The sequence below is a fragment of the Vanessa cardui genome, chromosome 6, assembly GCF_905220365.1.
Source record: "Vanessa cardui chromosome 6, ilVanCard2.1, whole genome shotgun sequence".
In the NCBI taxonomy this organism is placed as follows: Eukaryota; Metazoa; Arthropoda; class Insecta; order Lepidoptera; family Nymphalidae; genus Vanessa; species Vanessa cardui.
Window position 1 is genome coordinate 5,078,084 of NC_061128.1, and position 143,140 is coordinate 5,221,223.

General features: G+C 32.7%; 21 protein-coding genes, 1 long non-coding RNA gene and 3 pseudogenes across 22 annotated transcripts; 18 read left to right on the plus strand and 7 right to left on the minus strand.

Annotated features, from left to right (window-relative positions):
- Positions 1-1,319, plus strand: part of LOC124530633 — a 4,951-nt pseudogene extending 3,632 nt beyond the window's left edge.
- A 4,781-nt stretch (positions 1,320-6,100) lies between these two features.
- Positions 6,101-10,292, plus strand: LOC124530610. Its single transcript, XM_047104848.1, has 4 exons — positions 6,101-6,279; positions 6,529-6,612; positions 8,862-8,958; positions 9,081-10,292. The coding sequence occupies exons 1-4, from the start codon at positions 6,256-6,258 to the stop codon at positions 10,043-10,045; spliced, it is 1,170 nt and encodes a 389-aa protein (XP_046960804.1). The 5' UTR covers positions 6,101-6,255; the 3' UTR covers positions 10,046-10,292.
- Positions 10,293-19,098: 8,806 nt separating this feature from the next.
- On the plus strand, positions 19,099-21,113 carry LOC124530624 (cuticle protein 7-like). The gene is made up of 5 exons (XM_047104860.1): positions 19,099-19,259; positions 19,748-19,913; positions 20,122-20,198; positions 20,383-20,549; positions 20,659-21,113. The coding sequence occupies exons 1-5, from the start codon at positions 19,248-19,250 to the stop codon at positions 20,774-20,776; spliced, it is 540 nt and encodes a 179-aa protein (XP_046960816.1). The 5' UTR covers positions 19,099-19,247; the 3' UTR covers positions 20,777-21,113.
- A 107-nt stretch (positions 21,114-21,220) lies between these two features.
- LOC124530611 (histidine-rich glycoprotein-like) lies at positions 21,221-22,586 on the plus strand. The gene is made up of 4 exons (XM_047104849.1): positions 21,221-21,360; positions 21,437-22,123; positions 22,212-22,378; positions 22,480-22,586. Exons 1-4 carry the CDS (start codon positions 21,349-21,351, stop codon positions 22,565-22,567), a joined length of 954 nt encoding a protein of 317 aa, XP_046960805.1. The 5' UTR covers positions 21,221-21,348; the 3' UTR covers positions 22,568-22,586.
- Positions 22,587-25,544: 2,958 nt separating this feature from the next.
- LOC124530628 (cuticle protein 8-like) lies at positions 25,545-26,366 on the plus strand. Its single transcript, XM_047104863.1, has 3 exons — positions 25,545-25,838; positions 25,932-26,098; positions 26,279-26,366. Exons 1-3 carry the CDS (start codon positions 25,557-25,559, stop codon positions 26,364-26,366), a joined length of 537 nt encoding a protein of 178 aa, XP_046960819.1. The 5' UTR covers positions 25,545-25,556.
- A 3,074-nt stretch (positions 26,367-29,440) lies between these two features.
- LOC124530621 (cuticle protein 8-like) lies at positions 29,441-30,610 on the plus strand. Its single transcript, XM_047104857.1, has 4 exons — positions 29,441-29,603; positions 29,726-30,031; positions 30,123-30,289; positions 30,471-30,610. Exons 1-4 carry the CDS (start codon positions 29,592-29,594, stop codon positions 30,556-30,558), a joined length of 573 nt encoding a protein of 190 aa, XP_046960813.1. The 5' UTR covers positions 29,441-29,591; the 3' UTR covers positions 30,559-30,610.
- Positions 30,611-35,056: 4,446 nt separating this feature from the next.
- LOC124530622 (cuticle protein 8-like) lies at positions 35,057-36,039 on the plus strand. Its single transcript, XM_047104858.1, has 4 exons — positions 35,057-35,122; positions 35,226-35,531; positions 35,623-35,789; positions 35,913-36,039. Exons 1-4 carry the CDS (start codon positions 35,111-35,113, stop codon positions 35,998-36,000), a joined length of 573 nt encoding a protein of 190 aa, XP_046960814.1. The 5' UTR covers positions 35,057-35,110; the 3' UTR covers positions 36,001-36,039.
- A 2,975-nt stretch (positions 36,040-39,014) lies between these two features.
- Positions 39,015-40,022, plus strand: LOC124530438 (annotated as a pseudogene).
- A 3,037-nt stretch (positions 40,023-43,059) lies between these two features.
- LOC124530627 (cuticle protein 8-like) lies at positions 43,060-44,035 on the plus strand. Its single transcript, XM_047104862.1, has 4 exons — positions 43,060-43,071; positions 43,168-43,479; positions 43,580-43,746; positions 43,939-44,035. The coding sequence occupies exons 1-4, from the start codon at positions 43,060-43,062 to the stop codon at positions 44,033-44,035; spliced, it is 588 nt and encodes a 195-aa protein (XP_046960818.1).
- Positions 44,036-47,744: 3,709 nt separating this feature from the next.
- Positions 47,745-51,847, plus strand: LOC124530439 (histidine-rich glycoprotein-like). Its single transcript, XM_047104610.1, has 7 exons — positions 47,745-47,756; positions 47,851-48,162; positions 48,270-48,436; positions 48,628-48,721; positions 50,995-51,306; positions 51,407-51,573; positions 51,751-51,847. The coding sequence occupies exons 1-7, from the start codon at positions 47,745-47,747 to the stop codon at positions 51,845-51,847; spliced, it is 1,161 nt and encodes a 386-aa protein (XP_046960566.1).
- A 2,870-nt stretch (positions 51,848-54,717) lies between these two features.
- LOC124530623 (cuticle protein 8-like) lies at positions 54,718-55,899 on the minus strand. Its single transcript, XM_047104859.1, has 4 exons — positions 55,862-55,899; positions 55,463-55,768; positions 55,204-55,370; positions 54,718-54,853 (listed from the first exon to the last, which is right to left on the minus strand). Exons 1-4 carry the CDS (start codon positions 55,871-55,873, stop codon positions 54,766-54,768), a joined length of 573 nt encoding a protein of 190 aa, XP_046960815.1. The 5' UTR covers positions 55,874-55,899; the 3' UTR covers positions 54,718-54,765.
- Positions 55,900-57,012: 1,113 nt separating this feature from the next.
- LOC124530441 (cuticle protein 19-like) lies at positions 57,013-58,073 on the plus strand. Its single transcript, XM_047104612.1, has 4 exons — positions 57,013-57,034; positions 57,170-57,525; positions 57,626-57,792; positions 57,953-58,073. The coding sequence occupies exons 1-4, from the start codon at positions 57,013-57,015 to the stop codon at positions 58,047-58,049; spliced, it is 642 nt and encodes a 213-aa protein (XP_046960568.1). The 3' UTR covers positions 58,050-58,073.
- A 4,130-nt stretch (positions 58,074-62,203) lies between these two features.
- LOC124530442 lies at positions 62,204-67,005 on the minus strand. The gene is made up of 5 exons (XM_047104613.1): positions 66,870-67,005; positions 63,680-63,901; positions 63,041-63,595; positions 62,700-62,929; positions 62,204-62,342 (listed from the first exon to the last, which is right to left on the minus strand). Exons 2-5 carry the CDS (start codon positions 63,737-63,739, stop codon positions 62,273-62,275), a joined length of 915 nt encoding a protein of 304 aa, XP_046960569.1. The 5' UTR covers positions 63,740-63,901; positions 66,870-67,005; the 3' UTR covers positions 62,204-62,272.
- Positions 67,006-70,683: 3,678 nt separating this feature from the next.
- Positions 70,684-72,377, plus strand: LOC124530630 (zinc transporter zipt-7.2-like). The gene is made up of 4 exons (XM_047104867.1): positions 70,684-70,817; positions 71,227-71,439; positions 71,737-71,903; positions 72,213-72,377. Exons 1-4 carry the CDS (start codon positions 70,806-70,808, stop codon positions 72,274-72,276), a joined length of 456 nt encoding a protein of 151 aa, XP_046960823.1. The 5' UTR covers positions 70,684-70,805; the 3' UTR covers positions 72,277-72,377.
- Positions 72,378-76,042: 3,665 nt separating this feature from the next.
- Positions 76,043-78,220, plus strand: LOC124530634 (cuticle protein 7-like). Its single transcript, XM_047104870.1, has 4 exons — positions 76,043-76,131; positions 76,659-76,811; positions 77,416-77,582; positions 78,160-78,220. The coding sequence occupies exons 1-4, from the start codon at positions 76,120-76,122 to the stop codon at positions 78,218-78,220; spliced, it is 393 nt and encodes a 130-aa protein (XP_046960826.1). The 5' UTR covers positions 76,043-76,119.
- A 3,595-nt stretch (positions 78,221-81,815) lies between these two features.
- On the plus strand, positions 81,816-98,598 carry LOC124530612 (annotated as a pseudogene).
- LOC124530638 (cuticle protein 19-like) lies at positions 86,647-87,209 on the minus strand. Its single transcript, XM_047104873.1, has 3 exons — positions 87,135-87,209; positions 86,895-87,035; positions 86,647-86,817 (listed from the first exon to the last, which is right to left on the minus strand). Exons 1-3 carry the CDS (start codon positions 87,144-87,146, stop codon positions 86,647-86,649), a joined length of 324 nt encoding a protein of 107 aa, XP_046960829.1. The 5' UTR covers positions 87,147-87,209.
- Positions 98,599-101,771: 3,173 nt separating the features above from the next.
- Positions 101,772-105,992, plus strand: LOC124530642. The gene is made up of 2 exons (XR_006966476.1): positions 101,772-101,860; positions 105,902-105,992. It is a non-coding gene; the product is annotated as an uncharacterized LOC124530642 (long non-coding RNA).
- On the plus strand, positions 104,506-105,786 carry LOC124530636 (cuticle protein 19-like). The gene is made up of 3 exons (XM_047104872.1): positions 104,506-104,536; positions 104,861-105,007; positions 105,616-105,786. Exons 1-3 carry the CDS (start codon positions 104,525-104,527, stop codon positions 105,784-105,786), a joined length of 330 nt encoding a protein of 109 aa, XP_046960828.1. The 5' UTR covers positions 104,506-104,524.
- Positions 105,993-108,638: 2,646 nt separating the features above from the next.
- LOC124530443 (cuticle protein 19-like) lies at positions 108,639-109,514 on the minus strand. The gene is made up of 2 exons (XM_047104614.1): positions 109,490-109,514; positions 108,639-109,376 (listed from the first exon to the last, which is right to left on the minus strand). The coding sequence occupies exons 1-2, from the start codon at positions 109,499-109,501 to the stop codon at positions 108,639-108,641; spliced, it is 750 nt and encodes a 249-aa protein (XP_046960570.1). The 5' UTR covers positions 109,502-109,514.
- A 2,175-nt stretch (positions 109,515-111,689) lies between these two features.
- LOC124530640 (cuticle protein-like) lies at positions 111,690-116,431 on the minus strand. The gene is made up of 3 exons (XM_047104875.1): positions 116,403-116,431; positions 115,678-116,272; positions 111,690-112,249 (listed from the first exon to the last, which is right to left on the minus strand). The coding sequence occupies exons 1-3, from the start codon at positions 116,412-116,414 to the stop codon at positions 111,690-111,692; spliced, it is 1,167 nt and encodes a 388-aa protein (XP_046960831.1). The 5' UTR covers positions 116,415-116,431.
- A 3,625-nt stretch (positions 116,432-120,056) lies between these two features.
- On the minus strand, positions 120,057-125,918 carry LOC124530641 (cuticle protein-like). Its single transcript, XM_047104877.1, has 3 exons — positions 125,886-125,918; positions 125,055-125,748; positions 120,057-120,633 (listed from the first exon to the last, which is right to left on the minus strand). Exons 1-3 carry the CDS (start codon positions 125,895-125,897, stop codon positions 120,083-120,085), a joined length of 1,257 nt encoding a protein of 418 aa, XP_046960833.1. The 5' UTR covers positions 125,898-125,918; the 3' UTR covers positions 120,057-120,082.
- A 6,699-nt stretch (positions 125,919-132,617) lies between these two features.
- Positions 132,618-133,493, plus strand: LOC124530614 (cuticle protein 8-like). The gene is made up of 3 exons (XM_047104851.1): positions 132,618-132,648; positions 132,726-133,067; positions 133,155-133,493. Exons 1-3 carry the CDS (start codon positions 132,637-132,639, stop codon positions 133,440-133,442), a joined length of 642 nt encoding a protein of 213 aa, XP_046960807.1. The 5' UTR covers positions 132,618-132,636; the 3' UTR covers positions 133,443-133,493.
- Positions 133,494-136,104: 2,611 nt separating this feature from the next.
- Positions 136,105-140,444, minus strand: LOC124530444 (cuticle protein-like). Its single transcript, XM_047104615.1, has 6 exons — positions 140,414-140,444; positions 139,991-140,332; positions 139,624-139,895; positions 136,903-136,954; positions 136,505-136,813; positions 136,105-136,413 (listed from the first exon to the last, which is right to left on the minus strand). The coding sequence occupies exons 1-6, from the start codon at positions 140,423-140,425 to the stop codon at positions 136,126-136,128; spliced, it is 1,275 nt and encodes a 424-aa protein (XP_046960571.1). The 5' UTR covers positions 140,426-140,444; the 3' UTR covers positions 136,105-136,125.
- Positions 140,445-141,989: 1,545 nt separating this feature from the next.
- LOC124530616 (cuticle protein 8-like) lies at positions 141,990-142,831 on the plus strand. Its single transcript, XM_047104852.1, has 3 exons — positions 141,990-142,020; positions 142,105-142,446; positions 142,544-142,831. Exons 1-3 carry the CDS (start codon positions 142,009-142,011, stop codon positions 142,829-142,831), a joined length of 642 nt encoding a protein of 213 aa, XP_046960808.1. The 5' UTR covers positions 141,990-142,008.
- Positions 142,832-143,140: the final 309 nt, after the last annotated feature.

The window sequence follows — 143,140 nt, forward strand, 5'->3', positions numbered from 1 at the left end:
AAGTAAAGTTCTAAATTTAAAAGTTTAAAAGGTTATTTTTATTAAATAAATAAATATTCTTTTGACTAAATACAATAATTTATTTAGAAAATAAAGTATCAGTTGGAGCAAACAATGATAATATATGAAAAATCTAGAGTAGAATAACTCTGATTTTCTCTATGTAATAATGTCTCATATCTATATACGCATTGTACAGACGGTGTCCATCTTAAATCAGCATATTTATCTTGAAATACTATGAAAGTTTTAATATATGTAAAACGTACCCCTTTATAATATGAATATAGCAATGCCATGTTTAATACCGTGCAAACATTTTATTGCGCAAAGTAAATAAAAATAAGGTATGCGTTATTAAAACTACGAACCATAGCCAAAGTTTAATCACCGTGACATCCCGGTTTGCGACACTTCACAAGTAACTTGTATTATTATAGCAGTCTTATTACTACTTCGGAAATTGCGCATACAAAAATTACTAGTCTTGTTAATGATCGTCGAATAAAATATAGTCTTACTTAAAATGTAAGTGTCAAGTGAACCGAATAAATACATGAAAAATATAATGAAAATATGATATTCCTGGTACTAGATATGTATAGTTATATATTTTATAAAAGATTTGTTTTACTGTTAATATACTCTGAAACTAAACTTATTTGAAGGAACTGTTATCTCGTTGATGTCTTTTATAGTACTAAGCTTTTCAAGTTGTAACAAATACGTTGTAAATAATAATTGCTTTTCTTATTTTTCAGGCGTACCCTAAATATGCCTTCGATTATTCAGTAAATGATCCCCACACTGGTGACCACAAAACACAGTGGGAATCCCGTGATGGGGATGTAGTTAAAGGTAATATACTTTTATCAGATAAGTAATGGACACCGATAGTAAGAAATGACATTTAAGCGGATGTTGTTGTATTCTATAATTGAATTAATTGTTCTTTATAGGTGCCTACTCTCTTGCCGAGCCTGATGGCACAACACGTATAGTGGAGTATACAGCTGACAAGCACAATGGTTTCAATGCGGTTGTCAAGCGAATTGGCCATGCTCACCACCCTCAAATATATGGAAAACACTATAACAGACCTGGATACTATGGATACCATTAGATAAAAAATAATGTTAAAAATATACAACAATGATTCATATGACAGCACGTGACAATTAACTGTGATAGTGTTGATATAAAACTGTAAATATTTTATTTTTAAATTGTTTCATGACAATTAATTAATGTTTTATACATTTATACTAATTATCTGTGAAAATAATTTATTTTTATTATTAAAGACGGAATAAACAGAATCAAAGTGTGTCAGTTATTTCCGAAGCAATGCTGCTATCTTTTTCATGTGGGAATTTTAATTACTTATCTCATCATTTAGATTTTATTTAATAATTTCAATAAATTACCAAACTATTTCAATGCTCTACTATCGATACATATGATTATATTTTAAGTTAAATTATTTGGATTTATATTTGAACACAAATATTCCTTCATAACGGCTCTCAGTCAAGATAAGAATTGATTATTCCATGACACGATAACACTGTATTTATCTGTGAATCTCCAAATCCTCATTATAAATTACGGGTTTAATAACGATCTTCACTGGAAAATAAAAAGAAAACAACATTTTTAGTTTTATTTTATAATATAAATTTTTTAAAAATATATATCTATATAGTTAGTGAGATCTCTTGTATAAAAGTTTTAGATAAAACCATTTTCAACAGAACTTAAAAAAAAAGCAACGTGAACTATAGCAAAAGGAGGCCATAGCCATATCAAGTTTCTTAAAATTATTTATCAATTGAGAAAAAAAATCATATCATTTTTTGTGATGTTACGCACGAGGGATCCATGTAACAATCATTGAGCATAGATCTTGCGAAACGCCTTTCATATTAAATTAGCAATAGTAATGATATTCACGTCTCGATAGTTTGCTCTCATAAAACAAGATGGCGTTCAATGCATAATATGATGTGCTTTCAGTATTTATCGAATGATGTCGCTACTTAACTCTAATTACCTTTATACGTTCATAATAATAGATGTAATCAGGTATCATTGATATATTTTTTTCCAAGATTCTCAAAAGTCTGATTGTATAAAACACTGACGATTCGATCGAAGTGTTTTTGAAACAATTCCGTTAATTTAATAATGTTTGGATATGGATGACGTAACAACGCCATTGAAAATCTAAATACACCTTACCGTTACCAAACGGCAGTTTTTTGGGAAAATGCCACAGTCACATGAATCCCGAAGAATTGATTTTGTTTTCAAAACTTTAATAACTAATTATGGCATCTTTATATATAGATTGACAGAATCGGGTTGGATTGGAGAAGGATTGACCGTTAATTAAATGCAAGGCTCAAAGGCAAAATCTTAAATCAAGCTTTATTCAACTAGGTACTGCACCTGGCTGGACTTTTTTAGGTGATAGGTATGAAATGCTCTTCAAGACCCAAACAATGTGAGGATTTTGTCATCCAGACTGGACGTAATAGTAGCAATTATTAAACTTACACCCAAGAACTGCTAAGAGTTTCTCTCCCTACTATTCAATGGACCCGGCACCTGTACGATGGATCCATGAAATTAATATTGTTTCGGATCTACAACCTTTGTCCCCAATTAACAGTTGACTCTATACAAAGACAAAAAAATCCTAATGACAGGCACAAAGTATTACAGTAATAGCACTAGTATATAATTCACTTTACTTACTCATCATCAACACGGGTAAATGGCGGGTACTTTTGATCGCAAATACTCAGAATTGCGGTCAGGTGATTACGTATTAAATGATATTGTAACGTTGAGTCAAAAGTCCGTTAAGTAGAATATGTTACACGCTTAATTATTTACACATAAGTAAAATATATATACAAATGTCTAAATTTTATTAAAGTATACATATATTGGATATTGATTAAAGAAATCGAATACATTTGATTTTGATACTGATTTTTTTAATTAAACCTTAACTACCTACCACAGATTTCCTTCTCTAATTTATCGATGTGCGGTCCTGGAGACCACACATGAATTAGAATTTCAAAATACATAATTGAGGTATATATGAAATATTAAACTGTGTAAGATACCTGTTTATATTCTATATCTTATAAAGTATTTAATAATATAAACCACAACAACATACCTTGACCGTTTACGGATGTCTAAAACTTAATTATTTTAAAAAAGCAATATTTACAGAAAATATTTAAAAGTAATTTTACTCTCAGAACTTCTTGAAATTGTTCTTTGGTTTAGTACGATATACTGGGCTAATCCAACAAAAACGATTTGTAACCAAGTACCTAATCGTTTTCCAGACTGTCATAGCTTTTCTCTCGATAACAAGAGTCAGCAGGTAATGGGTTTGTTGACACTCGCTTGATAGATTTTGACCTGCAACTGGTAAATCATCTTTGGACAAATCAGGTTCCTTATCAAATCCTCTTTTGGCATATATTCTTCGTCAAACATCTCTTGATTAAAACCATCTTGCAACATTTTTTTAGATATACTTAATTTCGATTTAAAAAAATTAACATGGATATTATTGTGGTTTTATTGTGATTTTGTCATGTCCCTGGAACATAACAACATCACGCTTTCGTATACAAGCGCATATTTTTGTTGTGTAGAAAAGGCATAGGTACACCCACACATCTACATATCAAAACATTTAAATTCCAAAAATATATTGCGGTCTCAGAGTCCACTGATCGGTGGTAAAGGGTTTAAATTACTATTAGTACTTTTGTAGTGTTATTCATTTCTGTTATTCAGTCTTAATTATCGATTTTCTATGTTAATAGAATGCAAAAAACGCAGTGTTAATTACATTTAGCTCTATATGAAAAAGTATCATCGCTGCAGGCGGTCCGTCATTAATTCGCAGACAGAGGGTTGTATATCAAATAGGATTTTATTAAAGGAAGCGAAGAAGGAAATTTTAATATTCAGCTCTTCCTCATCCAATTCGTCATCGTTATACGAAGAGCTCGAGCATGAAACATAATGAATTGATCGTTTATGGAAGTTAAAACATTTTAAAAAGTATCTATTGCATTTTTTTAAAGCAATTTCAACTATTCATCTTCATTAAACAAGAAATACGTTTAATTGTCAATAGAAGAAGGTTATAAATAATCGTATCAGATTTTAAAACTACGTGACTGTAAGCTGTTTTTCAATGTTGGTTTTAGTCAAGTCGACTTACATAAAATATTGTATTGTAAATTTTACATTTACAATACGAATAAGATAGAGATAGCCTAGTTTTACGTGATTTTGAGAGAAGATAGCCTAGTATTTAAGTTAGTTAATAATAATCTATAAGCATAGCAAGCACCATTGAGTTCTATTAATAACCTATTATTTATTTTCTACTAGAATAGCTGCCGTATCGCAAACAAAGGCAGGCTACCTTAGCTTAATAGTGATATGTTTAAAAGCTGCATTTTTCGGTTTTTACCAAAACTCGTCAGATTTTTTTTATGATATAGGTTGGCGGACGAGCATATGGGCCACCTGATGGTAGGTGGTCACCGTCGTATCGGCAATGTGACACCAAACTTGGCAACTAAGATGTTATGTCCCTTGTGCCTGTAGTTACAATGACTCACTCACCCTTCAAACCGGAACACAACAATACTGAGTACTGTTATTTATCGGAAGAATAATTGATGAGTGGGTGGTACCTACCCAGACGGGCTAGCACAAAGCCCTACCACCGAGTAAGATTGTTTCCACTTGGTAATTTTATTACAACACAAAAAATAACCATTTTGCTTTTTATAACTAAATGGATTTTAACTACAGAAGTTATAGCCACTTGTACCAATAATATACAATTAAAATTAAGATTATTTTTTTTTATTTAGTTACAAAACACTGTTTTAACATATCTATCCGTAAATAAATAACGTCCTTTTTTCCTTGAATCATAATTTACGTCGCTATATAAAAAATGTTTATATTTTATTAAAAGGCGTCAAATCACAAGAAACGTAAAATATTATTAAGGCAATATCTTGACAGCGATTTACAGCGGTATGCGTTAACTGTATCTGAGAACACGCAATTATTACGTCTAACGCATTCACTTTCGTTGATTTGCATGCTTAGATGCGTTTTGAAACGAAAACGTTCTGATATTGTAAGTGATATTAAATTAATTTATAACTTCCTTCTTTTATTTAAATATGCCGTACAAGTAATATACTCATGAGTTTTCTAAATTTTACTAAGTTAAAAAAAATATATCGTTATTTATAACAATATTTTGTTTTAAATTCGCTTATTTCAAAATTTATTTATTTTAATTTTCATCTTCTCTATTTATCGAAATATAAGAACTCTATAAGAATAAATCTAAGCATTTATAGGTAATAGTGGTGCACAAGAATTATCGATGAAATGTAGCGATAATTTTCTTTGAAATTTAATATAAGCTTTGAATTTCACTTTCACTCAAAAAGGGACACAAAATGTAATTTACTTTTAATCTAACAATATTTTTATTTCATATAGTTTATTAGTATGGTGTCACTACTTTTTTATCAGAACGTAGATCATAACTTCACTTCAAACTCAGCTTACTAAAACATAACTTCTTACATTAAGAGATCAATACTTAAGAAAATCGAATTACATAACTACGAAGAACATTGGATATTAGCCAACAATTCTTAGTTCTCTTTTTAAAAATCTCACGTATTTGATTTTTTTTTTTTCTGAAACTGTCGCTTGGATTTTGTATTCAGCCAGACTTATTTAAAATACAGTTTTTATATTTAATTATTTAAAAATGTTTTTTTTTTTCGTAAAAACAATAATTGTTAAAAATTATTTCTTATTCGTATCTTAGATTTAAGGAAATGTATTATGTTTTCTATCCGGGGTGGAACATTAGTGTAAGTATACTGTACACAATAAAGTAATTAAACAAGGCATCCTAGGTACGTGACGACGGTTATTAATGTGTGCACATTGTATGTATTCATACGCATAGTCCAGGTATGACGGTGTGCGTTTATAAATAGGTAAGTGATGGACATTGCATGCCGTCTTCGTGTAGCCTCAACCTTGGATATGGACAGGTTTACACAATGTTTTGCTAAAAAATAAAAAAAATATATACATCTAAGTTTAAAAAATAGTGAAGAAAAAATTACATGGTGCATTTGATTGCATAGTGAGCAAGTGATTATGGCTAAGTTACTAACCCTGTTGGTAAGTTGCATTTAATAAATGGCTATTATGTAGGGCACATAGATTCCTATATATCCAAAAATGTATCTAAATGTACTTGATGCTAATTCTAAACTTATAAATGAATATTAGTATTTTTGATTAAACTTTCTCATAACATAGATATTAAAATAATGAATTTCCTTTATTAAATTTCACAATGATATTTAAGTATATAAATAATATTTTATAAAGTAAAAATTATAAGCAATATAATTATATTATTTCCAGGTTATCTTAGGGAATATATTTTTATCAACTCAGCAAGAAGACCACTTCATTGATGACTCTATAAGACACCAACCATCCGTTGAAGTAAGTATAGTTGATTTTTTATATACCTATATTTCACAAAAAATAATTTACATTATATATGAAATTAAGCCTTTAAATTGTATTTTAAGGTTTTTGTTTATTCGTCGTCCAATATTTCACTTATATCACTTAGTAAGTTAGACGTACATCATTTGAAAACATGAGATACACATAGGTTGATATTATTCAATATATAGGAATTAAAATGTCATTTCTCTGATTATAACAAAAACTTTACGTAGATTTTTTCTGATGACATAATTATTCGATGTATGATCCTAAAATAGAATACATTTAGTAGCTTCATGAAAGAGTATGAAATCTGGAGTACAAATATACATATAGTGGTGCGGTAATTCCGTATTTAAATTCTATTAGCTTATAAGAATTTAACTACAAAATATATTAATCAGGGCTAACTCGTATCACGTGTATATGGTAATGTTATTGGTCATACATTAAAATTATATAATATCTAATAACATACAATATAGCCTAAAATCTTTAACCATTTATGGATTACCGATTAAATGAGAACTGTTTTCAATAAGCGAGTTAATTTACGAAATACTCGTTATGTTATGTCGTTGGATACGCAAATATTGAAAGTGAGACGGTGTCGAAATATAATGGACCAGTATTGGTATCGTTCACCCACATTTCCCCATAACCAGATTTAAAGTAGGTAAAATTATGAACCAGTTACTGTTTTTATTTATTTTTAATAAGTATCGACACTGACATAATAATTAATAAGCTGTAATAAGCGCTTAGGTTTATAGTGTGTAGGGGTCTATTAGATTTCGACGTTTCCACAGTCTTTGTGACGCAAACCGCCGATATAAAAAAAGATAGTTTTGTTTTTTTAATATTATGTCATAATTATATTATCTTTATTTTTAATACAAACTTAAACGTACTTGTGGAAATTCAGGACAAGGAGGTTATATACACTATAAAAATCCTTAAAGCAATTCAATACGTATGTTTAAAGTTAAATTAATATTATTTCGATCAGAAGTTATATAATCTTAATTCCAATGAAAAGTGAACGTGTAATGCGGAAACAAACGAAAGTCAACGATCCGTCATTGACATTGAGTTGAGCGATGCGCAAGCGCACGCGGCTCGCTCATCTTGAACTTGAGAAGATGGCCGCGGGCGAGTGACTTTTGGCGAATAATGTTTACAAACACAAACCCGTTAAATGATTTTTTTTCTCGATGATTACGTCATACATATCTATCCTTTGATTGATATTTTCGATTCTGCACTAGCTCTACGTGGTTTTATTCAACTTTCATTTGTGTTACGCGGGCACGCTATAGATTTATTTTGGATGTAGGTAATTCGTGAATTCGCCTAGGTCGGATTATTTCTCAAGGAATCAGAAAATTAAACTAGTACTCAATGATATTTGACTGTATAATAGACTATATTATTAAAGAAATAAATTTTGACTTGATTTTTTACACTCGACTTTTACATACGAGCTTAATTTTGACCACGTAGCCAATTTACTATGGGTACTTGTTTTACTTTAATTTTATTTTTACATTTCTATTAAATGTTTAGTTTCAATTGATATTTTAGTTTTTGAAAGTACGTTCAAAGTTGAGTCTGGATTATATATGTTGAGTCTTAAACATGGATAATTTTAGTCTCTTAACGATATTTATTTTTATAGAAAAAATATTAAATAACAACGAGGTATATTATAATATTCAGATTACGATTTACCCAATTTATTTAATGCTACTTTAAATCGTTTCGTGTTACATCTTCGATGTTCACTCCTAAGATTAATAAATTATCACGAAAGTTTAAACGTGTAATACATCAATGTCATGCGAGTAATAAAGAGACTCAATAAATTTAGCTGATAGTAAAAAATATATAACTGTATTCAAGTAGCGTAGCGTAAAGGAAAGCGTCGAAAGTGTGTAGCTATTAGATAGACGAACTGACATCTGTACTCTCACATCTTTTCGCCTTGATTACACAAGTTGCATTCCAAGTTTATGGAAACTATAAAAAGACTCATTGATTATTCAGAATACTAAAGTATAATCAGTAGACATGCAACGAATCGTCATAATAAGTAAAATACGGAGTCAATGCACGCAAGGTATCATTTCACAAATTCTTCACTTGTTTTTTATTGCTGTCAAGAACGTCAATAATTAAAAGTCGTCTGAGACTGCTAATTGATTTATCATAAATTTGTATTATGTTGTTTTTCTTTTTAGGACAATCCAAACTACTCTTTTGGTTATGGAGTTTCTGATACACATACCGGTGATGTTAAAACTGTTTGGGAAGCCAAACAAGGTGACACTGTTAAAGGTTAATATGTTTATATATTCACAATATTGCTTAGACGTTATATTGCCTTTAGTTATTGATGACCAAAATGAACGCAGTAACATTTTTATGAAATAAGTTAAACATTATTTTTATATCCGCAGGTCATTACAGTGTAATAGAACCAGATGGCTCTATGAGAACTGTAGAATACTCTTCTGGACCTAATTCCGGATTTACGGCATCAGTCAACAATGATGGTTTACCGCCCGAGCTGACAGCTGATGACGGTGTTATGGAAGACAAAGTTCTGAGAGACTATGACAGATATTACGACTTTTCAGAGGACACTGACACAGAACAACCGTACAAAGGGAGCGACAGAAAACGGAATCGACATCCATACGAATCATTATTTAAAGATTATTCATTAATGAAACGACCGAAATACCCAACCGACTTAGAACCTAGTGAGTATACTCACAGCTTCACTATCAAGCACCCTCATGAAGATTTAGATTCTGACTCAGCGCCACACAGTCATGTCGGATTTAAATTTGATCCAAGTTGTAAAACGAAACACAAAAAGAAAAACAATCTCTACACGAACATAGATTTAGACTTTCGAAGGCAAAAATATCCTTCTTTGACGTCAGACTCATTCAATAATGACTTTGATAAGTACGTCGGTGATTCGTCTAACATGGAAAAACTTATACAAATGTATAAGCACAATGAGAAGTATAAACCCTCAAAGCCAGAGGAATATAATTCATGGTCATCAACGAAACATGGTCACCAGGGCTTATCAGATGTGCAATTAGAGGATACATATTCTGACTACATTCCTCCGAGACCTAAAAAGAAATATAAGCCTCATAAAAACCCTGAACCATATGAGGCTGAAGATCTCGACGATTATGTTTTAGTGCCCAAGAAAAAGGTCAAAAAACCTTATAGACCTGTAGAATCATCTGAATATCAACCAGATATAGATGAGGGCTATGATGATAACTATGATGATGACAGGTATCACAAGCCCCCACGGGGCAATCATAAAGAGGTAGTACGGAAAATCGTTAAGAAAAAGAAGCCTGCGATAAATCTTTTAGATATATTCGATATATAAGTTGTTTACAAACTAGTTTAGGTACAATTCGGCATTATTTAATGATTGGCATTTTTAAATTATTTAAGAATCGTTAAAACATTGTTATAGAAATTGCTACAATTGTACATCTCAGATAAATAGTTTGAATTTGTTTCTTTTGAATTATACAATCATATAAGATAATGTATATCTTGCCTTTTGTTTAATTTAATTCTTAAATTATGACTGATCCATGATGTAATTTAATTAAAACCTTTATTGTTAATGCTTTTTATTTTGAAATCTGTGCCATCTCTCTTCTTGCTGATTTATTCCACATTATATAAATATGTTAAGGACACGCCTACTTTTTATCGAAACTTCTTTTTCGTTATTGTTCTACAATTTTGATATTTAAATAGTTAATGATTAGTTTTAACATATTTTTTTTTCTTACACTCAATATAGTGTACCCAATAAACATTATAAAAACATATTTTAATTATGCAATTGTTTCGTGGTAAGGTAATTAGTTTTGACAGGGCAATATCAGTTAAATGTGCTTGCGCAACCGATCTCACAATGATAGTGAAAGTAATGAAACTGGAGCGAACGGGTGTGTAGGCCACGTATTACCTCACAAGGACGTTCAAAGTATTTCACTCATATATACCTATTTACATTTTTTTATATACTTAACTTATTAAAAAAAAAACATATATTTTTATATTTTAATTATAAAAAAACTTTATCATAAAATGTATTTTGTAATACTGAAAAATATAAGTAAAATATAAATAAATAAGTAAAATATAAGTTTTTAAATATAATTTTTATTAATATAGGATAAAAATATCAAAGAAATGTGCAAATTGTCTAATTTAAAAAAATGTCTTACTTAGTAGGGTCATGCAATAGATATAATTATAAAATATTTATTTAGATTTTTCTTCCTCTTATTTTGTTCATTTTTCGAAAGTGTTTTGTAATACTTGTTTGTACTTACATACACTTAAAACATGTTATTCTAGTTCAAATGTCAAGAAATTTAAGTACTAGAAATCATTTATCGCTTAAAATAGATATATAATTATGAAATAAAATATTCCAACATGGAATTATAAACTTTAAAAGGATTTTATGGCTATATATGACATATAATTATAATAAACATATTAAAGATTAATCTTTAATCGTAATTTAATTATGAACAAAATAAATGTATGAGATTGCATTGATTAATGAATTTCCATTGGAATTTGAGTTAGTTAACTTAGGTAAATTAAATACAGTAACGGACAATCTCGGTGGTCTGATCATTATTGAAACATTATCTTAGCACGAAAGACTTGAAAGTGAATGTTAAAATTAAATAATGCGAAAACCGTTCGATTATTTCAAATACTTCACAATGTAAATGTGAAAGTCTTTTGTTTTTAAATAAAAAAAATCAAATTCGAATGTGTTCCATATCCGAAAAATAACGGACATCCTAGTACATTAATTTCATTCAACTTTTAACGCTATACGATAATGTAACAAAAACTTTAATAATGTTACGGAAACTGTTAATTACTTAAATGAATAGAAATTCTTCACATATAGGAAGATAGGAATAAATTACGCACTTTGAGCGACGACGTGCGTGGTAGAAAACTCATTATTACACGTTTACATTTTTTGCAACAAATTAATTTGTGCCTACTTACTATTAAACGCTGATGTTAAATACTGATTAATGATTAAAGTCTTTTTCCACTGATTTTTCGTAAAATTGTCGTGTCGCAGCATACATAATGGAATCTAAACGCGCAATCAAGTTCTACAGTATACAAGCTGTGCGCGCGACGTACGACTTTGAATTTAACAAAACAAAAATATTGTAGCCTAAGTTACTCCTTATTATATCAGTTATCTGCCAGTGACAGTCCCGTCAAAATCGGTACGAGTCAAGATTAGCCGGAACAAACAGACAGACAGACAGCCAAAAATGTTATTTTGGTATATATACCGTGTATATATATATATGCATTGACTAAAAAAGGGCTATTTTAATTTTACAAACAGACACTCCAATTTTATTATGTGTATAGATAAATAATATGTGGTAAAGTTTAATATTTTATTAATACGTTTTCTAATAATAGCTTAGCACAAAATGGTCTAGATAAGGCCAGAATGTGTTCCAAATTCAACTTTGTCTCACGAGTGGTGTTATGTTTTATTCAATATACGCATGTGGTCGTGAACATTCACCACTGGGCGCGGCCGTGACACGACAACCATTGTCGCAATACCAAAGACACACTCTTTCTCGTTTTACCCTTTTAGATTAATCCGTATCATTCTAACGTATTAAATCTATTATAACTCACTGAGCGTCTAAAGAGGTTATTAAAATGAGGTTACATTATTGATTTTCATTATATGATTTATGTTATAAAGTATTATATTGTTTATTGAACACACAATTTTCTATGGTAAAATTAGTCAAAAGAAAAAAAACACAATTATATAAATGTGATCTTAGCTATTTATACTTTTTAGGAATAATTGAGATATAATACAATAACATTACAAAATAAAAAAAATGTTTTATTTTCTTTACAATAATATACAAAATATATCATATTTAAATCATTAAACCAGTTTTTTTTCTACAAAAGTCATTACTCAATTTAAAACCCGCATGTAAATGTACCAACTAATACGTCATGTACATTCATGTTAAGCTCTTTTCAATTTGTTTATATAATTATTAGAATAGTAATAAATAAAATTATTTCATTAGTATTCATTCATTAGGTTATACAATGACGCTGATAAGTTTTGACTTTAGATATTATGTGTATTTCATTTCACCTAAAATTACTGTTACAATATACTATTATTGTATGGTTTATGTTTTTTGAAGTTTATAAACGAATAAATAATCATCTCGTACTTGTAAGTGGCCGTCGTTAAATGTCAAAAAATCAAAATCAAAATAAACTTTATTCAAGTAGGCTTTTATAAGCACTTTTGAATCGTCATTTTACAATAAAGTGAAGCTACCACCGGTTCGGAAAGTAGATTCTACCGAGAAGAACCGGCAAGAAACTCAGTAGTTACTCTTTTTTAACATACAACAAAAAATACAACGTCATGTTAATTAAACAATATAAGTAAAGAAAAAATAAAATAAATAAATAAATTATGTCTTCCTAAAAACAACAGTAATTCTCAAAGGACACTAACCAACTGCGTCAATATGCCTAAACTGTACATGATTGCTCGCAAATACAAGTGTGCTCTCTAAACGCTTACTCTAATAATCCAATAAGACCAATTCCAATACGACCGGAGACGACGACCAACGATTCTATAATATTTTTCGAGTGCGGGCGACTAAGCACAGCCAATTTCGAGGCTTTTATTATGAACATGATACGAATACATTTTTGCTATCCTGCTCGAAGATTTTGTTAATAATATACATATATTTATAGGTACATATGGTATGAAATGATGATAGTTCTTTACATCTTGGGATCTCAAATGTTATGTATCTTGAGCCTGTTATATATGATACTGAAACAATGTTCTTTAGGGATATAATATCAGGTGAGAGTGTGTTAGATGTCCTTGCAAAAACAATACGAAGAAGACAAAATAAAAAAAAAATTACAAAAGGAAAAACCGTCTTCAAACAAAACACTATTTTAAAACAAATAAAAGTGCACTAAAAAGTAACAAAAATAATTGCATATTTAACATATTTTTTAGAGTCCTCCTAGGTAAAATGAAATGAAAAATATTAGACTACTTAAAAGACGATTTACGATTATATGACGTAGTTATAGTTATTGTTATATTCGGAGCCGGATCGTGTAGCTCAGCTTAATATGATAACCAATAGAGCGACAAGGCAGTTACGCAAATAAACAAGTCACAAATCTTCAGTTATAATTAAGAATGACAAAAAAAGTAAAATTAAAGATTTTTTGTTAAAATTTCTTTCCATCTTGTTATTACCATTATACTCACGGTCAATAGAGTTTCATTACTTGTTGCGATAGAATATTTTATTAGGTCAATAACTTTAAAGGCTTTGAATACATTGAATTGAAATTTACTTGAATAATATCAAATAAATCGCTCAATACGCTTATATATTCAACGCTGTTTCTTTGTAGTCTACTGATTTAAATAAACACTTTTTGTCACTAGTGATATCTCTACTTACAATATCGAATGTTAAACAAACGTGACATTGTTGAATTACATTTTCATAAACAATTACTAATACTTAAAAAACTGTGTATAGAAAATTTTTTTCTTTATGTTATATGGGGCAAACGAGCAGGACGCTCGCAGACGCAGTGACGACCTATAAGGAATGAGTACGCTCTTTATATTACATTATTATTTTTCTGATGTTTTATGACACGTATTTTATATTCGTTTGGGTTAAAATTTCCACATACATAATATTTCATTAATATATTTATAACAAATATAGCATGCGCTGTATATGTATGTATGATTGTATTACTTTTCAATGTCACAATACGGATTTCGAAAAGGATTTAGATTCAGCGACAACTAATACAAATTCGCACATGTTAAAAAGGAAAGGAATGTATTCCTAGTATCTTACTAGTTATATCACGCGACTCGAGTCTCGTTTTTAGGGTTTGTCGTCAGATGTAAGGCATGACATGTAGCCTATTCTCCCTTCCAGTTAAAGTTTGCTTCATATTAAGTTTCATCATATTCTATTCGTAAAATCTGTTGCTAACAGACAGACTGACGGCCAGAGTTTCGTATACATTAAACTCATTCGCAGTTATGTTACTAAGTATTATTTTTATCCCCAAATGACATATGGAAGGCGATAGATTTCTATATTTATCCTAATATTAATTTATAATTATAATTACTAATATAAATTAACCTACGCAAGGTACGACAGTGACAAATCGAAACCGGGTTAATTTCAGTAAAAACATAGTTATGTAGGTGTTATGAAAGTAATATCCATATATAGTGAGCCAACGTTTTTTCTTATCCTTATATAATTTGTGCTAATATTTCAAGCGTCAATTAGTAGATCTAGAACTTGAGAGTATTAATGATTGATTTATTATGCTTGTAATAAAATTCACTGAAGTATGACAGGTTCAATAACATATATTATGAAACTATACACTTTCTAGCTGAGTTCATTATACATTTTAAAATATTTTGTTTAAACAATGTTAAGTAACAGTCTGTAAATATTCTACTTATCGACTAAAGCCTCCTCTCTTTCTAAGAAATAATTATAATAGTAATAGCCTATGTTCCCACTGCTGGATTAAGGGTTCCTCTTCCTTCGAGGATTAGGTTAGGAGCATATTCCACCACGCTGCACGCACCACAAGGAATTTTTTTGGATTCACAGTGCCATTATTTCGTTAAAATAAGACACAGATGTTTTCCTTCACCGCCGAAGTCCAGATGATTTTTAAATACAAATTAACTCCGCATAACATTGCGGAATTATTAGTTAAAATGTACGTGCTCTAATCACCGGGTCATCTCGGCTCTAGAGATAATTATACAATTATTACGTAGATAAACGAAAAAAGTAACTATTAAGTATTAGAAACATCTGACGATCTTCTATAACGTATCGAATGGTCACCGGCCGCTTTATGCTAAATACACTTTTAATATAATATGTAACACGGATCCACGTCAGAAGGACAACGAATTATATATACTAGGAAATGTAACTAAAGTTTCGAAACATAAAGATAACGCGATATGTAAGGTGTGTAAAGTAGGTAATATATAGAGAGGCACAGGTAAATGGTATGATGTATGTAAAATAAGTATCGCATGTTTATTTGGCATTTGAATTCGAAAACATCAAGCATTTTGTTCGACCTTCAATGCATTAATTAACATAACTAGTTAAGTAAGGTTTGCATAGGCGCCGGTTAATGACACGATGAGTCATTTAACACAATTTTAGGGCGTATACACACTTTTATATAAACGACATTTAAGTATGAATTTTTAAATAAAGTATTCTTACACGAAAAAAAAAACAACAAAAACAAATGGACAAGAAAAAAATAGTTACTTAATCCATAGGATGTAAAGCGGATTCTAGATAGTGGCGTATATTTTTTTTAAACTTTTTACTTAATAATACGTTAAGTTCCATAAAACTATCTACGCATTTAGATTAATAAACTTGACACTTTATTTCGTGGTTTAAAAATAGATTGAAGCACAACAATGAATATATGTATCCTAAAGGTAACCTTCAAAATATATTTACATCTAATAATTTAATATTTAAGACAATTTCGTTTATAAAATCGCTCAAAAATAGTTTTTATAATTCATGCGACTGTCTTAACGACGCTGTGTTCAAAGCCTTAATCAATTATTATACTTGGGAAGGTTATTAGATACGTATCGTGGTTTACGCGGTCGAGAAACAAGAGAATTAATGTATGTTTTGTATATTGAAAACAATGAATAATTTGTAAGTGTTATCCCTACAATTAGGTCATTAAACTAGTCGAAATCGTTTCCGACAAATCTTTAGTGTTTCGTAAATACGTCGGATCAAGCATGAATAAAATATAAAACGCTCTAATTCTAATAATGGTAATAGAATGAAAGTTACTTGTTTTATTTTCAAAGCACGTAGTACAGTTTATCTTCCGATGTAACGGAACGAATGGCAGCCGTTTTCGATCCTATTTGGGCATAACGAGTTTTTTTCTTCGAACATAAATTTTAATTTCTAGCACAATATAAATTATAGACGATATAATTTTTCATGGTTGTTAATGTTTTAGTGACTAACTTATTATATTAAATTTTAATTATATCCTTTATTTATTTTTTATTATGACTTCTTACTTTTTTTGTTATCATTACATAGTATAATACAAAGTCGCCTACCACTGTTTATCCCTATTTATGATTAGATCTTTAAAATTACGCAACGGATTTTGATGCGGTTTTTTTTTAATATACAGCGTGGTTTGAGAGGAAGATAAATGTATAGGAACAATATAGTAGAGAAACGCTGATTATTTAGATTTATCGAATGTGATGTCATATATAAACTAATTCTGTAGAATATTTACTTTCAGTATTGCACCACACAAAATAAGAAATTATGTTACATCTTTTTTCTAGTTTTCAGGAGCTAATTATACATTTATCAATAATCATCGATTTTGTTATGAAACTTTCCGCACACTAATATTTTGTACTCAAATGAAAAATGTAATTGTATTTGGACATGTATCCGACAAAGAATTTGTGTTCCACTTTTAAAACGGACCTTAACACAAAAAGCCACATAGATTTAAAACTATCTGTTTCTTTTCGATTAAAAATATAACTAACCAATCAGAAGTAAATTAATATAAGTTTTTGTAAATATGTTAATGGTATTGGTACAAGCAAGTTGAAAATCAATAATACAAAATTTTTAAAATTATATATTTTGTCTTTGTGAAAGACGACATCAAACTATGACAGCTTAAAAATATTTTTTAATCTGCGTTTTATAAAAATAAACTGATTAGTTAAATAAAGTCTAGATTTCCAGTGAACACACCAAGTGGATCTTAATCAAACAAAAAAATTTAAACCTCGTACAAAATTTACATTATAAATTATATTAAATATTTTACATTTAATCCAGTGCTATATGGCATCACTTAGACGTCTCAGCATAACCCTAATGAGGCCGATGTATTTATAAATAAGTATATTTTAGAAATTTTAGAAAATATAGAGTCTAAAAACTGCCTTGTCAGCCTGGAGACAAAATTATAAGGCAGCAAATCTCTCGATAAAATTTCTAGACAGGAACAAAATGCTATTGATTTTTGCAGATAGCAATTCGTAATAAAAGTGTGTAGTTTTAAAGTTATCAGTGCCCCATCTCTATGCTTTAGAAGGAGCTATTTATTAAGGCCGTTGGTTCTACACTTGACCTGTCTACGTTTGTCATCTCAACCGATAATGAGAGTTAGATAATAGAGAGGTCACCTATATTGCCGAAGTCCTGCACTATAATATAAGTATTTCCCTACAGTCAATCGCGTGACTCTTAAATACAAAATTTGCATTTAGATAATTTGTCTTTGTCGTCGTAAAATAATAATTTGTCAGTCCCACAATAATGATTTGTAATATTATGATGCATAGTTTATATAAGGATAAAGCAATTATCAGTGTGACGTGTTTGATCGTAAGTAATCTTCATACAAATTAAGCACATCAAGAATACTCAATAGTGCTATTATCGCATATGTATTATAACAAGCGGTAGCCAAGTATAACCATCGAATTAGAAAGACACAAATAAAAGCTTTTGTACGTATTTGCATGCGGTATCACTTTTTTACTTGTTCAGCGTCAAGATTTTTTTCATAGATTATAGATTTTTTTTTCAATTGTCAGGGAACTTTTCGTTACAAAGAAATCAAATTCATAATTAATTTATGGAACAATCCGTTCCTTACAATTATCTGATTTATTAAGTATTATAAACAAAAAACCCTATTAAGTATGTACTTCTATTCTATGGTATACGTTTAATGACAATTATACGAAGTAATTGTTATTATATTCAAATTTTAATAAAATAATTATTAGGGGGACTGTACTCGTATGTCACAAAGTTTAATTTATTCCTTATTCTGTACTCACAAGTGTATAAATTTATGGTTCTTAAACCAATTCTTAACTCGTTTAATAACGAAAGAGTTATGTGGATAATAAATCAATATATGTTTATAAAATAATAATAATAGCTTTATTGTATTTCATTTTATTTAATAGAGACAAATCAAATAAATAAATGTTCAAGACTATTTAGATGATATGATATAACTATATCACCTTCATTTACCCCTTTTAATATTGATTTTTTGACAATATTTGAACTTTTTTTTGGGTATTATTACAGTGATATTAAGTATTCGTCATTTCAGAAAATTAGTTTAAGGCATGTCTACTTTATGTATTGCTATCTAGATTATTGCGGGCAGCGCCCATAATACATAGTCACATAGTTTTGTGCGCCTGCGACACCGCAGGCGGGACCTTAGGTCTACCTATAGGGCATAGTATTAGTACAGCCTCTATATAAGCGCCAAGTATCTCAGATTTAGGCACACATCAAGTCCTAGTGCTTAGTGAACTAGTGTTCCAATCCTAGAGACAATTTGAGAAAATGTTCGCAAAGGTAAATAAATATAATACTAAAAGGGTGTATTTTAAGGTATCACTTTAAGCGTGAAATTTGTGATAGATAGCTTTTATTTGGCTGCTTTTTGTCCTTATTTTATATTTGAGATATTTTTCTTTGCTTACCGATCAAATAATATGTATAATTTTTTAGATTAATATTTGAATTTATTTTTATTATACATAACATTACATATTATAAAACTGTCGCTTACCGATGTCTGTCCAGCCCTATGTATGCTTAGACCTCTAAAATTACGCAACGGATTTTGATGCGAATTATTGCAATAGATAAAATGATTTAAGGGGATAGTTTTTGTATATAATACATGGACAATGTAGTAAAGAAAAAGAAATCTGTAGTATATTTAGTATCAACATTGCCCCAGTGCGACGCCGGGTCAATTCGCTATTAATCAATAGGATATTCCATAAATTCAAATAAGGAACCCTCAATTTTAAGTTCAATCGTTTTCACTTTTACAGGCTATTGTTGCTTGTGCTCTTTTGGTGGTAGCTCAAGGAGGACTCATCGCGAGTCCTCACGGAGCTATTTCATCTCAGAGCATAGTACTAGGACACCCAGCTCCTGCCATCGCTACTCACGCTGTCGGCCATGCTCTTGCTGCACCAGCTTATGGATTGGGATTAGGTAGTGTAAGATTGTGTACATTCGGTCTCTATTGATTCCCTTACATTTAAATAACCGGAATAAGATAATATTATTCATTCATGAGCTCTTACTGAGTGTTTTCAGTCATAAATAACGTGCATTCCTTTAGACTTTAATAAATCGCGTATTAGTCAGATTTTTTGGACAAGTGGTGTTATATCTTCTGATCTGAATTAAAATATGCCAGGTCACGGTGCTATCGTCTCTCACGGCCCCGTGCTGCACGCGCCGGTCGCCCACGCCGTTGCCCCTGTTGAGGTTTATGTAAGTAATCTAATATATAATTTAATTTTATATGGGTAATTATTTTGTAAGGAAAGTTAGTCATTAGTTGGTTCTTCTACATATAATATAAGGTCAGAATTGGATTTAAATATTTCGAAAATAATTATACAAATATAACAATACAAATGCTATACTGATTGTCTAACTGAACATTATGTTGCAGTCCCACCCCCGTTACCAGTTCAACTATGGTGTCACTGACGGCCACACTGGCGACCAGAAGAGCCAATGGGAATCTCGTGATGGGGACGTTGTAAAGGGCCAGTACTCTCTCGTCGAACCCGATGGCACCATCCGTACCGTCAACTACTCAGCTGATGACCACAATGGGTACGAAATTATTATTCTCAGACAATGTTATTTCATTTTCAATTTTTATTCTGCATTAAAAATGTATGAATAAAAAATGCGAATATTACTTATGTACTTCTCTTTTCAGATTCAACGCTGTAGTCAGCAGACAAGGCCACGCGGCGCATCCCGCCACCGCCACCGTTGCGCACGCGCCGATCGCTGTAGCCGCACCCCTCGGCCACGGTCATCTCCTCCACGGCTAAAAAGACTATGACATATTTATTTCTATAATTACTTAGAATAAGACAGAATGCGACAATGTAACTTGAATGCTTCATGGTAACGGTACAACGAATGGTCTGCTTCAAGGCACAGCGTTTCATAATGTGTATCCAACCTGGGACAACGGCCCAAGACTTCACAACCAGTACCTCTTATTAGGGTGCTAGCTTTTGTATTATAATTTCTTTTAGTTTGTAAGTCTTTTACCGTTTTCAAACTTAGTTAAGAGAATACATTTTATGAAACGTTAGAATATGCCTGAGGGGTGCTTGGCGGAGGCTCCAGTTTTGCTTATATGTAATATAATCTTTTCTCATACGTTTTTGTTTTATTCTTACTTTCTCCAATTCAATGTTTGTCAATTTTTAAGACCCATGATGATTGCAATATAGACAATCACATTTTTAAACCAGTTCTTGCCCTACTACTCGCTGGGCAATAAAGATTTTTAAAACTCGTCCTACCATAATGAAAGCTTAAACATAATATAAAAGCGTCAGTTCGTGTATTGAATATCATTCGTTAGCGAAGTTCAAATTATTAAACACACAATATGATATCAAAAGTAAGTACACTCACAATATTGACATGAACTTTTAAAATAATTAAAATAAATTAATTAATATGACTTATGTTTTTAGGTTTTAGTGTTTACAACTGTGCTATTGGCGGTCAACGCACAGCATCACTCACATGGACAAGCAACATCTTCCCAGTCGATAATCCGTCATGATGTTTCGCATAACCAACATGGATATAGCAACCAACACATAGGACATCACACAGCATACCATCAACCTATTGCCGTTCATGCCGCTCCTGTCCATGAAGCAATCAGCATTCAACATATCGCCCCAGTCGTTCACTCAGCTCCCACCGTTCAACATGTTGCTCCAATCGTACATCACTCTGCCCCAATAGCTCATCACTCTCATCACTCTGCTCCTTCCGTTCATCACGCAGCCCCTGTTGTTCATCATGCGATTCCTACTATAAATCATGTAGCTCAAATTGCTCATCACGCCTCTCCTACCATTCATTACTCTGCTCCCGCTATTCATCACTCAGCCCCTGTTGTCCATCATGCTGCACCCGTCGTTCACCACGTAGCTCCTCTAGTACATCATGCTGCACCCTCTGTTCATCACGCTGCGCCTGTAGTACATCATGCTGCACACTCTGTCCATCAAGTTGCTCCTGTACATAATTCTGTTTCATCTCTTCACCACGTCACCCCCGTAGTTCATCACGCTACTCCAGTTTTAACCCTTCAACATTCTGGAAATCACAATCAACATCAATATGCCCAAAGTCACCAGGATTATTACGTAAGACTTTGGTTTCAATGTCAAACTGTCGTTTGTGTATTTTTTATTAAAATGATTAACTTATTTTTTAATCGTTGTGTATTTTTAGGCTCATCCGAAATATGAGTTCGAATACAGCGTAGCCGACCATCATACTGGTGATATCAAATCGCAACATGAATCTCGTGACGGTGACCACGTAACTGGATACTACAGTCTGCATGAGCCTGATGGTTCCGTGCGCACGGTACATTACAATGCTGACAAGCACAGCGGGTAAGAAATGAAAATTTTTCAAAAATTTTTTTATAGTTTTTCAAAAATTTTTGAATACTTGTGAGGTTTTCTTTTTCTAAATTTGTTTTAATCTTTTTCAGATTCAACGCTCAAGTACAACACTCAGCACCTTCCACCCACATCCAGCCGCAGCACCACCAACCTCATTACATCCAGTCTCATCACTGAACAATTTAATATATCATATGCAACTTGTTTTTAAATAAACTCTAGTCTAATATACAGATCTGTTTTTTAATAATCTATACAACCTACTATTAATTTCTTACTATGAAATTCTAAGCAGTGGCGTAAATAGGGATGTGCCACCGGTGCCAAGACACAGGGCATAGACTCGCGGGGGCGCAAGAATAGACCGACTGGGCAGGACTATTGTTTTTTCGTTTTGCTCTTGTCAAGATTCCACTGAGCCCCTAGTACTCGATTCCAATAGAAACGTACTTACATGCTAGTATCATTAAAACCATACATCACGCTCATTTTTTTGGCAGCGCACGAGCGTGTTTGTGTTTAGTGTTTATCGTTAATGGACAAAGCCAGCAGTGAACCTGCGTTTAAGTTTTAGTGAGTGAGACAGTAAAATAGGCAAAGGGTCTGCTTAAATAGGGCGCAGTTATAGAAGCTCGCACAGGGCGCAGAAAAGGCTATTTACGGCACTGTTCAAAAGTATTGTCTTTTTTTACTATAAGAATAGAAAATTATTTGATACAAAATAGTTGTCTGAACATAGTTGAATATATTTTAGTTAATTATTAGTTAAGCTTATTACACAACCAATAATATGATAAGCTTCTCTCGTGAAAAATTCGAAAAAAATGGGTTTAATGAAAAACAAACAAAATCCGAAAGACCAAGACCACCTAGATGAGAATCGGCCTATAGGCCATCAATGACATATTAACATAATAATCATTATCATTAAGTCTTTAAATATAAACAAATATGAATTAAAAATAGTTACTGTATAAATTAGGACCGCTTGCAGCGGTGGTAAGAATGCTAGCAGCATTTCCCCGTTGGATCGCAATTTCAATGATGTGATGTAACGGCCCTCGTGTCCCCAGGAGGCAATAAGGCGAGGTGTTATACTTTTAATAAACTTTTACTAACTTTAAATAGGTATAATATTTTACAAATCGGTTTGAATTATATAATCAAAGGCAAATGATAATAATATATTCACGCGCATACACGAACACGCTATTACATGTCATTTTATATCAAGTAATTCATTAATATTCTTTGTTTTTTTTTTTTAAGAATTATTATTTCATAATAGTAAAAGTATTAATAGATAACAAGTTAAAAAGTATGTCAGTATTTTATTAAAATTTTTAGTTATTTAATTCATAAAAAAACTAGTCAGCTAAAAACATAAAAAGCAAACATTTAATCACAGTATACTCCAAATAATAAATACAAAATAATATATGCGAAAAACGTAACACATATTTTTATACTAATGATTGTATAAGTAACTAATATATATTCACATATAATGAAATAATACATTTAGTAATTAATTTAAATATTGAGGTTCAGAATTGCGGTTTGACTACAAACAATATAAACATTATTGCTATCAAAACTTCTAGTTATGATTTGAACAGTAGATGTTTTTGATTGAAGTATATTCTTAGTATCAAGGCTTTGCAAGCGGTGTAAGGAATGCTTAATAATTCGTACAGTGCTATTATTTATGGGCGGTGATGACTACTAGGTGGTCCACTACCACTCATCAGCAGACTCATTTACTCGTCACCATTTCACCATTTCTATGACCTGTAACATAAAAAAAAACTTAAGCTATGTATTCCTTTAATAATAAAAGCAAAGTACAAGTATTTAAATATACTGTAAAATGTACTCGTATAACAAATAAATAAAATATATTATGGTCGAATTATGGTCGATATTATGATCATGCCGTTTAATCAGGGCAATGGTTAAATTACAGAAATTAACATATTTTTTATTTGGCTTTAAGTAATTTATAAATTAACCAAGACATTGCATGGACTGTATGTATTTATTACATTATGAAGTAATAAAACATTAAAACTTTTTAATAATTGTTCGGTAGTAGTAACAATTAATTTTAAATTAAAATATTTTATAATTCTCTTAGTGGCACCACCTATGTGAAAATCCACCTAAATTTCACTCACTGGATATTAAGCAGACAAACAGCAAAACATAGAATTGTTTTGTTCCGTTTTGAAGGCTGAGTGAGCCAATGTATCTGCAGGCATAAGGAAAATAACGTTTTGACACATAACCGATAAGAAATGGTTTACTATATCTTTAAGGGCGGTGGTGACCAATAGGACACGGATCTAGTATAAATTCTTTAAACTAATAATATTAACGGATGCTAAACATTCATTAGCGCGATAATAAGAAAGATAAGAAATGGTTTGCTATATCTTTAAGGGCGGTGGTGACCCATAGGACACGGATCTAGTATAAATTCTTTAAACTAATAATATTAACGGATGCTAAACATTCATTAGCGCGATTATTTCAAAAGAAATATTTTTAGTGTTTTTAACAAAATATAATACACCTAAAGCCGGTCACATGGCATATGGTACTCATGCTTATAAATACCATGGAGTATATGGTTGTAAGTGGCCTTGGTGAGACCCACTACCTAAAGAATATCATGATAGAAAACCAGCCCTGTTCCTCTTTTTATTTATCCTAAGGAATAACGTACTGATTTATCATAGTCAACAATTTTTACCACGTAAGAAGATTTTGTAGAGTAACTCATATGATTACTATAATTATGTATTTTTATTCTTGTGTGATATATTATGTCAATCAATTTATTGCGTACAAATGAAACTATGAAGTATCCAAAAATCATAAACTCGTTTGCAGTTACAAATTGTAATCAAGTTCATACGTAAGTTGCAACTCATTAAAACATCAAGAATATAAAAGGCGAGAGTAATTTGGATTTCATATCATTCTCATTTGAGCCACACATCACAAAATACAAAATGAATTTTAAGGTGAGTTTAAATAATGAGTTAATTACTTTTAAGTCGCAGTTTATAAAACAACAAATAATATTCTTACTTTATATATTATGAGACTATCCGAGTAATTGCATTTATCTCATTAGGTTGTCATTTTCGCCGCCTCGCTGATGGCAGTGAGCGCGCAGCACCACGGTCAAAGCCACGGCCACGCGACATCTTCTCAGTCCATCATCCGACACGACGTCTCTCACGACCAAGGCTACCACCACGTGCAACCGATTGCCGTCCACAGTGCACCCGTGTACCACCACCAACCTGCTTACATCCAACACGCCGCGCCTGTCGTCCACGCTGCTCCAGTAGTACACCACGCTGCTCCCATTGTGCACCACCAAACTCCAGTCTACCACAACCAACACAATGATGGTCATGAACACCAGGACTACTACGTATGTTGAGTCATTGGTGTCATTAAAAAAATCAGATAATTTGATGACCATAGAATAAACTTTAAGTTTAATACGATTTTCATGTATTTACAGTCTCATCCCAAATACGAGTTCCAATACAACGTAGAAGACCACCACACCGGTGACATCAAGTCTCAGCACGAAGCTCGTGACGGTGACCACGTGACCGGCTCCTACAGTCTGCACCAGCCCGATGGTTCTGTACGCTCCGTCCACTACAACGCTGATAAGCACAGCGGGTAAGATATTCAGTATATTACTATGTAAGTCCTCATATTCAAATGAGAGTTAAGAACAAAGTAAGGAGAGAATGAAAGAATGTTGTATAAAGGCGGACGATCGCTACTTAGAAGCAATTCACTATATCGAATGTGATATGACCAGGAACAGAGTTTTAATAAGGTAAAAAATGTTTTCAGATTCAACGCCCAAGTCGACTACTCTGCCCCATCCACACACGCCCAGCCGATTCACCACGCCCCTGAGCACATCCTATCTCATCACTAAACGATAATTAAATAGTTGTTAGGAAACTCAATGTATACTATTAGCTTACTGTATATAATAAACATAAAATATTATTACATTTTTTCATTAACACTCGTATCAAATTTTTACAATTTAATTAAAAACTATCTTTCCTTAAGAAGATATAAATATTCTTATTATCATTTTCTCAAAACTCATCGGAACTCTTTAGAAAAAAAATATTAAGAATTATAAACATAAAGCTATAACCATCACGAAGTAGATGCCATAAATATCAATTGTACTAAAGCTTGTGATCAATTTTGAGTCATATACTTGTCAAGCTTGATAAATAGCGTTTATGGGGATTTCATACAGTAGATAAACTTATCTCAGCTATTGTGTGGCAATAAAGGAAAGATATTGTTAATCCATGTTCTTCAAGAACACCATTAATTCCAATGATTTTTATAAGTAAAAAAAATTTAAATAAGAAAAATAAATACTCCACACATTTAAGATCAAAATTTCGTTGTTTGTAATGCGACCATCCGTTTAACAGCGAAATATTATTTTGGATCTTGAAAAGATTAAATTGATTCCAAACTACTATAGAATCTAAAGTTTTTATTTGGATAATGTATAGTGGTAATTGAAATCCAATTTTATTGTCCGAAATATCTAAATTAGTCATCTTAATAGGGGTTAATAATTAACTCGGTGGTAGGATTTTGTGCAACCAGCTGGGTACCACCAACTCTTCACTCAAAATACTCAGAATTATTTGGCACAAAGCCTGGTCACTCAGTTAAAATATTGTAACTTTTGTGGTCTGTACAACATACAGTAAGCTACCAAGCAAAAAATACAGTTGTATCATGTAAATTATACGACTGTAACTAATCAATTCAAATTTTGACAGATATTCATTCTGAATGTTTAATTCAGAATATATTTTGTAATTTATAAATAGTTTTTAAATAATTATAAGAAATTCAGATTAAAAACAATAAAATTTATAATTTCTTATGTGCGTCTTCTTCGTCTTCTTTTGTCTAACATATGTATTTTATTACATTAACATTTACGTACAGGTGAATCACTTGCTTGGTTCGATATTTGTTGTATTGATTGTTTACAAAACACCATTTAAGGCAAATATCGTGGCGGTATAAGCTTGGAATAAAATCACAAATTAAAAAAATATATAATAATGCTATTTCAAAATTTAAATTTATCTTTTCTTTCTGTGATAAACATTCTATAGTATTAATAAAGATTAAATGTTTTTTTTTTTTAATTTATTTATGTTTTCAGAATGATTGATTTCAATTTTAAATATTGGACCGCACCTTCATATCGGATACACTTTGATTAAGTCAGATCAATATTACAAAATTATTTGAATGTATGTTTTTGTTAAATAATTAATTTTCGAACAAAAGAGAGATATATAAAAATATGTTGATAGGCTATTAACAGATATTTTGCGGCACATTAAGTATAGCGCTAAAATAATCTTTGATTTTTTTTTATTAATAAAACGGATATCAGTATTTTTAGGCTTCTATTCATGTGAATTTACACTATTATTTTTCTGATTCATAAAGTTATTTATAACAGCAATATAATCGACAAGTCAGTAATACAATACAAATATGTAAGCAAATTACATAATCAGTTTGAATTAGGTTTTATTCCATTTACCTATTTCCTTTATAATATAAAAAAAAACGAATTTAATGCATGACACGTTATTTTTGTTTATCACACCTAAACATTTTCGTAAAATATTGCCGAGACACGAATATTTGACTCACACTATCAGCAGTTAATAGATCTCTTGTATAGCTAAGCTTCTAATCCTTAGCGCACTAACTCTACAAGGCACAACTCTACAATTCACAAACGCTTTACCTCAGTAAAAATATGTAGCTTGGTAGTAGAAAGTACACGTATCGAACTTCTATCCATTAGATTAAGGGTTGAGGAATAAGAGTAACAAATTTTGATTTTTTTTATTATTTTAATGGTGTACTCATACCCGCTAACATACATACTACATAAATATGTTTCGTATGTAGAGGGAATCAAAGAATATCTATTCTAAAAATTACATAATAACTTACTTTATTGTAACTAAAATTGTTAGCTTAATTATATTTAAAAAAAAATATTGGAGTGTAAGATAGGTTTGTTTAAAGGAATTTAATTTAAATTAATAATTAATTTGAAGGACACGAATACATTACGTTTTCTTTCGGTGGTTCTTAAAAAAACTAGGACCTTCATTGTAATATTATAGTTAATAAATTAAGTTACAGTAATTTGAATAAGTCTATCACCAAAAATTATGCCATCTAGAAACCATCTGTATCACTTAGGATAACAGAACATTTGATAAATCAATGTACTCGAAAATCTGCGTTGGGTTTTTGGAACCCAATTTGAAACCTGAATACCTTTACACATTTTAGGACCCGTTAGTTATTGTTTTGTTTTTGTTTTTTTTTTTAGATTAAGTTAGTCAGTAGTTATAATTAGTTAATTATGTTTTTTACTATTTTTGTTTTCATTTTTATTATACTTTTCTTTCTTTTTTGTGTCTTGTGTCCTAATAAACATTTCTTTCTTTCTTTACTTTAAGTTGTTTCAATGTAACTTATTGTAAATTACTTTTTAAGCGCATCTGACGGCAAAATTATTTTGTGTTTAATGATGCAAATAAAACAGGGTATCGCCAAATTTACAGTTACACACAGATAACGCTAATATTTTAGGGGAACACGTATACCACTCTTGCAAACACACAAAGTATTTTTAGGGTTCCATAGTCTACTATATATATGTACATGACGACATGAGACATGACAAAACTATATACTTATAGTTTCGTCATGTCTGTCCGTCTGTCTGTCCAGGCTCGTTTTCCGCCATTTCTACGCCGATTGCCACGAAAATGAATGGAAATAACTACAAACTATGAAAATAAGTAGGAATGTTACTACCTGCCTACCTTCTTTAGCTTTTTCGTCTTCAACGATTTTTTTGTGTCAAGCGGTCACATTATGTCAATCATTTTATTGAAAATAAATTTAACTATCAAGTATCCTAAAATCGTAAACTCGTTTGCAGTTACAAATTGTAATCAAGTTCATACGTAAGCCGCTCATTGAAACTCATTAAAACATCAAGAATATAAAAGGCGAGAGTAATTTGGATTTCATATCATTCTCATTTGAGCCACACATCACAAAATACAAAATGAATTTTAAGGTAAGTTTAAATAATGAATTAATAAATATTTTTAGTCGCAGGTAAATATTCATACAACAACAAATACTATTTTTACTTTATGTATTATGAGACTATCCGAATAATTGCATTTATCTTATTAGGTTGTCATTTTTGCCGCTTCGCTGATGGCAGTGAGCGCGCAGCACCACGGTCAAAGCCACGGCCACGCGACATCTTCTCAGTCCATCATCCGACACGACGTCTCTCACGACCAAGGCTACCACCACGAGCAACCCATTGCTGTCCACAGTGCTCCCGTGTACCACCACCAACCCGCTTACATCCAACACGCCGCTCCTATCGTCCACGCTGCTCCAGTTGTACACCACGCTGCTCCCATTGTGCACCAACAAACTCCAGTCTACCACAACCAACACAATAATGGTCATGAACACCAGGACTACTACGTAAGTTGAGAAATTGGTGTAATTAAAAATGCAGATTGTTTTTAACCTTAAAAAAACCTTTAAGTTTAATACGCTCTTCATGCATTTACAGTCTCATCCCAAATACGAGTTCCAGTACAACGTAGAAGACCACCACACCGGCGACATCAAGTCTCAGCACGAAACTCGTGACGGTGACCACGTGACCGGCTCCTACAGTCTGCACCAGCCCGACGGTTCCGTACGCTCCGTCCACTACAACGCTGATAAGCACAGCGGGTAAGACATTCTCCAGTCAGTATAGTACTATGCTCGTCCTTACATTCGAATGTAACAACAACAAAATAAGGGGAGAGAAAGAGAGAGTTGTATCGACGATGAGATGTGCTACTAACAACCTATTTACGACTGTAAATATGAACTCGAAGAAAGTTTTAATGAGGTTAAAAAATGTTTTCAGATTCAACGCCCAAGTCGACTACTCTGCCCCATCCACACACGCCCAGCCGATTCACCACGCTCCCGAGCACATCCTAACTCATCACTAAACGTTAATTGAATAGTCATTAGGAAACTCAACGTATACTATTAGATTACTGTATAAAATAAACATAAAATATTATTAATTTTTTTTAATTATTACTCGTATCAAATTTTCACATATTTACCCAAACTTTCTTTTTTTTAGAAGATTTAAATATTTTTATTGTCATGTCCTTAACACTCATCGGAATTCTTTAGAAAATAAATATTGTGAATTACTATAGTAGGTATAGGATATAGGATATATACACACATAAAAGTACAACGGTCCGAAGTAAATGCCATAAATATCATTTGCACGAAAGAAATTTTCTTGGTGGTAGGGCTTTGTGCAAGCCCGTCTGGGTAGGTACCACCCACTCATCAGTTATTCTACCGCCAAATAACAGTACTCAGTATTGTTGTGTTTGTACAGTATTGGTTTGAAGGGTGAGTGAGCCACAAAGGATATAACATCTTAGTTCCCAAGGTTGGTGGCACATTGACGATTTAAGGAATAGTTAATATTTCTTCCAGCGTCATTGTCTATGGGCGATGGTGACCACTTACCATCATGTGGCCCATATGCTCGTCCGCCAACCTATACCATAAAAAATATATATTATTGCTATTAAAATAGTTCACTTCACCTTATCTTTCTTTCTTTGATAAATATTCTATAATAATATTCTATAGCTTTCATAAAGATTAAAAACAAATCTATATTGATTTGTATTTACTTTTTCTATATCAGAAATTGATTGATTATTATTTCACTTAATGTGCCGTACCTTAGGAGTAGAATTCATATCAGATTAACATATAAGCTACATGTGTTGACACGTTGGCCCCATCTCATATCCGAGAAACAATGTTAAGAGCCGGTGCCGCTGCGGAAAAAGCTGAAGCCAAAAAATGAACTAAATATTCGTGTATTATATCTAATTACTTTTTTGTTCCATTTGCTGTCGAAACGCTTGGCCCTTGGAGTAGTGGTGCAAAAACCTTCATCAAAAGTATAACACCTCGCCTCATTGCCTCCACTGGTGACAGGAGGGCTGGTCCGTTTTCTTGCCCAGAGAATCGGAATTGCGATTCAACGGGGAAATGCTGCTAGCATTAACATAACAGTAACTAGTTTTAGTTCATATTTGTATATATATATATTTAAGCATTTATTGTTGTTAATTCTTATGTTAATAGATTAACATTGATTAAGGTCCAGTTTCACCATACCCTGTTAAATATTTAACGTATTGTTAAGTCAGTTAACGGACTGTTAAAGTTATCGAGTGTCCCACCACGAGTTAACGCGTGTTTATTTGTTATAACAAGCCGTTAAATTTAATCACAGCTCTAGAGGTCCGTTAGACAGTAACAGACAATTAAACTCAAGATGGACGCTGCGTACAATTTAAATTTTTCTTCAATCATCAATTAATCAATTTTTGATCGCAGTAGTTACTGCGTCCGTTTTCTTATTTTCAACTAGATCCTTGTATTTCGTAACTAAATGAACAAGGATTTCCTTTTCATTTGACGAAAAATTCTTTACGCGTCTTTTCTTTGACATAGTTATTTATATTCAATAAGAAACACAATAAACCAAACCACAAACACAATCAAAAAGCACAAAATAATACTACATAACCTCAACTCAAAAATAAATATTACCATGTTATGATTATTTGGTGTTTCAATCGTTTTAAATCAAAAGTAGTTTCCATTTCATTGAAATCACTCGGAGCTAACGATTTTTGAAATTGGTCGCGTAGCACAACAAATGACGTATTATACGACTAGATAAAATATTACCGAACTTCGTCTAAATGACATGTTACAAATAAGCATTTCAATTTGGTTGCTTAAAATAAGAGTGAGTAACTTACATGTCATTCAGTTAAATGTTCTATTTAATAACGGCTTGTTAAATTTTGTTCCTGGGACATTTAATGATATAACAGCCCGTTAAATATTAACAACTCATTAGTAAATTACTAATTAAGATTTTACAAACATAGTTTGGTGAAATTAGACCTAAGTCAGATCAATATTTCAAAAATATATGAACGTAGTTTCTTTTGTAAAATAATTAATGTATTTGTTTCGGCCACGACGATGACGTAGTTTCAAAACTTAAGAATAAATAAAATTTTAACAAAAAGAAAAACCGACTTCAAAACAAAACACTATTTTAAAACAAATAAAAATGTACTAAAAAGTAATAAACATAATTGCATATTTAACATATTTTTGAGAGTCCTCCTAGGTAAAATGAAATGAAAAATATTAGACTACTTAAAAGTCGATTTACGATTATATAACGTAGTTATAGTTATTGTTATATTTGGAGCCGGTGTCAGTCACGGTGCCCTTGCCACAACAATCAAAAGAAAGAAGCGATACGAGCCCCTTGATTGATCCAGTATAATATCGTATAAAGGGTAATTTGTAAGAAACATATTTCTTAAAGTATTCTCGTATTGTTTTTTAATAGATATAGTATAGGATTGGCTGACACCGACTCCAAAGATTATTTAGAAGTTTGCAATGTGATGTCGTAAATAAACAAATTCTTTAGTATATATTTAGTATCAGTATTGCACCCGTGAGAAGTCGGGGCGGGTCGCTAGTTGATTATAATATTCGATTATGACAATTACATGAACATAACCACGTTCCGGAAGGTGATTCAAATATCCAAGTAACCCATAAAAAAAAGATTCGACCGAGTATTGCTAACGTGCTCCTCAGAATTGTTCCGTTCCCTCCCGTTCCCTTAATTTGTCATGGATCCTATGCTCAGAACCTTACCAAACTTTCATCAAACTACCCTTAAAGCATATCCTTTATAATAAAAAAAGAATCATCAAAATTGTGCCAACCAATTTTGAGTTATTCACCTATTTATCGCGCACATACATAATGCAAATTTAACACTTATGTCGTTTTCATACAGATACCATCATCAGAAAAAAATAAAATAAAAATGAGACCCCACGGGAAGCACTACCTTTCAAACAAAAAAAAAATTATCAAAATCGGTCCACCCAGTAAAAATTTATGAGGTAACAAACATAAAAAAAAAAATACAGACGAATTGATAACCTCCTCCTTTTTGAAGTCGGTTGAAAAGAAGATGAATCTAAAGCATGACACGTTATTTGTAAATTCTACATAAACATTCTCGTTAAATGTTGTCAAGACGAGACTACGACAACTCTACAAGGCCTTAATTCGCAAACTCTCTACCTTAGTAAAATTATGCCGCTAAGCTATTTCGCTACATTCCCTTAGGCTAGAAGTGTAAAATGTATCCACTGTTCCTTTCTTTTTCCTCTTATAAAATAATATGTGTAAAACGAAACGATACGATGTCTATATTTATTGATTATTTTTTTTATTGATGCTTATAAGGGTTCACTTTATACATTTGACTGCATTATATTTTTTTTTTATTTCTAATAACAAGGAGTCCCTATTTTATTTTTAAGACTTCTACTCGACCCTCGGTTCCTTTACATAAGCAGGGTAGTATGTGGGACTCGTTGGTGCCCAGGACGCGGCACTAGTACAGCCCAGTACATCGAAATATTCACTAAGAAACCAGCAATACCCTCTTCGTTTTTTCAGTGGGCGCCACAGAAACGCTTTCGCATGCTACTGTGACGCCTTGATGGTTAGCAGCCATATGCGGGTCTTCAATTCCTAGGAGGATATAGAGCACTAAGAACCTTCTTAGTCCTTGCGTTGCCTATTGAGGCAGAGGAGAAGGTGCACGTAGCGAACTTCTTTAATTTAGAATCTAGATTAAGAAGTTGAGCAATAAGACTTAAAATTGTCTGCTAACTAACTTATTCTGTTTATATTTGTATGTTATTATTTTCCTATTATTTTAATTCTTGTCATTTTTAATTAACCTTGATTTACTAACAATTGATTATTTGTAAGTCTGTCATCTCCAACTGTATCTCTGCAAGTGGTATTCACCTTAATAGGTAATGTATTTAGTTTTAAGTTGTATTAAAATTGTATACCTTTGTATGTGTTGATGTACTTACCACTGGTGAATCTTAAATAAATAAATAAAAATAAAAGACTTAAGATATTTTATTAGAGTACAAATACCTGCTAACATTCATATTACATTAAATATGTATTATTGGAGACATTTGAACAAACTAATTTATGTACCTAATCAAAGAAAATTGATTCTAAACATTACATAGTTATATACAAACATAGTTATCCTCAAACAAATATTGGGATGTAAGAAAGATTTCATTTAAAGTGATTTCAATTTATTGTCATTTAAATAAATCAAGCAAGCACACTACTCTTGGATAAGCACATAGTCTTTTTTTAAATTCTATTATCATATTATGTAAATCATTTTATTGCATATAAATTTAACAATCAAGTATCCTAAAATCACAAACTCGTTTGCAGTTACAAATTGTAATCAAGTTCATACGTAAGCCGCTCATTGAAACTCATTAAAACATCAAGAATATAAAAGGCGATAGTAATTTGGATTTCATATCATTCTCATTTGAGCCACACATCACAAAATACAAAATGAATTTTAAGGTGAGTTTAAATAATGAGTTAATTACTTTTAAGTTGCAGGTTATACAATAACAAATACTGTTTATACTTGATATATTATGAGTAATTACATTTATCTCATTAGGTTGTCATTTTTGCCGCCTCGCTGATGGCAGTGAGCGCGCAGCACCACGGTCAAAGCCACGGCCACGCGACATCTTCTCAGTCCATCATCCGACACGACGTCTCTCACGACCAAGGCTACCACCACGTGCAACCGATTGCCGTCCACAGTGCCCCAGTGTACCACCACCAACCTGCTTACATCCAACACGCCGCTCCTATCGTCCACGCTGCTCCAGTAGTACACCACGCTGCTCCCATTGCGCACCACCAAACTCCAGTCTACCACAACCAACATAATGATGGTCATGAACATCAGGACTACTACGTAAGTTGAGAAATTGGTGTCTTTAAAAAAAGCTGATTTTTTTAACCTTAGAAAAACCTTTAAGTTTAATATTATCTTCATGCTTTTACAGTCTCATCCCAAATACGAGTTCCAATACAACGTAGAAGACCACCACACCGGTGACATCAAGTCTCAGCACGAAGCTCGTGACGGTGACCACGTGACCGGCTCCTACAGTCTGCACCAGCCCGACGGTTCCGTACGCTCCGTCCACTACAACGCTGACAAGCACAGCGGGTAAGATATTATCCAGTCAGTAGATTACTGTTTGCGTCCATACATTCAAATGTAACAACAATTATTTATGACTGTAAATATGAACTCGAAGAAAGTTTCAATATGGTAAAAAAATGTTTTCAGATTCAACGCCCAAGTCGACTACTCTGCTCCATCCACACACGCCCAGCCGATTCACCACGCTCCCGAGCACATCCTATCTCATCACTAAGCGTTAATTAAATAGTCGTTAGGAAACCCAATGTATACTGTTAGCTTACTAAATAAACTAAACAAAAATATTATTACATTTTTCATTTATATTCTTATCAGGTGTTTACCAAAAACTTTTTTAAAAAAGAATATAACAACAACAATAACAACAACAGCCTGTAAATTCCCACTGCTGGGCTAAAGGCCTCCTCTCAGTTTGAGGAGAAGGTTTTGGAACATATTCCACCACGCTGTTACAATGCGGGTTGGTGGAATACACATGTGGCAGAATTTCTATGAAATTTGTCACATGCAGGTTTCCTCACGATGTTTTCCTTCACCGCTGAGCACGAGATGAATTATAAAGACAAATTAAGCACATGAATCAGCGGTGCTTGCCTGGGATTGAACTCGCAATCATCTCGACTCTAAAAAAGAATATATATTAATATTTTTAATAATTTTCTGAACAGTTACTCAAAATTTCTCTAAAATCTTTGAAAAGTCAATTATGTGAAAAAATCTCGATGTAATGTCATTAATATCGAGTGCACAAAAAAATTAAAGTTACCTTCATAGTTGATTGCACTTCAAAAAGGATCACTTCCAGATTCACAAATTCAAACTCTAATATCAGTCAGCCAGTGAGGATCATGATCGCATTAATTCCAAAGATTTTTATATATTATATATTTACTAGAAATAATTAGTTTGAGCATAGATAATTTTGTGTCACATTAAGTTTAGTGCCAAAATTATCCCTAAATAATATTTGTTAATATATGACAAATCTGTATTTTTTTTAATTTAGTCAGTAGTATATTTTTTAAACAACTAACATTTAACTGATGTATTATGTTGTTTCTAAAATAATGTAATCGATAAGCTTGTATTACAAAACGAAAATATAAGCAAATTATTTAGTCAGCTAGTTAAATTAGATTTTATACCATTTACTTGCCTCTGTCCTGACACACAAGAACAAGAAATAAAAGCGTGTCACGTCAATTGTTTAAATTGAAGGCGAGTTGAAACAGCTAGACGAATGTACTTCTGTAATAATATTATAAAGTTGCATTTTTTTTGTTTGTGTGTATATCGTAATCTCTGAAATTAATGGTCCATTGCTAAAAATTTTAAGTAATTACTTCTCATGGAAGAGTGAACCGCTTCGTTACGTAACGCGTTACGGCGCCAATCTGTTTAGCTCGTCTTACGGCAACGGTAGGCAAGTTCCTTCTCTCACACTTTAACCCACAGCACTCCCGGACTAATAGAAAGCGTTTACATAGATACTGATAAGCAAGTTTATCCATTTAGAATCGTAGTGTAAATAAATTATAAAGTCCCTTCTATATATAGGTTTAAAACTGGCTCTGGCTTACACATCCTTCAAACATGAACACGACAATACTGACTATTTCTACTTTGTGGTGGATAGTATGAAGAGTACATACCCAGACATGCTAACGCAAAACTCTATGGAAGGAAAGATTTTCTTCTAAACATTTCATAATCTTTTTCGACAGGCAGATTAACCAATAAATATGATAGCAGCGAAATGTTAAGTCAAATTAAGTGCTATGACAAAATTTGTTACTTTTCTGGACAGCGATTTTGAATTTGCATCTTTGCATGGCTCAGCCATCAAAAACAGTTTGTAATTGATTTTGAAACACAGGACCGATTATACGCCACAAAGATAAAGCCTTATCATTGAAATAAAAATTCATATTTTAGTAAAAATGGGAAAAAAATAAGGTTTTATTCTTGTTGCCACATGGTATTTAATAAATAACGACGCATATGATTATACATTATAGTTACGACGAATAATCAAAAAACATTGGCCACGTATAAAATCGCAAATATCATGTTGGAAAAAAATAGTATACTATAAAATGTTAGTATTTTTAGATTTCTAAGCACGGTATTAATCTATTATCTTTCTACTTTTTAAGCGACTTCAAAAAAAGGCGTGTTCTCAATTCGACCCGTTTATTTTTTTTATGTTTGTTCGCCGATTATTTCGCCATTTATGAACCGATTTTGATGATTTTTTTTTAGTTAGAAAGAAGATACTCCTGGAATGGTACCATGATGATAATATTAGAGTGATCCTGCAGAAATCGAGGGGAACCCTCAAATTTTATAGGCACATGTACCGTTTTTTACATATTATCTGAAGTTTTATTGGCATTTGCTTCCAGTAATCATTATGGTATACTGCCGAGCTGATGATGGAAGGTGTAATCCTCAATTACTAGGAGTTAGGAAATAGTTCTTTCGACATTAATATATAGATTTATACTCCTCTTCGTAGCTTTTATGAAGAGAAGTACAGGTTCACTAAACATTTCTTTTGTTATGTTATTATTTGGTATATAATTATATTTCAATAAAACTTATATGGGACCGGAAGTGGTCCCATATAAATTATTGAAATAGGTTAAGCGCTTTTTAAAAGAAACAACAAATAACCATTAGCTACATAAGGACTTTTAATTTCTATTTTGAGAAAATAACACTAAAACGAGTAAATTATACGACGTAGGAACTGAGCCTTTGTTCTCTTGAGCGTGCTATAGACCAACGCAAATCGTCGCAGCCGAGTAGACAACTATATGCGCGGGAATTTTAATATGATTATTATTATATTATTATATGCCAGTTAAAAGTTAGGTGTTTAGACATAGAAGCGTTTAACGGGTGTGTAGTAATTATATAATATTACATTATAGTACCAAAATCTCAATTTGGCCAAAAATCATCTTACGATCTTATTAATGGAGAGTAGTGATTTGTTTGTTAATTGTGTAAGATTCCATTAATTAATTACGATGAAATTGCGTAAAAAATATTTGAATACTAACAATCAGAAAACCATAAACTCGTTTTAAGTTTCAACACATAGTAAGGTGACTACGAAAGTAGTTCTTTATTTAAACACATTAAATCGTTCAGAATATAAAAGGCATGAGTAATTTCAAATTAATATCATTCAAATTTGAGCCTCTCATCTAAAAGTACAAAATGAATTTTAAGGTGAGTTAAAATATAAGATACTATAAATCTTAAAATTAAATTCTATTAGATATTTTTATTATTAATGTCTATTTTCAATTAGGTTGTAATTTTTGCCGCTTCGCTGATGCTAGCAAGCGCGCAGCATCATGAACAAAGTCACGGTCACGCCACTTCTTCTCAATCAATCATCCGCCACGACATCTCGCACAACCACGCCCAACCCATCGCCGTCCACGCTGCTCCAGTCGTCTACCATCAACCCGCTGTCTCCGTTCACCACGCTGCCCCGATTGTCCACTCTGCTCCCGTAGTTCACCACGCATCTCCTATCGCATACCACCAAGCTCCCGTCTACCACAGCCAAAACAACGACGCTCATGAACACCAGGATTACTACGTAAGTTATATATCAGTATGCAATCTGTGTAAATTCTCAGTACAACAATTATTCATTGATCGCTCTAACAATAAAATTCTAATAAAATAATGTTTTGCAGTCGCACCCTAAATACGAGTTCCAATACAACGTAGAAGACCACCACACCGGTGACATCAAGTCTCAGCACGAAGCTCGTGACGGTGACCACGTGACCGGCTCCTACAGTCTGCACCAGCCCGACGGTTCCTTACGCACCGTACACTACAACGCTGATAAGCACAGCGGGTAAATTATATTTATCTTCTATATCAAGTAAAATATTGGTAATGTATGTAAATTTGTCAAAAATACACTATTTATTATTTAAACAAGATCGTGTCCATGATTAGATGAATATTAATAATAGTTAATGAATGAAAAATAAATTTTCATACTTTATTTTTTTTCCTTTAGTCAGAAACCTAACAATACTTACAATACTTTTGCAATAGGATGTAAAACTATGATTTTATTAGACTGTTAATTAATTGGTTGTATGTGTTTTCAGATTCAACGCCCAAGTTGACTACTCTGCCCCATCTACACACGCCCAGCCGATTCACCACGCTCCTGAGCACATCCTATCTCATCACTAAATAGTTTAAATTCAATAGATATAAGAATATACATTAATACAATATTTTTGTAAATAAAATTTTAACGTAAAATTGTATTTTTAATCAAACCTAACTTATTATAGTTCTAATACCTTTCCTATATTAACGCAATGAAGCAAATTGGAATTCTTTTCAGTTATTACGTGAGACTTCGTGAAACTCGAATTTTTCATAAGGTTTTTCTCAAATATTGAAAAAAGGGTTAAATTTTGTTTTCGTTTTTCTGAGAAAAATCGACCGTCGTGATACAAACTTATCATTTTCTATGCCTACCGTTGATATCAGCCATTAATCAATAATCGCATAACAGCCATTTATATGCAATTCAAAGCTGAAAGTTCATCAACTTACTATTCGTCCTCAATATTGCTAGACTACATATTTGACTATGTCTGACTATATTTAAGTCTTATAATAATTTTGATAACTTAATTATACGAGAAATTGGTGATCTTAGTAATTAAATAAAATTATATGTTTGAATCTAGACACGCGGCAGCGTGTCAAAGCCAAGTACTTGTAACAGTACTGGCGTGCAGCACCTTGTGTAATATTACCCGAACAATTTGGAGCCACTTTTCAAAAACAATTGGACATAAATATGTCAAATTCGGCTCATATATTGAGACTGGCGAGATACATATGTACTGCAAATTTCATATACATATCTTAAACGGTTATATAGGTATTAATATCCAAAAATCGTCATTTTTAACACTGACTGACCTATAGATCAAAACTATTTCCCAGTTCCTGGTGACCTAGAAAGCTCAAATTTCGAATACAAGTAGGTAATTATGCGAATACAAAGGAAAAAATCTGAAAACTAGTAAATTTTTGTCATTTTATAATATTTTTTCATTTTATTCGTTTTATTAGGATTACTTAATACATACACGTATTTATCACGTTATTAACTGGGTTCCACTTCCAAGCCAAGTACAATATTAAGATATAAGCCTCGGTTGTTGACTCCAACGACAAAAGAAGTGAGATCTAAATGTGTGCCAAGTACAATGGCCAGTCCTGAATGTATTTTAAACTACATAAAACATCATTTATTTCCATATCTCAGGATAATATATTGTAGCCTAAGGTCTGACTTGGCTAGTTCTCCTAAGTCAACAAGAAGTCGATTTAAAATATTTTATTTAAAGTTGGGAATATAGGTAAAGTAATTACTGGGATTGTTTCTGTTTCCAGTATTAAAAAGTGTTAAAATTCTCATTAAAATGACAGTGCCGTATTTAAAAAAAAAACAGAGCATTGTCATATTATCATCACATAGTATAAGACAAAGTCGCTTACTGCTGTCTGTCTGTATGTATTCTAAGATCATGGAGAAGAAGGAAGGTTTTTGTATTATAATAAATGGACAACATAGTACTGATGCACTGATCATTTTCAAAAATTCTAATGTGATGTCGTAACAAATTCTGTAGTATATTTTGTATCAGTATTGCACCCGTGCGAAAGCTGGGACTAGTCGCTAGTATTATATTATTAATGAATTTTACCAGAAAACAAATGATATGTATTATAAAAACTGTTTCGAATGAAAAATCTATGATACTAAATATGTCATTTAGAAACTTATTACATCAATTGTGGAGGATTTTAAATGAAATATTACTAATAAAGAAATTAAAAAAAAAAACAATTATTAACATTAATATATACTGCCTGTGCTCAATTTGGTAACATTTTCCTTTTTTAGTTTTTCTGCAAACACTACCAATAAAGTCACATGTCGCCTCTATTCTCTCATTTTTGGAATTTAAGACAGACATGACAAGACATTCTTTAATAAACCTGATACGGTGATTAAAATCTGTAAATAGGGAACTATATAGAAGTACAGAATATAAAAAAACATACTATAAATGTTGAATTATCGATTGAGAAATCGTTGGCGGTAGTTTGTAAATAATATATCTTTTGTTCTTAAAATAGAAATGCCACCTTATTCTACCCGTGACCACGAACGCTGTAAAGTGCTCGAAACGTCGGGATTTCAAAAATAATTAATTATAACTAGTTTTATTTAAATGGTGAATTATGTTTAATATTTAAAAAAAAAATTTCAACCATTACCTTTTTTTGTACGCTTTTGGCTTTTGTTAAAAACAGTGTGGTTTGGAATCATGCAAACGTACAAACAAGAATAGAATACTAATCAAACTATGATTTCAATTTAAATATGTATATTGAAATATATGGTTAAAATGACAGTTGGTGAGTCCGTCAATATAAGAAATATAAGAGTAACTACTGAGTTTCTTGTCGGTTCTTCTCGGTAGAATCTACTTTCCGAACCGGTGGTAGCTTCACTTAATTGTAAAATGACGATTCGAAGTGCTTGTAAAAGCCTACTTGAATAAAGTTTATTTTAATTTGATTTGATTTGATATGATTATTTTAAGTTGAAATACATTTTATACAAACTTGAAAATATTGGTATAATATTTGAGTTCATTATTGCGATGAGAAATAAAAACTAATGATTGATAAGATAAATAGTAATTAAAATTCTGAATAGCCGTCGTAGCGGCTACGCGCAAAGTTTGACACATTGCATTATATTTTTGCAGCTCTTTTTTCCTTTACTAATATATTCCGAATGAACAAATTTCTAAGCAGGAGCCTTGATAATTTTACATGTTTTCCTCGATATAATATGTATTTAATTAAATCAATGTCAAACAAACCAAAATAATCCCATTTGACCACTTAAGATACCCACTTTGGATCTACATATGTACTACAATGAGGAATTATTTCGCAGTCAGTCATTTTATAAATTGATTAAGAAGATAAAAAGGTTAAAAGTTTAAATTACTTAATCAGTACTCAGTACAACAATTTGGAATATGTAAACTTGTTTTAAGTTGTCACCTCAATCAATCGTACGTAACATGTCCGAAACAAGCGCGTAGTAAGCGAGTATGAATATAAAAGCACGAGTGATCTCGTTTTAATATCATTGCGATTCAGAACTTAAAACAAAAAACGCAAAATGCTATCTAAAGTAAGTTCGAAATAAATAAATAATGTTTAATAATAATTATACTCGTATTTTTGTTATTAATGGTAAAGTAATTCATTTTTTGTTTGTTTTGTATAGGTTCTTTTCCTCGCTGCTTCGCTGATGGCAGCAAGCGCGCAGCACCATGGACAAAGTCACGGTCACGCCACTTCTTCTCAATCAATCATCCGCCACGACATCTCGCACAACCAACACGGCCACAACCACGCCCAACCCATCGCCGTCCACGCTGCTCCAGTCGTCTACCATCAACCCGCTGTCTCCGTTCACCACGCTGCCCCCATTGTCCACTCTGCTCCCGTAGTTCACCACGCATCTCCTATCGCATACCACCAAGCTCCCGTCTATCACAGCCAACACAACGATGCTCATGAGCACCAGGATTACTACGTAAGTATTATATCAGTATGCAATCTGTGTAAATAGTCACTATAACGACTATTTATTGATCATTCTAACTATAAAATTCTAATAGAATATTGTTTCGCAGTCGCACCCTAAATACGAGTTCCAGTACAACGTAGAAGACCACCACACCGGTGACATCAAGTCTCAGCACGAAGCTCGCGACGGTGACCACGTGACCGGCTCCTACAGTCTGCACCAGCCCGACGGTTCCGTACGCACCGTCCACTACAACGCTGATAAACATAGCGGGTATGTATTTTGCTCTACACTACCAATCCCATGATTAATGAAATAAGAAGCATAAAAATGCGTTTCGTACCTAATCGATACACACGTAATGAATTGAATTTAAATATACAAAGGCTGTTTACAAACATAATATTATATGTCTTGGAAGGATCGAGTATCAGTATCCTCTTTAATTGTGTTTGTTATTTACAGATTCAACGCTCATGTTGAGAACTCCGCCCCATCAACACACGCCCAACCAGCTCACACTCAGCACCACGCGCCACAATACGTTCTGTCTCACCATTAAATTATTTTAGAACAATATTTACCTAATAATGTAATATAGCATTTTTGTTATGAATAATTAGATTAAGCAATAAACAAATTAAAGAAAATGACATTATGCGAATTATTCCATAACTAATACCCGATCAAACTATCAAAATAAATCGGTTAAAATGTTTCAAATTTCGTTGTTACTCAGAAGCCTTAAGTACATTTATTTTAAGTATTTGCGTGTCGACTTAAAATATGCATAATTTCAACATTACCAGTTGTTGTATTTAGTGATACACAACTATGTTATAGCCCTTTTGAAGATTCAAACTCACATTTTTGAACGCTACAGATTCTTTGAAAATATGTATCACATAAAGAAAATCCAATAAAGATACGTTTGAAAATAAAAGTTTGGAAAACGATAAAGACACGACAAATTACGTCCAAACGTCCAAATAATATAAGGAGGTCTTATATCAAATTCACTTTGCATTATTTATTTTTTTAAAACACATTGCATTATTTAATATTACATAACTGAATATTAGTAGTTCATTAAATTGTCAGCATGCTTAGTACATTATAATTGTCCTACACGTGCGCGCTTTGTGCTGATACTGACTTTTATTCTCGATAAACGAAATACGGAATTTCATTTATTTTGTTATGCTTTTTAATCTTAATTCTACTACACAGCCGATCATTATTGATTTTTGCATACTTACCGTCAAATCGATACTAGAAAGGATATTGGTTATTTCACATCTTAGCAATACGTCGTGGGCGAATTCGCGACCGTAAACTAGTATGTTTAATAAAAACTTTAATGCATTTAGTAAAGTGATTGATTACTTTGCCATTCTCATTTATCTTATTTCCAATCCTTATTACTTTCACAAAATGATTCGTATCCGTGTTCTAAATCTTAGTTTAAATTAATTTAAAATTTCGTTTGAAGTCTGTATTTGAAATAATAGTGCAAATATACTTATTCCTCTGACAAAATACCTTACCTTATTTTTTTCACTAGCGACAGTTGATAGTTTTTACTAAAATAGGAATTTCAATTCGATTTTGAGGTGCGATCGCGTTCTTGCCATCATTTCATGATTTGTAACTATTATTTATTTTAATTCTTAAAAAAATACTTATTTAATTAATTTGTAAGTTGCAATTTTTCTTATGTATAACAAGACTTTACATTTATATATTAACCAATGTATAAAAATAACCTTTGTAAATAATTCTCTTGGTACACAAAATTATGAATCCACTGTTATATTTTAAGTGACACTTCTGCTTTTAAAGTTTATGGTATAATATTCCTTTAACTTTAACCAAGAATTAACATACCGACTACAAGATAATTATGCAATGGTATGAAAATACCTATTGATTGTGTATTTATTTTTCGATCAGTAAAGCACTTTGTAGAAACAAATTCACTTTAGCAGAGATATTCTGTAAGAAACTTGAAACTCACCGCAAAACACCAGCACGAAGTGTCAGAATTTGATACGCGATATTGTCTATAACAATTACAACATTTACAGAATACACATATCATAATGTTATCATCGTAAGTCAGTGGTCAACATTTCACAATTGTGGTGCGAAATGTATGTTAATAGAATCGCACCGTGGATCATCATGAAAAAAATATATTGCCATAGACATAGCGACATCAACCGTATTCCTATAATTACTTAAATGTGAAAGTAACTCTGTCTATGTCTGTCGTCACTCTTTCTCTACCAAATCGCTGAACCGAAATCGATGAATTTTGGCATGGAGTAAACTTGAATTCCAAGAAAGGTCTTAGGCTACTTTTTATACCTAACACGTGACAACCAAAACACACTAAAGCGCGGGCGAAGCCGTGGGCGACTAGTATAACTTAAAAATAATAAGGGATGAGTGCTTTGCACATGTTTCATAGGTTTTCATCTATAGTACGCCAATTACGATTACTAACAGGATTACTAACATATTTTTATACTAAAAATATTATTAAGAAAAGTATTTATCTAAAAATAAAAAGGTAAACAAGTCAATGCTCTAGTTTATCGAGCCCTAATTCGGTGGGTGGCTAAACCAGACGGACCAACTTCGGTAGGTACCGAGACGGTATAGTGAAGTAAGGACATGTAAAAATCCTGCCACGATAATGACGCTCCTTCAGACGCAGTGCCGAATGGTTCCAGCCCCATTTCCTGGCAACCATTATAGGCCAAGGCTTCTCGCTACCAAGCGTGATAAACATTATATCTAATAGCGCGAGACACTGGTGGTCTTTTCTGCAAAAATGTCATGTTGCGAGAAATAGTTGCGAATCAGCATTGTGAGTACAGTGCCACCGCTGACGGCTATACCACAAAAGAGTAAGTAGAATGCATAAGTGATATGCTCGCCGTATTTTGAGCCGTCTCCCTGAGCATCGATAAAACTTAAGGAACACCCTTAACTCCTGACCTCCTGTGAGTACAGTGTACTCTAAGATATAGAGCAGTCTTCTAGTTGGAGATTGCAGAGGCGGTCAATTATCCTATGTACAAACCCCAATACAGACAATGTATAGTCCATTCCAATGACAAAAGGAAACATTCAAAACATACCGTATTTTTCAATATCACAAGTGTTTTGTTGATAATTCTGCTATATGATTTACTACAAACAGTTCTTGATTAATATATCTTCATTTCAACACAACAATTCAATACAACAATATTTCACTAAACTACATAAATCCACTTTAATTTCACTTCCAAAGTAACGAAAACAGTTTGTCGACATTCAAAACGCCATTTTTTGATGACGAACATTTAAAATAGAGGCCTCGACTAAGGCCGTTCGCTAAACGAATGGAGACTGAATGAATTTATACAGATAAAAATATATTATTTTAGTTTTAAAATACATTATAGATATTTTTTTAAATATATAATTATTTAATGGGTTGTAATAATAATATGAATTATTTATTAGAAACGTAAAAAGTTACCTAACGATTTATTTTTTATACAGTAAGGTTTTTACTTAAAAATAACATTTTTCCCAAAAATGTTAAAAGAATTATTTTACTTAAAAAATCTCTTATCTCGAAATGAAGATCAGTTTTGTGCATAGCAATTTTATAGTTTTATATGTATATGTGCACGGGTGCTTATTCGGAATTCTCTAAAGTTTTTTTATTACGACCTGACTTTGTTTAAACGGAAAATTACTTTTAAAATCAAAAAAATATATCGTTCCTTAGCATTCATTACCCATTCATTCTATTATTTTCACCTCACTAGTCGAACGCAAATGACATATCAATTCAAGGTCAAAGTTGTTTATTTACCTTTTCTCCTCTTCCCATTGGAATAGACTATAGTAAGTACGAGCCCGAGCCCGTAGTACTCGTTCTACGGGCTCTTAGTGAGAATGTGGATACACTCGGCCTGAATGTACTGCTTTTTTCAGTGGTTTGCTTATAATTTTATATCTCTCGCTACGCTTATAAGGAATCTGTTTCGCTAGCCAATCAAAAGCTCAAAAATCAAAAGCTCGAAGGGTTAAAAATGCAAGTTGCCTAATAAGTAGAACAATTTGTAATCTGGTTTTAAGTTGTCACCTCAATCAAACGTACGTAACATGTCCGAAATAAGCGCGTAGTAAGCGATTATGAATATAAAAGCACGAATGATCTCAATTTAATATCATTGCAATTCGGAACTCAAACCAAAAAACGCAAAATGCTATCTAAAGTAAGTTTGAAATAAATAAATAATGTTTATTAATTATACTCGTATTTTTGTTATTATTGGTAAAGTAATTCATTTTGTGTTTTTTTTTGTATAGGTACTTTTCCTCGCAGCTTCGCTGATGGTAGCAAGCGCGCAGCACCATGGACAAAGTCACGGTCACGCCACTTCTTCTCAGTCAATCATCCGCCACGATATCTCGCACAACCAGCACGGCCACAACCACGCCCAACCCATTGCCGTCCACGCTGCTCCAGTCGTCTACCATCAACCCGCTGTCACCGTTCACCACGCTGCCCCCATTGTCCACTCTGCTCCCGTAGTTCATCACGCTGCTCCTATCGCATACCACTCAGCTCCTGTCTACCACAGCCAACACAACGATGCTCATGAACACCAGGATTACTACGTAAGTATTATATCATTATACAATATGTACTCTGTGTAAATTGTCATTATAACGATTATTTATTGGTCACTCTAACTATATAAATCTAATAAAATATTGTTTCGCAGTCGCACCCCAAATACGAGTTCCAATACAACGTAGAAGACCACCACACCGGTGACATCAAGTCTCAGCACGAAGCTCGTGACGGTGACCACGTGACCGGCTCCTACAGTCTGCACCAGCCCGACGGTTCCGTACGCACCGTCCACTACAACGCTGATAAACATAACGGGTAAATTTTTCGCTCTATAATTTATGCAAACTTCCTTATGATTAATTGTAAAAAATTGTAAAAATTGTTTCGCAATTGATTCATACGTAATGACTTGAATTAGAATTTAAATATATCCGCAAGGACCGCAACAGATTGATTATGTGTCTAAAAATGACTGAGCCATTTTTAATCCTTATTGTTATTTACAGATTCAACGCTCAAGTTGAGAACTCCGCCCCATCAACACACGCCCAGCCGGCTCACACTCAGCACCACGCGCCACAATACGTTCTGTCTCACCATTAAATTATTGTAGAACAATATGTAGCTGATAATAATGTAGAACAATTCTTATGTGTGCAATTAAGATTAAGTAATAAATTTGTTTTAACCAAATACAATCTATTATTGACTTATCATTCCCTTGTTGTGTTGTACTTTTATATTTAGGAAAATAAAAATATAATCTACAAATAATTTATAAATACTTAAAAAAACACAAAAGTATGAATTTTTCTTTAATAAAAGTAAAAATACGTTTTGGAAACAAATAGTATCAAATTTTATATTTGAATCTAAAAAAAGGTTGATTTATTAAGGCATTATTCCAACTTTGTTATCAGAACGACTCTCAAAATATTTTTAATCGGATCTTGTTAATCTTCATTACATAAGTTATTCTCCACGATTTGTGAACATCCCGATAGCCGCTACAGGTAGTATCGGAATACTTGGCGTTGATATTTCGAGCCTCGTTCAGTTCCGCGGTCAATTGGAAGGCAAAGCCAAATTGGCTTCAAAAAACCTCGGTGTGCTCAGCAAGACGAGACAGTATTTCATGTCGGCCCATCGCTTAAAACTTTACAAGGCGCAAATTCGGCCTCACATGGAGTACTGCTCTCACCTCCGGGCGGGTGCTCCCCAGTACCAGCTCCTTGCATTTGACCGCATCCAACGTAGAGCGGCTCAAGTTATCGACGATCAAGCCCTTTCCGATCTCCTTGATCCTTTGGCTTTGCGTAGAGATGACGGATCACTTTGCATCTTCTATCGAATTTTTCACTTGGAATGTTCCGAGGAATTGTTCGGATTAATCCCGGCTGCTGAATTTCACCTTCGGACATCTCGTCAAAATTCTAAGTTTCACCCTCACCACCTTGATGTCCGAAAATCCACAACTACGCGATTTATTAGACATTTTCTGCCTCGCACAACCACTTTGTGGAAGCAGCTTTCGCCGGCGGTTTTTCTGAACCGATACAACATGGGAACCTTCAAGAAAAGAGCCTACTCCTTACTTAAAGGCCGGCAACGCACCTGCAAGCCTCCTGGTGTTGCAGATGTCCATGGGCGGTGGTAGTCACTTTCCATCGGGTGAGCCTCCAGCTCGTTTGCCACCTAATTCATAAAAAAAAAGAAATTTAGTAAAAGGTTGTAATTTTTTACAATCGGACACTTCGATTTTATTTGTTTGATAGTCGTCTCTTAGATCGCTGTAGGCGATAATCAGTTTTGCGCGCCGTTTTTTATAATACTCTATCTCATGCCTGTTTTAACATGTTGTGCAATTATATAAGTTGAAATAGATAAATATCATTATATTAAACGTTTTTGAAAGTGGACTAAGGTGTCACGTAGAAATTGAAAAAAAAGGAAGACGGATATAGCTAATTAAATACCTAACATAATAAATCATATTCATGTGTGATTATTGATTATATTATGTTCTATATTTAACTTAAATACGGTAAACTTTTTAGTGATACTTTATTATTCTAGTGATATTTTTTAGTATTTAAACTGTCAGCAGATTAACAAAAACAATTTTTTATAATGATATTCTACACAGGTCTTTATTTTTATATTTAACGCTAATAAATGACAAAAAACAAAACAAAATATTGTAGCTAATCACACGAACACCTCCATATTAATGTATTTTAAGCGCGGTTCAGAGGTTGAAACGTAAGCTAGACAAGGACTGTCATAAATTTAACATACAGGTACGTGTTGTCGCCTGTGTTTTATTGTAGCTCCTAAAGCAATAAACCGAATATGACTTAGTTTTTTTTTATGGTTTAAGTTAGCGGACGAGTATATGGGCCACCTGATGGTAAGTGGTCACCATCACCCATAGGCAATGACGCTGTAAGAAATGTATTAGTCAGCAGGTAGGTTTCTTAGAGTACTTTGTATACTAAACTACCGTATTGGCTACAGTATAATATTGTCTTGGAGGAAAAAAAAATTGAAAAGCGTATTTCATTTTTCTTGTTGTCGAAGAAGATGTCAAAGTTGCATAAATGTATGTATGTGGTACAAATTGAAATGTATAAACTTGTTTTAAGTTGTCACCTCAAACAAACGTACGTAACATGTCCATAATAAACACACGCAGTATGAGATTATGAATATAAAAGCACGAGTGATCTCGGTTTAATATCATTCCTCTCCGGAACTCAGATCAAAACACATAAAATGCTATTCAAAGTAAGTTAGAGTTGATAAAACAAATATTTCTTTATGATCAAGTAATTCGCTTTAAATTAATCACTAATATAACTATTTTCTTGCAGGTACTTTTCTTCACAGCTTCGCTGATGGCAGTGAGCGCCCAGCACCATGGACAAAGTCACGGTCACGCCACTTCTTCTCAGTCAATCATCCGCCACGACATCTCGCACAACCAAAACGGCCACAACCACGCCCAACCCATCGCCGTCCACGCTGCTCCAGTCGTCTACCATCAACCCGCTGTCTCCGTTCACCACGCTGCCCCCATTGTCCACTCTGCTCCCGTAGTTCATCACGCTGCTCCTATCGCATACCACTCAGCTCCCGTCTACCACAGCCAACACCACGACGCTCATGAGCACCAGGACTACTACGTAAGCATTCTATCAATATTCAATATGTATTCTGTGTAAATTCTCAATATGACGATTGATTATTCTAACTATAAAATTCTAATAAAATATTGTTTTGCAGTCGCACCCTAAATATGAGTTCCAATACAACGTAGAAGACCACCACACCGGTGACATCAAGTCTCAGCACGAAGCTCGTGACGGTGACCACGTGACCGGCTCCTACAGTCTGCACCAGCCCGACGGTTCCGTACGCACCGTCCACTACAACGCTGATAAACATAACGGGTATATATTTTGCTCTGCACTCACAATCCCCTGATTCAAGAGATAAGAAACATAAAAATGCGCTTCGTAATTGATACTTACGTAATGATTTTAAATATACAAAGGCTGTTTACAAATATTATATAAGAAGAAAGGTCGTATATCTGTACCCTCTTTAATTGTGTTTGTTATTTACAGATTCAACGCTCAAGTTGAGAACTCCGCCCCATCAACACACGCCCAACCAGCTCACACTCAGCACCACGCGCCACAATACGTTCTGTCTCACCATTAAAGTAATTTAATTATTAGACAATAATGTGATGTTGTAAAATTCCTTCCTTCCTTTGAGTGCCGTGAGCTCCCGTGCCAGAAGAAGTCGCTCTTCCTTAACACATTCACACTTTAATTCAAAGTTATAAGATGAAACAAGCTAAGAATTAAGAATTACAAAAATACATATATATATATATATATATATATATATATATATAATAGCTAAAGGTAGAGCGCGTTCGCGTGTGTGTCTCTCTCTGTATATGTGTGTGTGTGTGTGTGTGTGTGTGTGTGTGTGTGTGTGTGTGTGTGCGTGTCTGTATGGCTAATTGTATAGATATCCAATCCAATTAAAAACATTATCCAAGATAATCGAGACTTCCGAATATTTTGAAGTATAAAGTAAAAGTAAATTTAAAACCGTATACTTACTGATATCTTTATCAGTATATAGGTATTCCTCAAAAAATATAAAAAACTAGAATTTAATGAATTTAAAGTGTAACTATATTTCCTTAACGTTAAATCGTTTATGGTTATGGTTTTAATCACTTAATATACATAGTTTGTATAAATAAAAATTTTAACAAAAAGAAAATCCGACTTCAAACAAAACACTATTTTAAAACAAATGAATATGCACTAAAAAGTAATAAGAATAATTGCGTATTCAACATATTTTTTAGAGTCTTCCTAAGTTAAATGAAATGAAAAATATTAGACTACTTAAAAGTCGATTTACGATTATATAATGTAGTTATAGTTATTGGTATATTTGGAGCCGGTGTCAGCCACGGTGCCCTTGCCCCAACAATCAAAAGAAAGAAGCGATACGAGCCCCTTGATTGATCCAGTATATTATTGTGTAAAAGGTAATTTGTAAAAAACATATTTGTTAAAGTATTCCCGTATTGTTTTTTGATAGATATACTGTAGGGTTTTATTGGCTGACACCGACTCCAAATATACCAATAACTATAACTACATTATATAAGAATTATCAAAATTGGTTAACGTGATTTTCAGTTATTCACCTATTTGTCGCGCATATACATAATGCAAATTTAAGACTTATGTCGTTTTCATATGGATACCATCATCGGAAAAAAATTAAAAAAAAATGGGACCCCACGGGAAGCACTAACTTTCAAACAAAAAAAAAATATTATCAAAATCGGTCCACCCAGTGAAAAGTTATGAGGTAACAAATATAAAAAAAAAAAAAAAAAATACAGACGAATTGATAACCTCCTCCTTTTGGAAGTCGGTTGAAAATGACGACTCAAAAGCCTTAGTAAAAGCCTACTTGAATAAATTATATTCCTATTTTGATTTTGAGCCATATTGTAAACGGTCTTGGACAGGTTCTTAGTTTAAATATTATATTGTGTGTGTGTATTTATGAAAGCCATTTTAATATAAATAAATACATTTGTTGGGCTGTGCTATAATTTTTGAAAACTGTAGGCCAATTATTTTATTAATAACGACGGCTAATTATTTTATTAATATTTATTATCAAATAAATGTTTTATTTAACATTCAACAATAAAGAATTATTTGAAAAATATGGACAGCGAATGAAAACAAAAGATCGGTGGGCAATCGATTCCCTTGAAAGTTTGCTTTCAATGTATTTCCAAAAATCTTTAAAAAACGATTTTAAAAAAATTACTACAAATCATGTTCACCAAAGTACTTGATATTATCAAAATAATATAAAGATACATAAAAAAAGGCAGACACCATGTCTGCTGTACATATTCATTAGTTTCAATTTCTAGATATCAGACTGACAAGGCAGTTACATTAATAAGTAAGTCCGAGAAAAAAACGAGCATGTGCGAGTCGGGCTGAGTTCTGTAGCGCTAATGATTATCACAATGAACAATGATTTAATAAATGATTCCCTTGCGAGTAAGCTCGATATGGTGCTTGCGTTGACTTCAAAATTCACTTTTTTACAGCTCAGATGTCTAATAATATAAGTATTTGATAAACTAGACGCAAACACTATGATATGCAAACTAGATGATAAACTAGACAACAATTAATTTATCACATAAGGATTTACATATAATATAAGAATATTACACTATAAGAAGAAGCACGGAACCCGAAAAACAGAAATATGTTTAGTATGTATTTATGTTGCTAATATTTTTGCTTATATGCGTTATATAATTGACTTTGCCAATTAGTAGATTCAAATCGTATGTTAAATAATCATAAATAAGGCCTATTACTCATTACAAAATTATACCGATGATAAAAAAAAAACTTGGAGTTGTTATCATTAAATTTTTAGGCAGGATATTCAATTATGTTTTATTAGCTCGCCTGTTACATAATTGGTGTAAAAAATAACTATTGAAGTTCTAGCCGGTTCCTCTCGGTACAGAATATAGGTATTTCTACTCTTCTTAATACCTTCGATATTTTAAACCTTTACATAAATTCATGGAAAATGTCGATTGAAAAGTTTTTGTTAGAACCCGTTCAAATAAAAAACATATTGATTTTGTATATGATGGTATGGTCTTACATTTGTTTTTATTTCTTAGGGTTTTATATTCGAGTGAGATACTCTAGTAATTCTACTTCACCATACGTCATCAGTCAATATTAAGAGAGAATATGACTTTGATTATATATTATGAGCGTTATATTTGTATCTACGAATATTGATACAAATTGTCTAAGTTGACCAAAAAGTTTTAATATATTTTTCTTGGTTTTTTTATAAATGATAATCACTCAACAAGGAACCAAAATAAATTGAACTAAGGCATGATGGTACACTAAGCGATGGTACACACATACATCAGTAATGTAAATTGTTTTTAGAAAAAAAATGAAATTGTAATAATCGTTTCATATTTTATTTAGGTAACTTATACATTAGGAATATCCTTACATCTATTAAATTTGTAACACTTAATGATGAGATACGATGTGTTCGGGGGCGTGGTGAATCGGCTGGGCGTGAGTTGATGGGGCAGAGTAAGCGACTTGTGCGTTAAATCTGAGGAAATATAAGATCCTATTAAAACCATATTAATCCAAATTTTGTTATTAGGAAATACATTTTCCTAATACCAAATTTTAAAAAAATAGTATAGCTGGGTTAATACACATGTATAATTATAATAATAACCGTAATAGCAATTTTTTTGCTTAAATCTTATATACACGCATGTTATTTCAAAGGGGTATTTTTCTGATTGAACGATTAGTTAAGTTAGTAAGGATTTAATAGTTTGGAATCATTGATTTAAATTCTAGTTCAAGTCATTACGTATGAATAAATTACAAAACAACTTTTTATAATTAATCATAAGAAAGTATGTATAGACTATAGAGCAAAAAATATACCCGTTATGCTTGTCAGCGTTGTAGTGGACGGAGCGTACGGAACCGTCGGGCTGGTGCAGACTGTAGGAGCCGGTCACGTGGTCACCGTCACGAGCTTCGTGCTGAGACTTGATGTCACCGGTGTGGTGGTCTTCTACGTTGTATTGGAACTCGTATTTGGGATGAGACTGTAAATACATGAAAGTCATAATAAAATGAAAGGGTTTTCTAATGTTAAAATAAATCTACATTTTTTAATGACATCAATGACTAAACATACGTAGTAATCCTGGTGTTCATGACCATCATTGTGTTGGTTGTGGTAGACTGGAGTTTGGTGGTGCACAATGGGAGCAGCGTGGTGTACTACTGGAGCAGCGTGGACGATAGGAGCGGCGTGTTGGATGTAGGCGGGTTGGTGGTGGTACACGGGAGCACTGTGGACGGCAATCGGTTGCACGTGGTGGTAGCCTTGGTCGTGAGAGACGTCGTGTCGGATGATGGACTGAGAAGATGTCGCGTGACCGTGGCTTTGACCGTGGTGCTGCGCGCTCACTGCCATCAGCGAGGCGGCAAAAATGACAACCTAATAAAATGTAACTAGTATTAGAATCTAATTAAAACGTGTAAATATTATTTTATTGCTTTCGATTTTGATTTATTTATTATTTAAACTTACTTTTAAACTCATTTTGTATTATCTGGGCTAAAGCTCTAATGAGAATGATATAAATTAAAATTTACTCTTGCCTTTTATATTCTGAATGATTAATATATTTTCAATGAACGGATTACATAGGAACTTGATTACTAGTTGTAACTGGAAACGAGTTTATAGTTTAAACCCGTTTTCAGACATAGTGTCACAGTCATTGTCATATTGGATTGTTTATAATCTTTTTTTATTTGGTGAAATATTTAAAAGTTTAACGGCGGTTATAATATTCATTGTGATTTTCTTCAGTATGTCATATCTGGTTTTATAATTATATTTTTGATAAAAAGTATCTTTTTAATACAATATGTATCATATCAACGTTTTGTACCTTTTAAATCAACGACGACTTAATATAATGCTTGATTAAATTTTCACGTTTTATATACTTGATTGTATTGATGATATTGGCAATCTTTATAAGCATAAATGTGCTGTTTTGCTAGGAACCTTTACATTGTTTAATAACTTAAACAATGAAAAGGTATTACTTATTAATAAGCCTATATAACTATAGGCTTATTAATAATTCATAATTATGAAATATTACATTTTAGTTAGTTTAGGAAATATCAAAATATCATAAACATTTATTTAGAAAATTTTACCAGTGTGTTATTATTTTTCAAACTCATAGTTTTACCGAAATAAATCATGAAACAAACACTCACATATACATTCTTGTTCTACTCCGTAAACAGTAACTTTATAAGGGATGGGCATGTAAACAAAAGTTATTTGTATGAAAAATTGAAATAGTATATTTATCTGCGCTGGATGAACGCCAAGCCTATTTGAGAATCCCATTTCTGCGGCCCTTAGAAAAACGCCGTGGCTCTTATAACAGCTGACGTCACTTGGGCTTCATATGATCAATCGAATTGAACCAGATCAATTGTTCTCTGTATATTAATTATGTATTATATAAGATGCAAGTGCTATCAAATACAATACTCTTGAGCGACAAATGAAAGAAATATTTACATACAAATGCCTCGAAGCGAATTAGAAGTTTCTGTTCTTTCTTAAAAACTTTAAGTTGCTTAATTTTATGTGGAACAAATTGAAATGTATAAACTTGTTTTAAGTTGTCACCTCAAACAAACGTACGTAACATGTCCATAATATACACACGTGGTATGAGATTATGAATATAAAAGCACAAGTGATCTCGGTTTAATATCATTCCTGTCCGGAACTCAGATCAAAACACATAAAATGCTATTCAAAGTAAGTTTCAGTATAATGAATTAATATTTATTTATGATCAAGTAATTCGCTTTAAATTAATCACTAATATAACTATTTTCTTGCAGGTACTTTTCTTCACAGCTTCGCTGATGGCAGCGAGCGCACAGCACCATGGACAAAGTCACGGTCACGCCACTTCTTCTCAATCAATCATCCGCCACGACATCTCACACAACCAACACGGCTACAACCACGCCCAACCCATCGCCGTCCACGCTGCTCCAGTCGTCTACCATCAACCCGCTGTCTCCGTTCACCACGCTGCCCCCATTGTCCACTCTGCTCCCGTAGTTCACCACGCATCTCCTATCGCATACCACCAAGATCCCGTCTACCACAGCCAACACCACGACGCTCATGAGCACCAGGACTACTACGTAAGTATTCTATCTATATTCAATATGTATTCTGTGTAAATTCTCAATATGACGATTGATCATTCTGACTATAAAATTCTAATAAAATATTGTTTTGCAGTCGCACCCTAAATACGAGTTCCAGTACAACGTAGAAGACCACCACACCGGTGACATCAAGTCTCAGCACGAAGCTCGTGACGGTGACCACGTAACCGGCTCCTACAGTCTGCACCAGCCCGACGGTTCCGTACGCACCGTCCACTACAACGCTGATAAACATAGCGGGTATGTTTTTTTAGATAAGAAGCATAAAAATGTGTTTCGTAATTGATACACTCGTAATGATTTGAATTTATATATAGAAAGGCTGTTTACAAACGTTATATTATATGTCTTGGAAGGAGCTTATATCTGTATCCTCTTTAATTGTGTTTGTTATTTACAGATTCAACGCTCAAGTTGAGAACTCCGCCCCATCAACACATGCCCAACCAGCTCACGCTCAGCATCACGCGCCACAATACGTTCTGTCTCACCATTAAATTATCTCAGAACAATGACTGGTAGCCAATAATGTTACGTAGAATATTTTATGTTAAGTTTAAATAATAAATAATTTCAAAAAAAAAAGAAATAGATATTTTGTGTCATAATCCTTAAATTTAGTCTAATAACATTTAGACTATATATGCAACAAAATATTAAACACAGGTCTTATACAGATACACATATGTTATTTACAAAAAATAACTTTTTTTTTATATTATAATATGTTAAAATCCCAAGCCTGTACACAGATCACAATCTCACAGAATAACTATAGACTCAAGGGAACGAAACATCTAAGTTCCAAAAGATAGATAGAGGTGTTTGCTTAATATTTCTGTCTGTGTCAATGTTTATAGGATGTCCGCTAAGCAATAGATGGCCAAATTACCATTTTGTGAAACTAACACAAAAAAAGTTTGGGAAAGTTCTCTTGCCATGTAGACATTAAAAGCAATACATAGCTGTGTCAAATCAGAAGGCATTCACCGTAAATTTCTTTCTTAAACATAGGCCGTTTCATTTTTTCACGTAAATTTCGCTGTAAGCATTTATTTGTTTATGCCAGTTTTAGTTGTCTTATTAGTGCATTTTAAATTTAAAATAGTCTGCATAAAAGGGACATATTGATGTTTTGAGTGAATAATTAGCTTGTAACTGGATTTAAATTATTCAAATTTATTTTGAAGGAGGTGTTATTACAAGTTGTCACTTGTAAATATATCACATCATAGTATATAATAAAGTCGCTTTCCGTTGTCTGTTTGTCTCTGAGTATGCTTAGATCTATAAAACTACTTTACGGATTTAGATGCAGTTTATTGAATAGATTGTGATTCAAGAACTTTACATGTATAATCTATGGTCAATATAGTAGATAAAACATTAGATATATTAGATAAAGTAGCATAAACCAGACGATAATATTTGTAACATCATTATCATTATATCGTATTAGACAAAGTCTGTCTGTCTGTCCCTATGTTTGATTAGATCCTTAAAATTATGCAACAAATTTTGATGCGGTTTTTTTAATAGATTGAGTGTGATTCGAGAGAAAGCATTTTTGTTTGTCATGTTTCATTAAAACTTAAATGTAAAACGATCACTATTTCGATTAGTAGGTTACATCACGAGGAGGTATGAATCTTTATGATTACAAATAGTTCAGGTGACTCTTTTTTACAGAATTAAAATAATTTCAGTATCTGAAGGTCTTCTACTCTACCAGTTAGTTATAATACTATGAAAATAACCAAATATGCAAACAGAGCAGTATCGAAATTTGTAAATTGTTTAACTTTTTTAACCGTTCATGCTGCGGAGTCCCAGCCAATTATTATGTACAGTATGTGTGTGCACCACACTTTTTGCTTTGTATTGAAGTTTAGATCTCTATTAGCAACAGACAACTTAGTAGGTTTAAAAAAACATTTTTATTTATAATGTGAATATTGTTTTTAATTTTACTTACTTATAATACACTGACATGTCTCAAACCTTATATATTATAAAAATATATTTTTACAGAATTGCTATAATAATAGATTTTTTTATGATATCGGTAGGCAAATGGGCTACCTGATGGTAATTAGCATTACCATCGCCCATAGGCTATAATGCTGTAAAAAATATTGAACATTCCTTGTTTATTACACTGGTACCACCAACTTTGGAGAACTGAGATGTTATGCCCTTAAGCCTGTGTTTACACTGCCTCTCTCATCCTTCAAACCGAAACACAACAGTACTGGATACTAATATTTGAAGGTATCTCTTGTAAATGATGGTATGGGTCGGTGGTACTTACCAATACGGGCTAGCACAAAGCCCTACCAGGAAAAAGAGCCCAGTTACTTAATAGAATTATATAATTGTAATATAAAATGTTAAAATCCGTTAATAAATCCTTCAACAAGGGCTGTAAAAGATCTCATAAATTAAAATGGTGAAAGTAAACGAAAGATTGCACTTACCTTCATTTTTGACCTGATAAGGAGATAATGCAAAAATATATATAATACTTTAGTAACAAAAAACACGTTTTACATTTATGCACCAATATATTCTTTAATATTAAGCAGGATTTTTTGTATAAAATAATGACTTTAAAAAAAATATTTATCATTCGATCGCGAAGTTCACACCATAATATATCATTATAGATAATATGTTTTCTAAAGTAAGAATCATTATGCCGCTTATTTAATTTTTTTTTTATTTCATTTAAAACTTTTTTTATTTTACAGATTTTCATCTTCGCCACAGTGCTTGTAGCAGTAAGCGCTCAACACCATTTACATGAACACGACGACGATAAATCAATAACATAAAAATATTGATGATTTGTTTTAGAAGAACTTATGAAATCCTTTATAGGTAATATTTTAGTATATAATAAAATATAACAAATTTCTTATATAGGTACATTTTTCCACAAAATTTAAATATAATAAATGACCCAACAATACTGTCTCGGCTACAAATGCAAAATATTCAGAGACAAAATACTTTTCTCTTATTTCCCATGACGTATCAGAATAAAGTAGCTTAAACATTTCTGTGTCTACGTGCAAACTTTCAGGTTATCCCATTAGATCATACCGCCAGAGCCCTTCATTCCCGCTCTATTTCATCATCATCCTTGAAGTTAGAGGTAATAGATGTCCTAGATATTTAAAGTAAAGTAAAACCCGGTAAATTTCTCACTGCTAGGATAAGGCTTCCTCTTCCTTTAAGGAGAGGGTTTGGAACATGGCAGAATTTCGATGAAATTAGACACATGCAGGTTTCCTGACGATGTTTTCCTTCACAGCCGAGTTCGAGATGAATTATAAACACAAACTAAGCACATACATATATGTATATGTATATAGTGGTGCTTGCCTGGGTTTGAACCCGCAGATGCACCCTTTTTACCCATACGGTTCTATTTCAGCTCAATCAATCAAAATAATATAGACTGACTAAAACATCAAGAATATTTTGTGTTCCATTTTTAAAATGTGTAAAGTTTGGATTGAAAAGAGACAAGGTAACTTACATTAGGTTTTAATTAATATGCTGTAAAATTAATGACTAATTTAAGAATTTTTTTTTTTTATATTTAAATTGTTAACTAAATCCATGTTCTTCTACCATTCATTTCCACATGACCTACCTCGGCTTTGTTGCAACTGGTCAAAGATTTTACTATTACGTTAATGCTGAGCAATAATTGTTTGCAGTCATACCGTTTCGTAATTTAATTTGTGTTAAGTATATCAGAATATTTTAATGCTTGTGTATAGTTTTAGTTTCATTAAAAAATAAAACGCGTTAGAGAATTTTAAAAATAACTATTAGCAACTGACAATATAACCTCGCTAACAACCTCGCTGGCACTTGTAAAATATTTTTATTAACTTTTCCCTTTAATAAAGGAAATAATTCTTAAAAGAACAGTTTCCAGAAATTAAAAAAAAAACTACAGTGAAACAAAAATCAATTTAGTATTTAATATTTTGGACATATTATATACATATATAGATAGAGTTATTTTGCCTTCATAATAATGTAAGGAACTACTTCCTTGCTATCGTATTAAATTGGTTTGAAATGTAACATATTTTTATTGCAAAAATAGGATAATAGCATTACTGGAAGTAAATTACAGTATTGGAAGTCAATTACCTCAATTCGTTAACAACTTACACACACACACACACACACACACAAAAACAATACGTGTGAGTATGTATAAATTACAAATGTTATTTCATTCATTCAAGATACAATTTGCGCGGACGTTAACCCCGTTTAAACGAATCTTCCGTCTCCTTTCACTGTTAAAAATAATGATAAAAATGTGTTTCACGAATATTATTAGCCCGACATACTTTGTATTGTTCTTTTAATAAAATTATTCGGATTATTTTTAAAATATATTGTTGTAACTATGAAAATAATTTAATAACATTGTTAAACTAAAGCATTAACTTATACTGTGTTATGAATATTTTGTATTCGATATTAGAAAAAAATTAATTGTTAAAATGATTGAGTCTTAATTTAATCTAATAAAATAATATTTATATATTTTAAAGTAAAAGTCATAGAATGAGATAAAAGCACATTTTATTATAATAAGCATAACAATATAAAAACATTTACACATATAGTAACAATAACATTGACAATAATTTAGACTCAGTCAGTCTTAAATAAATAGGAAATTAATTTAATTCTCATGATGGCTCTCAATATGCACGTGTTGTCCAGGAGCTGAGTGCTTAACCACAGCGTTGAATCTGAAAGTGAATACAAAGTAAATTAGAAAAATACTAAAGAAGAGTTAGGTAGCAACAGTAAATACTTAATATAAGTAGGCTCTTACACTTTATTAATTCGAAATTTAAATTTAATTTATGTAATATGCTGCTCGTAATGTAGTTAAGATTCTATCTTAAAGTAACTAAGGTACTCAGTAATTAGTTGTGTAAGATATAAAACTTTGCTAAAACGAAACGACTACTACCTCCAAGACTATTTTTTTCAACTATATGTAATGGTAAACAAATCGCATTCATTGTATAAACGTTTTATAAGTTGTGATGTATATGAAAATAATAATTAATGTTCATATAAAATAATGATTGATTCTTTACCCGTGGTGTTTGTCCGAGGTGTATTCAACAGTCCTGATGGAACCGTCGGCTTCGTGCAGGGAGTAAACACCCTTAACATTGTCACCGTCGCGGATTTCGTGCTGGTACTTGTTGTCACCGGTGTGGGGATCCTCCACTTTGTATTCGTACTGGTATTTTGGGTATGCCTGTATAAAAAATAACGGTATATATAACAAAACCATTTCGTAAACGTTGAACGATATAAAGGTCTGTTTCGTGAATAAAATAGATGAGTGTGATACGAATACATTAATAGAAAGTTGATGTAAGATAGGTTCCGGACATCCGTGAACGAGTTAGCGTTTTAAATTAGAACTTACGTAATAGTCAATTGGCTCATCGTGGGAATGGGTGTCAATTTGGTGATGAGCTGGCGCTTGGTGCTCAGATTCCTGGGCGTATTGGTAACGGTGAGCTGGTACACGAATGTAGTGGGTTTCTTCACGAGCTGGCGCTGAGTGGGACTCGTGAGATACGCTTGGGTAGTGTAATGTTTGAGGGTTAATCTTAACATGTGCAGCCTGTTGAAGTTTTACTTGCTCATGTCCTTGATAATACTGCTTGTATGATATCGGCTGCTCATTTTGTTCTCCATAGGACTCTTGGGAGTGAGACTCCTCGTGGACCGGTTGGTAATGGAGAACGCTCTGAGATGAAACTGCTGGCTCATGTTGGACCTCCACAGAAGCAGGAACATGGATAGGTGCATTTTGTTCGTCCTCGTGAATAGGTGCTGGTTCCTGGTTAACAAGTCCAAGAGTCTTGTGAACAGAAGGATATCTGTACTCCTTTTGTTGTTCCTGTTGAACTGGCCTGTACTTGTAGATACGCTCCTGGGCGACGCAAGCCGTCACAGCGATGGCACAAACCAAAATCTGAAAGAATTATTATAACGTTAAAACAATTGCACTATAAATTAACTTCAATTTTAAATCCGTAAGTGTTTGGTTGAAACGCACTTTAGCTAGCATGTTGATCTTTCTTCTGAGACTTCCGCAGTGAAACTGATGAATTAACATTGACTTAAACCTTAATATATACCGGAGACGTTACGAGAAAGAATTGAATCAATCTGTTACTGCTTGGGGCGTCAAATTTGTAACCCACAACACGCGCACAATTTCTGTGACGTAATTTACGTAACCAATGTGAAGGTTGTCTGTCCAGTTGAGAACAAAGTACTGAAAAATAATGGTATTCGGAAATTATTTAACAATCATTTATTATTACGACCTTTCAAATACATAAAACTATATCATTTACAAGATGTAATTAATTAATTGGGCAAGCAAGAATTGCTTTTTATATCGGCCTAAAACATAATAAAAAAATATTGCCTTATTTTTAAATATTTCATAACGTTTAAAAATCTATTTTATTACATATTTATTTTGTTTTATATTTATTTAAATATTATATGTCAGTTTATTTGCAATTGTACAATTATTTGTGCAACATGCTTTAGATATAATTGTTATATTATATAAAATAATTAATTATGTAAAAATAAAATGTAAAGGAATTAGTTAATCGTATTTATAATCATTATCAGAATATCCTTCAAAATCATATTATTTTGGATTATGACATGTACTCTGATCCGAGGCAATTTAATAGAATAGTGTTTTAATTTATTTTTTTAACCTGATTAAAATACAAGCAATAAAGTACTTTGACAATTTGAGGTTTCTAAAACTTCTACAAAATACAAAGTCAATATTAGTATTCAGATTTAACGTGGATCTAGTTCTCCTTGCATCTTAACATAACGTTTTAGAACGCAATGAATACTTCGAAATGAGCCGAACATTAGCATAACTTGAGAAACCTCCATCGCGATTTACTTAAATATTATGTATAAAAGAATCTTCATTTTTTTTATATAAAATGTAATGTAACATTAAAGAGGTGATATCATACTAGACGTTATCAATTATAAAGGTAAGTTTGTGTGTTTCCGGATCTGTTTAACGCTTAACATTGATATTTCGATAGCTGTATTGACATTAAGAAAGACGGATGTAAAGTACCGTTAGTGTTTTACTTGGTGGTAGGTCTTAGCTTATCTGAGCAGGTACCCCACACTTTTTTTTTAATTTATTTATTTTAGGAGCTTAGTCACCATTTGTGACTATGTCGCTCTGTTTGTTATATTACAATTTTTTACTTTTTTATTTCCTTAAACTTAAACATTTGTTACATAATTTGCATAATAATTTTGTTTCTTTGCTCCCAGGAAATGCCAAAAAACTAATACAATCCACAATAGTTAGTCTGCTTTTAATATTCGAATAAATATCCTGTCTAAGTGACTCACTCCGAACACATTCCAGTAAAATATGGTAGATTTAGTCAATTCTACTACGTATTTACGAAATGAGGTACCCCACACTTATCAGCAATGTTACCTACAAACAGCAAGACTTAAAAAAAAATGTTTAGGTTTGAAGGGCAAGTGAGACGGTGTAGCTTTATAGGGATATAACATCTTAATTATCAGTTGGTGGTGCATTAGCGATGTAAGGAAGGATTAATATTTCTTACAGTTCCAACGTCTATGAGCGGTGGTGCCCTCTTACCATCAAGGGGCGTATTATCCCGTCTGTCTCCACTATACAGAGTTTACCAGGAACAATTGCCAGTAAGCATCACAGTATATATAGGATATAAAGGTACAAGAGTCGAGATGGCCCAGTGGTAAGAACGCGCGCATCTTAACCGATGATTGCGGGTTCAAACCCAGGTAAGCACCGCTGATTCATGTGCTTAATTTGTCTTTATAATTCATCTCGTGCTCAGCGGTGAAGGAAAACACCGTGAGGAAACCTGCATGTGACAAATTTCATAGAAATTCTTCCACATATGTATTCCACCAACCCGCATTGGAACAGCGTGGTGGAATATGTTCCAAACCTTCTCCTCAAAGGGAGAGGAGGCCTTTAGCCCAGCAGTGGGAATTTACAGGCTGTTGTTTGTTGAAGGTACATGTGGACAAATGCTTAGAGCTTGTTCTGCTATATTGCTCCAATGCAAGGCAATGCAAGTTTCCTAGTGATACTAAGCTGGACCGCTGTCAATGAGATACCACCAATAACACCACCATAAACCACAAATAAATCATATTAAAACTCGGTGGTGGTTTACCCGCCTTTGAATTGCATTCTTTAATCAAGCTTCATGTTGTATAATATAAAAAAATGTTTAAAAATATCTGCAGCGTGCACTCTTACTTTTAACATATCGATTTCAAGAAAAAATTCATAATCAATTGCAATCATTCCACCAGAAATGTTGAATCAATATTAAAAGCATCTGCCGTTTGTTTAAATTAAAATTCTATATTTAGACGTTAGATGTAAATAAAATATTATAATAATTAATTAATTAAAAAAAAGTTTAGTTAGATTGATTTTTACCGACTTACGTTAAAATATCCTTATATGTAATGGTATCTTTAATGTTATGTTTGTTTATAATATAGCAGATCAATATGATATATTTATTTAAGATACAGCTTATCCTGACAAATTAATCAGATAGAATAATGTCGGCCAAACCGCTTTTGACGCATACATAAAAGTAGTATGAAAATATTTTAATTGAACTGGCATATTCATTTTGAACTTACTTTTTATGAATTATTTTTTAATATTTGGTATTTGAAACAATACGTTGCGGAGTATTGTAATTAATTTAAATAAACGAATAAAAAACCGCAGGCATTGTTGTATGACGCATTAACACAGTTACCTACTGTGGTGAATATATTAGTTTTCGAAAAATCTGTATCAAAGAGATATACTTAACAATTTGCTACCCGTGTGAACTCGTGACGCGGATCTTATAAAAAGCAAATAATAACGGATCTGCTTAGCAGAACATTCAATGACCTTACTAAAAGTCATGACTGCGTTCTGTTTCTATGAATATCGGAACCGTGAACTAAATTTCTTTTGCAATGACCTGTGATCAATTTTGGGCATTTCGTTTGTATTTAGCTAAAATAATTTACGTTTGTCTTGATTGTATAAATTAAAGATATCACTCACATATATCAATTATCTTCTATCGTAATAGAAGGATAATAAATATTAGTTATTATAATTACTAAAAAATATATGAATTTAATACTAATAAATCTTTACTCACAATATCGCGATCTCTAGTTTTGCCATATTTGTTCAATATTTAGTGTCTCTTTCACATATATCTTCAAAATTACGTATTCCTAGTACACATTTTGTTGAAGAGAAAGGACTTTGATGGTTAATTTTACTGTGTATGTATAAAAAGAACAAATAAAACCTTATTTCTTACATTATAAAGTACTGTACAAAGCTATATGGTCCTAAAAAAGTTTTCATGCAGTTTGTAATATTCTCTATCCTAAAAATAAATAAAATGAATAATAAAAACGTTTATTACAGACAACCGAACGTTGATGAATCTTGTTTCGTATAAAAATAAACGAGGAATTCAACGATTTATAAATAAAAAACCTTAAAACACATTCTTACTCATGCTTGCGTGTACATAGTTTAATATTAATTTCCAGTTTGTAAATAATAATTATTTATTATATTTACGTTAGCTATTACAAAGATTTAATAATAATGTTGATTACAACAATTCGTTACTATTGGAATTATGCAAACCGTTACGGCTGACCTTGCTCTACAACTCATGAAAAACAAAATAAAACATCAAACGACTGGACAATACTGTTCCTATTATAATATAACTGCACTACCAATATCAATAGACTTATTTCTTTTATTGGATAAATTAAAACATTTCTTTGCTTGACTTATTAATTGATTTGAAAGTTCTATATCGATTTGTACACGATAGCTATAACAGGGTAGCTTAAAGAAATAAAATTTTAATGGGGAGGATGAATGAATAGCCCAATGAAATTATTGACCTTACCATCTGGTGGTTACATCATTACCGTAAAAAGTAAAAGTAAAGTAACCGCATTTTAAATAATGATTTTAATATAATTTCAACGCGCTACTTCACTTATTATATTATGTTTTCCTCATATTTTAAACCACCACAATTTGATGTCTACGTATCCCATGCACCGATTTTAAGTCCAGCGTCAGTTTCCGAAATATTTTAGTGAGAATTTAAAAAAAATATTGCAGCCGAAGTTACTCCTTATTATATCAGTTATCTGTGAAAGCCAGTGAAAGTCCCGTCAAAAGCGGTCCAGCCTTTCCAGAGATTAGCCGGGACAAACAGACAGACAGACAGACAGACAGACAGACAGACAGATAGACAGACAGACAGACAGACAGACAGACAGGCCGACAACAATTGAAAAATAAATTATATTTGGTATATGTACCGTGTATACATACATATGCATTACAATATTAAATATTGCAGAGTAACTTTATTATCATTTTATACATAATTCCAAAATATACCAGTGAAAGTCCCGTCAAAATCAGTCCAGCCGACCAAGAGATAAACCAGAACAAACGGACAGACATACAACATATATAAAAAATATGGTGGTATATTTACCGTGTAAACATATTGTATATGGATTACGTTAATTGAGGTTATTTTAATATCAAAAACAGACAGTCGAATTTTAATACTCGTACGTATAGATGATAAAGTAAAGCTAAATGTCGACCTGATAAATTCACTCCGAAAATATCCTTCTTTATTTCTGTTGCTAGCTCATTCCACGATGCTATCGTGCGTGGTGCACAAATGAAGTTGAGTTTTTATTTACCACGAGGATGAATCAAATTATACCCAAATAGGCATAAGAAAACTCAGCGGTGATTACCGGCATTTGAGTCCGTGACCTTCGGCAAACATCCACGTGTTGTAACAAACGAGACATTTCGGCACTAACGAAGGCAGAACCCTGCATTAAAAAGATATCTAAAACCTTAGATCATGTCCTAACAATTCTCTTCTTCTGATTTAAAGAAAATTGACAAATTACCGTCGGAACACATTCATTTATCTCTGGTCGAATAAGGTGATAAGTAGTATTTACTTTCCTCAGACCTGTATCCTTATAAAATTGAGAACAATTTTAACATTATCAAATTCGTTTCACATAGTACTCGACTAATGATGAAAAAATCCCTAAACAAAAACAGGTATTTATTTTTTAAACACATCGATTTTTTTATAGTCTATTAAATAATGTAATTAGTGATAATGAGTTTTAATAAACTCCAATATTAAATTGATTGGACTTTATTATCAGCGATTTCTAAATACTGTGCACGTAAATGCATGTATTTATACAATTATATTATGAATCCGCTGTGAAGATGTTAAAAACATAATAGTCTTCATTTCATATTATTACCTTTTATTAGCTAAAAATAATTTTCGATTGCCTGATTTTATTATTAACTTGTGTTTACATGCTAAAATTATGCGAATAACGATTTACTTGTACAATTTTAAGGTTAAAGTTGTGTGTATTACTAGCGGTAGATCGCGACTTCGTTCCTGTTACATTTTACAAAATGTCTATTACTAAGACACTGGAGTCCGAAAAAATTGCTTTAAAAACTAGTTTATATTAACTATTCTTGCAATCTAATTATAAATTGTCTCGTTGTCATTAGTAGTTAGTACGTGAAGAAAAAAATAACTAAAGAAGATCACAGAACATTCGATTTGAAAATTTATTTTCTCTTTTTAAATGTAATAAAAACAGGTTTGATATATGGCGAAATAATGTTAATTAAAATTAAATTAATTTAGATGTATGTATAATATGGATATCATTAAAATAAAAAATCGTAGCCGCGAACACAAGGCATTAGATTTCAGACGCCTTTTTCGATGTCAGTACGATTGAAGTCGGCTATCAAAACGAATACCACAACAACAAATTTTCCGCTGGTCTTCTCCTCAAAATGATGCTTCCCTCTAGGTAGGTTAGGAACATAGTCCACCAAGCTGCTGCAATGTGGATTGGTGGATTTAGATGTGGCACAATTTCTTTGAAATTAGATACATGAAGGTTTTCTCGCGATGTTTTCCTTCACCGTCGAGCACAAAATGACTTATAAACTCAAATTAAGCACATGAAAATTGTTTCTCGGTTAAGATCCTATACCTTATTATGCTCTTATACCTATCAAAATTTATAAGATAACTAATAAACGCATAGATGATTTTCATATATACTAGACTAGCTGCCAGTTCGACTTCTGCCGGGTAAAATAAAAAAAAAATTTACTTCACGATCGCAGCCAACCGATTCATATCTAAATTCACACTATTCATCGAAATCGATTCATTTTAAGGAGAATAGAGTGACATACAGTTTCTTTTATATATATGAAATATTTCTTTAGATTGCATGTACATACTAATGCAATCTATACTGAATTATATAGGTCATAAAAGTACCTCGCTATTTGTATACTAATTAACTAGTCATAAAATAAAGAATACTAGCATTAAATTACATAATACTAAGTGATACTTCCGTTTAGTTTAATTGCATGACACTAACTGCTCAAACTCAAACTACTTATTTCAAATGAATTTACAATGTCCACACATATTTTTTCATTTATCTATATTATTATCATTTAAGGAACTTGGTATACCATTCAAGTAATACAAAAATAAATAGTTTTTTTTTTATTTCAATATATAAAATATTTACTTTTGTGTATTGTATCCATTATTTCTTTAACAAATCGAAATGCAAGATATGTCTTTGAATTTTTCTCATATAAAAATACAAAAACATTTGTTAGAAACGGACTTTAATTGTGAAATATCCAATGATAGTATTATACCCGCTGCCAATATAATTAAACCTACGCAATGACTTGCATAATTTGATAATTTGCTTACAAACTATCAACAATATGGTAAGTGAGTGTTCTTAGTAAACTTTTTACGAAATTATTGCGAGCTGCTTAAAGTATGCAGTTAACGCTTTATGCTACCAATATTAGTGAAATCAACATTACCTTGGATAGATACTGTAGTTATAGATATAAAAGACGCGATTCTTAACTGAAATGTATCAGTTCACAACTTGACTTAGCATCCTAAACAGAAAATAATTAAGTCAATATGTACTCCAAGGTATATACATCCTTCATACTTATTAAGTGATAGTGTGATTAGAATAAGTGTCATCTTCAAAAGTGATTTAAAAAAAAAGTGTTTTCAAAATTTTTAATGATATTCATAAAGAAAGGGGTTGTAAAAATAATCATTATTTTTATATGATTTTGATTTTAGAAATAGCTACCATTATATGGTGATATTTACAATAAGTTTTTAGAGCACTTCGTCAAATATATTTAAATTAACCTTGTATACAAAAATTTCAGATTATAAATCAGAAATCTTTATTTAACTTCAAAAATTCAATATTACCAATTCTATAATTACCAATCGTTCATTTAGTTTATGTAAATTACAATGTTTACATACATAAATATTACTTAATAATAATTCAAAAACTAATTATCGGCTCTTACGGTTTCAGGTGTTTTGTTTGGCCGCTCTTATCGCCGCTGTAGTGGCACACGAGCACGGCCACGCCTACTCATCTCAGCACATCTCTCGGCATGATGGAAAGCCTGAAATAGTTTATGTTGGTCATGGACACGAAGGTCATGGGCATGATGGTCATGGACACGACGGTCATGGACATGGCTATGGACATGGACACGGCCACGGCCACGCCATCGACTACTATGTAAGTATTTGACTTGGAATAAGAGATAATTAAGACAATGAATTATAATAAATCATTAATACGTATCTTTAATTTCTTATTTTAATAAAGAAATATATAGATAAATTACTAATATATTTCTGACGGTAAAACTGCTACTTATTCCTTTACCGATTCTTTTCGATAGAATCTACATCCAGAACCGGCATTAACTTTACTAAGCAGTTCATCTAAAGCGTCGATTCAAAATTAAACAAAGTACAATTTTATTTTAAGCATTGTTTAAAGAAAAGTATAATTGTTATAATTTGTTTTCAGGCTTACCCCAAATACGACTTTGCATACAAAGTTGAGGACCACCATACCGGCGACATCAAGTCTCAACACGAGAGCCGCGACGGTGATGTCGTAAAGGGCTACTACGCCTTACACCAGCCCGATGGCTCTGAGAGGGAGGTGCATTACCACGGCGACAAGCATACCGGGTAAATATTATCTACTTAGACTTTATACTGACCTATGCTATATTACTTCCCAGCTATAAAAAATATCAATTATATTGATTGAATTTGGAAATTTAACAATCAAAACACTTCTTTTAATTTTATAAAATAACGTATCGTTATTATTAGATTTTATCATTATTACATTATAGACTTATTATAAAAAATGATTATAAGTAGATCCTAATAAAGATAGCTAATTCTTTTTACTGGCAAATATTATGCTGTTCATATATTATACTTACAAACCTTCATATGATGTAAATATTAATTTATATATTTTTTTTACAGTTTCCACGCTGATGTGAAATACGACGTGCATCACATCGCCCCTAAACATTACCACCATGACTGAATATTTGTTAGCCAAATATGAAAACTTGTTATCCCAACGTCTTGGGCGTATTGTTGATTAATATTTTATATATTTTATACGAATAAAAGAACATCATCCTATTCATAACTTTTCTTTCATCACCTTTTGCGATATTCGTGATAGAATTATGGAATTACAATTTTAAAAGAAGTTTATATATGTATGAACTTGTGCGACATAATTGATACAATGAATTGTTATTTAAACAATATGTTTACTACATATAATTAATAAAAAGTTAGTAACTGAAAATTTCAATTCGTGTTGTTTCAAATTTTAATGGAAATGCTGTTGAAATTTAATTTCTATAGATATATCAAATCACTAGAAATTCAGAAAAAAAAGTCCATCACAGCCAGTCTCGAGTTTGTGGACATTTTATCGATAAACAATTTACGTTTATCGTTAAATATAATATTTATTTATATTGTGAATATTGCAGTACATAAATAAAGATAATATTGCCAATGAAAAACACCTCGATGTAAAATAAGCTGTAAGTTTGATCTCTACCAATAAACCATTGGTAGAGTATATTGTATATTGTTATCTTTATACACCAAAGCTGTATAAAGATAACAACCATTCGATATAACACGCGGTCAAATGTAAGAAAAGTAACAAAAAAAAAGGATAGAAAAAAACTAGGCTGACTATGCAACTTAGTTACGGTCATGGTCACGGGCGCATGCGCTTATATTTTAAAGATATTTTAACACTTCTCTAACGTGACTGTCAAATTTATAGATAGAAAAGAAAAAAAAAACAATATACAAGTACAGTTACAAAAGGTGATATGCACAGACTTGTACAAAACTTTACATTGATTTATTAGTGGAGTTAAAATAATAACCAACAGTTACATGTAAATTCCGTATTTGACACTACATTGATATTATATGAAATATTTTAAATTCCGAATAATGCTCTTAAACAGAGAGGACCATTTTATGGTTATACATTTGTTTGTTTAAATCCATAAGTATTATTATTCTAGGGTATTGAAGACCCAGCTTCAAGTAAATCATCATCATCAGGAATATCAAATAAATTACAAAATAATTAATAAAATTCCGTTATATTACAAAATTATTAATATCTTCCGTTTTTCAACCCAGATACACGATTCCTAGTTCAATTTAAAAATATTCTTGTTCTGCTTTTATTTATAAAAATATCAAACCAAAAAGTATCCATAACATTTATATAATTCTGAGATTGAATGTAACTCATTAACTATAAGCTGTAATTTATATTATTAGTGTGAGCCCTTAATAATTATTTATGAATATTTTATTTAAAATATTTTTTAGGCTTTATTATTGTCTTTTGTGTATTTAAATATTTTATATTCTCTTCGTGTAAAGGACTCGGCTCGGTCAATCTAAGCATTCGAAGTTACATAAATTTACAACAAGCTCAAAAAAAAATTACTTATTTTAGAAGTTCTGAATCATCCCGGTACCTGGATTTCTTTTTATTAAATAGTTTGAACTCATAGGAAACACAAACGCTTGTTATATGTAAAATTAATTTATTGTAAAAAAAACTACTACAATGAAGTATATTGGATTTGATTTGAAACAAAAATAAATGACATATTTGTAATCAACAAGTGCCAACAGACTTTTTATATGAAAGAAATCACTTTGTCGGCTGTTTCTAACTTTTTATTTTTTTATTTACTTTTTGTTGTGTACAATAAGGTATAAACTAAAGTTACATGTACATACTGTACCTAGTAACAACGTCGAATATTAAAGCATACTAAGCACCTTCCAACAGCCACACTTAATCTTTCATAAGATAATAACCTGTTACGAAATATTAACTCTACTAACCATACCATTAAAGTCTTAAAACAGAATTTAAACAAACTTTTTTTTACTTATGTCTAGACTGAATAATTAATGCCTTACGTCTGAACAAAGTTTCTATTCTTAGAAGCAATAAAACTGTTTTTTTTTTCTAAACATTCCAATCTATTTAAAGGGAATGTTATTAATAGTTTTTTTTATTATGACAATTAACTTTAAGATAATACTTTTTGTTTAAAGTAACACTGCAAATTAATTCAATGTTATTACTTTACTTACAGTATAATTCACTTTAATTTTATTTGGTGATTCGATTTTGTGAAAGCCCGTCCCAGTAGCTACCACCTTTTTTTTTGTTTAACGAGAAGGAAATGCATTTACGCATACCGCTCAGTCCGGAAGAGGACCGGGACCGGGAGCTACCATACACTCATCAAATATTCTACCACCAAATAGCAGTACTCATTGTTGTGTTCCGGTTTGAAGAATAAGTGTGCCTGTTAAACTTCAGGCACAAGGGATATAACATCTTAGTTCCCAAGGGTGGTTGGCTATGAAATTAATGGTTAATATTTCTTACAGCACCATTGTCTATAAAGTCTATGGGCGATGGTGACCAATTACCATCAGGTGGTCCAATTACTCGTCCGTCAATCTATATCACAAATAAAAACACATTACTGTATGCAACGTAATGTTATAGTAAAATATTATTCTAATTTGCTAACTGACATATTTTTTGTTTTACACATATAATTGTTATATGCAAAATATAAAAGTAATAATATGTATAATATATAGGCTTGATAAAAAAAAGTAAAGTTACTGTCAATTTTAAACTACTGTGATAAGGATTCCTCTTCCATTAAGGAGAGGGTTTGGAACATATTCCACCACGCTGTTCCTATGCGGGTTGATGACATGCACATATGGCAGAATTTCGATGAAATTTGATACATGCAGGTTTCCTTACGATGTTTTTCTTCACTGCCTAGCTCGAGATGAATTATAAACACAAATTAAGCACATATGTATAGTGGTGCTTGCCTAGGTTTGAACCCACAATCATCGGTTAAGCTGCACGCGTTCTAACCACTGGGCCATTTCAGCTTATCATAGGCTTTATAGTCCATCTTGACTTAAGCCTTTTTAGAATAAAACGCATATTCTTGCCAAAGATTTATAATGTTCACCATACACACTGTATTGTACTGTACTGTACACTATTTTGGTAACGTATTTGGTAAGTTGGAAATTCAACCACACGAGATAAAAATGATGTTAATATCATCACAGAACAGTTTCTTATTGGTACAAGTCCGTTAAGGCTCTTCTGCTTTCGTAGACTTAAGCCTTCTCAGAGTAGAAGTTTGGAACTCATTAGACCACGGTCAATGCGGGATGTTGGATACACATGTAATATAATTTCATTTATTCATATGCAGGTTTCTTCACGACATTTTCCTTCACCTCCGAGCAAGAGATGAATAGAACAAAGAAATTCTGAAATATATCGATATTATTATCTGAAATCTCAAAAGTACTTGCCTGGGTTTGATATCATAATCGGTTAAGATGCATGCATTATTACCACTGGATCATATCATTTCTGATTTTGGGATATCTTTAACTAAAATACCGATGGCAATCAAGCTGGAAATTAATCAGACTTAGACATATTATTTCAAATAAAAACCAAACAATACATTCAAAAATAAAAAAAAATGATGTTTAAATATAAATAAATTATAATTATTATTTTCTGTATCCCTCCTTCGTTCTCATAACGATCATTCATGCTCCATAGAAATTTAGCTAAACGTACGTGTCACTATTAAGAAACAATTGCAAAAGCAGCGTGCTGAAATATATTTATTGGACGTTGCGTATAGTGAAATTATTTTCATTACCCTTGCTACTATTGATATAAAAGACATGAAATTTGGTTAAAACGTATCATTTGATACAGTGTTTTATCAAGAGGTGTTTGTAAGATTTAAACAAAATGTCTTTCAAGGTGATTTGTTTTTAAATATTTCTCGTATCCAAACATACAACAATGTTATAGAAAACTTATTTTTTACAAATAGTAAGGTTTATAAACTTCAAGTGCAGTATTTTTTTTTATTCATATGTGTGCATATGTTAGGCGCAGGAAAACCTGCATAGATAGAAATTCTACCACTTATGTCGACCAAAAGAGCAGTAAATAGCGCGGATAAATTCAAAACTTTTTCTTATGAATAACATGCGAAGGTTTTAACTCAGCGATTTGACGTTTTCTTAAATTATGTTTGACGACCTCCGCGGTCAATTAGTGTGTTCACCTTTGTTTATGAGTACACCACTCCGGGGTTCCGAGTCCGAAACCGAGCCGAGTCGATGTATAAAAAGTTCACTACTTTTCTATGTTGTCTTGAGTCTGGGTGTTTTTGGTACCGTCTTTTAGTTGGAATTTTCCATAACACAAGTGCTTTAACTTACATTGGGATCAGAGTAATGTATGTGATTTTGTTGTCTAATATGGATATTGTTGTCTTTCAGATTCTGTGTTTCGCTGCCTTCGCTACTGTTGCTGTAGCGCACGGCCACGTGGCTTACTCATCACAGCACGTCTCTCGTCACGACGGACATCCTCACATCGTACATGTTCACGGTCATGGACACGGTCACGGACACGGACATATTGATTATCATGTTAGTAATCACGGTCAAAATTTTGATCACTGAAAGGCAATTTTATCAATAATGACAGCTTCGCTACCAATTAATAATCATTTAGTTAAACCTTTTGCATTCATATTTCCGTTTTCAGCTAGAAAGACATGTACACCAACATAATTATAAATATTTACTATTTTATATAAAGATAAATTATATTAATGTGTGAGTCGAGATGGCCCAGTGGTTAGAATGCGTGCATCTTAACCGATGATTGCGGGTTCAAACCCAGGCAAGCACCGCTGATTCGTGTGCTTAATTTGTCTTTATAATTCATCTCGTGCTCAGCGGTGAAGGAAAACATCGTGAGGAAACTTACATGTGACAAATTTCATAGAAATTCTGCCACATGTGTATTCCACCAACCCGCATTGGAACAGTGTTCTCCTCAAAAAGGAGAAGAGGCCTTTAGCACAGCAGTGGGAACTTACAGGCTATTGTTGTTGTATATTAATGTTGGTGGTATATTTGATCGTTTATAATTTTAAAGGAAATAAAACCTGATCCACATATATTTTACGCCATTTTAATGCTTTTTTTGGAAAGCTTGCGCATACTTAAAAGTAAATTTTGGTTCCAGGCTCACCCAAAGTATAATTTCGAGTATATGGTAAATGACAAACACACGGGCGACATCAAGTCCCAGCACGAGAGTCGCGATGGTGATGTCGTAAAGGGTTACTATTCACTTCACCAACCAGACGGCTCTGTGAGGAGTGTCCACTACCATGGTGACCATCACACTGGGTAAGAATACTTATTTAAAAGACTTAAAAAAAAAACATGATTTTGATTTGCCTTATTTTACTATCCCGTTAATATGTGTTCCCATATCATAAACAAAGTCGCTTTCTACCGTCTGCACGCTCAGATCTTTGATAACAACCAATTTTAATGTTGTCTTCATAAACGGAATGATTTAATAGGGATACATGTATATGTAAATTATAGTTCGGAATTCCGTGAATTTGACCTTATTGTACTGTCAGAGTAAGAAAACTTCTGTCAGTTTTCAAATTAATTCCTTTAAGAAGTCTTAAACTCTTAGTGCATTTTTAATCTAACCATTAATTCATTGCGACGCAATATGTCATTCTCGACCGGTAAAGAAGATTATCGCTCATACTGAGCACACGAAAATAGATCTTAAGGTTTTCTTACGAACCTTTTCTTACCCCGACTGTACAAAAGTGAAGCCTTGACAAGTTGCTTGTTCAAAAGCCTTCGATATTCATAAAATATGATTGAATTTTTTACCTGTGTTACAGTCCTTATGTGAGAAGTTATTTTATAAAGTATTATAAATTAATTGTTTTGTTCACAGATTCCACGCTGACGTTAAATACGGCGTTCATCATATCGTCCCTAAGAAACACCACTATTAAATGATTTTGACTTGTTTTTAAATTTTCTTTAAGATCTTAATTGATATTATGTGATTCTCTTATATGAAGATTTATACTGGTATCTACAAAGCTGTTAATTCTATCATTTGTTAAAGATTTTTTTTATTTTTGTAAATAAAACATATGAATATACTTCAGTTTTTTATATTTCTAATAATATAAGTCAATATACTTCAGTTTTTTATATTTCTAATAATATAAGCAAATTTGATTTACTATTAGTATTCTATATATACATATATTGCACTTGTTAACTCTGAAAATTTTACATTTAATAGAATGTGCTATTGTCGTATGGCATTCTATTCTTGCGTAATGCAGCTGACATGAATACCATTTTTGTACTTCAGAAAAGGGCCATTCGTGCAAAAATTCAAAAGAATCGTTGAAGAGCGTTTGAGTGCTAAAGGATATTACAACGCTAATTAATTTCTAGTTGACTGCAGGCTGACGCCTATCAGGCTGTTTCAAATAACAGAAATATATTTGTATTATTATTAAAAATATATACTGTATATGTAACATGATATGAAAAAAAAATTGATACCGCTGAGTTTCTTTCGCCGGTTCTTCTCAGGTCTGAGGTGTTAAATTCCGAGCCGGTGGTAGATTTTTTGACTATCAATAAGAAAGTGTAATCACTTACTTCTATTTTGAATAAAGATTTTTGACTTTATATAGAATTGCCATTCCCTTACGTTCTTTAATTATTAGCAGTTTATTAATAATAATCTGCATTGTTTAATAAAGGGATATTATGAACTACTTATTAACTGAACATTCTAGATCTTTGCTCGATAGATATAAAATTAAAGAACCGAGTTTTATTATTTATTAATTAGTACCGTTACTAATAATTATTTTTAAAGAGCGCTAAATATAAAACATATTTTGCTGTTCTTTTGATACTGGAATATAATTAACAGTGAATGAAAGCAAGACCCTAGAAATCGACCATAAGTCCTAGTTAAGGTACCTATAAAGTATTGAGTTCAAACAATAGTTGAAATACATTGAAAAAATAATGTAAGCAATATTATTACGACTACAGAGCCTTATGCGCCATTCTTAAGAGTGCTTTTTCAATGATCTACTTTGTTTTTTGTTGACAGTTTGATGTATAGGTATAACATATTACCCATCCTTATATACATATAACTTATTTTGACAACGTCACAAATTGAAATTCAATATTGTTTTTAATTATCACGTGAATTATTAGTCTTGTATTCTGATTCAGTATTATTACAACTCAAAAACTAATTAGTGAAATTTCAATTTGCAATTTTTTATGTCAAAATCAATGTACAATAGATCACTTATAAACTTAGTGGATGTTGTCTGAAGAGTTTGGAAAATGTATGATAAATTATGTCTTAATATAAATATAAATATAAGAATAACAATTACGATTATTATAATGAATTGACGTTTAAAGGAAGTAGATTAACAATATCGTAATGTTAAAGAGTATTTGTAGAGAATGGTATTCTCATAATTATTGTGTCCATTTTTTTCATAATATACTTATGTTATGTACAGTCAAATTAAGAAAATCTTCGTCAGTTTTTAAAATCATTCCTTTATAAAGTTTTTACCTACCTGTACCTTTTGAATCTAAACATCAAAAAATTACGACGCAATATGTCATTCTCGATCGGTAATGCACGATTGTCGCTCATACTGAGTACACGAAAATATGTAGATTTTAAGGTGACGAACCTTTCCTTACCCTGACTGTACAATCGTGATGGAATGACAGAACGGATTTGAATGAAATTGGAAGGTTTTCTGGAATCGGCCGTATGCTACTTTTATAAAAATGTAAAACTAACCTAACAACTGCAAACTAACCACGCTCCTTCCCCCACACAGTCGTGTATCGTAATCGCTTATGCTAGTAAGTAGTAATGATATAAATTAATATATATACAGTTTATGTTGACAGTGTTATAACAATTTTTATGGGTATAAATGTCTATGTATGTAAATTACTAAGTATTATAACTCTGACAAAATCAAAATCAAAATAAAAACAAAAACTTTATTTAAGTAGGCTTTTACAAGCACTTTTGAATCGTCATTTAACAATTAAGTGAAGCTAGAACCGGTTCAGAAAGTAAATTCTAACGAGAAGAACCGAAAAGAAACTCAGTAGATACTCTTTTTCAACAACTCCAAAGTAATATGCCATAGAATATATATAGGACATACTGTGAAAATAACCAAAATACTAAACGAGCGGTATCAATATCAGTTAGTTATCTAACTTTTCTTACCGCGTATGCTGCGGAGCTGAGTCTTCCTTTTAGGGATGATAAATGGGGACTCCACTAAAGTCTGGAATCCAATTCTATACCCAATAACACCGTAGTATCGGCTAAATCAAGATGGTCACGAATTGACTTGAAAAGAAAAGATAACATTTAGTCCTATTTATTATATTAAAAAACAAAACACACTGCGCATAAATTTGAATAAATCATGTATGTATTATGTATGATTTCCTTCTTACCATTTACAACTATGATAGCCATTCTAAAGGAAGGCCAATTAATTAAGCAGGATATATTACAGTGCACAAGTATATGCGTTAACAGACGTGTATTATTGTACCAAACTTATTTTTTACTTACTTATTTTGACACAGCATGAAATAATTCCAAGCAACAGTTTCAAATTCTGCCCGACGTACAGGATATACGAGTATACACTATCAAATTCCATTTCATTCATTTTAAGAATTATTAGCTAATTATCAATAAATATTGTAAAAAATATTAATGAAATACATATTTCAATAATGTTACGTTAGTTCTTAAATTAGTTAGTTTGCAATACATATTCAGCAATAAACAAGTAATTACAAATTTTTAAAAATAATTCAGAAAGCGTAAAGGTTCATCAGTTTATAGACTTAAATCATTATATAGCGTTAATAATATAATTGTATAAGATCGTTAATAGGTATAGAGTTGATCACGAAACACAACAAAACCACTGGTGCATAAAATTATAGATAAATATGTTAGATAATGTGTTACTAAAACTGAAAAGAATTTGCTTACAAATATCGTTAAGAGAATATTTCTTAATTTTAATTTAACTAACTACTTATTATCTATATATATAATAACATTGGAGCGTCCGTTTGTAATATTAAAGTTGCCCTTTTTTTACTCAATGCATATGTACCTATACACGGCACATATACCAAAATAACACACAGTGATAGCTTCACTCAATTGTAAAATGATGATTCAAAAGGTCTTGTAAAAGCCTACTTGATGACTAAAGTTTAAAAAAAAATTCTACAATTTTTGTCTATCTGTCTGTCTGTTTAATCCGACTAATCTCTGGAAGGGCCGGACCGATTTTGATGGGACTTTCACTGGAAGATAGCTGATATAATAAGAAGTCTACAGGCTACAATTTTTTTTGTTGAATTCAAACGCATACTAAGTCGCGGGCACAACTAGTAGCTTAATATAACGACAGCATTGCGGGGACAGTAACCATTAGCAGTTTACGAAACACTCGCAAATTCTATATACGCGAACACATAATGCAATATTTTTAACTAGCAATTAGATTGAGTGAAATCAATAAACCTCCGCTAGTTACCCTTGTGGCTGATATATAAAACTTGAGTTTTTGTTAAAACATTATCAGTTAAATTCTTGAGTTAGACACGAGAACAATACATAACTACATCAAAATGTTCGCTAAGGTAAATAAATTTTATTTATTCTTTTAATTTTGATATCCTTATTCTGAAATTGTATTATCAAATTGTGTGAGTTTTTTTAAAGTGATAGGATTATTGTCGCTATTTGAAATGGGTCTTAAGGCTTTTTATGTACCCATTTTGATAGTTTTAAATGCATATAATCAATTATGTATTATATTATTGTGATTTTTAAAGGGTAACCTAGATCCTATGTTTGGAAACGTATTGATCAAATACAAGGATGGAATAGCTTTCGAATCTTATAGTGGCAATATTTCTAGTGTGTGTGTAAGTGAAGTGACGATAAGCATGAATCTTTTTTTTTATGGTATAGGTTGGCGGATGAGCATACGAGCCACCTGATGGTAAGTAGTCACCATCACCCATAGACAATGACGCTGTAAGAAATATTAACTATTCCTTACATCGTCAATGTGCCACCAACCTTGGGAACTAAGATGTTATGTCTCTGTGCCTGTAGTTACACTGGCACACTCACTCTACAAACCGGAACACAACAATACTGAGTACTGTTATTTGGCGGTAGAATAACTGATGAGTGGGTGGTACCGACCCAGAAGGGCTTGCATAAAGCCCTACCACCAAGTAAAATCTGTTTATAAATCTCATTTTCAATTTACAGGTGTTGTGTCTCGCTGCCCTCGTTGCGATTGCCGTGGCTGAATATGGCCACGGACATGGATCTGCTTACTCGTCGCAGCACATCTCCCGACACGACGGACATCCTGAAATCGTACATGGTCATCATGGCTACGAACATGGTCACGGTCATGGCCATTATGATTACTATGTAAGTGATTAAAATTTACATAAAAAAAGGATTTTGAGTTTATGTTAGACTAGCGACTCGCTCCAGCTTCGCACGGGTGCAATACTGATACTATATACATATATATACTACAGAATTTGTTTAATCACATTACATAAGAAACTTCTAAAATAATTCAGTGTTTCCTTACTGTATTGTCTATGTATCATATACAAAAACCTTTCTCTCGAATCACTCTATCTATTAAAAAAACTGCATCAAAATCCGTTCCGTAATTTTAAAGATCTAAGGACATGTACATAGGGACAGACAGCGGAAAGCGACATTGTTTTATAATATCTAATAAGGATTAATAAATAGGTTTTTTAATGTTACTCCTTGGTGTGTTTTAAGGCCTATCCCAAATACGAATTCGAATACAAAGTAGAAGACCACCATACCGGCGACATCAAGTCTCAACACGAGAGCCGCGACGGTGACAATGTGAAGGGTTACTACGCTCTTCACCAACCTGATGGTTCTGAAAGGAATGTTCACTACAATGCTGATCACCACTCTGGGTAAGTCTCTGTCATCTGATTTACTAGTAGCTCTGCACAATTGAACCCTGCAGTTATCAAAGAATCATCTTTTTGTATTATTACTAAAATATGCAATAAGGTATAATTAAATATTATCAATTAATTAGTTAAAGTCACTGGATTGGAGCAAATAATTCAAGGTGATCGTTTCATTTGCCTTATTTTATTTATTGGTATTAAGACAAAGATTAATTTATAAAATAAGGCTATAAAAATAGGCTAATATACTTACTGTATAAGTGACTTATTTGATGAATTTAATTCCTTAATATTACATTGCTATAAGAACACAATTAAAAGTTAGAAAGCTGTTAAATCTTAAAATATTTATAAAAGGAAAAAAATAGTTGCTTTAAATTAGTTTAACTAATTATTATTTGTTGGTAATATGAACATAATATTAAACAGACTTTTCATTTATTTCAGCTTCCACGCCGATGTCAAATACGAGACCCATCATTACTCCCCGAAACATCATCATTAAGTGTTGAGGATTATTTATGATAAGCGTCCTGTGATCTTTTAACGATATATTTTTGTATTTTATTGTATAAATGTTGTTATTGATATCTTCTTCAATCTTGCTAATTTAATATTACTTCCGTTGCTGTGTTTGGTCTTTGTTTGTTGTTTCAATTGTTATAAAGTGATATTGAAGGGTTATATAAACATGATTGAACTCTGTAAATAAAATTCTCTCTCTATTGTAATCTGTTTGTTTTATTATGAATATTTAAGAAACAAAGTAATCACCATCAACGAAATAACTAGTGGATCCCACACGAAACTCCGCGTTTATTCAATTTTTATTATTGGATATTTCGATTCGATTTCGAACAAATTTCGAAACTTCTGACTCTCTATATACTATGAGTATAACCATTTTTTCTTTGCCTCTGACGACGTCTGTTTACACGTTTTACATTTGTTTTTTTTTTTTTTATAGTTGTATACAATCATAGCGGTGCTCTCTATCCGGCCAATAACTTTTTCCGGAGGGAGCCGCAGTACTTCAAAATAAGACCATAACCAATTTTATTATGTAGCAATCGTCCCATAATCACTAAGAGAAAAATCGTAATAAAAAGCGAAAAACACAATTTATAAATTATTATTATAATTTAACAAAAACTTACTGAATGAAATATGCTTATGTAAATTATATAATACACACTTCGTTCCAAATCGAGGTTTATGTTATAATTATTCTAGTCTGATTAATTCGTAATTCATGAAGCTATTTTAAAAAGAAAACCGTTACGTAACTTTTTTAATTTTGACAAATTTCATGATCATTACTTTGATATAAGTCAAAAGCAAGCAGTTTTAGTTCATATTTGTATATATTTAAGCATTTAATGTTGTTAAGGAATAAATTTAATCTTGTTATTGTATAAATTTAAAAGCAAGCAAGCAATAATATTATTAATATACCTATAACATAACATATTAAAAAATACTTTACATTATTTTTCTAAATTATAGATATTCTTAACATTTCACCTTACATTCTTTGAACTCTAGGTGGATTTTATTAAACTCACAATACATTTATAATACCATTAGTATTTCTTTTTAATAAGATTTATATGCAAATATAAATTATCTATTTTATTGACCTTAATTATTATTAGTCTATTGATTCTAAAGTCTTAATCTCAGACTCCAGTTCGTCGCTTCAATTTTGTCGACACATCCATTCAGTCAAGTAATTCTACTACTTAGTACTTGGAATATAGTACTGTTTATAGCTTGGAATGCACGTTATGGCATTGGACTCTTGCCGGTCCTTTCGGATAACCGTTCCGTTGGATTATCAGAATGAGAACACAGGTGCACTTATCTATGTTTCTCTAACCACTTGTGCATCATAATATTTTTGACGGTTTTTCTAAAATTAGAATGGCTACTATCATCGACGGTATCGAGGTAGGGTTCTACGCCCTCCTATTTAAATTTGGTGTTTCAAAAAAAAAAAGGAATTTATGATTAAACATACCACGTATTGTACTTTTACGATATGTTCCAAAGTCATTTTCATTTTATTTATATACAGTAAACTCGAAATATAAACTCACTTCGATTAGATACGTCTCTTAAAAATATATATATTAAGAAAGTATTTTGATGATCAAATTAATTAAACTGATAGAGATATATTTATATGGATTAGTTAAATTTGTATATGATTAAAAAGGTTGCAATTAATACCTGTTGACTTCCAGGCAGGATATATTAATTTAAATAATTGTATTAACTAAAATGACTGTATTTTTTTTAATTGTTTCTTGCTGGATCTTCGGTAGAATCTTCTTTCCGAACCGGTGGTAGCTTCATTTAATTGTTATATGACAATTCAAAAGTGCTTGAAAAAGCCCACTTGAATAAAGTATATTTTGATTTTGAAACTAAATTATTTTTCAATGTGTAATAAAGATTCTTTTGAAAATTTTTTAGATCCTTTCTTTCATGGTTTTCTTTGCGGCTGTCGGATCTAATGATTATGCTGTCGGATCACGGCCATAGATTTGCTTCGTCACAGAATGTTTTTCGTTACGATCATCATCCCAAAATTCTACACATCGTTGGTTATGATGGCCAACATGGTCTGTAAGGGGGGAGATGGCCACGGAGATGGGCACGATCACGGTCACATAGATTTCTTTAAGTTGCTTTACTAAACAAAATATTTCTACAACATTTGAAATACTCAAGTCACCGTCAATTATCCTGCCTTTTATAACCGGTAAGTCACGTTTACCTTTTAGACTCATCTAAAATATAGATTGACATAGGAACTTAAAGACCTTTAAGAGGCTCATTTAATTGTGCTCCTGCCTATATCATAAATAATTTTATAATAAGCTGCATAATGCATACCTACTCGTTATAGCATTGTTAATTTTAAGTTTAAATTTTAAGTATTTGCCTTAAAATATAGTAATCATTGTTGCCAATATAATATAATCGCAAAACATATTTCTATCAATCTTAAAGCTATTCGTTATTATAAGTACGGAAGCTTAAAATGAATATAGAATTATTCAAGAGTAATACAGTTTATTGATAAATATACACAGGCTCAGTAAAAGTGCTTAGGAACGATGTGATGCGTATCGTATTTTACATCGGCATGGAATCTGCAAAGAAAAATTTACATAAATTAATTTCATACATATTTTAAATACAAAGTTCATGTAACGTATCGTATCTATTACTATAATACAAAGAACAAACAAGAAAAAAATACGTAATATATTCATGATTATAAGATATGTCGTCTTCTTAAAAAGTGATAACATATTTACCCGGTGTGGTGGTCACCGTGGTAGTGCACGGTCCTCTCGGAGCCGTCCGGTTGGTGCAGTGAGTACACGCCCTTCACCACGTCGCCGTCGCGACTCTCGTGCTGAGACTTCATGTCACCCGTGTGGTGATCCTCCACTTTGTAGTCGAACGTGTACTTAGGGTGTGTCTGATGATTAACAAAAATCAATAGAGAATAGGATAGCGAAATTTGTAAAAAAAAAAAAAACAAATTATTGTAATTACATAGTAGTCATGATGACCGTGAACATTGACGATTTCGGGATGTCCGTCGTGACGAGAGATGTGCTGTGACGAGTACGCTGCTCCGTGCCCGTAGCCGTACTGGGCTACGGCGACAGCGACGACGGCAAAGAAACACAATACCTGTAATTTCACAATGATTATTTTATTATATATATTTTCTATAATTAATTTATTCAATGAAAAAAAAATGTAAAACAGTAAAATATGTTATATACGTACCTTAAAAAACATTTTTGTTCTGGAATGATTCTCAACAGTCACCAGTCAAGTGATACATATCAAGAACAGGTCAATTATTTTATACTGGCTTTAATGATCGAAACCAATAACAATGTAGTAACTAAATGCACTAAGCGACATATGTCTAACCCTGGATTAGATATGGTCAATTGACAAAGACATTAAATTAATTTTTGAGTTCGACTTTTTCTCTCAATTTCAGTCACATTTAAAATATAGCATTCTTAAATAAGTGCGTTAAAGATACAATAGCTATGGCAAAATTTGTAATTAATAAGATTTTAAAGAAACTAGACATAGCAATATATTTGTTTTTTCACAATCGACTTTCTCTCAAATTCAAAACCTAGTTGTTTAAAATGGACATCATAACTATTTAGAACGTTTCTACCTGCAATACTTTACAATTTATTCACCTTTTAAATATATAATTTTGTTTTTAATTACCCCGTTTTATTAATACTATTCCACAGCCTTGTTTGTTTCGCTAACATACCTAACTAAGATTATCTCAAAGGCTTGGAATCCAAAGAAAGTTTGGGGGGACGATGCAATTGAGTTTATCTGTTCGTCAAACTATATGATTGTTTGTTTGTTATTAGCTATTGTCGAGTACTGAATGAACATTAGCTTAGATTAATGAACTAATTGAATAAGATAATTGTATTATGCTCTTCACAATATATTCTAACAGATGTTATTATGGATAATCGTTAGCAAATATTGAGTATTCCAGAAGCTAAGAGATATAGCATCCTATTGTACTTACCATGCTTGTGAATGCATAATGGGCTAATCAATTATTCATGTTTCTTGCTATACCAAATAACAGTGTGTTTCCACAATCTTAATAGCCGAGATGTCCCAGTAGTTAGAACGCGTGCATCTTAACCGATGATTGCGGGTTCAAACCCAGGTAAGCACCACTGAATTTTCATGAGCTTAATTTGTATTTATAATTCATTTCGTGCTCGGCGGTGAAGGAAAACATCCTGAGGAAACCAGCATGTGTTTAGTTTCATAGAAATTCTGACACAGGTGTATTCCACCAACCCGCATTGGAACATCGTGGTGGAATATGTTCCAAAACCTTCTCCTCAAAGGGAGAGAAGGCCTTAGCCCAGCACAGCAGCAGTTTTCACATAAAAAGAAAAAAATAAATTGAAGCAAAAATGGTATCTCCCAGCTCTCATGTAACGCCGTGGTGACCCAGCTAAGGTGCCACAACTTTAGAGATCATCATTTTTCACAAAATAATGTGATAGTTGTTGTTAACTGACCACTAAAATAAATCAAAATATTCGTTATGACAAAATATTTATTATTTACCAAAATTAAGATATAGCAAATATCATAGCATTTTACCGCTGACAGCTATAGCTCTGCACACTTGATAATTATATTACTAAAAAAAATGCAAATACAATATAATTAATAGAATGTATGTTATTTACTATAACAATAATTACACACAGGTAACATTTATTTTTCTTTTCATCTCAAATTTGCTTTAGATGCTGTTATCATAAAGCTCTTTTGTAATTAGTACAGGCTGACTGCTGAGAAATAAATCTTCGTATGTGCGATCGACAGTGCCCTGTTTATGATCATAACAAAAGCCAGATTGACATTTTATTGGTTATATAATAAATATTGAAGTAAAATCAAAGGTGTATTTAAAAATATACAGGGGACTCTTTTCAAATAAAAATCAATCACCCCTTGATAGTAAGAAACCTTGAACTCATATTTATTAACTGGGTCGAAAAGTACATTTATTCGAAACAAATTAGACCATATTTTTTTAAATATAAAATAAATACCATTAAAAAACACCTCTTATACTTATACTTATTTTGATATCTTATTTCATCTCCTGAATGATAATTCATAAGAAAACATATTTAAAATTATGGTGTAATAAAGTTCTGAGACACATCTGTCCACCAATTTGAAACGAGACGTCTAAAGCTATAAATTAGCTCATTAAAATCAAAATTAAAATATGATTTGTTTATATTATATGCTTTAACAAACACTTTTTAGTTGTCACGTTACCAAACAATATTTACTTAAGTTAAAGTTTGAAATGTAAACTCTACCGAGAAGAAAAAATAAGAAGCTCGTAGAAAAGAAAGCCCTTGCCTATTATCTACAATCTTTCTATACAATAATATGACTCTTATAAACCTTACTGATACCTTGTTGTTTATTTTTTATCATCAGAGTAAATAAATATTGAAAAATTAAAACTTAAATGAAATTGTAAACAGCTTTAGACTTTATACTTTTATAATAATCCTTAGAGAACAGTAAAGCTCTGTAGAAAACATAAGTATAAATAAGTATTCATGTTGTTTAATAAATTTATAAATAAGTATTAAAGACTATAAATAATGAAAGCAATAAAAGTAAATAAAATTCATTTATGAATATTCCAAATTTATTTATTTACAACATCAGGTTAATTAGATCATGACTTCAATTAATAATGATGCTTCGGAACAATATGATGAGTGTCGTATTTCACATCAGCATGAAATCTGCAAAAAATTACAAAGTAATTATATTTTAGTCTGTACTATAAAATATAAATATAAAATTATGTCGAATGTATTTAATTTGATGTTTTTAATTGTCGGTTTTTCCTCACCCGGTGTGGTGGTCACCGTGGTAGTGCACGGTCCTCTCGGAGCCGTCGGGTTGGTGCAGCGAGTACACGCCCTTCACCACGTCGCCGTCGCGACTCTCGTGTTGAGACTTCATGTCACCCGTGTGGTGATCCACCACTTTGTAGTCGAACGTATACTTGGGGTGTGTCTGACATAAAATAAAATAATTTGGTGAAAATCGTAAACAACATCGTCAAAAAAAAACCACTAGAAATGTATATAAAGTAATCCATGATTTTTAAAATACGAGATTAAAATACATATGTAAGTTATGTCATTTTGATATTTTCTTGCTAAAAATAAAATTGGTTTAAAAATATATTAATAATTACATAGTAATCCGTATGATGATCGTGCACGTTTACTATGTCAGGATGTCCATCGTGACGTGAGATGTGCTGAGACGAGTAAGCTGCTCCGTGCTCATAGCCGTATTGCGCTACAGCAACAGCGACAACAGCCAGGAAAATCGCGACCTTTTGAAATTGGAACATAATTAAAATTAAAAAAAAATTGATCAGAAAAAATTAAAGATATTTTCTTTTTAAAATTATACTACCTTAGAAAACATGTTGTGACAAAGTTGTACAGTAAACTGATACGAAAAATATATCGTTCGCATGTTTTATATCCACATTAACTATTGGAACAAATCGTCGAATAGTCAGATCATGTCTTAAATTGTCATAACAATGTAGAAATAACAAAAACATATTATAAACCCATTTACAAAATATCCACTTGCAGCTTAGAATGCGAAATATTTAAAACAAGGTGCGTGTACTAATGTTTGCGTGTGAAAAGTTTTATTTCTTATTTCTTTATCTTATTTATAATTATAAATAGTTTTTAATGTCGTACAAAATAAATTATTACTTATTAATAACTATATTATTATTGGTTTTTGGTATAAAATAACAATTAATCTTATGATAGAAGTAATTTTAGTTGAGGGATCGCATCAAAAATCAGGTGATCCGTCAAAGAACCAAAGTCATCGGATTAGTCAGCAGAATTTGAATTGGCAGTGGGCTAGTCATATTTGTCGCAGAACCGACAACCGTTGCGAAACGCGTTCTAGTGAGGAGACCACGTCTCGGCAATTGTAGTGTAGGACGTCCTCAGGCACAGTGTAGTGACGATTTACGCAAGGCGGCAGGCAGAAGCTGGATGCGAGTAGCCGGAGAACGATCACAGTGGCGTGCACTTGGAGAGGCCTATGTCTGCCCGTGGACGGGAATGGGCTGGTGATGATGATGATGAGTTTTTCCACCCCTTTTATAACACTTACAACCAAGAGGCGATCGTTTCATTTCCAAGGTGTGCTCTAAATCATTAACTTACTAATTGTATAGTAACATTTTAAATGCTTTCTATTTTTATTTTGCCCCACAAAGGGTTAACGACTCCATGGAGTCGAGTAACAGGAGTAACAAGTTGTTTGTTGTCAAGTGTGTTTGTTCCAATGCTATTCTCATAGTACATCACATTGTCTCATACAATCATTAATATTTTTCATACAATTAAAAGTATATATATTTTTATTGGTCCTTTGAGTAATAAGTAAAACAAACAAACTGTAATATTATAAATGATATTGCTATAATGATATTATTCATCATTTATAATTAATAATATGATTGTTCTGTTGTTATTTTAAGCGTAAATGAGCTTATTGTAACTACTCGTAAATCAGGCATGGTCCTCATCAACTTGTTAATATTATTTACAGTCCTTATATCTGTGGAAAATAAATTACGTGCGTGAGTAATTACGTACACTACTTAAAATTATATAAAGGCATTAAAGTTATTTCTTAATTTTTAATAATAAAAATGAAAATTGTCCTAGATTATTTCGGCCACTGTGAATAATATAAAAAAATGGTCGACTGCAATAATCAAGTTTATGTATGAAATACTTATAATTATAATCGAGGTGAATACCAATTTTTAAAGCAATGATGGAAAGACATGACTATAGTCAGTCATTATTATTAGTCATTGACCTAGTGCTCAAATTATGATACTGGCAATTAAATTTTTTTGGAGATCGTCACTCCACCAAAATTTGAATAATTATGAAGTCTAAACAGACAGAAAAAACATTACTCTTGGTAATTACTTAGTCATAAAGTATTAGTAAGGGTACAAATAATTATACAAAAACATAACTTTTTAAGATTTTTAATATTAATATTACACATTTAAAAAACAACAACAATGAATTATCAATAAAAATATGCTTATTATATAATTACTAACAATAAATTACATTAGACAGCACTAGTGATGTTGAGCGGACACTTCATGTCCAGGTTGCCATGTTCGGTGTATAATTGCGTTGAACCTAAAATATATAAATACTTAATTAATAATTCATTAATAGGATAAAATAATTATCGCCTTAATAATCATTTACATGCTCTCTTAGGATAATACTTGATCACTCGGTAGCAAGTACACTTATAAATGCGAAAGTTTGTGAGGATGTATGAATGTTTTTCGTTACTCTTTCACGAAATAACTACTGAACGGATTTGTATGAAATTTTACAGTAGTATATATAGGTTATACTTTAGAATAACATATAGGCTATAAGTTATCATGATTTTATGTAATTTGGTCATTATATAACGATAAACAAGTACCCGTGCGAAGCCGTTGCGGGTCGCTCGCTTATAATGTATAAAAGTAATTTCACTAATTTGTCTATAACATTTAGGTAGCAATATTAATTATTTTCATAGTTATTGCGTCTCACCCGCTGTGCTTATCGGCGGTATATTCTACGCGACGAATGGTACCGTCAGGTTCATAAAGACTGTAAAAACCGTGCACCGCGTCGCCCTCTCGTGTCTCATGCTGGGATTTGATGTCTCCTGTGTGCGAATCTTGTACGCTGTATTCGAAACCGTAATGTGGAGGAGACTGCAAAACAGTATATATCCAATTAATTTTATTTATAAATTACCCAATCAATTCCTTAAAGAAGTTAAATTAAGTCCGTACATAATGATCTTGGTGTGAATCATGATCGGCATAGACTGCGGTTGGTTGGTGTGATTGCGCATGCGCATGACTCTGATGCTGCACGATGTTTTGAGAGGAGAGAGCATGACCGCTGCTATGAGCGCTGTCATGTCCGTATCCGTTCAGCTGCGCAGACGCAACTGCAGTCGCAACCGCAACTAATAAAATCTACAATAAAAAATAATATACGTTTTACCTCAATATATAAATAAATTGAGATATATATTAATTAAATATCAGTAAGTAATTTGAAAATATTATTTTACATACAAAGCTATCACAAGCTCGGAATGTTGACTGTAATTCGAATAATAATTAATCGTTTCCAGCTTAAATACTATCGTTATGTTACATGTTAAAAATAAAAGTAAAAATAATAAAGCAATGTTGTTATAATTATAAATTGGTTATGTAAAAAATAGCTTTACCTTGAAGGACATCATTGTTGTTGACTTATTAAGAATTAAATGATAACTGTTAAATAATGATACATTTTTACTCTTATATACCAGTATCGAGAACATCACATAGGATCTCGTAATAATGCACAATATTATCGCATTACTCGAATATAAACCTACTTTCAGTATTACACGAATAATTACATCTTTAAACCAGTTATTTGGTTGTACACTTTATGTATTAAAAAGTACACTTTCAATTATTTATATATTTCCTCAGTAGCTTTATAATAATTATGACGTTTTATTGTATTTTTTAACACATTCCAAATTATTGCTAATAACACTTAGGTTAGTAAGTACTTGTTTTTTCTTTATTATATTATTAAAATAATATATAATATAACAGTTGGTTTAATGATTTGGTGATAAGTTGTCATCACCTCTCAGTGTATATATATTAAAATGCCAGGTATAAAATAAAAATAACCCACAGCATGCTTTAGCCGCAAGGCAATCTATCCCTTTAAGGAGAAGATTTGGAGCTTACTTCAGCCCGCTCATCAAATGCGGGATAGACATGCGGCAGATTTTTATTAAAATTAGTTGTATTTTACAAAATTTATCAATTAAGTAAGGTTATTAAAGAAGCTGATGTGTTTTTAATAGTCATATTAGTAAATTAATGAATAGTGTATTAATATAGTGTTAAGTTAAGAGATATTTTTGTTCGTTGACCATGTCCATCTCGGTTACTTCTCTGTTATACTTTAAATAACTATATTGGTTTGAAGAGAAATAATTTTAGACCAAAATATCTTCTTATTTACCACGATTGATGGCGAATTCTCGATAAAAGGAATGGAACTTATTACATATAAAATTTTCCCAAAAAAATCCTTTAATGTTATCACAATATGAAGTCTCATCAAGCTTAAATGCACTCGTAAAATAATTATGACTTAATTATTATCTTAAATAACACTTTACATCCTGTTAACTTTTTCATTGCAGCATTTACGTAAGCATTTTAGGCCCATGGTATAAATAAAACTGTATTTATGAGAAATGATTTATTGTGGTAAACTTTATTTACATGTCAGACGTACAAATATCTCGAATTAGTAATGGTACTTCGGGATAATGTGATGAGTGTCATATTTCACATCGGCGTGGAATCTGTAATGTGGAAAATAATATGATTTTATATATGTATATCATAAAACTCGAAATATACTTTTACAAAACTTTAAGAGAATACATAAATACATGATTTTTAAAGCCTCACTTTATGATTTGTTACATAACTAATTTAAATTTAGAATATTAAAAATATTGGTTCATAGGACAATACAACAATGCATAGATAAAAAAAAGCTTAGAATTCATATTCTTCGATTTACATACAGAGGTATTCTGTAACTCGAAAGTCACTCGCAAAACACGAGTTTGAAATATCAGAATGTAATGTACTTCATAGAGTACAAATATTATAAAATTTATAACATACATGTATTTAAATAGCGTACCCCTTAAGTCTGATGCGCACATTACAACAATGAGTAACGAATTTAATTCTTACAGAATCCCAATGATGGGCATAAATTTAATTGTATTTAAATCCTTTTGAAAAAAGAATTACTATAGCGTCTCTATGGACCTTCACGATCCGTACAGGCTAAACCTGTTTATGCAATTTCGATATGTGTTATGACGATTCGGAAGTGCCATAGCAGTGTACACGAATAACAAATATTTTCATTTTCATATTTAATAAAACAGAGCACATCTCGATGAATTTAAGTGCTGTTTCTCACCCGGTGTGGTGGTCACCGTGGTAGTGCACGGTCCTCTCGGAGCCGTCCGGTTGGTGCAGCGAGTACACGCCCTTCACCACGTCACCGTCGCGACTCTCGTGCTGAGACTTCATGTCACCCGTGTGGTGATCCTCCACTTTGTAGTCAAACGTGTACTTAGGGTGTGTCTGATCATTAACAAAAAATTGAATATCAATAGAGATTTGATAGCAAAATTTGTAAAAATATACTACTAAATAAACAAATTATTATAATTACATAGTAGTCATGATGACCGTGAACGTTGACGATTTCGGGATGTCCGTCATGGCGAGAGATGTGCTGTGACGAGTACGCTGCTCCGTGCCCGTAGCCGTACTGGGCTACGGCGACAGCGACGACGGCAAAGAAACACAATACCTGTAATATAATAACATTTATATTTTCTATCTACAGGATTATCTTAAAAATAATAATTTAAACATCTAACAATATATGTGAGCTGAGATGACCCAGTGGTTAGAACGCGTGCATCTTAACCAATCTTTACGAGTTCAAACCCAGGCAAAAAACACCAAATTTCACCTCTGCTAATTTGTGTTTGTAATCCATCTCATGATCGGCAGTGAAGGAAAACATCGTGAGGAAACCTGCATGTGACTAATTTCATAGAAATTTTGTTACATATATATATCCACCAACCCGCATTGGAGCAGCTTAAAGGAATATGCTCCAAACCTTCTCCTCAAAGGGAGAGAAGGGCTTAGCCCAGCAGTGGGTAATTTACAGGCTGTTAAACATAGAGTATTACATAAACACACATTACACATTACACATAAAAATAGAGTATTACATAAATACCTGAGACAACATATTTCCAGTGGAAATAATGCTGAAAAGATAGCAAGAGACTGATATTCTTAAAAAATATGTTCAAGCTTTTATATTTCCCGTAACGATCGAAACTAATAGTGGAACAGTCAATAAAATAAATTTAACTGTCTTAATATTAGCTACGGTTATTGTTTCGATTAATTACTTTTAGTCGAATATTAATTGCCAATTGATATGTAATAGTAAAACTATTAACTAAAAACGGTAGCATTTTTTAAACATTCAAAAATAACTATTAAAAAAGAAATACGTAGTAACTTATAACACCAAATAAATAACGAAATTGATAAATTCATGATAATAGTATAAGATGACATTGTTTTTAAATTGTGTTTTCTTAATTATGAATTTTACTAAAAGTTTGAAAAAGTTTTTACATTACCGTTGAAGAGTTGCATTTTCAAATATATAAGGATGATTTATTTGAAGGACCTTCGTCTTCTCTACAATACTTATGACAGATACTGAATACAATTCTATAAATGTTTAAATGTATGTTACATTATAATTGTATTATCAGCGATGTATTCAACTCGGTCCCATTATCGGTAAGCCGCTCTGTTACGTCGTAAGGACTTCTCATCTCAGTTGTTTCGTCATAAAGATACGTCCCTAGCTTATTATCTACACATATATGTATGTGCTGCATACACGTAAGCTTATCGAGGATGCTAAATGGTTGGAACGTGTTGGTCGGATTTGTTCAGATCCATCTGGGTAAGTAAGTAGCACCTACTTACTCATCAGATATTATTCCGCTAAAACGGAATACTTGTCGGATTGTTTTACGGTTAAAGTGACAGAGATAGTATAACTACAATTAGAAGGAACATAATATCTTCATTCCGAAAGCTAGTGATGCAGATTGTTTAATATTTTAGGAACAATATCTACGGGTATCCACATACCGACAAGTAACCTATTTGCCAGTTCACTACCTAAAATAAAATATATACATGCCATATAAATATATAACTTATGATGAGTTTTGAATATGATCCGAATCTACTTTTCAGTAGCAAAAATACTTTAAAATGAAAACAGATATACAAAATAAAATTACTTAATTGTATTTTAGTTTTAAAAAGTGACAGGAAAGTATTAAAGTATACTCAGTTTATTTTTGTCTTATACGTTTTATTGCATTCTGTTAATAAAATTATCTGAATTTTACAGAGCAGTAAATATAAAATTTACGATAAATTCTATTAGTTATTCGAATATCGATTAATCGAAAACGTCGTACCTTCCAAGGAAAACATCGCGCTTAAACCGAGACCTACACGTAATACTGTGTCACTTGGTGGTAGGGCTTTGTGCTAGCCCGTCTGGGTAGGTACCACCCACTCATCAGTTATTCTTCCGCCAAATAACAGTACTCAGTACTGTTGTGTTCCGGTTTGAAGGGTGAGTGAGCCAGTGTAACTACAGGCCTAAGGGACATAACATCTTAGTTCCCAAGGTTGGTGGGATGTAAAGAATAGTTAATATTTCTTACAGCGTCATTGTCTATGGGTGATGGTGACCACTTACCATCAGGTGGCCCATATGCTCGTCCGCTAACCTATACCATAAAAAACCCATCAACTAATATTTAATAAATAATTATGCCTGAGTGAGTACGACTTTATGGTAATAAAGTCACTCACCTCAAACCTCACTCAGGCTACTATATAGTCAAGACCAGCAGATACCTACAATGAAGTGCTGTTATGGAAGTTATGAAAATAAGCGACACCCAATTCGCAAGTGTATATGGTATTACAGTGTAATGGTAGTTTGCAAGTGCTATACACATCATTGTGTCAGATCTTAAACTAATAAAAGTTAACCGAATCTAATATAACAATTTAAAATGAAATCGCCATGCACGCAATAAATATCGATATATAAGACGTCAATTTGTTCTGACAGGTATCAGTTTAGAATTACGTTCAAACAATAGACAATGTACTCTCAGGTACATTTTTTTTTAAATACTTTTTTTATTCAAATATTTTTGACCAGTATTTTACCATATCCAAATTTATTTTTAGGCTTTATACTTAGCTGCGGTTCTCGCAGTAGCGATGGCTCAATTTGATTACGATCATGGCCACGGGCTGGCTTATTCGTCTAATCACATCTCACGTCATGATGGACATCCAGAAATAGTGGACTTACACGGACATGGTCACGATTATTACGTATGATATCTTTATTTCAATAAAATAATATCATTTAATAAACAGAAAAGTTACCACTTAAAAGAACGTAAAACCGAAAAAAAAATTGACTGATTATTGATCACAAATTATTCTACTTTTATAAATTTCAGACACACCCCAAGTACACCTTCGACTACAAAGTGGTGGATCACCACACGGGTGACATGAAGTCTCAGCACGAGAGTCGCGACGGCGACGTGGTGAAGGGCGTGTACTCGCTGCACCAACCGGACGGCTCCGAGAGGACCGTGCACTACCACGGTGACCACCACACCGGGTGTGGAAATATTAAATTTATAGCATGCTATAGCTTTATAGATTTTATAGCATAGCTGGCGTTTAGAAGATATTTTTTTATACAACTAATTTGTATTTTTTCACAGATTCCATGCTGATGTGAAATACGACACTCATCATATTGTTCCGAAGCATCATTATTAAATAAAGATACAATTGTAATTAATTACTCAAAATAAATAAATTTAAACCATTAATAACAGACTTTCAATTACATTTACTACAGTTCCTAAAAGAATTGTTTACATTTAGAGATTCCTTAAATATAAATGAAAATTAAAAATAGATACTACATATGTAAGTAATGAATAAGTGCAATGGTGGCGAAAATACTAGCACCATTTCCCCCTCCCCCCCAACCCCAATCCCGATTATCTTGAGGCAAAGTGTATGCTCTTTAAAGGTTTATTCATACCTTCTTTCCATCCTTCACTAATTCGCTAGAAACCGAGGCAACTAAGATGACCCTTGAGCCTATAATTACATAGGCTCAACCTCATTCTTTATACTACGACACAACAATACTGAAGACTACTGTTTGTTTGTTTTATTATAACTGTAATTAAGCTTCTTCTCGGTATACTTTGAGTATGGCAATCACACATTTCTCTGTGGGCACAATGTACTGAAAGAAGGGTAATAAATTTTCTCGTTACGTTTGAAATTATAAAGCAAAATAGATTTAAGTTACTTTTCATGAAGTCAAAGACGAATGCATTTCATGTCAATAAGTCACGTTATGTTATAATTTAATGACGCCCTGTCTGACAGGGCATCAGTATATTTTTTTAAATATTCCAAAAAAGAAAATAATGGACGTGTAAGGTACACGCGCATATATAAAGCGCATATTATTATTATACAAACCTGAAGAAAACTTGCCCTGAAACTTAACATAAATCAAACTTTTTGCAAAAAGAAAAACTTCAAACAAATACTATTTCAAAATCAAGTAATATGCACTAATAAGGAAAAAAAATATAAAAACATATTCCAATTATTTCTTAGAGTTCTCCTAATTAGAATGAAATGAAAAATATTAGACTACTTAAAAGTCGATTTACTAATATAATGTAGTTAGGTACAATTATTGTTATATTTGGAGTCGGTTGAAAATTGAATGTATGAATTTATTTAATAAAACACTTTCCTTTTGGAGATTGCATCAAATTATCCAATGTAGGTTGGTAAACACGCGACTTGCAGATTTCCCAAAAAAATTTAAGCATTTTTATACACACATTTTAATTTTATATTTACTCAACTCAATTCCTTTTTTATTTTAATAATTAGACATATTTCGAATAATTTGTTTTTAATTTTATAATACACGATATTTATTACATGACTCCTTAACCTGTAATAAAATGTAGTCCACCAATGTTACCTTAGATGTTACCTCTCGCTTGTGTAACTTGCTCGCTCACCAAATGAGAATAACTGATGAGCATCAGTAGCTGATCCACTATAAAGTCTTGCATTATAACGAGATCCTATATATTGAAGTCGGTGACAAAATTATTCGTAATTAATAACAGAATCTTCTTACTAAGTATATGATATGTTTAACGTTCTATCAATTTTACGTCCACATAATAACTGTCGTGTCACAAGTAATTGATGATGAAGAGCAGAATGTAATGAGGGATTTGAAATTGCGTCTTTACGTTCGGCAGTAACGTAATACTTTTTATGTACATGATTGCTGTATATTCCAATAAAGCTATATGTATACCATAATCTATGCGTATCATATATTATTTCTAGTTGTTACTTTTTATCTAAAATTATTTGATGACATGGAATATGTTTAAAATTACTAAAGGTATTAATTTCGGGATATTTACCATGTTTTTTTTTTTTTTTTGGTCAGTGGAGTTCGATCTTTCGACATTATCTAGGTCAGTCTCGTTAGCAAGACATTCGTAGATAATGTCGAAATATCGGGCTCCACCGAACAAAAATAAAAAACATGGTAAATATCCCGAAATTAATACCTTTAGTTATAAAAACAACCATGTTAATTTAAAATCTTATATGTTTAAAAATATTGATATTATAATGAATAATGTCTCACTGGATTAATTTTTTAGTCACGGTCAATCTCGAAGTTTGGCAATGAGTCAGATTTTCTCTCTAATTCTTATAAGTCGATAAAACGGCAATTCGACAAGAAAGCGCAGAATTATTGGATTCAAAAGTCTCATTACTACCAAATAAATTTCAAGTCATATACATCAGCAGATTTATTGTTCTTGTTTGATAATTTATTAGATTTAATTTATATAATATATTAAGTAGCTATAATAAGTTGTCAAACGAGAACGGATCTGTTGAAATTTTCATAAAAAATAAAGGACGAAAAATATGTTGCAACATTTAAAAGACTAATTAAACAATTATCAATTAGAATGTTCTTTCAAGATAAAATAAGAAGATTATAAAACTGTCAAATACTGATTGTCTTTTTTAATGTTTAATGAAGAAAATACAACTTTTACTCATAAAATATCAATAAATACCATTTTTTAGTTAATTCTAATAAGTGCAGTCCATCATCAGCTAGTCATTTGCCGGGATGTTTTGCTATGACTAAATATACTTTGATAACCATCGACCTCTACTTCTACATAGCACATACTTTTTGTAAGGGCTTCAATTAAATTTGTTGACAAACCAAATCACTACAATATTTTCTAAAATATTATTACAAATTCACTGTATTTATTATCCATATGTGTTAGGCTCATAAATGTCTTTTAACGTATTTAATTGTTATATTGAAATTGGTTTCGATCGTTAACGTTGGTATAAAAGAATTGACGTGTTTTTCATATGTATCAGTTCAGTGACAACTGTTGAGAAAAGCAATAATAAAAAACATGTTGTGCAAGGTAAATGTATAACATTATCTAGTGTTTTAGATTTCTATATTACTAAACCATAATTAAAACTAAATGTAATAAAAGTAGATATAGTCTGTTTATAAAGTAATCACTGTGATAATACTATACTACAGGTATTGTGTTTCTTTGCCGTCGTCGCTGTCGCCGTAGCCCAGTACGGCTACGGGCACGGAGCAGCGTACTCGTCACAGCACATCTCTCGTCATGACGGACATCCCGAAATCGTCAATGTTCACGGTCACCATGACTACTATGTAATTATAATAATTTGTTTATTTAGTAGTATATTTTTACCAATTTCGCTTTTAAATTCTTTATTTTGTTAATCATCAGACACACCCCAAGTATACGTTCGACTACAAAGTGGAGGATCACCACACGGGTGACATGAAGTCTCAGCACGAGAGTCGCGACGGCGACGTGGTGAAGGGCGTGTACTCGCTGCACCAACCGGACGGCTCCGAGAGGACCGTGCACTACCACGGTGACCACCACACCGGGTAAATATGCTATCTATCTTGTTATAAGTTAAATTTAGTTTTGTATTTCTTATAAAAAGAACATTTTCAATAAATGTATAATTTTCTTTGCAGATTCCATGCCGATGTAAAATACGATACGCATCACATCGTTCCTAAGCATTATTACTAAAACTGTGTATATCTTTCAATAAACTATATAGTCCTTGAATTGTTATAATTTTATTTTAGATTACTATATGCCTTTTTATATTAAATATTTATTATATGTAAAATATTAGCAAACGGATATAAGGGGAAATTGCTCAAATTTTAACTGATTTAACAGTGTTAATCAGGGAGTAGCTTAAAGTTAAAAATAAAATATTATTTGTTTAACTACATTTTAATTTTAAGGGAATAACTCACGATCTAGAACAAAATTTATAATTTTTTTACAATATTTCTTGGGCCGCTTTCTAATAAATTATCTTTTCCTATTCTTAAATCAGTCACCACTGTATACAGACTCTATTCTAAAATCGATTATTTATTTTTACACTAAAAAAAGACTTATAAAGTATAAGTTTTTTTTAATACAATACTTTCCGTAGTTGTAGATAAAACAAACGTAGAAATAAGATACCGTACAAAAAAGCATCTGAGGGCGCGAGTGAAATCCGTATGTTTAATAGATGACCTTTCTCTCTTTTTAGAATCAATACAGTTTACTGAATTATTGCGTATAAAATTTCAATGCAAATAAAATAGATTTAATCCTTTGTTTTTTAATATGTAAAGAACGAAGCCTTTAATTAACAAGAACAACAACAACAACAACAACCTGTAAATTCCCACTGGGCTAAAGGCCTCCTCTCCCTTTAAGGGGAAGGTTCGGAATATATTACACCACACTGTTCCAATGCGGGTTGGTGGAATACACATGTGGCAGAAATTCTATGAAATTTGTCACATGCAGCTTTCCTCACGATGTTTTCCTTCACCGCTGAGCACGAGATGAATTATAAAGACAAATTAAGCACATGAAACAGCGGTGCTTGCCTGGGTTTGAACCCGCAATCATCGGTTAAGATGTACGCGTTTTAACCACTGACCATCTCGACTCTATCTCTATCTCTTTAATTAGCAACTGAAAAATAATAAAATATAATATATATTTTATGTTTAAATTTAATAAATATTATAATAAAATATCTATCGATTTAATATTTTTATTCAAGTATGCTTTAATTCAGTTTACGTTCTCTAGTAATTAGAGGGATATTTTGTATGGATTTGGATTTTAAAGGGTTAGATGGGTTTGATGGATACCCGCATGAAACAGGCTTTTGCAATATATTATGAATTACACAACAGACACGATGAAATAAATTTAAAACGTTCAAGAATAATGAAATCAAATAGTCATATATTACTGTAAATAATAGAAAGACACGACGTAAGGAGAAAGAGATGAAAAAGCATTTCTATACGAGAAGATTTATACACTCTAGTGCAAGCTCAATTGAACTTTGTTTAAAAATTCCTCATATGAATCTACCATTGTGCCATCTAGTACACAGTGTTGTGGCATAAGCTCTAAACCTCCTGGAGAGGAGTCGCAGTTATGTTGAGCAGTGTCAGGTATCTGCAAACTGTTACTTACCTTTTTAGATCGATATAATAATGTTAATGATATATGTGTATAACATTTCGAATTCAATCGTCTCAAATGTGTTATGACGAGTATCAGTAACTAATACCTCGATTGAGAGGTGATTAAAAAATCGTTAATAGGATATGGATGTAACTGATTATTTTTTTCTTTTTAGTTCATTTTTGAAGGCGGTTTTTTTTTATTTATAAAAATTTATTTAATATAATATACTACTAGTCCTATTTTTATTATTAATGATTTAATTAAAACTCTTGGTGTATTCTGCTGTAAAAAAGCTGTTCTTAGTGTTTTTGTGTTCCTGAGCTGTGCTGACCACTTATTATCAACTGGCCTATTTGCCGTACTGCCCATCTATTATGTAAATAGTATATGAATGCCTACAATCGTATACAGATTTTTATACAAGTCTGTACTATTTTGCGTTGCCCAGCTTAAGTAGGTATCCTGATTAATTGCATAGAAGTTCAATTACTTAGAAATAAGATTAACAGTTTTATGGAAAACTAGTTATCCTATCCTATGTCTTTCATTTAAGTTCAAGTACAGCTTGCGTGCCTCACACCATTTTCATTAAATCAGTTCATTAGATTGGTCGTGAAAGAGCGACAGACAAAGTTACTTTCACATTTATAATGATATCGAATAATATAGATTATAAATTTGTCAAATATAAATACCGAGCAACCGTCAAAAATATCCATATTCAATATTTCTTCGAAGATCTAATGATTATGACATATATATCTTTAACAACTCGTATATACATAACTCTTCACTTAAATGTTTCAATTTATAGCATAAAGTATATAAATTTTCCTTAGTTAAGCTCTTAGTTATTTTTGTCAATTTGTTTAAGATAAATCATTCAATTAACCTCTAAAACAATTGCACATGAATTGGGAAAGCATTGCATGTTGAAGTTTATAGTGAAATCGTTAGACATAATAACAATTATTTCCAATATATAAACCCGTATTTTTATACAAATTGTATCAGATTGAAACTGCTATCAAAGACAGAAACACAACATGTACACCAAGGTAATTATTTAATCATAGACCTGGTCAGTTATTAACACCAAACATCACTAAGAACTTACTTGCTATTTAGTCCGGCTTAACTTACGTTTTTTATACCGATGAACCAAAAATATTAGTGGATTTACAGGATGGGATTCAGCGGATTAAAAATGTATGTTTTAAATCTGGATTTTTTTTATATTTTATTCTACCTGTATCAAACGAAATATATAATAATTGAGTACATGTTTCTTATGTATAATTTAACTAAGAATATTTAATAATTAGATTAAGATATTTATTGATTTATATCTTGATGACTAACGAATATTTCTGACATTTCAGATTTTATACATTGCTGCTTTAGTTAATATTGCGGTGGCACAATTTAATTATGACAGCGGACATGACGTAGCGTTTTCATCGAGTCATATCTCTCGTCACGATGGACACGCTGACATTGTTGGACACGGTCATCACGTTGACTATCACGTAAGATTGAAATAATATGAATGTAAATTAAAAATGTAAACCCAAGTTATAAATTTTACAATAAATTATATGAGACAACATCACATACATTACTCTGATCCCAATGTAAGTAGCTGAAGCACTTGTGTTATGGAAATCAGAAGTAACGACGGTACCACAAACACCCAGACCCAAGACAACATAGAAAACTAATGGTAATCTACATCGACTCGGCCGGGAATCGAACCCGGGACCTCACAGTGGCGTACCCATTAAAACCACTAGACCATGGAGGTCGTCATAAATGTTTTATATGTGTAAGATAAAAATTATTTTGGATGCACAAATAGTTAATCTTTTCTAAGGTATCGCTACTGAGCAATAAGTTTAAGTTTATTAAGAAATATTTTCCAGAGAACCTTACAAAATCGATTTAATTTAATTTTAAATAATTGATTTTCTTACCGGTTATTCTTGATAGAATCTTCTTTCCATACTGGTGGTAGCTTCGCTTAATATAGTTATTAGATGTCGATTCAAAAGGGCTTGTAAAAGCCTACTTGAATAAAGTATATTTTGATTGATTGGCTGTTTTATTCTTAAAAAAATATATATTTTCTTCTATGTAGACGCACCCTAAGTACACGTTCGACTACAAAGTGGAGGATCACCACACGGGTGACATGAAGTCTCAGCACGAGAGTCGCGACGGCGACGTGGTGAAGGGTGTGTACTCGCTGCACCAACCGGACGGCTCCGAGCGGACCGTGCACTACCACGGTGACCACCACACTGGGTGAGCTATTTTACTTTATATTTCTAAAAATGATCTTTCTATGTATCTTTATTTATATTATATTATACTTTATAAAATATTTATTTTATTGTGTATGTTTAACATGTGTTGTTTTTCAGTTTCCATGCGGATGTGAAATTCGACACCCATCACATCGTTCCAAAACATTATTAAGATTATATTGTACATGATGGTAATAAAGATTTATCAGTAATATTTTTAGTTATTTTAATTTTTAAATTGTTTATAATTAATTATACAAATTGTACGAAACAATATGAGCGATAGACAGAGAGCGGCGCTATAGCTGTAATAAATAAAAAAGTTAAACGCTGCTGAGCTAAGAGCTCCTCTTAGCTCAAAAGTGTTTTACATTTCTTCCTTTGAGGAGAAGGGTTAGAGATTAATTGGGAAAGAGGCAGAAACATTCAAATAACGTTTAGATTTTTTCACGATATATTCATTCTTATGCCTCTAAATATTTAATCCAGTTATCGGTTAAAATGTACCTCCTTTAACAAGACCTTTTCGAAGACTTCAAATTAAATTTGATCTTAATCGGTTTAATGGTGACAGACAGAGTTACTTTCGCATTTATAATATAAATACACATAGTCGCAGATGCCATCTATTGCGTTATTTAACACTTCAATGAATGACACTGTCGTTTTTATATGACATAGTACGCATGAGAGAAGTGGAGCGGCGGCTACATAACGAGCGTCAGTCACGGCTTGACAGCTGTCATTAGAAACAAATTTTTAGATTATATTTTAGATTACCAAAAATTTAAAAAGAGAATAAACGTTTTTAATAAAGTAAAAATGTTATTTAAGTTGGCGACTCATCCACATAATTACGAATCTGATATCGAGGACCTAATTTCCCTTCGTTATATATCATCAGCGTCAGATTATAATTAAATACTTTGATTGTGATTACTGTCATAATTTTTTAAATGTACTTATATAATTTTATTTGAAATTACAATATTTAGTACGGTTTTAATTTTTAAATACGTTTATTTAATTGTAATAATATTTATTAGTATGATTATTGATTCGATTATCGACATCGTATAGTGGGTGTAATGTTCACATATATACTTATAATATCGTTTTACAAGTTACATATAAATATATATTATATTTAAATACCCACTCGCCGTGCACACACACCGTCTTCACCCGCATCATATATTTTATATTCCCGCGCTTTCCGCGATGTGTGTCACTCGAAGGGACAGATACATAAATACACAAATAATATATATATCCATATACAATATAAGTCCAATAATATTTATTATATTATTACAGATCTGTGTACACTACAGTGGGACTCCCGTCACATACTCTCGTGGCGTGGTGTGGCGAGCTGGTACTGCCTGGCACGAGAAAAACAAAAGACGGTTGATTTCGAACGGAGAGTGGAGAAGAAAACTAGATTGGAGATTGGGCGGTAAAAGGACATAATTAATATACAATAAGCGGATAAATAATATATGTATCGATTGTTAAATTAATATAGTGATATAAATTAATGTTATGTGAGTAGTTTTATCTCATTAGTTTAGAGATTGTATTCTGGATGGCCAGTCAATCGCTCTTTGTCATAGTGTCACGGCCTTTGAAATATTGTTAAAATCAATATATATACTATAATCCAGCTATCGATATGTTGTATTATTTAGTGAATAAGTAAGATAAAGATGATTACCCCGCGAACCAAGCAATCTTGCCGGCTCCCTGTCATCTATTACTTAGGATTAGTATGTAATTTATTAGTTTTTACTCTTGTTACACATATTGCAGTGCAGGCCTAAGTATTCATATTAACCCAGATGTTGTTTACCATAGGTCTTCCTTGCATAATTTTAAATCAACTATTGATTACCGAGGCCCGAGGTGAGTTATTTATTATTAATTTGCGATATACCAATATGCGGGTATGGGGTAATTGAGGAAAGAATTTTTTTATGCGCGTAGATTTTTTTTAGATATTATTAAAGTTAAAGAAACAAATTATTAAGGCAACTTATTTGAATAAATTCAGAGATGTACCTAATACTATATATATGGAGATGATAAAATAATATTTATGATAAATTTAATGATTTAATATTTTTTTATAAAACTTTATTTGATATCGCTAACTAGGTATAACGTTTATAGACTACCTTTAAACATAAGTATTGTAAATCCAACTGTATCTTTAAAAACTTTCCAAATCTCTAGTAGCATATTAATGTAAAATTTATTTAATTAAATGTTAATATTTATTTACTTAATTAATTGTCATATAATCATTTCAACTGATAAAGAAATATAACAAAAAAAGAGCCCTCAATACTTGTAGTGGCATATAGGTAAGCTGTAATCTGTCTGTTCATTGGTTACGTCGAAATATTTTAAATAAAAGCAGAAATATCTTATTACATTAATGATTACTTACAAATATTTTATACTTTATAACTATAGGTATTTACAAATGGTATTTCTAAAAATGATCTCTCATTCGCAAGGCTTAAAAGAAATGAAACAAAACATCGTATTTACCATTTTATTCAATAATGACGATTATGTTTTCGTAATAAATAAATAAAAATGAGTCGATAATTATTAGTGATGAGCAGTGGCGTAGTTATCGTAGGGCCAGGTGGTGCAGTGCACCAGGGCCCCGGAGTTCAAGGGGCCTCTAAACTAAACCTTAAGCTTCTGAAGCTAGAAAATCACGACCCTGCACACAAGATTTCTTATTTCCTATAATTTTAAAAGGTAATTATTAGTTAAAGAGGGATGGGAAAGAGGGGGTGAGGGCCGGATTCTTTTTCTATATACCGGGGCCCTTTCTCACCTAGCTACGCCACTGGTGATGAGCTTGAATATGTCCGTGAGCGGGCGCAGCGTGGTGGGAAGGTGCGGAGTTGGTGACCACGGCGTTGAAACCGTTGTGTGCGTCAGCGGTGTACTGGACTGTGCGCACTGAGCCGTCAGCTTCGACCAGGGAGTACTCGCCGTGCACGGCGTCACCGTCGCGGCTCTCGTGCTGAGACTTGTTGTCGCCGGTGTGTCCGTCGGCTACGGAGTATGAGAAGTCGTATTTGGGGTGAGCGTGTTCCTCCTGATGAGCAGAGACGATTCTATGTGCTGGAGCAGCGTAGTGAGCTACCGGGGCAGTAGCGTAATGGGCGACAGGTGCAGCGGCGTAGTGAGAGATAGGGGTAGCAGCGTAGTGAGCTACTGGTGCAGCAGAGTAATGAGCTACAGGTGCAGCGGCATAATGTACTCTTTGAGCACCACCAATAGCACCGTTGTGCTGGTCATGACGCTGTATGCTTTGAGATGACACGGCGGCGGCCGAGGAGTAGTGTACGGGGGAAGCTTGATATGATACAGGTGCAGCGTGGTAGGCTACAGGTGCGGTGTGGTAGGATACAGGTGCGGTGTGGTACGCAATTGGGGCAGCCGCAACAGCATGGTTTTGCTCATGACGAACAATACTTTGCGATGAAACAGCAGCTGCTGATGAATAGTGGGGTTCGGGCAAGAGACCCGCTGCAGCCACTGCCAACACAGCGCTCAAAGCAAAAATCTGCAAATAATAATTTAATTGTTAGACAACAAACACTTAGATATACGAGTAACCTAAAAATTTCCTACCACTACAATAACTTTTCTGTTACCCATCCATAATTTATTACTTACTTTAGAGAACATATTGATATGTATCTTGATCGCAACTGACACTTTAGCATTAATGACTGTCGCTTATATAGTGATTTTGAATGTGATAAGGTCACCAAGGTGTAACTGGGTCCTAGTGATGTCATGAAAATGGACGCGAACTTTCTCTTTCCGTTCAAAAATTTCACAACACCCTATAAAAGGTTAAACGCTAAATTTAAGTAGATTTATTAACAGTCCTTCAAGAATTAAACACTCAGTCGAACGTCTTTCAGCCGAAAAAAATATAATGTTAGACCGGAAAAAAGAGCTACTTGAAAGAGTTGTCCACTGCGATTGCCCGTGGCTTTGTTTTTGAAGTTGAATATATTTACAGATTAGCTTAAAATATTACACTAATTTGAAACCTCTTTGTATACCATATTGGTATGTATTTTACCCCTTAGGGTGGAATATCCAAAGATGTTTAAATACGTGTCTACTATTTTTTTATAAGTGCAACAAAAATAAAGTATCATATTTTTTATTAGAAAAATGATGACCTTCCATACAAACTTTCAAACCCCTATTTCACCCCCTTAGGAGTAAAATTTCAAAAATTCCTACCTGGTGGGTGTCTACTCAATAAAACGACCCTTTTCACTAAATCTAATGAATCAGGCAGTTCGGATATATTATCTTATTAGAATAAATTACTTAAATATACATATATTTATGCTAGCATTTACGACTGCTTTATTTGTTTATGAACATTTTTTAATTAAATTTCGCCTATGTAGTCTTTGTAAGTCTTTTAAGTTTCCATTAATAAAGCTCAGAATATAAATTATCCAGATCTATTCATTCACAAAGTGTCTACGTTAACTAATCGGCGTTTTAATCATATGAAGTTAACAAATATATTCAATTACTTTTCTTCACTGTATTTACTCTTAGTTGTCACGCACACTAAGACATCTTGTACGTACGATAGTTACATAGTCACACGAATGCATACTGATAATAATTTAATATGTATATTAATCTTTCTTTGCCCCATAATATGAAATCGTATTACAAAATTTCGTGTAGGAAACTACACGATTAAAATACATTTACATAAGTGAACTCAGTGACATTTTCCTCCATTAATGACCTGGTACATATAAATTTTATACATAGAGAACTAGTATGATATGTCACCTGCGGCTGACGTTTCACTGGCTCATACACTTTTAAAACTGGAACACAAAAATACTAAATATTGCTGTTAAGCTGTACCTTTTTATGGTTTGTCGAGATAAACATACAAACACAAACTTCTACCATAAAGTATCTTAGTTTATCTGTCAAAAGTAAAATCAAACACAAAATATTATATATATTCGAATGCTCATCAAGGCTCACAGAAGCAATTCACTACGTAAGTACGTCAGTAGTAGTAAGTCAGTAAAATAAAGTTAATTTTAGAATAAATACATCGATATGTACTAAGTCCACGTATTTTTAACTTTAATATAATCCAATATTGATTAATACGCCTTTTTCACTATCTAATGATTTTAGCAACGAATAACCATCTTTGAGTATTTTATAAAGGCAGTTATGCAATTGTTTGTTTGTTTTTTTTTATTATTTTCTTTACTGGCAATAATTTAACTCAGACGATGAGTGCCTCCTTCTGTGCCTCAGTCTAGTGGATAGCTTATGATGCTACTGAACTATATTGCCTAAGGTCCTGAGAGGTTGGTAAATCTCGCTGGGGTTTGTTTACACGATGTCTGGCCATGCTCGGACCATTTAATAAATTATTAACTTTAAAAAAAAAATATTATCCAATATCTTAATATTGGAACTTGTTTTACCCTCTTAAGAAATTGTATTAGACTAAGTTTAGACTTTTCGGTAAATAGAAAATCTTCGAAACCTATTTCAGATTAAATACGGTTTATTATCGAATTCTATACCAATTTTTAACAACTGCTAAAATAAATTTACTTTTTTATATGATTGCATTTGTTAATTATTTTGTAGAATATTACATTCTAATCAAATTTTAAGTTATGAACGCGCCACTGCTAATGTCAATCTTATTGCGTAAATGAACAAAAGGCTAATAAAAGTCTTTATCCTTTGTAATCATGCTTTATATTCTAAATAAATTTAAATAAATATTTACAATTATCTTGACATGAAACAGAAACAATTTCATAGGTCTAATATATTCCGTAGTTTGACTCATTTAATGATGAGCGAGAACATGTCCCTGAGTGGGAGCAGCGTGGTGGGAAGGAGCAGAGTTGGTTACCACGGCGTTGAAACCGTTGTGTGCGTCAGCGGTGTACTGGACTGTGCGCACTGAGCCGTCAGCTTCGACCAGGGAGTACTCGCCGTGCACGGCGTCACCGTCGCGGCTCTCGTGCTGAGACTTGTTGTCGCCGGTGTGTCCGTCAGCTACGGAGTATGAGAAGTCGTATTTGGGGTGAGCGTGTTCCTCCTCATGAGCAGATACGATTCTGTGTGCGGGAGCAGCGTAGTGAGCTACCGGTGCAGCCGCGTAGTGGGCGACGGGTGCAGCAGAGTAATGTGCCACAGGTGTGGCAGCGTAGTGGGCAACAGGTGCACTGGCGTAGTGAGAAACTGCGGCTTGAGGTTGATCGTGGCGCTGGATGCTCTGTGATGACACTGCTGCGGCGGAAGAGTAGTGTGCTGGTGAAGCATGGTAGGCTACAGGGGCGGCATGGTAGGCGATAGGAGCAGCAGCCACGCCATGTTGATCATGTCGGATTATGTTTTGTGATGAAACAGCTGCTGCAGAAGAGTAATGAGGTTGGGGCAGAAGACCAGCCGCGGCAATCGCCAATACAGCGCTCAAAACTAAAATCTGTAATAAAAACATTGTTTATTATTATTATTATATATATAACCAATTCTTTTTTTATTGGACTAATTACACAGTTATTTTTAAGATATAAAATGTAATCTATATATATTTAATATATAATAATATAATTAGTCCTTACTTTGGAAAACATTTTGTTATATTTATCGAACACGACTAATACATGGCTACTAAAAAAACCGCTTATATAGTAATGTTTTTTTGGTCATGGTAAGGTCAGCCGGGTAAACTGGATCTGCGTGTTGTTATAATAAGTGATTGTACTTTCTTTTCCACTCTTAAATACTTATACAATTTAAGTAGCGAGTCACCCCGAATTCGCACGAGTGCAATTCGAAAACTAAATATACAATAGAATTTTTCTTGTTTCTTTACTAAGAAAACCTTCCTCTGTTATCACTCAATCCATTAAAAAAAACGGCATCAAAATCCGTTGTGAATAATTTTAAAGATCTAAGCATACATAGAACAGACAGCGGTAAGCGGCTTTTTACTATGAAATGATAGTGATAATGATGATATTTACCAGCACAAGTATACACACTAGCTTCCCATCCTGGCTTCGTACGTGTGATATAAGAATATGTATTTTTTGTTATTAAATATATTTAATAGTTGGAACACGGTCACAGCGATCTCTCTATGTTAGATTGGACCTATACCTGGAATACCTACCGGGTAAAATATAAGCCACTTAACTACATAAAAATATTCTTTAAAAAATATTCGAGCTCTTTTTGATTTAATTAACATACACACATAAAAGATTAAGTATATTCCAATATTAGTTTTCGAATAATAAAAATAACCTAGGCAGGATTTATTTTAGTATAGTGTGTGTGCAAGCGCAGGTGCACTTTCAATTTGCTCATACGATGGGATGACAAATCCGCCATGATCGGTATGGGCAGGACTGATACATTGGTAAAAGAAGGCATATTATTCAATATAAGTTTATACATGCGATAAAAAAAACGTGGAATTAATACTTGTTGACTTCCAGGCAGGATATTAGATGCATATATAATTGTAATTAACCAACATGACTGTTTTTTTAAATGTTGAAAAAGACTACTGAGTTTCTTGCCAGAATAGGCTATTTAACTGGTTTTTAAAATCCATTTTATATTATTTAGTAGAGGTTAAGGAACCCAGTAAAAGTTGATTTTTTTTATTTCTAGTACATATTTGCCGAAAAATATCATATTAAATATTTCATTTATAACATTCCATATTTAAATAACGCGCGAAAACGCTACTTGGACAATATAGCGCTGCAATGAGGTTGGTGACGTCGCTTTGCTGTATTTTAATCTGTGGTACGTATAGTAGTAAGGAAGAAAAGCAAGGTTTACAACAAAATGACTTCGTCATAGGCCCGGCCAATCAGGAGCGTTTTGTGTCACGTGACAAACGTTTGAAAAAATGCATTTTTATTTATTGATTTTTGAATAAATTAAGTATTATTTTCAAGTTTCGTTAGTAAATAACCATTTTTAAACACATAATATACACTGATTACAATAATTCACAATTTATTTTTCGCATTGTCAAATAGCCTATTTTGTTTCTTGCCTTTCTTGTTTCTCGGTAGAATCTACTTTCCGAACCGGTGATGGATTCACTTAATATAAAAAAGTCGTGAAATGACGATTCAAAAGTGCTTGTGCAAGCCTACTGGGATAAAGTATATTTTGATTTTGAATTGGATAATAATTGTTTTCCGAGGCACATGCGGTTTCCATAATCTGACACATGACGTATATTATAATATTTTGTCTTTTACTTTATATCATGTAAAAATTAATCACTGTAGTAATATTTTAACCGATATGGCTCAATGATTAACTTTTGAAACATGTAAATCTTTACTGATGGTGGGTGATGGAAAAACTTCAACACCGAGAAGTAGGCGAAAGGGCATTTACCTTAGATTTTAGTCATTGACTGGTACGTACTAATAATTATGCATACATGTTTGTTCATACAAAGGTACGAGTAACGGTGATTAGTTAAACAGATGTCTTCTTCCTTCAAATGTCAAATCAATAATGACATAAATCAGACTATTAAATTTTAAACATAGTTTTAATTAGTGTTCATTACATTAACGGATGTATTTAATGGTTCAGTTACGTATTGAGGAAGGCGAAATATCTGCTAATGGCAGTCAGGAAAGACAAAATTGTTGACTGTAACGCAGTTTCCTGTGCCCGTATTATGTGCATAATAGACGTTATTAGTTTGTTAATTTATTTTAGAAAGTATCCTGTGAAATATATCTTTAATTAAATGTTATTTTTTTAATTAGTACACGCTTAGGTTTTGAATGACTTAAACTATTAATTAATATGATGAGCTAAAATAATCTATTATTCTTTTTAATAGATTGATTTTTCAAACGTCTATCTCATCCCAAGTGTCCTCCTTCCATCCATCCTTTTTTAATTCGCTGGAAAACCGCGTTACGCTTTCCTCTTACGTGTGGCTTCAAATGTGGAAGTCGTCAGTACGCCGGACGCCGAGTTCTCTCTCTCTCTCATCGTCCATTTCAGTCGCTTTTATCTAATCGGCTCAACTTTGTCTCGCTATCACGTGGAGAGTGAGAAGGTCACCAGAAGTGCAGCGAACGATAATTATTGGGGTTCCGTATCCAAAGACTTATTAATAAGTCTGCGCTGGCAGTCCGTCTGACAGACGGTTGAAATTTTCACAGAAAGTTTTTTTGAGTTATCCCTATAAACAATTCATGCATAATATACAGGGTTATTGGTAATTCGACGTCTTCCCGTTAGGAGGTGTTATGGGTGACTATTTGCAATAATTTTAACCCCCATATGTGTAGTGCAAAATAAACCTTTTTTGAGTTATCGCGTTTTTTTTAACTTATTTCAAAATTTGTCAAAAATGCTATTTTAAAAAATTATTTAAAAAAAGTAATTATTAAAATCTATTTTATTCGTCTGTTTTATAAAAAATCGATTAAACACTTGATATTTGTTAATATTGAAATAATAATTATCAGTCCAAATTTAAAAATGTGCGAAAACGAAAGAACGAAATAAATTATTTAAGGACTATTAATGACGATAATTATTTTTATCAAATACATTAAATCTCTCGACCGATTATATCAACTCAATGTCAAACGTGGCTTATTGGCTTTCATACTTTAGCGTTTCAAGTAGGCGACGGTTACGATAATTTAAACAAAATAATAATTTAATATGTTATCTTTATTAAATCCGACGACATAATTTAGAATAATAAATATCTAAGTAGACTTAATACAGTACACTTAATCAATGATGAGCGAGGATATGTCCCTGAGCGGGCGCAGCGTGGTGGGAAGGAGCGGAGTTGGTGACCACAGCGTTGAAACCGTTGTGTGCGTCAGCGGTGTACTGGACTGTGCGCACTGAGCCGTCAGCTTCGACCAGGGAGTACTCGCCGTGCACGGCGTCACCGTCGCGGCTCTCGTGCTGAGACTTGTTGTCGCCGGTGTGTCCGTCGGCTACGGAGTATGAGAAGTCGTATTTGGGGTGAGCGTATTCCTCCTCATGAGCAGATACGATTCTGTGTGCGGGAGCAGCGTAGTGAGCTACTGGAGCAGCAGCGTAGTGGGCAATAGGAGCCGCAGCGTAGTGAGCCACAGGTGCAGCAGCGTAGTGGGCAGTAGCTTGAGGTTGATCATGACGTTGGATGCTTTGCGAAGATACAGCGGCGGCAGAAGAGTAGTGGGCGGGAGACGCCTGGTAAGCTACAGGTGCAGCGTGGTATGCAACTGGAGCAGCAGAAATAGCGTGGTTTTGTTCATGGCGCACTATACTTTGAGAAGAAACAGCAGCAGCTGAAGAATATTGAGGCTGATGGGGTAGGAGACCAGCCGCAGCGACCGCCAACACAGCACTCAAAGCGAATATCTACAAATAACAAAACAATTGATTACATTAAAGTGTCTGTGTATATTAAATTACTAAATAGTAAAGTCAGTAAAATAATTAATAACAAATTAAATTAATTATTACTGATTAAATTGTTTCCAATACTTACTTTGGAGAACATATTGCTTTATTTCTTGAACACAAGTGATATATTACGGTTTTTAAAAAGCGCTTTTATAGTAACCATTTTTTGATGCAGTAAGGTCAACCGGCTCAAACTGGAATCTAGTTTCAAAGTGATAATGTATACTTTTACTTTCTTATTGTAATTTTATAGTATTATTTAAATGAAATACATTAACATAATTATAATTATTAATTACTTAAAAAGACAAGCAAAATACACAGGTTCCCATCTCACATTTCATTAGTAATTACAAAAAAATTACTACTTATTATCTAGCCGGTTATTGTCTGTAAAATCTACATATAATACTTTAACGGTACAGAAAACCACTTTTTTCTATTAAATTTAGAACACAAATAATATAATAAAGGAATCAAAATAATTTAGTTTATTATGTATAAAAATATATTAAAAAAAGAATGCATGGTATAATTATCCGTAATTTACACATTACTAAAACGATGTTTAAATAAAATAAATAAAAATGTTTACGAAAAGAAAAACCGACTTCAAACAAAACACTATTTTAATTTAAATTACTATGCACTAAAAAGTAATAAAAATAATTGCTTATCAAAATATTTTTAGAGTCCTCCTAAATAAAATGTAATGTAAAATATTAGACTACTTAAAAGTCAATTTACGATTACATAACGTAGTTATATTTAATGTTATATTTGGAGCCGGTGTCAGCCAAGAAAACTGAAAAAAATCTCCTCCTTTTTGAAGTCGGTTGACACTACTTTATTTTCCAGCCCACCAACTGCAAATAAAATAAAGACATCAGTAAAATGAATAGACAATTGTAATGGTGACAATAGTATTATTTAATTTGATAATGGCAGCTATTTAAACGAAAGCGAATATGCTCGTCAATTGAATTCGAGGTACGTACTATACATGTTAGTTTGCTGACGAATATTATTAACGGAATGGCCTAAAAAACAAATTAATTATTATATTGGTTAGTTTAGGTAAATAAATGTTAACTCGGGAATCCACCCTAGGTGTTGGAAGCCAGCATAGACGGGCCGACTGTCAGGGCGTCACGGTAGCATGCGTAAGCGATCCCGTGGCGCTGAAATACGTAGATGGTATCGCTGGTTTTTTAATGCGTAAACCCGGTCGACCTTGGCGCACTCGACGTACAGGAAACCGGGGAGTCCGGGGAGTAAAACAACTATAACTCGAAACCATTTTAAAACTATTAAGAAGTATTTTTTATATACATTTAATAATATGGGTGTATCTGTTTACAATTTTTAAATAACCACTTTTTACTTAATGCGTATGTGAGTGAGTATACATGGTACGGGTCAGTCTGTTGGTTTCGGCTCATCTCTAGAACGGATCTAGTGATGGAACTTTCACTGGCAGATAGTTGATGTAATAAGGAGTAACTAAGGCAACTTTTATTTTAGAATAATAAATAAAATAACAATAAAGTCACGCTGTAATGTCAAGACCCACGAGCAGCTCTCGCGCATGCTATCACCCGACACGTTGGGTACCTCCCAACGAATACATAATACCATAAATGCTGACTTATACAGAATTAATAAGTAAAAATAATATTTGCGAACTGAACAGTAATATTGTTTGTTAAGTTTAAACGTGCGCTAAGTCACGGGCACAGCTAGTTTCTAATACAGATTATTTCGTCAACGCATTGAACACATTTGAATAAAAATCTCAAACGAAAATTTTAAACTTTACTTTAAAGATCTCAGCTCACGTTGATTGTTTAGAGGTCGAGAAGCTCAATCATTCGGTTGTCGATAATTGTATTAAATAACGCTCGACCTCTGTGCTTAATTTAGCGTAAAACAAACATATTAATATTAAATAGGCAATATTTTAAAATATAAAAGTTTACATTAAGAAATATTGATATTTATAGCGCTTTGACCTCGAGTAAACAATAAATAAAAGCGGCGCTTTGATATTTTGTTTCGTATTATAATTACTACCAAAATTGTTGCAGTATGAAAATGACAATTTAAATATACGTTTTTTTATAGAATAACTACATGGGGAATATGGTAAAAAGATACCATACGGCAATACAGAGAACGCATTATTATTATTTTTTTTATTTTTAAAAACTTTTTATAGTTATGGACTTCATGTTAATAATTCTTAAGAAAAAAAAAACAATAAAATTATACAAAATTAAACACTATTATTGTAGCGTTGTTTTACATCATCAAACGAAAACTGATACCTACATGTTATAGTTGCAAATTTGGTCGATTACTTTCCTAAAATAAATGAAAATAGAATTTAACTCGATTTTCATTTTACACCATAAACCACAGCAGTTTGTAATCGAGGTATGAAATACTGTTGTTACATTACATTAATTACTTAAGTATGCTTACTTCTCAAAATATAATATAATCAAAATATCGCGTGTCAAACATAAACCTAATCTACGATTTTAAATTGGCAAAATTAAAACATAAGTCATTATACTAAAATATAAATAACATTTTTCTTACTAATAAATACACATAAACTACACAAGAAACTGTATAAAGTTTAAATTTAAGTCCCACGGCATACGCAGGATCGCCGGTCAAGCTGGAGGAGGGATGCAGAGGACCGAGCAATGTGGCGCGCTCTGGACGAGGTCTATGTTCAGCAGTGGACAGCAGTGGGTGGGATAACATGATGAGGCTAATATTTTGATCCTGTCGCTTTGTAAATTTTATAACTCACTATGAGTCGAGATGGCCCAGTGGTTAGAACGCGTGCATCTTAACCAATGATTGCGGGTTCAAATCCAGGCAAGCACCGCTGATTCATGTGCTTAATTTGTCTTTATGATTCATCTCGTGCTCAGCGGTGAAGGAAACCATCGTGAGGAAACCTGCATGTGACAAATTTCATAGAAATTCTGCCACATGTGTATTCCACCAACCCGCATTGGAACAGCGTGGTGGAGTATGTTCAAAAACTTCTCCCCAAAGGGAGAGGAGGCCTTTAGCCCAGCAGTGGGAATTAACAGGCTGTTGTTGTTGTTGTTGTTGTTGTAACTCACAATTTATTGTATTTTTGACTTTTATTAAATATATTATTTTATTGGGGCAATCGTCCATTAGCGCATTCTAATGAAATATATTCCTATGGTTTGTTCTTATATAGATATAGAATAAAGACACATTTTTTTAATATTACATAATAAATTATTTACTAAGCTGAAATGGTCCTGCGGTTAGGACATGTGAATCTTAACTGATGACTGTGTGTTCAATCCCATAAAAACACTATTGAAAATTTTTTTTTGTGATTAATTTGTATTTTAGAGCAGTGGAACATTTTCATGTTGTTATTTCACTTTCCACTGTTGAAAATAAATGTTAATTCAAACACAGTCAATTCTTGATTTAAGTTATGTATTTATCATCAGTATTTTCTATTTAATAGTTTTTACGATTACATAGAAGCAAGCTTATGTCAGTTATTTTCTATTTTATTTTTTGATTTTTTGACAAGCTACACTACAGTTGTTTTGGAAGGTACTCGAAATAAGCAAATAATATTTTCTACTTTTTAATGGAACAAATGAGATAATATTGAATTAAAAAATAACTTTATTTTTTCATATTTGTTTTTATTTAATAACAAATAAATAAGTAATTAAATATAAAATAAAATTATTAGTGATGCGCCAGAATATGTCCCTGAGTGGGTGCAGCGTGGTGGGAAGGAGCGGAGTTGCTGACCACGGCGTTGAAACCGTTGTGTGCGTCAGCGGTGTACTGGACTGTGCGCACTGAGCCGTCAGCTTCGAGCAGGGAGTACTCGCCGTGCACGGCGTCACCGTCGCGGCTCTCGTGCTGAGACTTGTTGTCGCCGGTGTGTCCGTCTGCTACGGAGTATGAGAAGTCGTATTTTGGGTGTGCGTATTCCTCCTCATGAGCAGACACGATTCTGTGTGCGGGAGCAGCGTAGTGAGCTACTGGGGCAGCAGCGTAGTGGGCAATAGGAGCCGCAGCGTAGTGAGTCACAGGTGCAGCAGCGTAGTGGGCAGTAGCTTGAGGTTGATCATGACGTTGGATGCTTTGCGAAGATACAGCGGCGGCAGAAGAGTAGTGGGCGGGAGACGCCTGGTAGGCTACAGGTGCAGCAGCGTAGTGAGTCACAGGTGCAGCAGCGTAATGGGAGACACTAGCTTGAGTCTGATCATGACGCTGGATGCTTTGTGAAGATACAGCTGCTGCTGATGAATAGTGTACTGGAGAAGCCTGGTAGCCAACGGGCGATGCGTGGTAGGCAATAGGAGATGAACCTATACCGTGCTGCTGGTCATGGCGCACAATGCTCTGTGAGGATACTGCAGCTGCTGAAGAGTAGTGGGGTTGAGGCAAGAGGCCAGCAGTAACCGCTGATAGCACAACGCTCAGGGCGAAAATCTGGAAATGAAATAAACATTAGTTGAATAATTAACATTATCTAAAACATAAAGTTTAAAAAATCCAGCAGGTAAATTTTCGTTTGAAAAGATCTGTTTAGCGAAGGCTCATGAGGGGGCGATTTGAATTTTATTTAACCACACTTCACTTCGCATCAAATAGATTCAGGTTCCCTAACGATGTTTTCCTTCACCAACAAGCACGGGATGAATTAGAAACAGAAATTAAGTGTATGAAAATTTGCTCGTATCCAGCTCAAATTTTCGGTTCAATAAATATTTTCACTGGGCCATCTTGGCTTGGAATTTATATAATAAAATAGCTTAAAATCACTGTGATTACATACTTTGTAGAACATATTGCTTTATTTCCAAAATACAACTGATACAATATGGTTAATTGCTGGCCCTTATATAGTAATATCATTATGAGCACGTTAAGGTCGTCTGGTCGAAATTGGACTAAAAGTGTTGTAATTTTAATATGAGACTGTGCTTTCTTTTTAGACTTTAGTATTAAAATTTACTAAAATCGTCCTTATTTATTCAATAGTAAAGCACTAAAAATAATCACATATCAGAACTTAGATATAGATATAGATTATCTTCATACAATATATCCAGTATGTATAGAATAAAATAAAATAATATTAAATTTGCCATTATATTTCACTTTTTCTATTAATCGTAAAACATTCAACAATATTGTCTTAAATTTTCGCGATTATTACACATTACAGCGTTCGTGGTCACGGGTAGACTCGTCGTTCGTGGTCTACTCGTGACCACGAACGCTGTAAAGTGCTCGAAACGTCGGGATGTCTAAAATAATTAATATAAGCGATTAAAATCCGTAATAACTAGTTTTATTTAAATATTCAACAAATAAAGTTTTTTAATTACGAAATTTATCACTAAATAAATAAAATGATACTAATAAAACTCATGGAACCCGGTTTCCATGTGTTTTTATTACAAGCTTATTGCGTGCTGGGTGAGCTTCCAGAAAGTCTATCAAATAAACGACCTATAAGCGAGTCTAACGTTTCTATAACAAATAAAAACATGACTTTGATATTGCTTTAAAATGAGTTTTAGTGTCGTCAGTTAAAAAAATAAATAAAAACATGTTCGAGAGTTGCAAGTTAGTATACGTAATTAATCATTATTGTAGTCAAAACTTGGAGCAAACATTAGCCTATACATTAATAGATACAGAGAAAATATTTCCGTAATTTTTTTCCTCTGTTTTTAATCGTATTTAGAGTTTCGTAGCCAAATGGACAAAAACGGAACCCGTATAGATCATTGTAATATCTATTGAAACTTGGTAAGTAGATGTATTCTAATTATTGTAAAAATATACGATGTACATTACTAACTTCCATTTTCACTTCAAACGAATACTGGTTTGGACGAAATGTAGTAAGTAGTTTGTTTAATACGTCCAGTGGCTATGTGAGGAAGGGCCCCGGTGCATAGAAAAAGAATCGGGCCCTCACTCCCTCTTTCCCATCTCTCTTTAACTAATGATTACCCTTTAAAATTATAGATACCAAATAAGAAATCTTGTGCGCAGGGTCGTGATTTTAGCTACAGAAGTTTAAGGTTTAGTTTAGAGGGCCCCCTGAACTCCGGGGCCCTGGTGCACTGCACCACCTGGCCCTACGATAGCTACGCCACTGAATACGTCATAAATCGTAAATCGATATTGAACTCTTATTAAAAATAAATAATTGAATTTCTTAAACATAAACCTTGTTACTTGATGCTATGAAACCCTTCATGGACAAGTCCGACTCGCACTTGGTCCCCTTTTTTTGTTCTGTTGATGGTAACGAACTATGGTTATGTAGCAAAAATAGAGTAAATATTCTGACACTGATGCAATTTAATTACTTTCACCAATCTCGAGCAGCTATTATCAATAATATCTAGATAAATTCATTAATGTATCACATTTTACACACTCGAGTCATCACTCATCGTAATACGTAATATCACGCTCTATTGCCACTTATAAATAATCTCATGAAACAATCACAGTCAACATAAAACGTAATGTATTTTTTCGTTCAAAGTACATATCTTTGTGATGTGATCGAATTATAACTTTCATTAGAATCCGTCTAGACTTTCGAAAGTGATTGAGACATAAATATCAAGACAACAGACTTTCACATCAATCACATTCGCCGCTTGAAAGAGGTTCGTCGAGCAGCGATCGACTCGATCCCGAAGCCTCTCCAATCCCCGATGACGGCCACGCAATGGTTTTGGTGAATAGGAATCCCGCCCGAGTACCTTTCTGAATTTTTCAACTGTGTAAAAAAACAAGTCACTACTTTTAAGGTTGAAGTCCGGTTTAAAACCAAGGTCAGATCATAAAATTTTGGATTAATCTCGTACATTGCTGCGATTCTATAATGTGCTCGAATAATATTCTTTATTCGACGCACATTATATCAGTTATTTGCATAGATTTATTCATGAAATATATAAGTCAGTGAATAATTTTTAAACTTTTATTTAGTTCTTAATATATTATATATCAACAGAGATCGTTTTTCATTTTATTCGTATTTCATCACGCTATCACTCGTCAAACTAAATTATATAATATTGGTAATTCAAACTAATAAAAACGTATTCGGTCAGTCTTTGAATTAGTTGACTTTAAATTCAAACTGATTTTAAATTTAGATGTCGCTGTGATAAGTATATATACTGAGAAACATCCTATTATATTATGTCTGCCAACAAGACGCAAAAAAATGATTATAAGACGGTCAGGCTGCTATTTATTTATTTTGGAATTAAAATTGCAATAATTTAAATAAACATTACAAAAAATAACCTATCAGTAATGTTTAATTTTCAGTAATGTTTTGTTAAAATAGTTTCCAATATACATATATTTATTATTATTATATATTTATTCAAATAAAAAAGAAAGCAGAGAAAAAACATAAGCAACTAAATTAAATTATTTCACTATTACTAGTTTATATGAAACTGACTAAATAATACAATCAAATAAAGGTACTCGTAAGATAATTTTAGTCATGAATACATAAAAATTTAAATTTATTAAGTGAGATGGGAAATGGTTTTTTAAAATCAATGTAAATAGTGTTCTGAACTCAATATATTTTAATAAATTAGGGAACTTTTCTCTAATAATTGCTTGGTATGGTATTAAAGTTACAACAAGTTTTTCTATTTATGTTTTTTTTTGTGTAGACATTACTATCAAACAAGATTTGACAGGATTAGTCTCCCGCATTTCGAAAACATTCCTCCATAACTGGGCACAATTTCTACTAATCAACTGTTAATTGAGTCAAAAGGTAATCGATGCCATTCAGCCTATTTCCCATTCCACTAACACAATGGTATAGTTTCATTTCAGTCAAAGTTGGGTCGGAAATTGATTGGAATTATATTATAGCTGAGGTTTATATTTGAGAGGAATATTGAAAGTTGGATCTAAATAGAATCGGAAATGTTTAACAACCGTTAGTAAAACTTCTACAATTCTTTGTTTGATCGTGTCGGTCTGCGGTCAAGGCATCTTTTTCTATGTAATCCTTTAGTATAATTATTATGTATGTCTCCTACGTAGTTAGGTGTTGTGGCTGCAAATAAGTCAAGATTACAATTCGCTTGCAACAAATAAATACATATAAAGTGCGAATACACGTTATTTCAGAAAATGAGTTTTAATTTTTCTTAATTACTATTGTCTTCATTTTAAAATTTGGTCAGCTAAAGGCAATAAAATGTTAGGCTATAATAGCCTAATATATATATAATAATAGATTGTAAATTCATTATCTTTTATCTTTCATATGAACTAAGATTGTATTTGATATGATTCGATTCAAAGTATTAATATAGTGATTGATAGACTACCTGTCTGTGGAATCTACCGCTACAGCCTTGGATCAAATCTTACCATCTAAATAACATTGGAGAAATACTCATGTGAATATCATATCAACCAATTTTTAAATTAATTATCACAAGCCGTGATTCAGTTGAATTTTGATCGTTCGATCTATTAGTAATTAGGGCAAACAGGAAATTCGAAATAAAATAACTTAATTTCTTTCATAATTTTAAATTATTATTTACAAATATTTTCAAACGACATAATATAAATAAATAATTAAATATTATATAAAATTATTAGTGATGCGCCAGAATATGTCCCTGAGTGGGTGCAGCGTGGTGGGAAGGCGCGGAGTTGCTGACCACGGCATTGAAACCGTTGTGTGCGTCAGCGGTGTACTGGACTGTGCGCACTGAGCCGTCAGCTTCGACCAGGGAGTACTCGCCGTGCACGGCGTCACCGTCGCGGCTCTCGTGCTGAGACTTGTTGTCGCCGGTGTGTCCGTCAGCTACGGAGTATGAGAAGTCGTATTTTGGGTGTGCGTATTCCTCTTCATGGGCAGACACAATTTTGTGTACTGGAGCAGCATAGTGGGCAACGGGGGCAGCAGCGTAGTGGGCAACGGGGGCAGCAGCGTAGTGGGCAACGGGGGCAGCAGCGTAGTGGGCTACTGGGGCGGAGGCGTAGTGAGCAACAGGTGCAGCTGCGTAGTGAGTAATGGGGGAAACAGCAACAGCTCCATGGGGCTGGTCGTGACGCTGGATGCTTTGAGAAGATACAGCAGCGGCGGAGGAGTAGTGTACAGGGGCAGTGTGGTAGGCCACGGGTGCAGCATGGTATGCAACGGGTGCAGCGTGGTAGGCTACGGGAGCGGCAGCCACGATCTTAGCAGCCACAGCGTGGGGCTGGTCGTGACGCACGATGCTTTGTGATGAGACAGCAGCAGCCGAGGAGTAGTGAGGCTCAGCTATGAGTCCAGCCGCGGCCACCGCCAACACGGCGCTCAAAGAGAGTACCTGTAAAAAAATCAATTGAATTTATACTTGAACGCTTAATTTAAAAAAGAAAACAATTATTTCAGGTTAAAATTCATTATTCATTTATTTAGTTTTTATCGATTTAAGTTTTATTTTGTACTTTCACTAAAACTTACTTTCGTGAACATGATTGCTATGTATGATGTGTTCAACTGATACATTTTTCATACAAGTGACCGCTTATATAGTGATCTGATTCGGCGTATGTCAAGGTCAACGGGCTTAAACTGGACACTTAAGGTTTCATTCAGTTATTTCGTGTCTCTTGTTCCTTACACTTTCTTATTTAAATCATATGAACGCATCAACGAATAAAGATTAAACAACTACATTTTGTAGTTTTTATTCTTTTATTTTACTCTTTTTTTTACAAGTGTATCTATAATATTATTACACAACACACTGACCGAACATTAATAATAATAATAATAATACAGATAATATATGAGTAAAAAAAGAAAAAATCAAAGTATCTCTTAATATTATTCGATTTTCAAATAATCCGGCCAAGAAGAATGTCATGACAAAATTTACAACTTAACATACGTCATATGTTTCAAACGTAAAAAGCTCGTAAGATTTATGAATGAACATGATGAATATTCATCATTGAAATATATTTTAATTGATAGCCAATTTATTATACTACTTTATTTATTTAAAGCCGATTGTATTATTTAGCTATAATAATACAATAGAGCTTTGTGTGTTTGTGTTTTTTTTTTTTAACTTTACAATGTTTATCTTGGGTAAGCTTTCTTCACTGTCGATACTAAAACGACAAATGTCAAGATTGGGCAATATTTTGTTCTCAATCTTTTTATTTATTGGGGAAAATAACAATTTATTAAATTTATTAAAAATCATTAATTTTATTTAATTATCAAATTACCTTATTCATGAATGGGAATATATTTAAATGCCTAATATTTTTTAAATCATATTAACAATCGAACATATGTGGGAAATTGTGTGATAATTTTTAACTTAATCTTAATTCTGAAACATTTTCGTAAAATTATAGATAGATTCATATCTTTTATGTAATAAAACATTAATAGTATAATCTATCTTTATTTCAATATATAATCAACATAATAAATCATTTAAATTTAATTTCAGACACACTAGTGTTTTTAAATAATTTTATTATTGTATTAATTAAATATCGCTATATAAATAATTAAACCTTTTTAAGAGCAATATAGTTGAGATGGCCCAGTGGTTAGAATGCGTGCATCTTAACCGATGATTGCGGGTTCAAACCTAGGCAAGCACCGTTCTACATTTGTCTTTATAATTCATCTCGTGCTCAGCGGTGAAGGAAAACATCGTGAGGAAACCTGCATGTGATAAATTTGTCACATCATTGTCATATCATATAGAAATTCACATGTATATTCCACCAACCAGCATTGGAACAGAGTGGTGGAATATGTTCCAAACCATCTCCTCAAAGGGAGAGGAGGCCTTTATCCCAGCGGTGGGAATTTACAGGCTGTTGTTGCTGTTTGTTGTTGTTATAGTTAAATTAGAAGGTACAGCTTAAATAGCCAAGGCTGAATTAAAATAAATATTATAGATTACTAAGAAACAATTAACAATAAATCACAGTAACTATTATGTTAAAATATAAAAGAAAGTATTTATTTTTTAATATTGCATTATGGTACAGCGAATTATACCCAAGTTTTAAGGTCACGGATAACTACCACATATTTAGCCGGTTCGAATCTTTCATGTTGCATTACACATTGAAATTTATTCGTACTACGAATATCAAATGTGGTACAATTTACAAAACAAGGCGTAAAATAGCAAAATATATATATATGTATAAATACAAAATATTTAATGAATTTTCAAAACTTTATATTTTTTACACTTAAACAAAATAGTTCCTAATAAAATAGTGCCTTAGATTTTTATCTAATTTTATATTTAATAATAGTCTTCGTTTAAAAATGTATATAGTTTATATTAAATATCAAAAGAATTCAAGCCCTTAATATTAAATATCAAAGAGTTTTTTTAGATTTTCTTTAGTTCTGCAATTCTTGTATCGTAAAAATGATACACCTAATTACATATTTTATGTGTTTTTTTTTTTGTAGTCTATGATATAATTATGCTGTGTGCAGATGATGTTTTAGTTTTATTATTACCTTACTCGAAAATATTTCTTGTCTAAATTATAGGTATAGTCTACATATACAAATTCATTTAACCTATTTATTGCTTGAAATAAAATAAAATAATATTTTCACCAATTAAAATGTTGTTTCCCCGATCTATAACGCCGTTTCTTACAAGATGGACTGCAGAAATGCCGGAGGCATTGGCCTCCAAAAGATTGTTCGCGTATCAACAACTTGTCTCGACTTAAAAAGCGTCTCATTTAAAAAAGATTAGTTTTCGTAACAATAACTACGTTTATCCGACAATATTATATAACACGTTCGATTAAGTATGTGTGTGTATAATTGAGACGAAATTTTTTATGCAATGTATAGAAAATATTTGTTAATTTTTCCTGTTCAGAGTTTTATTGATAATAACACATATATTTTATCATATTTTTATATGTTTGATCAAAAAATACATTCATATTATTTTTATTTTACACAGTATAAAGTCGCTTACCGATGTATGTCCCTATGTATGCTTAGATCTTTAAAATTACTTATTGAACGAGTGATTCTAGAGGAAGGTTTTTGTAATGGACAATGTAGTAAAGAAACACTAATTTTAGACGTTTCTAATGTGATGTCGTAAATAAACAAATTTTTAGAATATTTAACATTTTTAGAATATTTATACTATTTATTCAAATTGTAATAATTATATACTCTGTGAATAATCAGGTAGCTGCTGAATGATCTTTCTCAGTTCATTCAATATATTGACGTAGGGCCTTTTAAAATACTGGTAAATACTTTAAAATACAAAATGTAAGGAGTTTTCCTATTATTGTCAATATTAATAACTGTAAATTAAATGTTGAAAAAGAGTAACTACTGAGTTTCTTACCGGTTCTTCTAGGTAGAATCTACTTTCCGAAACGGTGGTAGCTTCACTTAATTGTTAATTGACGATTCAAAAGTGCTTGTAAAAAGCCCACTTGTAAAGTTTATTTTGATTTTGATCTTAAGACTTAATTTTAATCTCGACACTATTAACAATCATGAAAGTTTAATTACAATGAAATTATTAGTACGGCGTGAAAAAGATACAAACCAACACACCTTGATACCTTGCATAAAACACATGATACCTTAAAATATTTGAGTGTAAAAGTTCATTTTCGCAATATTTATTAAGCGATTGATTGCTGATACAAGTTTGATTTATTTATCGACATAAACTAAGGCAAGTTGCCTACCTATGTTGACACCTATATTGCTCAACATACGCCAATTAATAATTGTTTTTAATACCTAGATATTAAAAAAATAACGCAATGAAATTGTTTAATTTAAAATATTTTATGAACACACATTTCTTTCATATAATTAAGTAATGTCAAATTATAGCACTTTATAATTAGCGTGTTCATTTTTATGTTTTCTAATAATTATACTCGAGATTATACCAAAACTTACTATGAATATTATAGGCTTGGTTTTTATTAATATTTACCTTCTTGGTTTTAGTGTGTCTGTTCAACGTGTGCAAAGGCTCGGTGAAGCAACGTCGAGTTGGCTCCAAACTTGATTCCTAAAATCAAACAAGGACCTATGATGTTATATTAATTATAATTTCTATTTTGAATCTCATTTCCAACTGACACACCTAACCTGACTCAATACAAGTATATTGTAATTTAATACGATAAATCAATTGATTACGCATCAAAGCTGCAAATTATTTCAAATTTATAATGTCGTCGTGACGATCTGATATGAAACTCAGTAACCGACAGACAACAGACTCCCTGTTTTATCTTGTATGTAATTTATTATACAAAAGCCTTAACTGTCATTATTTTTGTCTGTACATATATCATGTTAATACATTTAATATATTCGAATAAGAATAAACTATGTGCCCGCAGCGCGACCTCGTTTGCTGCGACATTGAATATTCAGATAAAACTATGCCATAGAATAAAACGCCATCCCACACTCTGACCAGCTTTTATTTGTACTTTATAAAACATTACAGGTGATTTAATTTCAGAACGACCATTCGATATCACCATGCCATTAACGCTATATCTAAACAATACATCTGTTGTTGTTTTGTTTTTAACAATAGCGAATCATTATATAGTATTGCATATGATGTCATTAGTTTTGAAATAAACATTGACGTGTTATCAAAACATCGAAGTAATCAACAGCTATTATTGCCGTCGAAGGAAATGGGTGAAAGGTCTGCTTGATACAGGACGTACTCCGGAAGCAGAAAGAACAATTAGTCTACATAACTTAACATAATAATTGTTATATAAGATCAAATTTCTCTTTGTGATTAGTGTACGTGTATATAAGTAATGTTGATTAGTATTCGACAACACTTCTGATCTGCCTATCAAACTTTGACAATATGTATTTTCATGTAAGTATAAATCTTACTCCTATTTTATTTTTCATACACCAAACATCTTTGAGACGATAAATCCAAGAAATATGATTAGTTTTTAATAATGTATATATTTGCACCTATTGAGGATTTTCTTGTGTTGCAGATTTTAATAGGAATATCAGCGGTTACACTTTGTGCAGGCGATTCTTCAAACCACGCGATATCTTCTGTCACCTTCCACCGAGATGATGTACCGCTTTCGTACCAATATTCATATGAACACATATATTCAACAAAGAAACCGAATAGCCAGACAAATCAAGCTTACAGGAACATACAATATGCTCCTTTAAATATAATCCAAAACAACAAACAAAAATATGACCCATATACTCGAGTACTTTTTTCTAGATTGAACAAAAAGCAAAACCTAACAAAAAATGCATATTTGGAACCCCAAGTACACAATACAGGTAGCAATTATGATAGCGCAAAAATTGTCGATGGGTACAATATTGATGCTCCAAAATTAGGTGATATTGGTCATAACAATATAAACTTGGAACACAAAAATATAGCAATGCGTAACCAAGAAATGGCAAGTATTTATTTTTTAAGATTTATATTTTCAACAAAACGTTTAAGCTCCGACCACTGACATTTTTTATCTGTTCCGTCTTTATTCATAATGTATCCAACTGTTATTGTAGTAGCATGATGGAATAACTTCAAAAACCTTTTCTATCTTTCATCATTGCCGTTACGATATTTTTTCTTTACGCCCATTTATTCCTGTCAACCATTATAATGATTTTTTTGATCTTCACTAGGTAATATTTTCTTATGACATATCTGTTTAAATTACAGAATCAATTAATATTACCCACAAATGCAAAGAGTATTCCAACTTCAAATCATGATTCATCACAGTCTTATAATAATTTAAAAGTGCTGAATGCAAGACAACATCTTGAGAATCCTGCCAAGTAAGTTAACAAAAAAACATGTTTATTAATTTATAAAACAAATTTTGTTTATAAGTATTCTTTATTTTTAATTAAATATTACATATATTTAATTAAAATTATGTACGTGCTTAATTTGTATTTATAATTAATCTCGTGCTCGGCGGTGAACGAAAACATCGTGAGGATACCTGCATATGTCTAATTTCATCAAAATTCTGCCACATGTACTTTCCACCAACCCGCATTGGAAAAACGTGGTCGAATATGTTACAAACCCTCTTCTCGATGGAAGAAGAGTGGAAGGGGGAAATTTACAGGCTGTTTACTTCTATACATTAATTAAAAAAAAGACAATTATGTTTCTCATAACTACCGGTAGTAATACAGGGTACTTGTCAATAATTTGCATGAGATGATTATATGAGACTTAGATGTAAAGATTTATTTACATTTGATATTGTTTTGTATTTTTTAGGTCCGTTCGAGTTCTTTCAGATTTGGAAAATTCGCAAATTCAACCAATTTTTAATCCTTATGTAAGAGTGCCGCGACTTCATCTGAATGTAGCACGTGCTTACAACTACGCACGAACGCCAATCGACGCGACTGCATTTACAGACAAAAACTTCTTTAGGATTAACAATAAACAAACCCAAATGAAGCTAATGAAAACGCCCTTCATACAAAAAACAATAATATATCCACGAAACAATTAAAAAAATAAGAGATAACTAGATTATATAGAAATTATTATTTATTAAGTTAAAATAAGTATTAATAAAGAGTATAAAAATATGCTTATTTTCGTATTTTATTTAATTTATTTTTATTTTTAATACATAATTTACATTTGTTATAAGATTATAAAACATATTACCAATTACCCATTTCTCCTCTATTTGTTTGCCAACTTGATTCTTTGACAAATATGGGGATGGGAAAAATGGTAGAATTTAATTTCCGAACCGTTTGCATAATTTTGCATTATACGCGATTAATTTCTACTTGAATATAGATCAATCGAATTATGATTTTGATCATAGTCAAATAGCGATCACTAGACTGACCAACAAACAAGAAAAACAATAATTAATAATTAAATGAGTATAAACGCAACTGTTGGAAATATAATTTTTGTATATTTCTATAATTGTACTAGCAATTATAAAATCATAACATTATTTTCCGTTTTAAGTTTTCACTTTTCGAATAGAACACTAGCGAATGTACTAAAGCTTTCATATACTGGACCAGGGCCAAGGTCATTAAACAAGTTCTTCTAAGTTGATTGCGCCTACAAAGTCACTATAAAACCAGTGAGCCAATATAAAAAAATCATTCAGTGATCAAACACGAAGCAATAATCAACACAATGTTCTCCAAAGTGAGTAAAAATTATAGTTTTATTTTAAAAGTTGCATGAAATTATTGACGACATTTAACATCAAATTTATTTCACAGCTGGTAGCTCTTTGCGCCGTAGTGGCGGTGTCCTCGGCCGGACTCCTGCCCGCTCCCGTACACTACTCTTCCGCCGCCGCCGTCTCCTCTCAGAGCATCGTACGTCACGACGAGCACGCGACTCCCGTCGCCAAGCTAGCGCTTGCAGCCCCCGTCGCTTACCACGCTGCCCCCGCCACCGTGGCTTACCACGCTGCCCCCGCTGCCGTTGCCTACCACGCCGCCCCCGCCGCCGTCACCTACCACGCTGCCCCTGCTCCCGTCGCCTACCACGCTGCTCCTGCGTCCATCGCCTACCACGCCGCTCCTGTCGCTAAAGTGATTGCCCAGCCCGAGGAAATCGTAAGTTTTTTGATATCTTTGTATCTATGCAATAATGACTGATTTCTGGTATCAGTAATTAAATTTTCTTACTTATCTCTTCTACAGGCTCACCCCAAATACGAGTACAACTACTCTGTTGCTGACGGTCACACCGGCGACAACAAGCAACAGCAAGAATCCCGTGATGGTGATGTCGTAAAGGGCTCATACTCCTTCCACGAAGCTGACGGTTCTATCAGAACTGTAGAGTACACCGCTGACGACCACAACGGTTTCAACGCCGTAGTACACAACAGCGCCCCCACCGCTGCCCCCGCTTACGTCAAGGCCGCACCCGTCGTCGTCAAGACTCCCGTCTACGCCGCCCCAGCTCTCCAGTACTACCACCATTAAGAACTGAATACGTCAGTGCTACTCTTTATACCAAATGATATTATACTATTTAAATATATGTGAATAACATGTATAAATCTCAAAATAACAGTATTTATTTTTAAAACCCAAGAACAAACAACTATTTGAAATCTTTAAAATTATTTATTATAAAAAATATCATATTTATTTTTACAAGTGTTGCAATGCTAATAAATGTGCATAAAGATATTAATAATCAATGTACTACCCAAGAAAGACTAGCGTACAGGATTATATAATAGAGTCACTCTCTCTCTTGATAACGTTTTTTTTTTTGCATTATTTTAAACATTGGAATTATTTTTAAATCATGGAAATCAATAATAGGAATTATTCTTTAATCAAATAATTTGATTGAAAAAAAACATACGAATCTCCTTCTGTAAATCAGAAGAGAAAAATCGTTCACTCCAGATGAGGACCAATGATTCTCTAAACGGCTTTTTTTTTCAATTGAGTGATGCTAAAAAGGCGTAAACATCTTTTTTTATTTTGAACACATTACACAATATAAATACATTAATTCAAACAACATAAACTAAACATATTTTTCATCTCATCATTTAAGTTTAATAATAAAGTTGAAATGACTTTTCGTAATTTTATTAACGAAGCTTTTAATAGCAGATCACGACTAAGAAACAAGTGGAGCTTCATCAATACTTCAAGCATCAATGAATTTCATCATGAAAACTGGGAAACCTCGAACTACATCATCATCATAAGATTAACATTTGCGTTCCATTTATGTTAAAATAGTGTACTCATAACTTAATACTTAAAATAAAGATGTTAAGGTTGTAGTGAAGCCTGAGGAGGAGACGAAGGGAATTCATACAATACAGTCGATGTCAAATTCGTGCCATGTTTCAAGTCATCAAACTTGAGACCTGAAATTAATAATGTTATAATAGGTGATAAAACCTGAGTTTATTTTTTATTCTTTATGGTATAGGTTGCCGGACGAGCATATGGGCCACCTGATGGTAAGTGGTCACCATCAGCCATAGACAATGTCGCTGTAAAAAATATTAACTATTCCTTACATCGTCAATGTGCCACCAACCTTGGGAACTAAGATGTTATGTCCCTTGTGCCTGTAGTTGCACTGGCTAACTCACCCTTCAAACCAGAACACAACAATATAGAGTACTTTTATTTGGCGGTAGAAATAAAAGTTTAAAAAATCTGCGACTACTTTAATATTAACATTGAATTGGACCCAAAATGTAGATATCGAAATAACCAAAACTCCAAAATAACACCTCGCCTCACTGCCTCCACTGATGACAGGAGGGCTGGTTCGTTTTTTGCCCAGAGGATCGGAATTGCGATTTGACGGGGAAATGCTGCTAGCGTTCTTGCCACCATTCCACGCGGTCAAGATTTATACAGTAACTAGTTTTAGTTCATATTTGTATATATTTAAGCATTTAATGTTGTTAATTCTTACGTTAATATTATATAAACTCCAAAATGTGCAGAATATTTAACTTACTCTCAATGAACCTAATGTGATTAATAATATTTACAATGTGAATTCCATATGAATTGGTTTAGATTATAGTGGCTGGAATCCAAGTTAACAGAAAAAGCAACTTTTTCAACAAAGTCTGATTATATAGAACATAATTGAAAGATCGCGATCTCACTTGTGGACACTGAATATGTACTTTTATTGGATTTAAAATTAAAAAAAATGAATAAGAGAAGTCCGGAATGTCCATACATTACCTTTACAAGAATTTGTAGTGAAATTATGAATAATGACCATAATGGTCACAACCATAAAATGACTGTAGTACAGCGAAGATTTCTAACCTTTTCTATAAGAAAAAACTCCTCTTTTGCTTAAAGATACTTACGTGATGTTTACTTCAATATCGATTGCCTCCTTGGTCTAGCGGTTACCATATAAGACCGTATAATACTACGGAGGCCTGGATAATAATTACATAGTATACACGACATAGTTACCAACTGCAGAAGACATTTTATTTTATTATAGTGTAAAAGTCACTCTTTAGTATTAAAGTATTATACACTTTTATTTATTTGCAACATTTGATTAAAGAAGTTTCAAAGATATTTTGTTTTTTTTTTTTTTTTATGACAGGGCTAAAGAATAGGTTTTCCATCGGGGAGGTCTCCTGGCAGAACACGACTATCAGAACTATCGATATGAGGGTTTATATTATATGCGTTACCGGCTTTTAAAGAATTTAGAAATCCGACCACCCGTTTCACAGTCAACAATTTTTTTGTTGCACGTAATAATAATGCACGTATATCGCAGATACAAATAGTTATTATAGGTGTATTGAGCAGATAGATAGACTGTTTCATCAAGTGTTTAATTATGAGAGTACGGGAATATAAAGATCAACAATGTTTACATACACATACATACTTGTGCACTGTTATAAAATCATGTACTATTGGCGACAATATGTTTTATATTCAGTCGATCTGATTTATGTTTTTGCAACTTTTTGCAACTTTTTGTTGATTTGAAAATTCGATATTTAAATAAATACATATAAAGAAAAAAACAATTTTCAAACAGTTATTTGTCCGTGGGTTTAAAGAATAAATTCTGTTTTATATATTTAAATACTTTAATATCATTTGGTACAAAGAGTAGCGTCGAAGTTTACAGTGCTTAATGGTGGTAGTACTGGAGAGCTGGGGCGGCGTAGACGGGTGTCTTGACGACGACGGGAGCAGCCTTGACGTAAGCGGGAGCGGCAGTGGGGGCGCTGTTGTGTACTACGGCGTTGAAACCGTTGTGGTCGTCAGCGGAGTACTCCACAGTTCTGATAGAACCGTCAGCTTCGTGGAAGGAGTATGAGCCCTTTACGACATCACCATCACGGGATTCTTGCTGTTGCTTGTTGTCGCCGGTGTGACCGTCAGCAACAGAGTAGTTGTACTCATATTTGGGGTGGGCCTGAAGATAATATATAAAAAATTCAGTCATTAATATCACAAATATTATACAAAAAATATAAACATTATTTAAAACACGTGAAATAACGTACGATTTCCTCAGGCTGGGCAATCACTTTAGCGACGGGAGCGGCGTGGTAGGCGATGGAAGCAGGAGCGGCGTGGTAGGCGACGGGAGCCGGGGCAGCGTGGTAGGTGACGGCGGCGGGGGCAGCGTGGTAAGCGACTGGGGCTGCATGGTAGGCGACGGGAGCAGCGACGGCGAGCTTGGCAACAGGGGTGGCTTGCTCATCATGACGTACGATGCTCTGAGAGGAGACGGCGGCGGCGGAAGAGTAGTGTACGGGAGCGGGCAGGAGTCCGGCCGAGGACACCGCCACCACGGCGCAAAGAGCTACCAGCTGTGAAACGAATTTTGATATTAAATATTGTTACACAATTTAAAAGTTCATGAAGCTTTTTTTGTTTTTAACTTAATTATTGTACTCACTTTGGAGAACATTTTGTTGATTATTGCTTCGTGTTTGAACACTGAATGATTTCTTCACATTTGCTCACTGGTTTTATACTGAGTTTATCGGCCTGATCAGCTTAGAAGAACTTGTTTAATGACCTTGGCCCTGGTAAATTATTCTGAAAGCTTTGTAACATTCACTCTACTAATATTCATACATAGAAATGTGTGAATAGAAAATGCGAATCGAAATTAAAATAATAATAATAAATGATTGAATAATTACGTATAATATATACTTTTCAAGTACATATTTTGGTTACAATGTATAGTTAATGAAAGCTTATGAATACATACAACAAAATTGGAGTTTCTTTTTTTGTAATATTAAAACAATCGCTTTTTATGAAATGCAAATGTGTGTATACACGGTACATATGCGATTTTTTTTCAATTTAAATGTCTGTCTGTTTGTTCCAGAATATCACTGGAATGGCTGGATAGATTTTGATGGAACTGTCACTGGCATATAGCTAACGTAATAAGGAGTAACTTTGGTTACAAAAATTACTTTTTTGTTAAATTCAAACCCACATGAAGTCGCGGGCACAACTCATCTAAAATAACATTTATGTGCATATATGAATGTTTTAACGAATACATTTGTTAATTGATAAGTTATGGTAAGTTAATTCAAAATTATTGAATTTTAACGATCAATATTCAAAAGTGACTTTCGTGTTACGGGATTATTCGCTTGTTTATCATTGTATTTATTTTGACTTACTGTTTTTGAATATTTACTGGCGGTCGTGCAAAGTTGTAAACACGAAGTATACTGAAATGAAATCATGACAGCTCAAAAAACAGAATTACGGTGCAGTGTGGTGGAATAAGATCTAACGCTTCTTCTCCAAAGTAGATAAGGTCTTAGCCCAGCAGTGCGACATTTACAGTTTATTACCATGTATTTACACTCACTCTTGTAGCTACACTTACGTATTTATTAATATGTAAAAGGCATTTTGTTGCATACAATTTTTTCTTGAGTATTAATTACATTTACGTTCTTGTTTTTAAGATTTGATTTCAAAAGTATCGCATATCTCGAACATCCGATTCACTTGTTGTATTTCATTGAGAACCTGCATATGTATACGTGAAATTGTTATCAGGATGCTTATATAACCGTCGAGCTAGAGATTATCAAATACCGACAATCAACTAAAATAAGACCTCTTAACTATCCATATAGGTATCTTCTCCTCTTAAACAGAAGAATTTAAGCTTTGGTATTTCACAGTGGGCTTACAAATATGCCTATTGCAAAATTTTATTCAATACTCCCGTTTTATTTACCTTTATCTTTTCATGAAAATTAAATACATTACACACAATTTATTGAGGAGCGTTAAGCCATGAAACATTCCAAATATTCAGCTCGTATTCGAAATTATACAGGGTTATTGGTAACTCGACGTATATCCGTTAGGAGGTGATGGGGGTAACTATTTGCAATAATTTAAACTCCCATATGCATAATCCAAAAGTGAACCATTTTTGAGATATCACGTTTGGTAGCTTTTTTCAAAATTTGTCACAATGCAACTTCAAAAATTTATTTAAAAAAAAAGTTTCAATTAAAATCTATTTTTTTCTTTTGTTTTATAAAAACGATTCAACACTGGGTAAATTTAAATAATAATTATCGGTCCAAATTTGAAAATGCTAGACGGAAAACGAATTTATTTCAATATTTTTTTTTGTATTGGATAAATATTAGGTTGGGGAAAAAGTCTTTTCGCATATAGTATGTATGAACTTGTAATAAAATCTCTTTGGCTATACCATTTGTATCTGGCTGGTTTTGGTATCATTAAAAAGTTTTAATTTTAAAGTAGGCACTTCCAAATTCAAATTAGGAATTTGTGTGATTTTCATTTGTTTTTGTTGTTGTTAAAATGAGTGAATCTAAAGAAGAAATTCGATACATTTTAAAATTTTATTATATAAAAGGAAAAAATGCAACTCAAGCCGCGAAAAAAATTTGTGATGTTTATGGACCTAATGCAGTATCTGTGAAAGTAGCGCAAGTTTGGTTTAAGCGTTTTCAAGCCGCAAATTTTGATATCAAAGATGCATCTTGCTCTGGTCGCCCTGTTACTGTTTTTTCTTAATTTATGTATAAAATTGTTTACGAAAAATATGAAGGTTTAACTTTATTTCTGGAGTATAGTCAGTTATCTTTAATACATTTTGAAATAATTGAGTAAATTCAAAATATCCCTAGACAATGTTGATGTGTGTAAATTTCAATTAAATTATAAAAACTCTAGGCTACCCGAAATATTATGAACTATTTAAATCGTATATTTAATTGTAAATTGAATAAAAGTTCATAATCTTTCGACTGTTTACAATTGTGCGAAATGTTACAAGTTCATGGTGACATCATAACATGTCAATATCATGACAGTGAGGGAATATAAAAAACACCTATTGTTTTTATGGCACAAATATGTGTGTACACATACTTGTGCCCCGAACTGTTATTAGTCTTTATTGTGTATTTAAGAACGCTTATTGTAAATTGAAATATTTGACAATAATTGATAAATTTTCAATTACTGTTTTGTTTAAGGTTTTGGAATGAATACTGGCTCTTCTATATGTTATTCACATATTTATTGAAATACTTTAGTGTCATTTGGTATAAATAGAAGCGTTGAAGCATAAAATGCTTAATGGTGGTAGTACTGGAGAGCTGGGGCGGCGTAGACGGGGGTCTTGACGACGACGGGAGCAGCCTTGACGTAAGCGGGGGCGGCGGTGGGGGCGGTGTTGTGTACGACGGCGTTGAAACCGTTGTGGTCGTCAGCGGAGTACTCAACGGTTCTGATAGAGCCGTCGGCTTCGTGGAAGGAGTATGAGCCCTTTACGACATCACCATCACGGGATTCTTGTTGTTGCTTGTTGTCTCCGGTGTGTCCGTCAGCAACAGAGTAGTTGTACTCGTATTTGGGGTGAGCCTGCAAAAGAGATAGGCAGATAATTTTACCTTTAATATATATAAATATTATACCAGAAATCAGTGTTTATCGTATAGATGCAAAAGATAACTTACAATTTCCTCAGGCTGGGCAATCACTTTAGCGACGGGAGCGGCGTGGTAGGCGATAGAAGCAGGAGCGGCGTGGTAGGCGACGGGAGCGGGGGCAGCGTGGTAGGTGACGGCGGCGGGGGCGGCGTGGTAGGCAACGGCTGCGGGGGCAGCGTGGTAGGCAACAGCGGCGGGGGCAGCGTGGTACGCAACGGGGGCTGCGAGCGCAAGCTTGGCGACGGGAGTAGCGTGCTCGTCGTGACGTACGATGCTCTGAGAGGAGACGGCGGCGGCGGAAGAGTAGTGCACGGGAGCGGGCAGGAGTCCGGCCGAGGACACCGCCACTACGGCGCAAAGAGCTACCAGCTGTGAAATAAATTTGATGTTAGATATCGTAACATGATTATTAAAAGTTCTTGATACTTTTTACTTTAATATTGTACTCACTTTGGAGAACATTGTGTTGATTATTGCTTCGTGTTTGAGCACTGAATGATTTCTTAACATTTACTCACCGGTTTTATAGTGACTTTATCAGCGTAATCAACTTAGGAGAACTTGTTTAATGACCTTGGCCCTGGCCCAATGTATGAAAGCTTCATTACATTCTCTATACTAGTATATACTATACGAATAATAGAAATGTGAATTTTTAATGATAACAATATATAAAAATATATAGTATAAATTTATTTAGTTTAATCTTCACATCGCTTAGAACAGTAACATGAGACATCTTAGTGCAGTTAATATTATTATTTTTTTCCCAGTGGTGGCTTTTCTACCATAATAATTATTGGAGGAAAATAGAAATGTTATGTAAAATTTTAATAGTAATTATTAATAAATTCCTCAATAATTTACTACTAAGAATCAATAAAATAAAGTAAATTACGTCTTTTTACAAACATAATTTTTGGACGTTGAAGATTTTATTTTGTGTCTAGGGAGTTTTCCGTTGTATTTTTTGTAATGTGGTTTTCTTTATCTCCGATCCTTAAGACATTGTCGTTACTTTAAGACGTATTGACTGGCACTTATGCAAATTGTAAGCACAAGCTTCATGTAAATGAAGTCATGTCAACTTGCAATACGAATTCAAAACCTGTCACATGTCTATCCCTCAATCTACATTGGCGCAGAGTGTAGAAAATACTCCTACACTTATGCTCAAAAGAAAAGGAGTTAAGGGCTGTTCCATTAATATTGAATTATTTGAATTAAATTAAAAAAATCCTGGTTGTAATTGTCACGTTTTTGACTCAACGGATTTTAATCGGCTTTCACGATAAAGGATATACGGTTTTTATAAAGTTACATGGCTGACCAAATGTTAGGAGACTTCCTAGAAAATGAAAGGTTTACAAAATGTTTCAAAATTAAAATTGATTATTATTTTATCAATGTCATACGTTGTCATATGTTTAAGTAAAAATTGTAATATTTTTAAAGATCTTGCTAATAATAATTAAGAAAATAACTAAATATTCGTGTATTATATCTAATTACTTTTTTGTTCCATTTGCTGTCGAAACGCTTGGCCCTTGGAGTAGTGGTGCAAAAAGCTTCATTCAAAAGTATAACACCTCGCCTCATTGCCTCCACTGGTGACAGGAGGGCTGGTTCGTTTTTTGCCCAGAGGATCGGAATTGCGATTCAACGGGGAAATGCTGCTAGCATTCTTGCCACCATTCCACGCGGTCAAGATTTATACAGTAACTAGTTTTAGTTCATATTTGTATATATATATTTAAGCATTTAATGTTGTTAATTCTTATGTTAATAAAATTAATACAGTATTATAATAATTTATATTTAAAAATCTTATTGCATAATATATATTTTTTGCAAGCGTTTTAATTTCTTTTTATAATACGAGTGTATTAGTGAATGTAGAATTAGATTTCTCATAATGACCAGGGGCAAGGTCGTTTTTCAAACCAGTTCTATAATCTAATCGCGCCAAATAAATGAACTATAAAACCAGTAAGATGACATGTACAAATCATTCAGTGTTCAAACACGAAGCAATAATCAACACAATGTTCTCCAAAGTGAGTGAGAATATTAAAGTAAAAATTTTCATGATCTTTTAATAATCGTGTTACGATTTTTTAATATCAAAATTTGTTTCACAGCTGGTAGCTCTTTGCGCCGTAGTGGCGGTGTCCTCGGCCGGACTCCTGCCCGCTCCCGTACACTACTCTTCCGCCGCCGCCGTCTCCTCTCAGAGCATCGTACGTCACGACGAGCACGCGACTCCCGTCGCCAAGCTAGCACTCGCAGCCCCCGTCGCGTACCACGCTGCCCCCGCCGCCGTTGCCTACCACGCTGCCCCCGCAGCCGTTGCCTACCACGCTGCTCCCGCCGCCGTCACCTACCACGCTGCACCTGCTCCCGTCGCCTACCACGCCGCTCCTGCTTCCATCGCCTACCACGCCGCTCCCGTCGCTAAAGTGATCGCCCAGCCTGAGGAAATCGTAAGTTATTTTACGTCTTTGTGTCTTTTAAATAATGTCTGACTTTGTCGTATAATATTTATGATATTAAAGAATTTTTTTTATTTTTTATCTTCAGGCTCACCCCAAATACGAGTACAACTACTCTGTTGCTGACGGACACACCGGCGACAACAAGCAACAACAAGAATCCCGCGACGGTGACGTCGTAAAGGGCTCATACTCCTTCCAAGAAGCTGACGGCTCTATCAGAACCGTTGAGTACTCCGCTGACGACCACAACGGTTTCAACGCCGTCGTACACAACACCGCCCCCACCGCCGCCCCCGCTTACGTCAAGGCTGCTCCCGTCGTCGTTAAGACTCCCGTCTACGCCGCACCAGCCCTGCAATACTACCACCATTAAACATAATGTACTACGCATATGTGTAATTGACCTGTAAATACCTATTTATTGTAAAGAATATAATTTTCAATATACAGTTGAAATTAAAAAAAAAACTTTTGCGTGTTTACTATTATCACACTTTCTCTGACCCTATATCCCTATGCATGCTTAAATATTTAAAACTACGCAATGGATTTTGATGCTTTTTTTTAATAGATAAAGTTATGCGAACGGTAGGTTTTTGTATATAATACATGGACAATATATTGTAAAAAAACACGGTCATTTTAGATATTTCTAATGTGATGTCGTAAATAAATGTATAGT

What these genes read in the sequence shown, in the direction of transcription:
- LOC124530442 (XM_047104613.1), bottom strand. Translation starts at nt 63,739, where the DNA reads ATGTTAATTCATCAGTTTCACTGCGGAAGTCTCAGAAGAAAGATCAAC. An exon ending in AGATCAACATGCTAGCTAAA is followed by an intron (nt 63,596 to 63,679) that starts GTGCGTTTCAAC and finishes TAATTCTTTCAG; the next exon opens with ATTTTGGTTTGTGCCATCGC. An exon ending in ATGAGCCAATTGACTATTAC is followed by an intron (nt 62,930 to 63,040) that starts GTAAGTTCTAAT and finishes TTCACGAAACAG; the next exon opens with ACCTTTATATCGTTCAACGT.
- LOC124530614 (XM_047104851.1), top strand. An exon ending in TTGCCCAGCCCGAGGAAATC is followed by an intron (nt 133,068 to 133,154) that starts GTAAGTTTTTTG and finishes TCTCTTCTACAG; the next exon opens with GCTCACCCCAAATACGAGTA.
- LOC124530630 (XM_047104867.1), top strand. An exon ending in GCCACGCCATCGACTACTAT is followed by an intron (nt 71,440 to 71,736) that starts GTAAGTATTTGA and finishes ATTTGTTTTCAG; the next exon opens with GCTTACCCCAAATACGACTT. An exon ending in CACGGCGACAAGCATACCGG is followed by an intron (nt 71,904 to 72,212) that starts GTAAATATTATC and finishes TTTTTTTTACAG; the next exon opens with TTTCCACGCTGATGTGAAAT.
- LOC124530641 (XM_047104877.1), bottom strand. An exon ending in CCACCACGCTGCACCCACTC is followed by an intron (nt 120,634 to 125,054) that starts AGGGACATATTC and finishes CAGCAGCTGTAT; the next exon opens with CTTCACAAAGCATCCAGCGT.
- LOC124530628 (XM_047104863.1), top strand. Translation starts at nt 25,557, where the DNA reads ATGGCAGTGAGCGCGCAGCACCACGGTCAAAGCCACGGCCACGCGACA. An exon ending in ATGAACACCAGGACTACTAC is followed by an intron (nt 25,839 to 25,931) that starts GTATGTTGAGTC and finishes ATGTATTTACAG; the next exon opens with TCTCATCCCAAATACGAGTT. An exon ending in AACGCTGATAAGCACAGCGG is followed by an intron (nt 26,099 to 26,278) that starts GTAAGATATTCA and finishes AAATGTTTTCAG; the next exon opens with ATTCAACGCCCAAGTCGACT.
- LOC124530634 (XM_047104870.1), top strand. An exon ending in ACGGACATATTGATTATCAT is followed by an intron (nt 76,812 to 77,415) that starts GTTAGTAATCAC and finishes TTTTGGTTCCAG; the next exon opens with GCTCACCCAAAGTATAATTT. An exon ending in CATGGTGACCATCACACTGG is followed by an intron (nt 77,583 to 78,159) that starts GTAAGAATACTT and finishes TTTTGTTCACAG; the next exon opens with ATTCCACGCTGACGTTAAAT.
- LOC124530611 (XM_047104849.1), top strand. An exon ending in AAAGTCACCAGGATTATTAC is followed by an intron (nt 22,124 to 22,211) that starts GTAAGACTTTGG and finishes GTGTATTTTTAG; the next exon opens with GCTCATCCGAAATATGAGTT. An exon ending in AATGCTGACAAGCACAGCGG is followed by an intron (nt 22,379 to 22,479) that starts GTAAGAAATGAA and finishes AATCTTTTTCAG; the next exon opens with ATTCAACGCTCAAGTACAAC.
- LOC124530636 (XM_047104872.1), top strand. An exon ending in GTCATCACGTTGACTATCAC is followed by an intron (nt 105,008 to 105,615) that starts GTAAGATTGAAA and finishes TCTTCTATGTAG; the next exon opens with ACGCACCCTAAGTACACGTT.
- LOC124530624 (XM_047104860.1), top strand. An exon ending in TTGCCCCTGTTGAGGTTTAT is followed by an intron (nt 20,199 to 20,382) that starts GTAAGTAATCTA and finishes ATTATGTTGCAG; the next exon opens with TCCCACCCCCGTTACCAGTT. An exon ending in TCAGCTGATGACCACAATGG is followed by an intron (nt 20,550 to 20,658) that starts GTACGAAATTAT and finishes TTCTCTTTTCAG; the next exon opens with ATTCAACGCTGTAGTCAGCA.
- LOC124530623 (XM_047104859.1), bottom strand. An exon ending in ATGAACACCAGGATTACTAC is followed by an intron (nt 55,371 to 55,462) that starts GTATGTTTAGTC and finishes ATGTATTTACAG; the next exon opens with TCTCATCCCAAATACGAGTT. An exon ending in AACGCTGACAAGCATAACGG is followed by an intron (nt 54,854 to 55,203) that starts GTATATTTTTTG and finishes ATATTTCCTCAG; the next exon opens with ATTTAACGCACAAGTCGCTT.
- LOC124530610 (XM_047104848.1), top strand. Translation starts at nt 6,256, where the DNA reads ATGGCTAAGTTACTAACCCTGTTG. An exon ending in GACACCAACCATCCGTTGAA is followed by an intron (nt 6,613 to 8,861) that starts GTAAGTATAGTT and finishes TTTTCTTTTTAG; the next exon opens with GACAATCCAAACTACTCTTT. An exon ending in ACAAGGTGACACTGTTAAAG is followed by an intron (nt 8,959 to 9,080) that starts GTTAATATGTTT and finishes TTATATCCGCAG; the next exon opens with GTCATTACAGTGTAATAGAA.
- LOC124530627 (XM_047104862.1), top strand. An exon ending in ATGAGCACCAGGATTACTAC is followed by an intron (nt 43,480 to 43,579) that starts GTAAGTATTATA and finishes ATTGTTTCGCAG; the next exon opens with TCGCACCCTAAATACGAGTT. An exon ending in AACGCTGATAAACATAGCGG is followed by an intron (nt 43,747 to 43,938) that starts GTATGTATTTTG and finishes TGTTATTTACAG; the next exon opens with ATTCAACGCTCATGTTGAGA.
- LOC124530638 (XM_047104873.1), bottom strand. An exon ending in ACGGTCATCATGACTACTAT is followed by an intron (nt 86,818 to 86,894) that starts GTAATTACAATA and finishes GTTAATCATCAG; the next exon opens with ACACACCCTAAGTACACGTT.
- LOC124530444 (XM_047104615.1), bottom strand. An exon ending in TTGCCCAGCCTGAGGAAATT is followed by an intron (nt 139,896 to 139,990) that starts GTAAGTTATCTT and finishes TCTCTTTTGCAG; the next exon opens with GCTCACCCCAAATACGAGTA. An exon ending in TCAACAAAATGTTCTCCAAA is followed by an intron (nt 136,814 to 136,902) that starts GTGAGTACAATA and finishes TTCGTTTCACAG; the next exon opens with CTGGTAGCTCTTTGCGCCGT.
- LOC124530441 (XM_047104612.1), top strand. Translation starts at nt 57,013, where the DNA reads ATGTCCATAATATACACACGTG. An exon ending in ATGAGCACCAGGACTACTAC is followed by an intron (nt 57,526 to 57,625) that starts GTAAGTATTCTA and finishes ATTGTTTTGCAG; the next exon opens with TCGCACCCTAAATACGAGTT. An exon ending in AACGCTGATAAACATAGCGG is followed by an intron (nt 57,793 to 57,952) that starts GTATGTTTTTTT and finishes TGTTATTTACAG; the next exon opens with ATTCAACGCTCAAGTTGAGA.
- LOC124530621 (XM_047104857.1), top strand. An exon ending in ATGAACACCAGGACTACTAC is followed by an intron (nt 30,032 to 30,122) that starts GTAAGTTGAGAA and finishes ATGCATTTACAG; the next exon opens with TCTCATCCCAAATACGAGTT. An exon ending in AACGCTGATAAGCACAGCGG is followed by an intron (nt 30,290 to 30,470) that starts GTAAGACATTCT and finishes AAATGTTTTCAG; the next exon opens with ATTCAACGCCCAAGTCGACT.
- LOC124530640 (XM_047104875.1), bottom strand. An exon ending in CCACCACGCTGCGCCCGCTC is followed by an intron (nt 112,250 to 115,677) that starts AGGGACATATCC and finishes CAGCAGCTGTTT; the next exon opens with CATCACAAAACATAATCCGA.
- LOC124530439 (XM_047104610.1), top strand. An exon ending in ATGAACACCAGGATTACTAC is followed by an intron (nt 48,163 to 48,269) that starts GTAAGTATTATA and finishes ATTGTTTCGCAG; the next exon opens with TCGCACCCCAAATACGAGTT. An exon ending in ATGAGCACCAGGACTACTAC is followed by an intron (nt 51,307 to 51,406) that starts GTAAGCATTCTA and finishes ATTGTTTTGCAG; the next exon opens with TCGCACCCTAAATATGAGTT.
- LOC124530622 (XM_047104858.1), top strand. An exon ending in ATGAACATCAGGACTACTAC is followed by an intron (nt 35,532 to 35,622) that starts GTAAGTTGAGAA and finishes ATGCTTTTACAG; the next exon opens with TCTCATCCCAAATACGAGTT. An exon ending in AACGCTGACAAGCACAGCGG is followed by an intron (nt 35,790 to 35,912) that starts GTAAGATATTAT and finishes AAATGTTTTCAG; the next exon opens with ATTCAACGCCCAAGTCGACT.
- LOC124530616 (XM_047104852.1), top strand. An exon ending in TCGCCCAGCCTGAGGAAATC is followed by an intron (nt 142,447 to 142,543) that starts GTAAGTTATTTT and finishes TTTTATCTTCAG; the next exon opens with GCTCACCCCAAATACGAGTA.